Raw genomic sequence first — 144,179 nt, forward strand, 5'->3', positions numbered from 1 at the left:
TGACAAACTGTGCATGGTATATGATATTTATCACATGTACTGACATCGTAACACGCGTGTACATTATACCCAGTATATAAACACCAACCACGTTTCATACATAATTGTGGTCTAAACAGGTGTGACACCGGTGTCGTATATACCAGGAATTGTGTTTTAGAAAATGACTGCTAGGATCTTTTTAAGATAAACCTAGAAACAGAGAAATATTTAATAGATTCGACCTTGTCCACATTTGCTACCGAGATTGCTCGTGCTCGAGATGGATTAGACTAACATTTAGTCTATGAAATCTTATATTACACAATACCCTTCTCTACTCCAAAAATGTAAAATAAAACATTTCCCGATGCTGATTAGAGCTGCTTTTGTATACGTTTCTATATTGTGTTTTTTCTTTTTTCATAAAATGAATAATGTATACGCAATTCGACCGTCAGTCCAACAAATTCGCCTTATGGCAAACTCAAATTATCAAGATTTACAATCTGATATATATATATATATTTTTCAAATATGCCCTCGAGACAAGAAATGTACAGAAATGAAACATGTGAATCTATTATCCCTTACTGTATGGTATGCATTACATGTCTTCGTGTATTTGGGCCTATGACCTTTCAAACAATACTCATTTCAATATATTTTTATATTGTACCTTGTCGACAATATTCAAAACATATATATAAGCAACAAACAAACAACCAGAGCGTTCTCGGTACTGATTTGGTGCAATTTTTGACAATGCAGGCGCGACGCATGTCACGGCCTAAATGCATGACACGTGGAAGTAGCGTACGGAACATAATCATATATTTGTTTCACGTTTGTCTCGTGGACCTGACTTCTCCGCACATGCTAATAAATGCTGAACTGAATACTGAAGTTCTGGGGTTGACGTTCCGCATTCTGATACTCATTTCCAGCCCGTCTAGACGCTGTTATTAGTGCAGTCTGTGAGATTGGGACATTGTCTATATCAGAGACCATAAAATAGAACTATTGTATGGCCTCTGTCTTATCTGCTACTAGTTTGGCATGTATACAAAGAAACTGAGTTTGTAGACAAACTGAGAGCATTTTGAAGGATTTTAATGAAACGTGTACCGACTGCCATCTGCCCCGAGCCAAGTCCCATAAACCCCATAGATGTTAACGCCTTTAATATTGTCCCGTCTTGTCAATATCGCTGAGCACAGAGCATACCTGTGTATGTGTACCAGTGCACAGAGAGCATGTGGTCGGGAAGTGACCCAGTTGGTGTAATGTACTCGTTAAAGGATGGGCGTCGCTGAGTCGTCCTCACACACCTACCTGTATCGTTGCAAAAGAGGACCTTCCTAATATACTGCTCAAAACAATTAAGGGAACATATCATTGTTGATACAATTGATAACAGTAAGCCAGTGAGATTTAATTGCTGCATATTCGCCGTTTTATTGTACGTGAACTGTTGGAATTGCATGACAAAATGTCTGTTTTGTCAACGCTGTCAAAGTTACCAAAGTCACCAGGGGTCAAACTAAGAGACCGCCTTCGTTGTCTAGTGGTAGAGCGTCCGCCCGAGAGTGCAAGGTCCGGGGATCGCTCCCCGGCCGCGTCATACCAGAAGACGTTAACGAGGTACTTGTTGTTACCTTGTTGTTACCTTCTCTGGCGCTAAAACAAGGACTGGTCGGCTCGGAGTCAGTATAATGTGTCTGAGAGGGGTATTCATGTTAAACTGCGACATGGTATCTCAGTGTGCTGACACTATAAAGTTGGCATTAGTCCGGACTAGTACAAGCAGCCACACAAACACACACACGTGCATACACGTCATTAAAGGAGTGCAATAATATTGGACGCGACGGTAAACCCCATTTCACCTCACCACCTCACCTCAAACCGAAGATGCTGCCTTTCAAGATTACAGTCAATAACTGGAAGTCACACAACGTGCACGTCTCTTGAGATCTCTCGACTAACGTTTAGTCTCTAGACATATATAAATTGATAGAAACATGCAACGACATTTAAATTGAAAAGGAGCCCCGGTGAGATAGAAGGTTTAGAACCTGTGAAAAATGGTTCAGGGACTGTGAGACAGTCTAGTCTACAGAGACTGCTGAAGAATGCCTGCCCACTCAAGAAGTATCCAATCTGTTGCAGGTCCTGTCGTTGAGCATGGTTAGATCTGTCACGTCTGCAGAGATGGGCCCAGAGATGTTCTATTGGTGCCATGTCATAGGAATGTGCAGACCATTCCATCTGTGTCACATTGTTCACTCCCAAGACGTGGGTTACGACATGAGAACGATGGTGCCTGACATTGTTGTCATGGAAAACCACTTTGGGTACCAATGGACGGAGAATTTTACCTCTGTAACGAACAGCATTGAAGTTAACATCGAGACGAGTGCTGTGTCGGAATAAAACCACACACACATGACACTACCGCCACCAATCTGTACGTTCTGGCGTGACCCGTAATGGGATGTCCTCAGATCTTTGTTTAGCGGCAGCGAAACTTAGATCTGATTTTAATGAGATTGTGCCCATTTCAAACTCTAGATGTGTATTATATTACATGAACTTGTCTAAAAACATAGGTGTGATCATCGCGATCATGTGCATGGTGAGTTGATGTTATATGTATGGCGAGAACTAAGCAGCAACACATATTACCTCCAGAAATCAGATGAATTCTCCCTGGAATGCCAGTTGGTTACAAAGCTTCATTTTCCGAACTTGTAATTGAAGCAGCTGTAAAATTTAATGTCCTGTAGTTCCGTCTTGGGACATTAAGGTCATGAAAAATGTATTTGGGCCAGGGGGAAATGGTGGGGAGGTGAGGTGAAATGGGGTTTAACGTCGCGTCCAGGATTATTGCATTTATATAGCGACGTGCATGTACGTGTATGTGTGTGTGTGGCTGCTTGTACTAGTCCGGACTGATGCCGATTTATAGTGCTAGCTCACTGAGATACCATGCCGCAGTTTAACATGAATACCCCACTCAGACACAGTATACTGACTCCGAGCCGACCAGTCCTTGTTTTAGCCCCTTAATGCTGAGCGCCAGACAGGGTAACAACAAGTATCATCTTTTAACGTCTTTTGGTATGACGCGGTCCGGGATCGAACGCTCTACCATTAGACCATGGAGGAGGTCAGGGGAAAATGGGGATGGGGTGGGTGTTTGTTTTTCAGCAAAATATGATAGTGCTAAGACCAATCTTTTACCCCAAAATAATGATTGATTTTGAATCAGACAAACCAGCACTGTGCAATGATCCACACAAGTTGGGCATGATGACCACTCCAAAAAGTCAGCGAGCAGTCAATCCATGGTTTTGGTTTGGTTTGTTTGTTGTTTGATGCCCACTCAGCAATATTCCAGCTATACGATGGTGGTCTGTAAATAATCAAGTCTGGACCAGACAATCCAGTGATTGCTAGCACCCTTCAATGACAAAATCAAAACGATCTAATGGGACTTATAATCCCTAACAGTCCCTTTTTCAGTATTCATTGTTAGAATTTTGCCCCATGCCACCTATGTTGGCTGTAAGAGGCGACTGAATGGATCAGGAGGTGAGACCACACAATGTGGTTGATCTCATGTTAACGTACATCAACGGATCGACTGTCTGGTCGAGACGTGATTATTTACAGTCCGTCGTCATATAGTTATAATATTTCCAAGTGCAGTGTTAAACAACAAATATACAAAACTTATTTTGGTATTAAAAAAAATAATGAAGTCATGATAGAGTTATCTCCCTTATACTAAAAGTCCCATTAGGATACATGAAATGCATTTAATACCAAAGCTACTATAAAACAACCAAAAATAGGAAAAGCATTAGATGGTTAAACTACAATAGATATTGTGACATGTAATTAATTGTCCACTTTTATATTGTATTTCTTTCTTAAATCTCCCCCCACTCTACCCCTTCATTTTCACACCATGAACATATCTGGATTCCATAAAGGTTACAGATATCCTCCTAAGTTTCAGACTTTCAGCCTTTTCAGAGAAGTTGAAAATTAATAACCACATGAACAGCTGTTGGACAACATGCTGTCAGTTCCTGGTAGGCTAAGGCCTAAAAGAATAAAAGAATTGGTTCTCAGGCAATGACTTTTGAAAATATAGTGCGGATGGGCGGTGTATTTTTCTTTAGACTTGTTCAAACTAGTATGTATCCAAATAACCAGTTGTGTACCATCAGTCTGGGAAAGGGCCTCCCTACATAAACAAGCATACAAACTCCTATTGCTGCCATGACCATAACACGAGATGCGCAGAAAAGCAGTGCCCATGTAGAGGGAAGTAACTGCGTGCAATATTGGATCGCAGTAATAGGATTTAAAAAAAAAAGAAAATACGTATGTAACGTCTAATGAGTGATGTCAGATTCTTCAGCATCCGTGGTGGTGGAGTATCAATACCATTGTTTCAAATATTTATACACATCACATAAAACAGCGGTACAACTGTTATTTTCTTTATTGGTAATCATATAATAATATTTCATTGGATTGTAGAAATAATGTTACCAACAATGCACACACTATCACACCACAATCACACATCATTATGACATTGTGAGGACTTAATGATAACAGGATACATAAACATCCTAATGAATGCATTGACACACAGCTCGGACAGCCACTTCAGACTTCCCTGTATAGCGATGGTCGCCTAGATGAACACTACCAAGCTGTTGTTCATTTCCCGATGAACGTCAGCATGCCACATGATTACGTTGTCAATCGAGCCGAGATTACTGAACAACTTTTGGAAAATTCCTCAAGGTCTAAAAGAAACATCAAATAAGGACAGGATCATCATATGATTCAGGCTATGAATGATGCAGGTTTTGAAGGCAGACAGATTATAACATGTCGGGTCACCAAAATGAAGCGTCCATTCGAAGTTACAACAGAGAATGCTCTACTTACCAAAAGAAATCACTCAGCTTCCTGTAGGCCAATATGAGTGGAGAATATTCAAACCGCGCCGTCTAAAGGGGTTATCCTGGTCATCAGCAGCTAATGTAGCCACTCACCCAAAGTTTACATTACATTTTATATAATGAATCTTATTATGCGCTTCGCTCATCATGGAATTTGCTCACTGTTTCCATCAGCTGGTGAACATCAACAAACACAACATCAATCCTTAAATGATGAAGTGACATTCATCCCAATATAGCAGATCTCACACACGAACAAAACACAAAGTATACTCCCACTGGTTACACATTCAGCAAAGCTACTGTTTACATTCAAACTTGCATTTTGTTAAATTATTGCCAGTGTTTTCTTCCATTATGTTTTATAGTTAAGAATGTGATGTTTCTGCTAATTCCTCCTGTGCTGCAGAACAAATGGGATACAACACACGCATCATGACACAATGACAGGCACTACCAAAGTAATCATCACACAAAACAATCATGCTCCTATGTGTACTATGTAAGGATATCCACAAATAATAAGAGTGAAAACTCACAACTGTTACCTAGATGAGTGCTGCTAAACAGGCAAAATAACTTCGGCGAAATAATTCACTGATAATAAAGGTGCCCAGTTTCATTCAACCCCACTCATTTACATCACACATACTTAACTTTCGACCCATATATGCATTCAAATGTATAAAAAAAAATCACAACAACCTAGGTTAAAAATTATTACATATCAACAGTTTAAAGTATGTATGTTTGACAAAATGTTGAACAAGTAAAGTATTTAAATAAATTGCTAAAACCAGCTACATACTGGTAGATCCTCAAAACCTACTTGAAAGGTTGTGATCTTTTGGAGAGCTTCAAGTTCAACATTTGGACGCAAGTCAGGAATATTCTTGTTTGTCGTCTCCTTTACAACATTTTCTCAGTTATATCAACAGTATGGCCATGAGTGTGGCCTGGATTTCCGAAAAGTGTAAAATCTTGGAAAGAATAATACACATGGTCAGTATCTAAAGGATTTGATCGTAAATACCTTAACTAAAATGAATATTTCCATCTTTCTTTCTTTTTAAAGTCCTAGATAATTTTGGTCACTAAACAATATAAGCATGTGACTAACATGTCCGGGTAGTCCTGTGGGTACCTGAATCCTACTCAGTACTCACCCGGCCCGAATACACAAGTTCCCCGGCCCAGCCCTAGTAGAAGGAATGCTGGCCATGCAAGATACAGCCTGTAGATAAGTACCCTCCTAAAGACTGTATGTTGCAAGTGAAGTGCAGTCATAAATTCATTGAAACACCTTTTCTCCAACAGCAATATATCATACGTAGTCTGACGCTTTTAGAAAGCATAAGCCCACTATCACTCTATCATGTCTGTAGAACATTTTCAAGGAGTTAAAAATAATTTGAATGAATCGCACCCACAGACCGAAACCATATACCATAGAATACTTTTGATGTTATTACGACATATTCTGGATTACTCAAGTAGTAGGGTCTTGCATTCATGGGAGTTAAATATGAGTCATAAACACTGACTATTGTTAATGACACATTTAGCAGTACAGCACCAATGGAACAGTTGGGGACACCACACACAGACCTGAGACATTGTACCCATGTGGAGAATAGAACCCAGGCCTTCGGAAGGAAGGATGTATGTCTTAACCCCTTCATAAACAGTGACTATTGTTTAAGACACGTTTAGCAGTACTGCACCAATGGAACAGTCGGGGACACCACACATGGACTTGAGACATTGTACCCATGTGGAGAATAGAACCCAGGCCTTCGGAAGGAAGGATGTATATCTTAACCCCTTTATAAACAGTGACTATTGTTTACCAATGGAACAGTCGGGGACACCAGACATGGACTTGAGACACTGTACCTATGTGGAGAATAGAACCCAGGCATTCGGAAGGAAGGATGTATATCTTAACCCCTTCATAAACAGTGATCCTCATCTTATCTATACATAGCGTGTTAAAGGGAATGTGTATCGAGTTTTTTCACTGGGATGGTATGTGAAAAGCTCAATGTTGCCAGTGTACAGTTACAACCAGCACCATGTGAAACAAGTCTTTCCCAACAAGCAGTCTACTCCAAATGTGAGATGGAATATTTGATTGTTTCGACAGTCCTCATTGTAGTTTTATGCCTGAAATCACACTAGTCATAGTAAACAAGTGAGGTGAACAAAAAGTAAACTATCTTCATCCTAAAAATAATACTTTACAGGTGCTGAATCTAAACTAGCAACTGAGACATGCTTTCAAGGGAAGTTAAATATATGGACACTGGATTTGTTTTGCTGCAAACATTTCGTCTTACAGAATATATTTCTGTGATATTTCAAGGTTTCCTTAATTATACTGAATATTTTCAAGATGATATGACAAAGCCGGACTGTAAGATATGGTGAATGCTATTTCAAAACATTGAAAGATTACCCAGGATATTTTTCCCAGGTACATATTCCAGGACTGGAAAGAGTACACAAATGTCCCTGATATCAACTCATTCCACAGCAATTGGGAGCAGGCACCTTGAGCTCCGATGTATGGTCATCATCCAGCCATCGTCTACATGCTCCTGTCCTTGGGCACTTTGTATTTCATCCCCACATAGTCAAAGATGTCTTCCTCACATGTGACAGGAAGTGGTTCACCGGGCGTGCCTGTGCTGCCTACAGGTCGTATGCAATACTCGTTGAGTGTGAAGCCCTCGTCCAGGGCATGCTGCCTCATGTTCTTGTTGAAGACATCGGAGCCGGTGAAGTACAGCAAGGCACAGAAATACTGGTCGTGGGGTATCAACCTACACACACAGGCACACAGGCTTTTAGATGCAAATATACAACTCAAAACAAGTAAAGGACCACTATATTACTATAGCCAATCTGTCATGCCATGCCACCTTCTTGTGAGTAGTGTAGCATTGTCGCATATTTTAAATAGTCCTTAGGGCAAATTTGAAACAATAATATTCATTAGATAAATTAGTGAAATAAATAATTCTACAGCCTTTCAGTAAGAAAGGGTTGCAGAAGAAACATCTTCCAGTCTCAAGTTAAAACATTCTTGCAAATTAGTGCTGGATTATTATCTCAAATTCTAAATTCCATTTATTCATCAAACAAACTTCTTATAGAGAGACTACAATAAGATGTGTTGGGTAACTTCTTTTAACTTCAGGCTAATTGAGAACACAGATTATCACCTTGACAACAACTCAGGATTGAGCAATGCCTCTTCCTGCACACAAATAGACCTTCAGGGCAGAAAATATTCAGTAGCACAAATATTTTCGTGTAAGTATTTCTTCAATGGTAGAACATAGTCTTTGTTATCAGGTCCTCTTGCACCAGTAGGTCCCCCCACACCATTACTTCATACTGGTCTCACCCAAAACTACTGGGCTACCTAGTGTCCATGGGTCTGAAGTAACTAACCTGATATCTAGTCTTCTGTAGCTCCTCTCTTCTGTGTCATCTGCTTCCTTGGGTTTGATACAAACTCCCTGAAACAGATACGGTACACACTGCATGGAGGCCTACAGATGCACGTGCAGATTTCACCTCTACTGGCGTTTCAATAATTGGTAACCACTTCACCGAGACATACGTTAAGTAAATTTCCTAGTAAGTAAACTTAGTTTATGCCATGCACAGGAAATAGTAACATTAACACACAGTAACACTTAAACTGGCCACATAAACTATTTAATCCTTCCTAAAGAGTCTGTAAAGAACCTCACTAAGACTTCAAATTGTCTTTGGTGGTTCCAATTATATTTATTGTGGGTGAGTATGATTTAATGCCGCTTTTAGCAATATTCCAGCAATATCACTGCAGGGGACACCAGAAATAGGCTTCACACATTGGACCATTGTCAGAATTAAACCCGGGTCTTCGGCGTGACGAGTTAATGCTTTCACCACCTGACCGCCCTATATTCATGGTGTTCTTCAAAATAGTTGATGTACGCTTTCTGTTTTCTTCATAAACACTGCAAGTGTTGATCTTGAATAAAATATCGAAGTAGGCCAATAGGGGAAGGCCAATATTACTTGGCCTTGGTGCTCTTGCTTTCATTTCAGTTCTTATTTCACCTGATAATATTTCAAGACAGTGCTTTGAAAATCAAACAAATTGAGAATTCTGTTTTATATTCAACCAGTAATATTGTTTAGAATCAAAGTTTGAATAAAATGTAGAACTTACCATAAACTTTGAATCCCCTAGGGAGATGGTGTCCGTTACAAAGTTGTTGGCCTCCAAACACTTCACAACTTTATGCAGCAGGTCAGGCTGCAGGGCAAAGTCATATCTTAACTTTTCACATTATTAATTAGAAATTAGAAATAATTTGGTGTCATAAAACCAGTATCATCAACAGAAATGAATAATCGTTGAACAAATTTGATCCTGACTGAATCATTTGTCTCGTATCTTAACATAATTCAGGAACGAAATTCCATGCCGTTTTGCATGTAACTCGCCTGATATTGTATCAGTTTGTATCAATACAACAGGATTCACACATGGCAAAAGGAGGAAAATCTTTCTACTTGATGAACCTGAGGCCAGAAGCAAACAGATCCATTTAGTGAAAAGAATCTCACTGCAAACAGAACAGAAAGCAAATATAACAGAGATTTAAGGCTGAAGTTTGCCATCTACAGATAATAAAAGTTAAATTGTTTTTACCATTTTTTTACCGCCACTGACAAAGCTGGGGTGAGTGAGGAGAATATCTATATCACCACTAGAGGTAGCACCTACAAACAGAGATGGACACTAATACAAACAGGCATTGACATGATTCCTATTAAACAAACATAAAAGTGTTTGTATTCATTCAAAAGCAGGACATAAATCACTTTCATCTTAAGTGCCATATAGGTATTTTTTATAATAAGACGAACTTGTCTTGATCAAAGTAGGTCACTGTGACATTTGTTACATATAAATAATATGAAATGCATCAATATACGAGTCCAGTTCTTACGTTTGTAATATTGAAAATGTTTAACACAACAAAAGCAGTGAGTGAGTATGGTTTTATGCCACTTTTAGGAATATTCCAGCAATATCACGGTGGGGGACACCAGAAATGGGCTTCACACATTGTATCCATGTCAGGAATAGAACCCGTGTTTTTGGCGTGATAAGCGAATGCTTTAACCACTGGGCTACCCCACCGCAAACAACAAAAGCAGGTGACAGAGACTTTCTACATATAGGATAACACTTCAAAGAATGAGATTTGGAAGAATATTAAATTCGTTCATAAATTGACACAGGACACAGTACACAAATAATGGGTGCCCAACTGTCAACATCTACTGAACCTAGCCTGTAAGAGGTGACTATGCTTGTCGTAAGAGGAGACTAACTAACGGGATTGGGTGGTCAGGCTCGCTGACTTGGCTGATGCATGTCATCGTATCCCAATTGCGTGGATCGATGCTCATGATGTCAATAACTGGATTGTCTGGTCCAGACTCAATTATTTACAGACCGCCTTCATATAGCTGAAATATTGCTGAGTGCGGCATTAAACAACAAACAAAAGCTAGTGGAGATATTTACCATTAAATGAAGACCAGTGAATGAAGCACCCATACAATACTTAACACAACCCAACTGGACGATGTGCATGGGTATCGGGGAGGCCCATTACCAATAACAAATGCTGTTGGTGACGACTTACAACAAGACTGAAGTAGATGTTAAGCTGACATTTTGTGTTTTGAGTTTGTGACGACCTTACCTCTCCTGAAGCTGCCACACACTTTAGCTGTGTAATCGCTGTCAAGTTTCTTGATTGCCCCAACACTAGTATCCTGCAAACAAAGCAATCAGTTATACTGACATTCGGAAAGGTGTCAAACACTCACTCTTTGTAGTGCGTGCTAGTTTACCTGATTAGGGCCTCTGTAAAACATTCACACAACTATATCAAGATGGTGTTTTCATATATATACATATAAGATAGCTATGGATAAATTGCAAATAACTATGAAGAATGAAGTATGGTTGATTTCACGATAAGACATTGTTCTATCATTCCACACCATTCCTAGAGATTTAAACATTCACTCAAAACTTGATGATGTTGTAAATTGGATGCCGTTATTTTAGGGGGAAGTGTCTGGTGAGTTCCCCATAGCTGTAGCTGGGGTACTCAGATAAACACAGTGGCCGAATGATCGCATCCAAAAGTGGGCGACATCTGACAATTTGATACTGGGCAAAAAGGGACATATAATTGACGTGAGAATTGTTCGAATATGGTACAATAAAACATTGCAGGGAAAATAAACCACTCGGGGCTGCACCCTCATGGTTAATTCTCCATGCAGTGTCTTATTGTGCAACAAACAACTCCCATTTGTCATTTATTTCTTAAATGTCTTGTGCATGCATGTGTAAGGTTTTCACACAATCATGACACAACAGTCCACTACAATAATGACAGTACAGGACATGAGTCATGACACTACATGACACAGAAATCATGTCACTACATGATACTGCAATCATGACAACAGTGTAGAGCAATCATGACACATGACACAGCTATCATGACACTACAATCATGACATAACATGGCATTCCAATCATGACAACAGTGCAGCGCAATCATGACACATGACACAACAATCAAACACTACATGGCACTGCAATCATGGCACTACATGACACAGCAATCATGACACTACATGACACTGCAATCATGACAACAGTGCAGTGCAATCACAACAATACATGATACAGCAATCATGACACTACATGACACAGCAATCATGACCCTCTTGGCACTGACCAAGGCACTACATGACACAGAAATCATGACACTACATGACACTGCAATCATGACAACAGTGTAGTGAAATCATGACACTACATGACAACAATCATGACACTACATGACACTGCAATCATGACATTAAATGGCATTCCAATCATGACAACAGTGCAGTGCAATCATGACACTACATGACACAGCAATCATGACACTACATGGCACTGCAATCATGACATTAAATGGCATTCCAATCATGACAACAGTGCAGTGCAATCATGACACTACATGACACAGCAATCATGACACTACATGGCACTGCAATCATGGCACTACATGACACAGCAATCATGACACTACATGACACAGAAATCATGACAACAATGCGGTGCAATCACAACAATACATGATACAGCAATCATGACACTACATGACAACAGTGCAGTGCAATCACAACAATACATGATACAGTAATCATGACACTACATGACACAGCAATCATGACAACAGTGTAGTGAAATCATGACACTACATGACAGCAATCATGACACTACATGACACTGCAATCATGACAACAGTGTAGTACAATCATGACACTACATGACACAGCAATCATGACACTACATGGCACTGCAATCATGACACTACATGATACAGCAATCATGACACTACATGACATTGCAATCATGACAACAGTGTAGTGCAATCATGACACTACATGACACAGTAATCATGACACTACATGGCACTGCAATCATGACACTACATGACAGCAATCATGACACTACATGACACTGCAATCATGACAACAGTGTAGTACAATCATGACACTACATGACACAGCAATCATGACACTACATGGCACTGCAATCATGACACTACATGATACAGCAATCATGACACTACATGACATTGCAATCATGACAACAGTGTAGTGCAATCATGACACTACATGACACAGTAATCATGACACTACATGGCACTGCAATCATGACACTACATGATACAGCAATCATGACACTACATGAAACAGCAATCATGACACTATACGACACTGCAAACATGACACAACATGACACAGCAATCATGACATTACATGACACAGCAATCATGACACAGCAACCATGACACTACATGGCACTGCAATCATGACAACAGTGCAGTGCACTCATGACACTACATGACACTGCAATCATGACATTACACTACAAGTCTTGAAACACACACCTCGATATGCTGCTAAACAATCTCAGGTGTGACTCACATGTTTCAAATCCTGTCTTCAAGGTAACTATTAAATGTTTTGTGTTTGTATCCTTAACGGGATAGAAAAAACCTTCTCTGTTTCTATACACATGTAAAGTAGTGGGATAGGTGCCTCACACATTATAGATTTTGTCACAGTTGGCTAGCTTCAAAGATTGCCAGAGAGTTTCTTGGTGAAAATAGTCCTATTCTTTGGAAGAAACTTTACAAAGGAAACAACAGTGTCATGTTTCGGGACACACTGAATGATATATGTTACTTAGGACGAGGAAACAGCAATTCTTGTCAGAGCAACTTAACAAAGGCATACATTTGTTACATTAATTTTTCCAAAGTTCATCTTCTTCGTTCCAGCACATTTCATCCACAACATTTTTAATTAAATGGTCGTTTAGAAACCGGTGAATTGGCACGTGCCCTGTTTCATAAGGAGGTCGAATGCAAAGACGACTGTAACTCCTATACTATAAAAGAGACTTATGACAGCTGTAGGGCTATTTTGGTTTTGTAAAACAGGGGTCCAGGGCAGTTGAAGCAGACAGGAGTCATAGATGGGTGTCGGGTGATTGATTTGCTGCACCCACTTGTAAAGGAACCAACTGACATCACATTTTTCCAGAAGACCAGGATATTGGGATTGACACAGTGTTGGATATACATTTTCCATTCTTACAAAACATATTATGTACAATGCCATTTATATCTTGGAAAAAATATATTACATGTCTGAAATCTATTTCCAAACCCGGATCTCCTTCACTTTACTGAAACTAAGAGATGTGCACCATGAAATTAGCTCTATTGTAGCAATATAATGGTGTTTGGGGTTGTGAGATAGACTGCATGACATACAGACTTACAGACTTCTGTGTTGACTAACATATAGACTTCAGTGTTGACTGACATACAGACTTCAGTATTGACTGACATACAGACTTCAGTGTTGACCCACATATAGACTTCAGTGTTGACTGACATATAGGCTCATGTGTTGACTGACATCCAGACTTCAGTGTTGACTGACATATAGACTTCAGTGTTGACTAACATATAGACTTCAGTGTTGACTGACATATAGACTTCAGTGTTGACTAACATATAGACTTCAGTGTTGACTGACATATAGACTTATGTGTTGACTGACATACAGACTTCAGTGTTGACTGACATATAGACTTCAGTGTTGACTGACATACAGACTTCAGTGTTGACTCACATATAGACTTCAGTGTTGACTGACATACAGACTTCAGTGTTGACTAACATACAGACTTCAGAGTTGACTGACATATAGACTTCAGTGTTGACTGACATACAGACTTCAGTGTTGACTGACATACAGACTTCAGTATTGACTAACATACAGACTTCAGTGTTGACTGACATACAGACTTCAGTGTTGACTGACATACAGAGTTATGTGTTGACTAACATACTGACTTCAGTGTTGACTGACATACAGTCTTCAGTGTTGACTGACATACAGACTTCAGTGTTGACTGACATACTGACTTCAGTGTTGACTCACATATAGATTTCAGTGTTGACTCACAGTTTTATGTCAGTGTATTAGGGTTGTTACGTTTCCAGAAAGAATCTCAATCATGGAGCTCAATTCCTTGATATGAGAAATAGTATGAGAATTGTATCATAAGGTTAATATAAGGTGATTGATGGGGACAATTCTATCATTCTATGACATACCAAACTGTTTACCAATAATTGCTCAATTTTGTGATGGTTAGTCTAATTGCACAACTTTGTGAAGGTTAGTTTAATTATCACAAGTGTACTAAATTTGTCAACTTTCATAGTGCAAAATGTCTTCTAACATGGTACATGTCATTAACTTTTTCGGTGTGTTTGGAGGTAGAACTGTAAAACCGGTGTGCATATTGTGTAAATATTCATACCAGATTTACCCCAAGTGTGCACTCAGCTACTAGTGACCACACCAACACTGTAACAAACTTCAATGAATTATCTACCTGTAGTAGCACCATCTCATCTCGTGGGATTCTCTTTTCAAAATCTTCAAAATGCCTGAAACCAATTGTTTATGAAGTCAAGTATTATCAAGCTGATGTTTCTTTCATCTGTTGGGGAACAGATGATAAAACAGTAGACTATAGTTAAGTGATTCAAGTGATTGAGCCAGAAGTATTTACATATGCAGATTTCTACTTTCTACGCAGACAATTAAAATTCTTTCGTCCCAAACAATATGTCAAATATAATCGCTTCAGTACACAGCCATGAATAGAAACAAAAAGAATTAATTCTGACTTACTATACACGCTAGTAAACGTCAGTCTGTGTGCAAGTGCATGGCTCCCTGGGTCAGACCCAGTAGAATTAAGTCTGATCATAGGGACTTTTATCAGCTGTGCTTACTATAGTCCCAACAGAATGTTACTAGACTTGGGCTTTGGATTAGTGGCTAAAATCGCAGTCTGCACAATCAACAATTTGTTGGTTGATGATTATATGTTATAGACAGGAATTTTATTACTTGGCCATTGACGATACCACTGTTTAATAAGAATGAGTTGGTACAACACACTGTTTAATACCAAAGCATGTGCTTACATAACACAGGAACTAATTTCACAAACAAATATTTTGAAAACTCCCAAAATCCCTGGGTTTATTCAATGACCTTAGCTATGTTGAACGGAGCCTGAACATTGGTGTTACACAGAGTGAGTTTAATGTCTTAATTATAACTTGCCATTTACAGCTTAAAAAAAAACACACTGTTGTTTGTAAATAGGCAGACATCTATGTGATCCAAAACATAATCCAATCGAATTCAAACAAGTAATACAAATTGACACATATTAATTTAATGCCATACAATGGTCCTTCTTTAGAATTTAGGCGTCCGTTCCACAAAGTTATCGTAACACAAAGGTGATCATAACTCCCATATTACAACAGGGTTGATGGGGTCATCGAGTGTGCCTCATCTCCTCTCAGTGAGCTGTCACCTCAACAGGCAATGTCATTACATAACCAGCCATAAGCCCAGGGATGTTGGGAGTTTTCAATACTGTTCGTGAAACTAGTCCCACAGTATATAATCACATGTTTGTATTAAACAATGTGTAACTCCAGCCTATTTTTATTAAGTGATCTCTTCAATGGGTGAGTAATAATTCTAGTTAATTCATCAAGAATCAGATGATGAGGATAAAGATGATGATGGTGGCGACAGCGATGATGACAATGATGATGATGATGTTGGGGAGGAGGAGGAAGAGGATCAGGAGGAGGAGGAGGAGGAGGATCAGGAGGAGGAGGAGGAGGAGGAGGAGCAGGAGGAGGAGCAGGAGGAGGATGATTATGATGATGATGATAAAGAAAGGGTCTACAAAGATGGAGATGTGACTGGTCAAGCTATGTCTCCTACAGTCAACTGTACACAACAATCAGGCGGCCACAATGTTTCTACTTACCTGACTCCTATTTTCTGAGCATTATTCAGTTTGTCCAAATTTTTTCTCAAATCTACAAAATAATGATAGAATACCAGTTTTAAACAATAAGAAGGCCTTTAAGCTGTGACCAAAGGAGATAGATACATCTGTCAAACAATACATCAAGGTAAACATGAAATACAATATACAGTACTGCATTGCTTCCATACATTCAATTGTTTTATAATAACAGAATTTTTCACAGGAACTTATAGTAATCATACAATACTTCTCAGAACACATATCTTATGCAGATGATCATATATACCACAAAATAACCAAACATGGTATACATGATCGACAGTCACATGTACAAACTCCCTTGGCACATTTACAAACTACCAGTTTCAATACAGTAAACTACGTTTATAACAAACACGCTTATAATGAACTGGTGGATATAATGAAGTTCAGGCCTGGGTTTTTTTTGCCCTGAACATTTGCTGTATATATGCTGTATATATGTTTAGAACGAACTACAGATATAACAAAATTAAATTAGTTGTCCTTTTGAGTTCGTTAGTTTACTGTATTTAATTTACAGTGATGCAAACAGTATTTGTTTATACACCAATTCCGAGTTAAAATACAGCATTTAAGATGTAGATGTTTGAGACAATCCTCATGAGATTCCCTCACCTTCGACTGACATGATCCCTTCCTGCACAAACTTCTGTGCTGCAGCGGGTCTGAAATAAACAAATATACTGAATCAGGACAAAACTAACAGTAGATAAATTAGGCCTACCAAAAAAAACTCAGCAGAGAGCAACCAAACATTTTCAAAGGAAAGAAACACAGTAAATCACATAGTAGAACCAACAGAGTGTTGCATTCCCCATTGTTTGTTTGTTGTTTAACGCCACACTCAGCAATATTGCACCTATATGACGACGGTCTGTAAATAATCGAGTCTGGACCAGACAATCCGGGGATTGACATCATGCCATTGGGATACAATGACATGCATCAAACAAGTCTGTGAGCCTGACCACCGGATCCCATTAGTCGCCTCTTACAACAAACATAGTCTTGTCTTTTATGGCAAGCATTGGTTGCTGAAGACCTATTCTACCCTGGATCTTCAGGGGTCACAGTCTCCATTGAAAATATGGCAGGTTTGATCATTATGATGCAAACTTTATGAGGAATGTGTCTTGTTCGTAATTTGTGTGGCGATTTCTATTAAAGGCGTGTACAAATATTTCATAGTTGAGATGCTCTCTGCTGTTTTCCTGCGGTCAGGCCTGTAAATATTTGTCACATAATTGTCGCGGTGGAGTCATGATACGATATGATATATATCCAGATACTATGGGTGTGATACTATTCACATCCTGATACAGTACTTTTATTTTATAAGTTAATATTCTTTCTTTTTGCATGTGAATAACAACCTGCATTAAGACTGATGACACTTCCAAACAGTTTATTTAGTGCTTCTATTATCTAAACATTTTCATGTGATCATAGTTTCAGAGATGATGGGATATTATAGGGCAGAAACATATAGGCAAGAGAGCACTGTGAATGTTTTGCTATTTATAACCAGCCAGGATATCATAAAGAATCTGCGTTCACTGTTTGCTGAACAGATTCGTTTAGCATTTGAAATATGTCATTATTTAAATGTTTTTCTACCAATATGATATATCGTATGTATTGCGATACAGGTGTTGTAAATCGATGTATTGTATTGTGGGCCTTAGGGTACAATACTGTACTGCTGTATCGTTGCACTACTGTTTGTCATATAGATATCAAAGTTCATCAGGCCCCGAAATACAGGACAATACAACTGCAACAGGGGATATAAACAAACTGCTTCTCAAATCTAGCAAACTAGCATGTATTTTGAAGGCTGTATTTAGGTATACAAACAGGATAAAGTTTTGTAAGAAAGGCAGCACTAATCTGTGGTAAAGATACCACAGAAACTGCATTGTTCAGGAATATCACAATCAATACAATACTACTGACTGACTTTCATTAACAATTGATAACAGACCTACAGGTGTACACACAAAGAGACTTTCTTAATATATATACAACAACATGTCATGTTTGAGCAAGAGGAATTTTAAAAATATTTGTCAATAACTGCAGTTGATTTATAAAAACAACCTTTAATACCGTTGAATGAATGAATGAATGAATATTGTTTTACGCCGCATCAGCAATTTTCCAGCTATTCACGGCGATTAATACCGTTGATGAATGAACTTTAGGCCCTATGCATCAAACAGTTGGATATGATCATGGTGTTGTACATGGTAACTCCTGTAATGACTCAGTTGATATATAAGATAACCACAGTATCAAGTCCAAAGACTAGAAGTGAAATGATACATTGGTGCACCATGACTTTTCTTAAGACAATACGGAACATGATACAATTTTTCCTGTATCGATGCAGGACGATACACTTTCAAAAATAAATAACTTACTTTTCGTTTAATGATCCCCCAGCATTATTGTGAGTCAAATATTGAAAATTGTATAGTAATTAGCGTTTCGAATTCATAACTTAAAATAGCTACTACGAACATGCGACTAAAGCTAGCCTTTCCTTTGGAACATACTATGAAGTATTTATAGTCAAGAAGTTTCAACTTAATACCGTAAATCTTGAAATTAATGCGAGCGTGAATTAAATGCGAAAAATGTGTGGTCTTTGTTCCCATTAATGAAACTTCGCATTTATGTCTCCAAAATGACTACCAACAATAAGACGACAGCCTCACTGCACACTTTGGATAGCGGCTGACTGACTGACTGAGGTTGGGGATTTAACGTGCGCTTTCCGACTAACAGCGTATGTCGCACACGGGCCGGCCAGGCCATTTAGTGTATTAGCCAAAAGGGGCGTAAATAATTTGCAATCCGATTTGGGGCTTTTAGGGATTGCTTATATAGGAATTTTGAAATTAGGAGATTTGGAATGTATGCCAGGGAGGTGTGGTTTGAGTTTGAATTTAGGGGTTTTGTTTTGGTTAGCTTATTTGCTTATTTGGAGGGGTTTTATTTTTTTTATTTATTTTTTTTATTTTTAAATGCAATTTATTAGATCTGTTTGGATTAAGTATTTGCCTAGGGCTTTAAAGTTGGATGTGTTGCTTTCAGGGTTTAATATTGTCGCTAAAGTTAATTCGAGTTTGGGGGTTTAGTAAGTTTTGGAGAGGATAGCGGACATACCAGCTTGAACATATACACAAACACAGTTTATTGAGCAGCAGTTGTAACAAGTACATAACATTGTCAATTAAAGAATAGGAATTACACAATAGACATCCGGTGAGTTATCACTGCTGGGGTCAAGAGTTCTACCCACTCGTGTCAACCAAGGCATCATTGACCACTCCAATCAGTGAACTGTTGTTGGTTCAATTATTTTATTGCCTTTGAACTTCCTTAATGTTTATTGTTATTACAGAAGAGTTTTACTCAATGCTAATATGCGGTGCTATTTACTGTTTGATTGGATTGAGGTAAGGATGGTATCATTCCACTGGGGATGGGGGGGGGGGAGGCGCATTGATTTTGAGTCGTATGTTTTTCTAGGGGTCAGTAGTTGTATTAATTTGGAGGTGCATTTATTTCAAGGTTTAAAGTGTACAAAAACCGGGCCTGGCAAATCAGAGCCTGATAGCATCAGCAACCATCTATGTCATCAGAACACGACAATACACAATCAGCCAACTCACAAGTGTGAGGTGAGGTTAAATGGGTTTTAACATTGAGCTCAAGATTACTGCACTTATTTAGGAACGTAAGTGTGTGTGTGTGTGTGTGTGTGTGTGTGTGTGTGTGTGTGTGTGTGTGTGTGTGTGTGTGTGTGTGTGTGTGTGTGTGTGTGTCTGTCTGTCTGTCTGTCTGTCTGTCTGATTGTACTAGTCTGGACTAATGCCCATTGTATAGTGCTTGCCCACTAAGATACCATGCTGCTGTATACTGACTCAGAGCCAAGCAGTCCTTGTTTTAGCCCCTTAGTACTGAGGCAGGGTAACAACAAGTAGCACCTTTTTACGTACATGTATTTCGGTATGACGCAGACAGAGATTGAACTCCCAACTTCCAGCTCTCCAAGCGGACTCTACCACTAGACCACGGAGGCGGTCACCAATTGACAGAGTCTGACCATAAGATCCCCCTTGTCAAGAATAGTTTTCAGGGCCCTTAAACTATGGTGATTGTCAATGACATGATGTTAACATAGACTTTCATCATAGTCGTAGGGAACAGGTATCCCAACAAGGTCAGTACCATCAGTTACATAAAGAATGCTCATGTTAACCATCCATGCTCATATCAGTAGTCTTTGGATACTACGCTGGAATGTTTTGTTTGTTTGTTGATTAACGCCGCAATCAGCAATATTACAGCTATATAACGGTGGTCTATGACCACCTGATCCTGTTTGTAGCCTCTTACGACAAGCGTAGTCGCCTTTTACGGTAAGCATAGTCGCCTTTTACGGCAAGCATGGGTTGCTGAAGACCTATTCTACCCCGGATCTTCACAGGCCTGCTGGAATGTAGTTATCCTGGGGTGCTTATTACACGGAATACACTTATTACACTGAATACACTGAATACACTGAATACACTGAATACACTTAATACACTTATTACACTGAATACAGTACATCTTATGTTACACACTCGGAAACTATAGGAAATGTTCCACTGACACGGTAGTATCAACTACATCCAAACCATATATCTGCTGTCATCACTGTAACATGTGTAATAAACACACCATGACATAAGTTCAATTCCTGAACAGATTTTCCAGCATTTGCAAAAGAAAGAAAAGGAAATATATAAAATATAAATTCAAAGCAAACATGCAATTTCATTCTATAGTAGCCATCAAGTACAGTTATCATGAACCTTGCATGAACTTGCTACTTATCAAACTATGCCATAAAGTGAGTGAGTGAGTGAGTGAGTGAGTTTGGTTTTACGCCGCTTTTAGCAATATTCCAGCAATATCATGGTGGGGGACACCAGCAATGGGCTTCACACATTGTACCCATGTCGGGAATCGAACCCGGGTCTTCGGCGAGATGAGCAAACACTTTAACCACTAGGCTACCCGACCGCCCTGCCATAAAGTAGTTAGAAGATAGATGAAATGTGACAGCACAAGATAGCATAAAATGATCTACATCATAGTGTGCCAAACATCCCAAGATTTGTTCTGACCTACTTCACTGTTTACACACCTACTTCACTGTTTACACAGCTTCTTCACCAAGCACCAAAATGGCTGTCACGGTGTCCACATCTGAAGATCTAATCACAACTGCCAGAACAGATTGATTTTTCAGGTTATGAACATGTATGTGAGGTTTGAAACAGATGTTGCCTTCAGAGAGAGATAACATGAGTATACAGATCATGGCAAAGAATATCTTTAAATGAAAATCAATCAAAGAAGAAAAAGTTTTTGTTCAAATCAAAATGTTCAGATTGTGTCAGAAACATGTTCAATACATGCAAGTATCAATACTGTACAATGACAGCTTGAGAGACATGTGTTGCAGACTGATCAATGCTCCTGTCAAAACATGCCATGAATGTGATCGTTAAACTTTTCCATGCTAATAATGATTAAAGCAAGCTGATAAAACAAATACCATCTGTGACCAACATAGGTTTCATATGCTGTTGTGGTGATAATGATAAAAAATATTACATTGAAAATTTGACCACTTTGATTTACATTGTTGAATTCTTAAATCTCTAATCCACAAAAGTACAGTAAGCAAGCATAACAGTTAAAACATGCTCATGATGTCAAATAAAACTACAATGGGAACATAAGTATTTGAAATGGAAACCAGGGGTCCGGAAACGGTCATATGCGCCGGACATGTCCAATTGGGAATCTCAAATGTCCGGTTTAAAATATTGCTTACTGGGCATTTAAATTTTTCTGTCCAGACATTCTTAAATTTTGACCAGACATGATCTACATGAGCAGTTTCTGTCTGCAATTGTAACACAATAAAGATTATCTACACTGACAAGCTCTGTTTGTTTTCATTGCTGTAAATACATCGCACCTACATGATAGTCCAAGCAGTTGACACTGATTCCACTGGAAACAACATATTGGCATATATTTAACACTTTTATAATAACAGAGTAACTTAAGAAAGAAATATCTGTCATTTGACTGTAAATTAAAAGTAATAATAATTATGAAAATAACCATGTGATTTTAAAGGCAGAGACTTGATGCTATAAGTACATATATACTTCTCGAAAGAAGTTAAATCAGTTTTCTTTAACTCCTTTTGCATATTATTCATGTATGTAGGAAGTTACCAGTTACTGAGTTACTGCAAAAACTGACAAGTCTGTGGAGAACTCTTATTGTCTGACAGCTGGAGATTGACATCAGGGATATCGAGTAAACCTATTCTCCCATGAATCACCTTTCAACTGGCTAAAAGCCAAAGGGTTTATTGTAAGAACAAACACTAATTAACAGTTGATATCGTTAACTGTGGGAAATACATTTTCTTGTTTTTAATTATTAAACACAGAATGTCGTAATACATGCTGTAAGTTCTGACTTATATCCATTGGGAATCTTTGTATTGTACACATCAGTATCCCTAAGATATTGTGAGCTGTGATCCCTCCCAAACTACATGTTCATAGCACTGCAGCAGTCGTTTGCTATGTTAAACCTATAAAGTTACCACAGTCACTGAACTATGCACACAGCGTTAGAAATTTGCACTAGTCCTTTAGTCCTTGCCAAACAGCCCAATAGTTAAGTTATCATAAGGACTAGAAGAAATTTGCCATTATTAAGGGTTTTGCTATATGCTATCATTATAAGGACTAGTGGACTAAAACTGTTAGTTTCTATCCCTGGCACACCTGGTGGATCCGGCCCTAGATCTCAAGTTAGATGATGTTGTATATTTGAAAACAATTGATAGCCAATTTTCTTTTACAGTGCTATAATTGAAATAATCTTAGTTTATTCCTGTAGATTTCTGTCTGAAATGCTATTGAAGGTGATGCCTCTTGTGTATGCAACTAACCTCAGCAGCCCTTTCAAAAGAGTCAGGCACGACTGTGGCAGTTTGGGAGCTAATAATCCCCAGGTAAATATCAGCTGATGAAACAGATTAGGACTGGACACATCAAAATGCAAAAACCCACAGAGCTCGGAACTATGCAAAGGTGACAGTGACACATGGACATTTCATGGACATCGCATGGACACCTCGTGTGTCCCTCGTGTACAACTCCCCCACAGCCAGCAGCCAGCAGGATGCGGTGGTACTACAGATGTTGTGTGTAAAGCAGGGTGAACTCATGGATTTGTTGTTTGTTGTTTACACTACGCGCAGCAATATTCCAGCTTTATGACGGTAGTCAGTAAATAATCGTGTCTAGACCAGACAATCTAGTGATCGACATCATAAGCATCAATCTAGTAAATGGGGTAGGATGAGTCTGTAAATATTCGTGTCTAGACCAAACAATCCAGTGATCGATATCTTGAGCATCAATCTAGCAATTGGGATATAACATGCATCAACCAAGTCAGCTAGCCTGACCACATGGTCCCATTAGTCATCTCTTTCGACAAGCATGGATTGCTGAAGATCAATTTCAACCAGGTAGCTAGATGATTCATTTGTAATTCATTTCACAAGAAGCAAGGATTTATCTCTATGGAGCGTAGAGAGACTGCACATGCACAAAAAAAACACAGTGATGTCACAATGAGTGGTCTGTAGCTATGAATGAGCATCAGTGTTTACTGATAAATTCAGGTTCTTTCCCAGTATGCGTAACACTTTGACCACAGTTAAAATATGATCTTCAGCAGCAGAAACTAAAATTTTAAGTCCTCTAGTCCTTATAATGATAACATATAGCATGTTAAAAAATGTTAAATTTCTACTTGTCCTTATGATACCTTAACTATTGGGCACTTTGGCAAGGACTACAGGACCAGTGCCAATTTCTAACGCTGATCTTGGAAGACTTGATTCTTAATCAAAGAGGAACATATTGGCCCATTGGTACGAACCCTTTGCAAGAAGCGCATGCAGTTACAGTTTGTTAAATATGGTCATTGTTGTTAGCTATGCAATAAGTTATGTATAATTAACATTGAGTACATTTATAGCTTCATTTCTGTCAACATTTCATCATAAGAAAGTCAGTTGTTTTCATGTATTAACAAGGGTGGCCATTTTCCTCCCACTGAAAATTACATTTCGATTACTTTAATATATAAAGTATAGCAAGAGATCAATATAAAGTTCAAGAAACTAATATATCACTCAATACATTATCACTAAATAAACAGTACCAGAAGTACAAAAGAACATATAATACTAAATAAGTATCAAGTTCAAAAACTAATTTCAAAAACCCATAAATTGTTTTTAAGTAAATTCTCCCTTAGCCTTTCGATTAGAAGCTGAAAGACAACAGACAAAACACTAGCAGGATAAAAACGACATCTGACAGGGTTTATTGAACAAGGCAGTATTTTAAACCGGTGGCAAGATAAAACTGAAGCATATATCAAACAGAGTGTCCCAGTGTCGGCCACCCTAGTCAAACACACAGGTTGTTTGTAAACAAGATTGATACAGTCGTCAGTCTGACATGAGAGCATGCTGACACATGCACAACTGCAGAATACTTTATACAAGTAGGAGACGATTAGCGATACAGATATCACTGAATAACCATGTGTTATGCAACAGAATATGATATACTCCTCATCAAGTATGACAAAAGACTAATGATAACAGTTCTAATTACCAAAGCACAAAATGCTGTAAATTCTCTATTAATGTTTTTTGAACTATCATGCATATCCATATTCATTTATGTACTAATCATGAAGATTCTTAGACTAACATTTAGTCTATGAAATCTTATATTACACAATATCCTTCTTGACTCTAAAAATAAAAAAATAAAAATTCCCTATGCTGATTTCCTATGTGGAATAGAGATAGCTGGAGCTGGCTCAGACTTGCTTTCGTATGTGTATCTAGATTGTGGTTTTTTTCATAAAATAAATATATTCCACAGTCATGGTGCAGGACTAAAAGATTCTGTCACATGCTACAATACTAGGATCCCTGAGTACATTGGTAAGGGATCCCTGAGTACATTGGTAAGGGATCCCTGAGTACATTGGTAAGGGATCCCTGAGTACATTGGTAAGGGATCCCTGAGTACATTGGTAAGGGATCCCTGAGTACATTGGTAAGGGATCCCTGAGTACATTGGTAAGGGATCCCTGGGTACATTGGTAAGGGATCCCTGAGTACATTGGTAAGGGATTCCTGAGTACATTGGTAAAGGATCCCTGAGTACATTGGTAAGGGATCCCTGAGTACATTGGTAAGGGATCCCTGGGTACATTGGTAAGGGATCCCTGGGTACATTGGTAAGGGATCCCTGAGTACATTGGTAAGGGATTCTTGAGTACATTGGTAAGGGATCCCTGAGTACATTGGTAAGGGATCCCTGAGTACATTGGTAAGGGATCCCTGGGTACATTGGTAAGGGATCCCTGAGTACATTGGTAAGGGATCCCTGAGTACATTGGTAAGGGATCCCTGAGTACATTGGTAAGGGTTTCCTTTTTTCCATAATAAACATGATAAAAATGTTAACTGAAAAAAAGTAACACGTTCTAATTAACCTCAAATTAAATTTTACAAATGTACCATGACAGTAGAGCTGACCTGGGTTTGTTCAACATATCATTCATCGTGCTACGACAGAAGTAAAACTATGTGAAACTGTGCGAGCTGCAATAGTCAAAGATCGACCTACTCATTGAAGATATGAACCCTGGTGATATATAAGAAGTCAACAAAAGCAGTTAAGTCAGCATCTTGATGTCATACATTTAGTGGGATTAAACATGTGGAATTTGTGAGTGAGTTGTGATTAATGCCGCTTTGAAGAGCATGAGTTCTATTTGGGGATGTCAGCTTAATGTGGGAAGAAAGCTCAACCTAAATGCACGACTCATTGGAAAAGCCAGCAATATATCAGCTGTATTACGATGGCCTGTATAAGGGTACAGAATCAAGATTGCTAAAGGCCAAACAATCATTGATAGCAGGAACATATACCCACAAGGTCAGCATGAAATGTCACATAATCAGCAAAGTCCCACATTGTAGCCAACCAATCCTCATTAGTCACCACTTACGACCATCGTGTGACCCCGGATCCTGATCACCACTTACACTGCTTCTTATTAGTCATAATTCATTGTGCCCATTCTCTCAAGATTTCAATGAAGACGACAGTGTTCATTTGTTTGTTTAATGCTGCACTCAGCAATATTCCAGCTATATGACAGCCGTCTGCAAACAATGGAGTCTGGACCAGACATACCATTGATTGACATCATGAGCATCAATCTATGCAATTGGGATATAAAAACATGCATCAAGCAAGTCAGCGAGCCTGACCACCTGGTCCTGTTAGTTGCCTCTTACCACCAGCACAGTGCTGTTTCACGGCAACCATGGGGGTGTTAAATTACAGAGTACAATGACATGCATTAATACCTACCCAATGCCGTTGACCTTTGTCAGTTCGTTTATGGCTACATTTGTGTCACTGGCACGGATCTGAAATGACAAAATATTTTGAAACTGAAATCTTAACCATGTTCATGTATTATTATTGTTATTCTGTATCTTATTATTCTCAAAATAGGAACATTAAAATGGTCTAACCCGAATAACTAAGATTTTGTCCAAGAGAACAAAATTAGAAAATCTAAATATATTATAAATTTGTATACGTATCCTGCATCTACTGCTTAATATTACGACAAAGGAGACAGCGCCTAGCGATGGTCCTTGATGAAGAAAAAAGGTTGTTTTCACTTTCAGTCTACTTTTGCAATGACCCATCGCCGCTGTCATGTGACCGTCACATGACGTTGCTGCTTGTCACCCATGCTAAAACAGTAGGGAGGCAGGATGCGATGGGTTGGTCCTTAGACGTTGTAATGCAGGATAAGTATAAAATGTAAAAAATATTTAGATGTTTACTAAATGTTTACTCCTGCAATACTCCTTAATACATCTGAATCTGACGGTATGGCAACAAGCAGACATGGCATATTAGTATCATTATAATACTATTTCTTTGCTTCGACAATAATCAAAAGTCAAAACCAAAATTAAAGAACACCTGATTCTTTCATATGACTACAGTTAATCTGTCATGACAAATCTGAAACTTCTTTTGAATGGTATATAACTAATTAGGGCTGGGACGAGTCCAAATTTATAACCCCCATATCCAGCCCCCTCTTACCCTACCCTACCCGTGTACCTGCTTTAGGTCTCAAGAGATAGGTACAAAATGTCCAATTGGGAATAGTTTGACCATAGCCCTGACAAAATATATTTAGATATGTGTTAAATTATCTGGATATGCATACCCAAAAGTTGACAGAAGTTTTATCTTTATTCAAACATACTAAAGTCAGAAGGGATGGGTGCATAGTCAGAAAGAACAGGAATAAATGCAAACATAGTAACTTGTAGTGTAACCATGGACTTCTAGATAAGTTATTGTCATTAAACAATATATCATGAGACTAACCACAGGTCTGAGAAGTCCTGTGGGTACTTGGGTCCTACTCAGTACCCATCCAATCTGAGTACCCGAGTTACCTGTCCAAGCCCTATAACCTATAGTCAATAACAAAAGTAGTTCCGTAAAGATCACTGTCCAAATGCTCATAAATTGTTGATACCCATCGTAACTCATAAAACTCACCTACTTGTGCTATTATCACCATGGAACTAAACATTAAAGAACACACATAATTCTTCCTGGCTTGGTTTACTTGTTTTGTATTGAAGAGTTCACAAATTTGTATCAAAATGAAGTCAACTGATACCTTTTCAAGCTTTTGGAGTTTGCCTGTTGCAATAAATTCATCAATCTTCTTGGCAATCTGAATTCCCACTCCATCCTGAAAGTAATTAAATCATACATGAACAACACTATTAAAAACAGATGGGCAGTGAAAACATACACAAAACTTGAGTTAAAAGTGCATGTTTTTTACAGAGAGTCTGGCCTGGAGCAGGGACATCAAATGTTTTTTTCTGGAGAAAGGACATTATATCTGCCATTATCTGCCGTTTTCACCATCATAAGTGCTCCATGCACTTACTGAATTTGCACGGGTATGGTGCTAACAAGCCTAAAAACACAATTGTGGCAAACCAGGATTCGAACCCACAATCATAGGTTTCACTGGACAATAAATATACCCCTTTCTGCTAGGATGTATTCTGTAAAAAGTCAGTAACATACACAGGAAAATATGAACAGTCATGAAAGCTTTCAGTCTTAGCATGCAGTAGGGGGCACTTATACAGAAATAGGTAACTTAGATTGGTCTAGAAAAAAGTAGAAGTTAGATACAAGGTGCTTAATACAGTGAATATGGTAAGTGAAATGTGAACATGATAAAAATAATCATCCTTTTCAGGCATTTGTTCTAAATAATCATCTAAAATGATTACATGGTTACTGGCTGGCAAAGGAATACTAGCGTTAGCTTTTCAACTTTTACATCTCAGCATGAGAACGACTGTATATTTATATTCTTTGTTTGTTTGTTGTTTAACAGTTGCAGACGTAACGGCTCTGTGGTTGTGCTCTCTCCCGCGACCTCCGTGAAAGTAATTAAAGCGCTATGTAAAATCAATCCCTGCCGAGATAGCCCCCAACCCACCCAAGGTCGTGGCTGCATCGAGGCATCCGCCTTCCTATCTTCACATACTCTATTTTCGAACAGTTAAGACATGTCAGCATGTCATCTGGACTGGATACACTTGAAAGTGTACACGTCGAAGCTAGCGACCAGTTATCGCTATATTTTTTTTTCATGTTATTTCTGACATATTCCGTGTATACTCGGACCTCGTAGTACCTCGGCATTCATCGTATCGCGGCATTTGTGATTTCCGGTAGTTCACGCGGGACACGTCTTTCCGCGTGTAACCAGGAAGTGCTCGCTCCGTAAACAAATTCATTTCCTCGGAATGTTCCGTCTGCTGTAAGTAAGGAGTCATTAACACATTGATACTTACTTCTGGCATCTTTTTAATATTACCTTACCCCTATCTGTCAATGGACAACGATATGACCCGCAGTTTCCCAAATATACTTTCTCTATCCACCTGAATTAGATCATCTGCATATTCATGGCGACATATAAGGTGATGGAAGTTACGTAGTCCGCATGTTTTTCCCGTTCTGTGGCCAGAATCTATTAGGAGATAATAAGGGCCATACTTAGCAATACATACTTCACGTGAAGCCATAAATACACACTGTTTGCATACTAGGAGTGCTTTATATATATTTATTGTTTTTTTCCACTTCTTGTACAATTTTTTTTTATCCAATTTAATAAAAATCTTAAAATATCATTTATGAAATTTTGTTGTTGAGTTTTTAAATGTTTCGTTTTTACTTTTCGGTAAATATGCATTAAATACCTAAAACTAATAACACATTCAGAATTTTACTTGTGTTGTCTTTGCACTTGTCTGGGCAAATCACTTCAGCCTGGTATCATCATACTTAGAACACGAAAAATCATTAATGTCAGTGAGTGCATTTTGTTCCGTTTAGCGTACATGGCAAGTACTGTGATACCCCAGGGTGCAGGCTACAAAGTTTACTGTACCAATAACTTTATTTTTTGTGAAACTATGAGCATATGCGCTTAATTCTGTCCATGGAATAAGATTCAGTTGATTTTGGTTATAAGGTTATGATGTCTGTCTGTGCTACGATACGGAATCAAAACAGTGAAAACTTTCCCGGCGCCTTATTGTACCAGTTATCGCCATTGCCTTACAGTTCACAGTGCCCAGTTCCAGTTTACAATTTTTTTTGTATCACAGGTATCGCACTCAACTGCTCAATGTTTTTTTTAATTCAACAAAATTAATAAGAAATTCTATTATCAATTCACGTACACGTTACGTCCTCTACTGTTGGCACAAGGCAATATTCCAGGCACATGATGGCGGTCTGTACATAATCGAGTCTGGACCAGACATCAACCAAGTCAATGAGTCTTACCACCCGATCATGTTCGTCGCCTCTTGCGACAAGCATGGGTTTGTAAAGACCAACACAAACCCGGATCTTCATAGGGTTATATAATTTCAACCTTAAACATCAAATACCCACCAGTTTCTTGGCCTCAGCTCCACTCTTTATCCGTGAAGTATGTTTAGCTATGGCGCCTGCTGCCTTCCGATAAGCATTGTACTTGTGCATAGCTCGATTAACATTCTTCTCATAGTTAGCTAGTTCTGAAAGAATGGAAAATATCAGTAGCATTAAACACTTGGACACTTATGATACTCGGATACACCACTGTATCATGATACTCATCTTCTGATTACGATTTACAAGGCTGAAATATTGATGCAAATCATCTGATATCCTACATCAGTGTACAAGGCTACAATACCCGCACACATCTTTTAATAGCTTATAACTGTTTACAAGGCTAAATACTAACACAAGGATTCTTCACATACAACAAGAAAGTCGCATTAAGATACTAACAACTATATGAACCTTGTTGGCCTGAACATAGTGAAGTTCGCTCTGAGACCAAAAACATTGTAGTGAGTGAGTGAGTGAGTTGGGTTTTACGCCGCTTTTAACAGTATAAAAAAAAACATTATACAGTTATATACCAGGACGTCACGGTTGTATTATTTTATACAGACAGTTTTCTTTATCATGATTACAGCCAAGTAAATATAATCATGTCATTCCTCTGCGTAAATTTATCATTTCAAATACCGAATATGACTCAGTCTTTTGTAAATTTCAATCCGTCATTTTTAATATTGATTTCATGGCTAGATTCACTATTGCTGACAAGGAATAACATGGACAAAGCTGAAGACATAAAACAACCCTAAGCAACCCTAAGCAAGCATGGTAGTCTGTCTCACAGTCCATGAACCAAATTATGGTTCCTTCTGTCCTGCCCTGCCCTGAGTGTAATGCCAAAGCCTCAAATAAAGCTATCTACCAGTGGATCTTCCAGTGTAGGTTCAGGGCCCACTTGCACAAAACGATCTTAGCGCTAAGACTATTGTAAGCCTATACTAAAGTATGGGAGTATCTTAGCGCTAAGATCGCTTTGTGAAAGTGGGCCCTTGTTCTGATACCTGCTCAGAGGCCAATATTCGGTCCCAAATCTGCAGTAAATGATAGTAAAAATTCCCGATTTGAATTAAAAATGTCCCAATTCCTCAGAATTAAAGAACATTAAAATAATCAGATTTTGAACAACACAACAATTTTGTCCCAACTTGCTTGCCAAGGACATTTAGTTTGGAATCCTAGATAAATTCCTGGATATGGCAAAGACTGATCAAATGAAAAGTAGTAAATATATAATTTGAAATGTAATATTGACATCAACACATGTGATGGTGTTTAAATTGAAATGTTAGATATATAGCTTTTTAAAGGGAGACTAGGTTGTGGGTTTATTGGCAGTCCCAGCAACAATACTTGACTTATCTGCTCATGTTATGTACTAGATGAATGTATCAATAAATGATTCTCTAGTAATATTGTATAATATACTTTGTTAATTTCACCATAAATAATAAGGGTGTGCGGTATTACAAGTACACCGGTATATTGTGGTGCAAATCTTCAGCAATACATATTGCGATACGTTTGTAAATGTAGCAATATATTGGGGCAAATATAAATATGAATATTTATGTGTTCCTAATCAATATGGAGATGGAAAATAGTCTCTTTCTGATACATCTTGCCTCTGACAATCTATTTATCAATGTACACATAGAGACTATCAAGCTCCTCACAGCGATAGCCCGTTCATGGATCTCTCGATACCGAGGTGTCACGTGCTGAGAACCATATTATCTCCCTTGATCTTTGCTGAGCTAAAAAATGGCAGATGATTTTGACATCGTCCCAAATAAGCAAGCCAAGGGTGATGATGTCTGGCGAAGAAGAAACTGAACAGGTGATATTTTTTACCTGTTTAAATAAATATAAATTGGATCTAAAATTTATTGTAAGTGATTGAAGAGTTTAGTTTGCTAATCAGATGATTCGGATTTCATATATATTTTCATTTTAGTGCTTATTTTATAAAAAAGAAAGTATTTTTACAATATTATGTCACTTCAACTGCAATTTTTACAATTTCATATTTGATAGGGCTATTAGTTTATCAAATGTCAATGAAATTTGTGCATTTTAGTTACAGTTGCTTTGTTATTTGTTAATGCCCGTCATTCACTCATGAAATACTGATGATGACTGTACTGAGTCTACCATCTTCCCGAGGCAAGGGAGTTAACTGACTTTAAAAGCCCAGTTTCCACCCTTGCCAAACAAGCCTGGAATTACTGGGCTCGGTCGTTGCACCACCAGTGGCTATTACCAATTATGTCCCTTCTAAACCTCTCCTATGGACCAATCAGATTCCACCTCTCGTATCACTTGCGTTAGCTTCACACAAAATGGTGGCACCCAGTCAGGACGATCTGATCGATAATCAAGATCTATACTGTGATAAAACAGGTCTTACATCGCGAAATGCATCAAATCACGTGAGCACCTTGATTAAAAACATGAAAAGATTTGGAAAATATCTGCCGACATCGAGTTGGCGGTGCACATGCTTTGCAAATCCTGCAATCGATCGAAATCTGCCTGATAGTTTACGAACCAGATTTTGATTTCGGTGCGCGATTTTGATTAGACTATGCATAGACTCGTTAGTTCAGACAAAATGTAACTCCATAATACCGGCCTAGTTCTTCAAGGGTGGAAACTGGACTTTTATAGTCAGTTTACTCTCTTGACTCAGGAAGATGTGAGTCTACCTTTTGCTGACTTAACAAACTGGTAGTGACTACTGTCACAAAATAAACAGGATGAAGTCAGATTTATTTCTTGTTTTATTCTTATTCTCTAATCTCTTATCATACACTTATTCACTGAAAAGTAAAAATAGTGAGGGACACTGACTGATGGTATCTAACCTTAATACAGGGTATAACTCTGATTAACTCATGAAAATGTAAATTGACAATTTATTGCAATACTTATCGCAATACAGGTTAAAGCATGGCAATATATTGCAATACAAAATCCAGGTCAATACACAGCCCTAATATATTAAATAATAATGCCCAGAAGTCACCCTTGAAGATGAAAATACACTATAACACAGTGCATATATCTTATAATATATCTTAAGGCTACAGGGCGACTAGGAGTGTTTCATGGAAAACAGTTTTGGTTACTCTGCTGACTGTTATCAGTTATCAGTGAGGCCAGACTTGTTTCAAAACTAGGTTTACAAATCAGCTGACTCCCAAAATTTGAAATGTCAAATTAAAAAAAAAGAGAAGAAGTTAAAAACAGTGTGTTTTCTTAATTCCGCAAACCAGAAATAAGTGAAATGTTAAAAAACAAACTTGAAGTTGACGAACTGGATGGCGATTTTGTTACATGATTTTGATTGGACTATGCATCATGATGCATAGACTCGTTAGTCAAACTAAAATATAACTCCATAATTCCAGCCTAGTTCGGCAAGGGTGGAAACTAGACTTTTACAGTCTCTTAACTCCCTTACCTCAGGAAGATGTGGAATCACTTGCAAATTATTTATTTACATATTCAATATTCTTTCTGATGGTAACATCAAGCAAGGATGAGACCAGTAGTTAAAGTTCCTTGAGTTGACAGGGTCAATTGATACATATAAAGAACATGCATCCTGCCTCATGATTAAACTGATAACATCAGCTTGTAGACTAACATATAGTCTCTGAAATGAACATATCGTACAGAAAAAACAGTTGCTCAGTTATCTTAATAAAAATATAATAAAAAGGGAGCCCAGTGATTCTCTTCATTTTCAGATACTGCAGTAATCTAGACTTGCCAAACATTATAGACTTGCATGGGCTGTAGTTGATATATTTGTATCAGGGTCTGTAAGACAGACTACATCAGCTTGCTACAGATGTTGACACGTTAGAAGCTGTGGTATGAATGAAGACAGAGTAGAAACAGATGACTACCATGACTACAGATGTGAGTACTTTCACCTAAAAAGTGGACCCACTGGACATAGGTACTAGCACTTGTTGTCAAAATGTCCATTTGAAAGAATAAAGAAGAAAAAATCTATATCTCAACTCTATCTTCTTGTGTTATCATCTTTATAAAAAATAAAAATGGCACAAATCTAATTGGTGTTGGTTTAGACAGGGCTCAGTCAACTTGATAAAGCAGTCAATATTCTAACTTTCAAGAAGTTTTATATCGAAAACATTTTGATAACGATATCATGTGTGTGTTTTGACTATCAAGTACACACTATCAACAGACAAATGCACAGGTTAAGAGCCCTTAAGGAGGTCTTATTCACAATGATTAGGAAGCAAGATAGCAGCATATATCTGCCCTATCATTCAAGCATGTGATTAACATCACAAGGAAGAAAAAGCAGTGCTCATAAAGTCATTTGTGTTAGACATGAACTTGTTGAAGGCATATCACATGACTGACACGGGGAAAGATTACATGCTTAAATCATGATGCCAATGACTCAATAGTATTGCTAGGAAATGCACAGGCAATGTCATGGTCTTGATGATAAAGTGACATGCCATTATAAGTAGAATGTCATAATACTCTCATTTGTGAATTCATGACCACTGAAGAAACATGGTGAAACAAAATACGAGTTCTTGTCTATAGCATAACATATAAAAGCTGTTGAGACATTAGACCGAATAGCTGTTAGCTTAATTTTAAGTACAATTTAGTGTAATCATGTGGACTATTATTAGCAGAGCTTACTTGACTGAACAAGTACTAGACTTGGGTTTCGGACTAGTGATCAAATTTGCAGGCTGCATATACATGTACATACCTGGATAACCTGTTTCAATTTCATCAAACAGACATGACTAATGACTGAAAGAAACAAAGGACACCACATATCCTTTTAATTAAATATTAAATGATCTCTTCAGGAAAGTTCAAAATTTGCATTAAACATACATCAATAAAGCCCAGCAGTAATATTATGGTCTGGTGAGTTAGTATTTACATAAATAGAAATTATTTGTGATACTATTCTTGGGCAAATAGAGGAATTTGGGAGTAATAATCTTTCATCACATTAAGTAGTTTGCCACAAAGAACTAGATGCAGTTTATACTTTCATGTTGGTATTGTATGGTCTACTGATCCTTTCATTTGAGATATGTTCTAAGATCGGAACATCATTATTTCAATTCCACCTAACAAATGTAACAGTAAAGATTCATGTTTGATGGTCCGATGCTTAACACCACACTCAGCAATATTGCAGCTACATGACGGCGGCCTGTTTATAATCGAGACAATCCAGTGACTGACACCATGGACATAGATTTATGTGTCAAGGTCACATGGGTAAAATATGTGATGTGAATATGATCCAACCGAGTAAACACACTGCTTCCATTTGTGGTACAAATGTTATATGTCATGCATTTTGTAGCTGTTCAATAGACAAAAGGGTGAATATATACCATGTTCCTCAGTCAACACCAAAGGCACCAAGATTTTACACGATTCTGTACGATTCTGCATTGCAAACAAACATGGACTTTCATCATTCTCATCATGAAACTTCACACCTCCAACAAGTCTGCATTCTGTTTCTGAAAAAGTATTACCGTATTCGACGTAATAAGTGCCCAGGGCACTCTCAAAATTAGAAATACGGGGCTCTTATTAGAATATTATTTTGGTGGAAAAAGCAGAGTTGAAAGATAAATTTTGTGGTTTATGCTAACGACCTGACTGTTTATATACGACAGATATATTTTTCCAGAATTTAATTGCCCATAATTAAGGGTGCATATAACACACAAGTGCGTATTATACACCAATAAATAAGTATTGGATTGTTCACTTGCCAATATATTATTAGAGCGGGGCGCTTATTACGTCAAATACGGTAATATATTTAGAATCCTGGGCTGCAACCAGGGGTCACTGGTGTGAGGCAATGATAGTCATGAACCAAAAGGTCCAAACATTGAGCTAGATGCAAAAAATTATTTGCAAAGCACTTAGTATGAATGTTCTAGAATACGTAGGCCATGTGCCAATTGCTGAGAAGAAAAGATTGCCCCTCGGGATTTCAAAATAGATTAGGCCTATGCTTGTCGCTTGTCACTTGTCGCTTGGGGGGACTGGTGCTCATGATATCAATCATTGGTTTATCTAATCATTTATCTGATTATTCACTGGCTGTCATAATAAAAATGGAATATTCCTGAGAATGGTGTTAAACATGAAAGGACTGATACATCTATGTGATAGATCTGTTAAATAGTGTTGTTTTCCAGACTGATAGGTAACAACTCACCAACATGACTTTTGGAGACTTTTGCATATTGCCTTGATCATTACTGTTTGGTTCTATTTTATGAGTGACAGAATCTCTGTGCCACCATTATGACCATGGCTCCTCAGTACTTTGAATGTACACCATTTGATTAACTAAATAAATATTAATGCAAAGATGTGGCCTGGGATATACTGATATAGGTATAATAATTAATTATATTCAAATCAACTTTTCTAACTGAACATTTCTAATCCAAGAATATATTTTTAAAAATTCCAGTGAGATAAAAAAACAAACAGACATATGTTGCTTATATATATTATAAATATATATACAATGATATTCTATAATTCAAAACCTACTTATTTTTTTTTCAACAAATATTTCAGATATCATCCAGATGCCTTTGACCATGCTGTAGTAGAAGTACATGTAAATACCAAATGTTTGGTAAAAAATGCAGTTAAACCAAATGAAAACTACAAGAAACTCCAGAAATAGAATGACTGCTCACTATTTTCCTAAAATTTTCCAGTCTTAAGAATTTCATGAACAGGACACACTTAATGATGCTCAGCCTTCATAAATAATTTACCCAAATACTGAGAAAGCCCTTGACAAATGTTATTCCTGAGAAGGCCTGATCCCGGAACAGGGTAGGTCTTGACGGAGCTACTATTGGCCGAGTGTCTGGCAAAAAGGGAGTGTGCTCAACCAGGTGTATAACCCCACCGGAGTAATCTATACATACCTACGTACACCTGTATAGGGTCACGCAAGATAACATATGTGTGGGCAGCTACATTACTTCCTGAAACCTCTGTGCAGCTATCTGGCTCGTATGTAGAAGAAATGGGAAGGGTTGCAATAGATGGGGAAGGGGTGCTATTAATGGCTTACTAACGTACTGCTTGTGTCAGTTTTGGAGTGGACAAGCTGAAAGCTATTTATAAATGTACTACCAGTATTTACACAGGGGCCATGCCTAACCACTAACAATGATTTATTTGATATCATGCTGACCACACCATTGGATTCTACAATACTATTCTACTGTTGTACATGGATATTTGAACCTTTCATAATTTATCCATATAAGGTTTAATAGAAAAATAGTAAAATTTCCTATCAAAAGTAATCGACATCTGGTTAATATTTCCTATCAAAAGTAAGCAATATCAGGTTTAAATGGCATAATAGTAATATTTCCTATCAAAACATGAGATGAAATTATTTACAGATCGATATGTTTAAAGGGGCACTAATCACTGGCTTCTTTCGTCTGTCTAACATTGTCCGCTTGGGTTCACTTACTGCTGTGGGTCAATTTGCTCACTTTAGAACTGAGCGTGACAAGAGACTGGGCTATGGTCTGTAAGGACAGCATAAATAAACTTTGAGGCAATATCTATACACATTTGTGAACACTGATTGGTTCTCCGTGATCTATGAAGATTTTGATATTACACTAGCTTATGTTAATTAATTTCTTCAACCTAGTTAAACAGACGAAATGAACAGGGGAAGCTCTTCGGATGTTGTTATTTGCACATACCCCTGATGGTTATAGTTAATAAAAAAATATCCCTTAAGTGAAAGTATTTTCAGATATTGGATTGCGTGTATTACATGATTGCTAATCCTTTGTTGTCATCCATGTTTCTTGGTATAACCCCACACCTGTGTATATTTGTTGTTATTTACTTGATGCTCATTCAATGAATTTATTACAGGTATAATTAGTGGCAGCACTACTCAGATTTCTTGACAAAGCTTCCCATTTGGCATTTCTTGTGTCTGGGGCAATTATTCAATCTAAATCCAGGTTTGAAGTAGGATGAAATGTATGTTATGTAATATGCATGTGATAGCGCGGCAAGAGGGGAATGAATGATCAGTTGAGTAACAACAAAAACATCCATCCAAGGACTAACCGAAAATATGTTGATTGATTAATCACTATCTTGCACAGTGGATTTATCAAGTGTTAAGTGTTTACACGAGTGTTAAGTGTTTACATGAGTAAGTTTACTAAAGAAGATGGAATACACCTATATCTTTCGAGTACAGTTGAGAAAGAAACATGAGTTCTTATATCCAGAAATTCTATAAATGTATTTTAAAAAATTAGATTGTTACAAAGACATGTGACACCAGACACATTCTTTTGTACAGCTGCAAAAGTATGCGATATTTTCTGTTATGTGGATATTCACAGACACATTCTTCGAACAAGGGAATTGATTAATATCATACATATACCTTTGGTCGGTTGCAATTACGATATTTTCATTTTGTTTCCATTCATATGCTGTAGCACTGAACAGGATAATTCTTGTTCCTCTACGTTATCATTTGGAAGTTCTTTGATGCAAGACATACAACACTAAGTCATTGTTTTTACAAGCCTTTTCGTTTTTGTATATGTTACAATTAATGTGTAAAATGATTCACTCAGGCAATTTCTACAATGTCTAAATATTTCAGTCATTTTACAAATTAACTGAAAAATCTGTCCATTTATTTAACAGATTGACTAAAAATTATTAAGATGTTCAAAGGACTTAAAATATCACAATAGACTAATAATGCTTGGATTAGAAGCCACAGAAATAGAAATGTACTTTGACTTTAATCCTATCACTTTCATTCACTGGATGATGAAATCACATCAAAATGTTTGGAATTAGCTTTCATAATACAATAAAAGGACAGACTTTTGAGTCAATTTGTAAAATAACTGAGTATTTAGATGTTTAATAAATTGCCTAAGTGAAACTTGTTGTCATTTTAGGATGGACTATAACATATACACACAATAAAATAAGCAATGCTCGGGTGAAATATTTAGATATTTTTACAAGTCAAAATAGTGTCTCACAATACCAAGCAAGTGAGTCTGTAACTTTGTCACCAATATCGATGCAACCCCTGCAAAATACCTACATTTCCTTACTATTTCCCAGACAAAACTGTATGTCATTTTGTTGATCAAAGTAACAATACGCCCTTACACTATCAATAAAAGTGACAAAAAGCTTACTGTGGTTTCTGGGATATCATCCAGGTACTCACAGGGAACAAGAACAAGAACAAGGGCAACAACCAATCCTAGGGATTCATTGCTGAGATCAGTGTCCTAATTCTGTTACCATGGTTACTCGCAATATATTACCATTTGAAAATTACACAATCTGTGGAAGCAGGCCTTATTCATATTTATCACGTTCATATTCAACGGTAAATTGGTAAACCAAATACACGTGGACACAGACCATGACCATAACGACTGTTTCAACCAGTCCAAACCGGGGCAGAATAGAGTTGAGTTGAATAGACTTTGCTGATAATAGTCAATATGTTCATGCTAATATTGGCTGAAAGTTATATTAATTGTTCAGGCTGATACACTTATACAAGTTTGGTACTTACTTAGTAATTGTAATGACATTCAACATGATAAAAACAAATCATACTTTCAAGAATTTACAGTTATTTGTCAATGCCAATCTCATAACTAGTATAAGAAATATCAAAATAGATTCATAAACAAATACAGGGATGTGAGCAGATTTTCCGGGGGAAAGAAAAAGAGGAAAAGTTTTAAGAAATTTTGTGCAGTTTGGACAACATTCACACCAAGAAATGCAATAAGTCAGTAAGCAGAAGATGATTTTTTCCAAGGACTACTGTTTTAAAAAATGTGATTTTCCGTGTTTCCTGGGAGATTTCACATCCCTGCAAATATAAACTTTCGACTACCAACAATATGGTCTCTGAATTAATCATTTGAATCAAACTGGTTTTGGTGTCGATCAAGAACTGCAAACATTATCCAAAGTAACAATCTTGTAAATAAGACAATTCAGCCCAATTTCTGTTTGTGAAAATGCGATTTTTACAGTAAACACTCACACACAGTTTCAGCTCAGACATTTCTAGAGAAGATAAGATGCCAATTTCCTATGCTGTGAACTCACCACAATCCTTCCAAGTCAGTCAAGCCCAATGAACACTATCTGACAAATAAAGCTATTGTCTTATCTGGGTACTTAAATCAGGCATAAGAAAACATCTTCTCCAAAACATCTGGAGAAAATATCAATTGAAATGTTCTCAAAATTAGAAATAGGGGGCTCTTATTAGAATGTCATTTTGGTGAGAGAAAAAACAGATTTAAAAGATACATTTCGTGGTTTATGCTGACAGCCTGAAATGTTTATGTACGACAGATATATTTTCCCAGAATTAAATGCCCATAATTAAGCGTTCATATAACACGTGAGTGCGTATTATACACAAATAAATCAATCTTGTGCACATTGATCAATCGGAATGGGTGCTAATTGGGACTGTTCACCTGCCAATATCTTAGCAAATGTCGCCGTGGGCGCTTATTAGAGCGGGGCGCTTATTACGTCAAATGCGGTACTGTATTTTCTTGAGTATAGTGCACACCCATGTTTTATGGCTGTACTTTTTTTTTAAAAAGTGTGCACTTTACTCAAGAAAATACGGTTGGAGTCCTCATATACCACACGTTCATGACAGATGTCCTGCCTTTGTAGACAATGCATTGAAGCCCCATAAACTGCAACAAGACTGACTGGGGCTAAGCAACAGTAATTAACTCATCTGGGATTTATCCAGAATTTCAAATAAAGTGCCAAAGGCAGGTAATTTTGGGGAAAATATTGTTATTTTGTTCAAATTGGTAAGTGAAATACAAGTCAACAGTACAAAGCCATAACATTAGTTATTATTATGTATAAGATTGCTACGCGATAAATTGCAAAGAACAATGAAGAACTAAGTGTGGTTTACTTCACGACTAAACACTGTTCTATCATGTCATCATTCTTGGAGATTCGAACTTACGTTTGCAACTGGATAATGGCGTAAATTGGACAAGGCTATTTTTGAGAGGGAAGTGTCCAGTGCCTTGGTCCCCATACATGTAGTTGGGCAATGTGGATAAATGCAATGGCTGAACGTTCACATTCAAAAGTGGAAGAGATATGACAATCGGTATTGGAAGAAAAGGTATAGATAATCGATGTGAAAATTGTGAGAACATCCGGGAAATACCTACGTACATTTTATAAGCATCCTTAAAGAGGACGTACAAAATGTTGACATCTCATATAATAAATAAGTGACTCGTGGTCGTTGTTTATCATACAATAAAACATGCCCCTCATCGTTTATTCACCCTACATTGTTTTATCGACATTAAACAGCTCCCAATCATGGCTTATTTATTAAATAACATCAGTTGTAAAACTTTGTAATTCCAGTTTGGGAATATTTACTGACAAGTGCAGCTCCCATGGGGCTGAACTAACCTCTGAGCAGATCAAGATAAATCCCTGCTAATTATTACTCAATAAAAACAAAAAGGTAATAAAACTCAAACTTGACACAAATGATCATATGAATATTTTAACAACAGTGGGATAAAAACCAGAGCGCAACTTTCACTAGTCTGCTAGCTCAAGTCTGAATGACAGTAATGTTAAAGGTATCCTGAGGATAGCAGAATTTCACTTTTTTGAGGGGACGTCCTTATATTTTATCGCTATACATGATAGTGAAATGATTCAGGTTAAGCTACATCCCTGAAATTGTAGGGTTGCTACAGCAATTCCAGCTGCAGGACACTTAAGCTTGGCAACAGATGAGGATGACAAATGCCTACACATCTGGGTGTCGGCTTGATTGTTTTGTTTTGTCTTCCTCAAGACATCCAGGTTTACTAGTATTATCCTCAAATGAGGAGGTAAAATAATGCTTTTAACACTGCTATTTTTTCTCTAGACATCCAGCATGTCAAGCAATAGCTTTTGTAAAATCTGAGCCAAACTAATATTTCTTGATTTTCTTGAATGAGTTCAAATTGTATTTACCAAATTATCTGAGGTGGGATTGGTTTGGTGTTGTTTTCTATGTGAATGAGATATATGTACTGTCTCATTAGGAGACATATGCTCATTGGGAGATGGTTAATCAGAAGTCAGTTGTGTATTTTATGATGATTATCACAGTTTGAACTATCATGAAATTGAGTGTGTTTGTTGTTTCGGAAAAGCCTGGATTGATATAATAAGGAACCTTTGAAACTAAGGTAACAAACATCTAATAAAGTATTGATCCACTGACATTTGGTACTCCATTCATTTTGCAACTTCATTAATAATGGTCCACGTTGAGTGTAGAGATGGTGCCAAGAAGTAACTGGGAACTTATTATGGTTCTTCTCTTGTGGCTTCTGAAGAGAATATTCGACATATTTATCAAAATATATGTTTTTCATTTGCAAGCTTCAATTTTCTTCAAAATATAGTTCTATATAGTTTAGCAATGTGAAATCTCTCTGGGCCTTGTGGTGTGGCTTCTGTGAAGATGACACTCAATACATTAATTATCATGTTATTTATTAAATATCTTTCAATAAAAAATTAGCTTCTAGAATCTATTTTCTTTCCTATTTATGGCTTCAGACATGTATGAATGCCATTTTCTGATTGTGTAAGACTGCATCCTCATGCCCTGTGATTTCAGAAAAGAGGCCCTAAAAAAGGAATTTTCACAACGCCATGATAAAATCTTTGTGGTCGTATGCTGTACTTGGTGTGAAACATGGTAAACTCTTGCATGTCTTGGGTTCTATGTTCATCTCTTTCAGTTTCGTTAGTTTGATTTTGAAAGGAAGCCAAATGTTAAAGGGGCACTAATCGAACGCCATTCCCCGGACTGGTTGTTGCCTTTGTTATTGTTTTTTCCCCCGTGAGTACCCGGATGATACGCAATGCAACTGAGCGTGACCAGAGACTAGGCTACCGTCTGCAAGAACAGCTAAATAAACTTGGAGGCTGGAGGCAATATTTGTTTTACGCATTTTTGCATAAACACTGATTGGTTAACTGTGATCTATAAAGATTTCGACAAAGGGCGCATGTTAATTAATTTCTTCAGCCTAAACAAACAGACAAAAAGAACAGCGGAGCTCATCAGATGTCATTTGGAAATACCCCAGATGGTTATAGTTTAATACTAAAAAAAGTATCCATGCAGTGAAAGGATTTTCGGATTTCCGCTTGCGTCGATAATACGATTACTACTCCCTTGTTGTCATCCACGTTTTCTCGTATAACCCTACAGTTGTGTATTTGTCGTCATTCACTTGATGCTCAGTTAATGAATTTATTACAGGTACAATTAGTGGTAGCACCACTTACATTACCTGACAAAGGTTCCCATTTGGCATTTATTGTGTCTGGGGTAATTATTCAATCTAAATCCAGGTTTGAAGTGAGGTGAAATGTGTGTTATGTAATATGCACGTGTCAGCCCAGCAAGAGATGAAGGATCAGTTGATTTACATTGTTTTGTAAATCAACGGATCGTTCCTAGTCATCAAAGGATTAACAGAAAATACGTTGATTGATTAATCACGGTTATCTTGCACAGTGGATATGTCAAGAGTGAGTGTTTACATGTCTAGGTTTTCTAATACAAAGGGAATACACTCATATAATGACGTGAAGTGCCAATGTAAAAACAACATACTTTGTTCAAAGGGTTATCTGATAATACGTTGATTGATTGATCATTGTTATCTATCACTCAATGGATTTTTTAGGAACCGTGGACGTTATGAAAATAGTTGTCACGTGGGCTTTCTCAGCCGACCATTGAGACGTGACACCTATGTAAAACACCTGAAACAATCCAAGTGATCAGTTGAGAAACAAAAACGGGTTATAATATCCCGAAACGATATATATCTTTTAAAATATTTGATTGTTAGTGAGACACGTGACATCGAATAAGTTTCTTTGTACAGCTGCAGACGAGTGGGATATTGTTCCTTTGTGTGGATATTCACGGATACATTCTTCGAACAAGGAAGCTACCTAAAATTTATACACATAAATTTGGTAGGTTGTAATTATGATATTTGCATTTTGTTTTCCTTCTTTTAAACTGATTCGTTCTTGTTTCTCTACGTCTTGGTTGGGAAATTCTTCAATGCGCGATAGACGTTGTTTTCACAGGTCTTTTCCTTTGTAAGCGTGTATATATTACCGTCAATTTGTAAAATGTTATTCACTCAGGCAATTTATAAAACGTGTAAATATTTCAGTCATTTCGACTAAAAAATCTGTCCAGATTGATTAAGACGATCAAAAAGGCCTACAAACATCACAACAGATTATTATGTAGGATTAGAAGCTTTTCAACGTAACATTTTCAGTCTCTTGGTGATGACATTAAACATCAAAATGTTTGGAATTTGTTATCATAATAATACAGATGGAAATGTTTTTCAGTCACTTTGTAAAATAACTGAATATTTAGACGTTTAATAAATGTGTTACACATTTGACAGTAAAAAAATATACACACTATAAAAAAAGCAATGCTCAGGTGAAATAGTTACTTTGTGTTGCAAGTCAAAATAGTGTAAACGAAAATCGCAAAATTACCAAGCAAGTTACTTCGTCACCATTACCGATGCTATTTCATTTTGTTGATCAATTTGACCATATGCCCTTATTACTAACAATAAAAGCGACTAATGCGCTTACGAATGGCGCAGCAGAGGTCGCGAACTAGTCTAGATTTCTGCTATACATCCGGGTACTCACTGGGGAAAAACAATAACAAAGGCAACAACCAGTCCCGGGAAATTGCGTTAGATCAGTGCCCCTTTAATACTCAGCTGAGACTGACATTTGGTCTTAGTCAGCTAAAGACTAATTGCAGTTGTGGTAATGAAACAAGATCATAACTTCACATATGAGGGTAAAAAATCTGATCTGATCCAAGGAAAAGTAAACATATGGTCAGTTCTGTGATGTAAACTAAATATTGATGACTGGATCATACAAAAAACATTTAATCACAGGAACATGGCTGTTGGTTCAAAATATGCATTCGAAGTGAATAAAGTTACAAAGGAACTTCTACGCATCGCAATAGGCCTACACACAGTGTTAGAAATTGGCACTTGTCCTTACCAAACTGCCCAATAGTAAAAGTATCCTAAGGACTAGTAGGAATTGGCCAATTTTAAGGGTTTTGCTTTATGTTATCATTATAATGACTAGTGGACAAAAACTGTTCGTTTCTAACCCTGACACATCTATTAATATGATACACTGTACATTTGTTGGGACATTAACAGCATGACTGTTGATTTTAAAGGAAGGTATCGCTTACGAGTTCGGTATTATCCTGAACTCATGACCATGGTGTCAGGAATATTCTTTGTTTACAAAATAAAACAAGTGGATCGATCTCACTCTCAGGCCAAGTAGAATATAAAGAACATGTCAACGACACATCTTTGTAAATAAGTAAATTACCCATTATAAAGTCTGAAAATTCTGCATTAAGGTTTCCTGATTCTGGTCCTTTTCGTTTACTCATTTTTGTTGATTGCAGAAATAGTCGAAATTTGCTGACTTTCGTACACTGGCTTCTTACTGTCCACCAACGCCAACGAGCGAGCATCTGTTTACGTATCCCATCATCCCTATCAACTTCCGGTCGGCTTGACAGGCAATGATAACATTCGTTATTTCTTTAACCATCGTTAAGATTCGCATGGTTCAAATCAAATATGAAATGACTCGAATAGTTATTTAATATTTGTTTGATCTGAGCGTCAGATATGAAGTGTCCCATTTTAAATATCAATGGAATCGACAACTCTTTGCCCATGCGAAAAGTTTAACTTAACCCGGAAGTAAACGTAAGGTCACGGGTGCCTTATAAATACCGTTCACCGTAACGTGGCACAGATATTGACAGACGATTGTGAGAGGTGTACGACGTTTTATTCAGTGTGTACCGAGATTCAGAGACATTCTTAAATATGTGTGGTAAGTACTCAAAGAAATAATGCTTTATCCACGAACAGTGCTACTATTAGCAAGCGACAACACGTAGTTTGTGTTGACTGTGTTATGTTGATTTCGGCTTGAAACGTGTTCCATTGACAGGAGATTTAGGTCTCTCCAGGCTCTCTTGCTGAAATATTACCGAACGGGGCGGGTAAGCCAACCTAGTTTGTTTGCTGCAGATTTCATGTTTTGTCCTCATCTTTTAGGAACAGGTAATATCTGCACGAAAGAACAGACGTGCTGTATTATTGTAGGGATCGTAGAGATTTCGTCATATTCATAATATTTTGAATGGCTTTGCTGAGATTATGACATTAATCAAGTACATACAAGTTCTATACCATAACTAATTGAGATGATATATGTCGATCTGTTTTGGTTTACATCTATATAAATCCAGTTTTCTGTATCTAATAAATATGCAACAAACCAGATATTGTATTAATTATCTCTAGATTTGCATTACCAAAATTTAGCGTTTTTTAATAACAGCCCCATATGCCTAATCACTGACAGTCGTTGTCATTATGATTGTACAGGTGTCTGTTTTGAATTATGTTTAACGAAACGAAGATACACACCTACCCCTTTTTTTGTTATTCTGAGGTATGCTGCATTATTTCATGGTTATTTGATGAGGCGACTAGTCATCTAATACTATTGTGTGAACTTCAACATGTAACATAACAGTTCCCTAGATAAAATTCTTTCTCATTTAAAGGCATATTGAAACAGGAATTGTCAAACGTTGAAATGTTTCACCAAAAAACACATATGCTATGAAACTGTCTCTAGATTATGTAGATCTTGTCATATGACTTTTGATGTGGAAAGTTACTTTTATTTGTCATACTTTTTTATATAAACTTGACATTCTGCATTAAGGTTTCAACACAATGTTGAAATAATAAATACTCAGTGAGTTGTTGGCTCAATATTTGATAATATTGTTCTAGAGATATATGCAACAGAAATTAATATGACTTGCACATATCTCACTTTCAATACACGAAATAGTGTTTTTGTAGAATGAAGAGTTCCATCTGTGTGAGGTAGAGTCTGATGCCATGAGGCCATTTCTGTCTTGGCAAGATTTCGTCTGATGATAAAATTCCATATATTGCATCAGTTGGTTCTTCAGGTATTCATCTAGGCCTGTTCAGACACCAATATTTGACCAAAAATATCAGTTAAAATTGTTCTTATTGAAGAAACAACTCCCAATTCATCGTTGTGTTTAATAAAGGTTACTAGTTTTTCACTTATATTGGGACCAGTATCGGGCAAGGGGTTTTACTGTTTAATTTTACATCACGTTAGTGAATGCAATGATAAAATACAATGTTGAGATACATCTGAATTTATGAAAATAAGAACTTTTAGACATGCTTTTCCCCCCCCAAATTTGCCTACCAAGTGCACTTAGATTGTAATTTTAGATAAATTTGAAGACATTAAACTTTTATGGATCAATCCCATGTTCTTCCTTCATGATTGGACACTAGCACACCACAGAGTTATACACTAGTACACCACAGAAGTATACACTAGCACACCACTGAAGTATACACTAGTACACCACAGAGTTATACACTAGCACACCACAGAGTTATACACTAGTACACCACAGAGTTATAAACTAGCACACCACTGAAGTATACACTAGCACACCACAGAGTTATACACTAGCACACCACAGAGTTATACACTAGTACACCACAGAGTTATACACTAGCACACCACTGAAGTATACACTAGTACACCACAGAGTTATACACTAGCACACCACAGAGTTATACACTAGTACACCACAGAGTTATAAACTAGCACACCACAGAGTTATACACTAGTACACCACAGAGTTATAAACTAGCACACCACTGAAGTATACACTAGCACACCACAGAGTTATAAACTAGCACACCACAGAGTTATACACTAGTACACCACAGAGTTATACACTAGCACACCACTGAAGTATACACTAGCACACCACAGAGTTATAAACTAGCACACCACAGAGTTATACACTAGCACACCACAGAGTTATACACTAGCACACCACTGAAGTATACACTAGCACACCACAGAGTTATAAACTAGCACACCACAGAGTTATACACTAGTACACCACAGAGTTATACACTAGCACACCACTGAAGTATACACTAGCACACCACAGAGTTATAAACTAGCACACCACAGAGTTATACACTAGCACACCACAGAGTTATACACTAGCACACCACTGAAGTATACACTAGCACACCACAGAGTTATAAACTAGCACACCACAGAGTTATACACTAGTACACCACTGAAGTATAAACTAGCACACCACAGAAGTATACACTAGTACAGTTCTCTGATCAAACACAGTAGGCTTCGTTTGCCTAATACGTTTACAAAATAAGCATCATTTGAATTTTATTCTAGTAAATTTATCTCTGTACTCTGAAACAGTGGTGCACCATAGTTTACCTTTAATAGTTGATTTGTTTTGATCAAGTGAGAAATACATGCGACTTAAAGTCACTTACTCCCTGATCTTCGGAGGGCGAATAAACACCATCCTTGAGTAAACGGCTTCTATTTGGGCAGCATCGACCCACACAGAGGTTTGTACTTGTGTGCCATGTCAACTCATGTCGTGATGTTGCCCATCAGCCGAGGTGCCCACACTCGCACACCCAGAACTTAACGTCAGTTGCAGCCAATGTGTAAAAAACTACGTTCCCATCAACTTACTGATAAGTCTATCCCTAGGCGTGGGCATCCTATGTTATGTCAAGTCTGTTGCCTGTCTTATCATGTCTTCTGTCATTGGATGTACTTCAGCAGATTAATTTTCATGTTTAGGGGATTGGTGAATTTCCTTGTGTGACGTTTTGTTGCAAATGAATCCTGTAATTATCTTAGATAGGCTATTTTAGTCATTTTCATCATTTGAAAATATAATATCACAAATATTTATTTTGATTGAAGTGTTTTGGTCAGGATCACACCCCTATAGGTGACCGTCTTATTAGGCCAAGTATGTGGCAGGGACAGGTTAACTGATATTGCCTATGTATTGTGACATTGATCTATGAGTACTGGCAACAAGTCAGTGACATCAAGCCATTGTAGGCAGACTTTCAATGCCCCGAACATGTAAAGCTAGCCCTGCCCCAGTTATACCTACATTTATTTTTACTAACCAGTTAGGGGTATCTTTACTAATGTAGCGCTGGGCAGGAGATGAGTGTTAATATTACATTGTTTACGATGGAAGAGAATTGATGGATGTCAGCTTCTTTGTTATGGGGAACACAACATCTCAGTACATGTATGTACTTACTCCTATATCGGGGCGGTCGGGTAGCCTAGTGGTTAAAGCGTTCGCTCGTCACGCCGAAGACCCGGGTTCGATTCCTGACATGGGTACAATGTGTCAAGCCCATTTCTGGTGTCCCCCGCCGTGATATTGCTGGCATATTGCTAAAAGCGGCATAAAACCATACTCACTCACTCACTCACTTACTACTCCTTTATCAGGTTTAAGTCTATACTCCCAAACGTGTTCCTCATTATGTAGAAGTTGACATCCATTAAATCTCTTCCTTATGTGTATCACTCCTAAATATCATACAAAGACTTATAAACTGTTTACAAGGAGTCAAAGGTCGTTGACCCACAGAAAAACACATACACATTAATTTCTGAAACAGGTGAGTTTCTCAGGTCATGGGTTACTTGACCCATAGGATGGTGCGGTAGCCTAGTTGTTAAAGATCTGCTTGCCACAGAAAGGATGGGGTACAGAGACAGTTTTGTAATGAAAAGTTCCATAAATGAAATGATTAAATGTGTTGAAAAGGTTGTCATGAACACAATAAACTCCTTGATTCTTGTAAGTAAAATATGTTCATAACGAACACGCTTATAACAAACCGACAGATATAACAAACCTACTTTTTGTCACAGACATTTGCTGTATATATATGCTGTATATATAAGCTTATAACAAACTAATATTAGTGGCACCTTTGAGTTCGTTATAACCTTAGTTTAGTGTACTTGTATCATAAGTATGATTGATCCTGTTCCTGATTGTGTAGCTTATTATCCATAACACATGTACTGGAAATAGCTTTTTTTTATTATATATACAGTATTGTAAAGTTTGTCAGAATTCCTATTTTTCCAAAGTTCTCACTATTGGGTACCTGATCTAGAGCAAAAACTACAACATCAAGCACAAATGAATGCACAGACACCCCTTACTTTTAATCATTTGAAAAGTGGCATTGTCATCAATATCTTAAAAGAGTCAATTACTTTCCATATGATCTAAGGACATTAGGATGAAAAGCTGGCTGTGGACGTAGTTCGTAGCAGCTATATTTAGTAGTGAACCATGGTACCATTGTACAGATCAACCTCAGATCTATTGACTGCCGTAAGCCTATGTTAAGGTATGGAATTATGGTCATCTTAGCGCAAAGATTGCTTTGTACAACTGCACCCTGAACTGCTAATTACTGCTCATTTTGCAATATTTGACTGACAAAAATGCGTGGGAGCCATAAAACGAGTAAGTAATTTATTTTAGGAGTGTATCGTCTTCAATTAATACAGAAAAAACAGTGCATGAAAACTCACAATGCACTCGTGCACTTCATTTCGTAGTGGCCCCTGTAAGTGTGATGGGTCTCTTTACGTCAGCAATCTTACAAAGACATCTATTCATCAACATTATCACAGAGATAGCTAGCTGAATATTCAGATAATGTATTTTGCTCCTTCAGGGCAACTTGTGTGCTAGCTTTGTGGCGTTCCTCCGAGTGATCAACACATGGTTCAGCCATGCCTCTCTCCCTGTCACTACATGGTGTCAGGTGGTCAACAGTTGTGAAATGGTCCCATGTCACAGTATCACATTTCTCCAGCTTGACATTGTCATTGAAAACAATGATTATTTATTTTGCTATAACAGGAAGGCAGTTTAACAATGTCTCTTAAAGTATATGCTGATAGAAATTTGTAACCCTCTTTGAGCAGAAATTTGTATAATGCGTGTGCATTATGGGATATTTAATGGTATTTGAAATGGTATTTGAGCTGTATTTAGCTATATAAAACATGCACCAGTGTAATCTATTTTTGAAAAATGGAACCTAATATTTATGTTGACATTGTATTTTTCTAATTTGTGTCTGACAAACCCTTTTTTGTCCACACAACATTGATCTTTGAAAACAAATACCACTTATAAGCTTCATTTAGCTGCATCAGTAATCCCAGTGTTATGTATAATTTGTCATGCTTTCTTGTTCTTGACATTTCTGGTGTCCCCTGCCGTGATATTGCTGGAATATTGCTAAAAGTGGCGTAAAACCATACTCTCTTACTCTTGTTCTTGATGTCATCAAAATGTGGTTGCTTAAAAATTATGTGCTCATTCAAGTTACGTTTTACAATTTTTAATGTCTGTGACACTGGCAGCAGACAGGCCTTGGACTAGGGTGCAGCTATCGACGTCAGTCTGTAAATAATAGAGTCTGGTGAATCCAGTGATTGACATCATGAACATCAATCCACGCAATTGGGATCGATGACATGCATCAACCAAGTCAGCGAAACTGACCACCAGATCCTGTTAGTCGCCTCTTACAACAAGCGTAGTTGCCTTTTACGGCAAGCATGTGTTGCTGAAGACCTAATCTATCCCGGATCTGTATGTAAGTGATGAGAGGTTCACAACGTGGTGATCATATTGAGTGTTATTATATAGCATCTAATCCTTGCATCATGCTAAGTACGCACACACAGTTATACAGGTCATCGCCACCAGCTGTGCCCTGGTGCTGTACCTGGAGTACAGAACTCCCCCTGATAGGTGCTTGGCAATTAAATTTTGAAAAATATATCTGTTGTGTATAATACACAGCATTAACCACGAAATTTACGATCTTTCAACTTTTTTTCTCACCAAAAATATATTCTAATAACACCCCCCCCCCCCCCCCCCTGAATGCGGATCCTGTTTTCCAGCTGAGTAGACTGAGTGTAAGAGAGACAGTGATGATTTGAGGATATTGTACAATCTACAAACTTTGTAAATAGCAGCTCTCTGTACTGTCACATGGCTGATGTCATCACAGTCATGCTGAAATGTTGTTCATACTGTCAACCACTGGTTTGTCAAGTCCAGACTTATTTACAGGTGTCTGTGATGCAGCTTAAGTGAAGCGAAAAATGTTGGCTCACAACATTCCATTATTTATAGGTCTGATCTTGATATCATCAAATGTGGCCCATCAAGAGGAAAGGGACCTTACAGGCGCTAGGTACAATTGTGCTGTGACATCTTTAAGAGTGACATTTGATGTCAATTCACCTCCGTAAAAAATGGTCATGTGTGTGACTGTTCAACAGTTTCTTATTTGTCTCTCGATAGTTCATAATGTAATAAAAACATTATTTCAAAACATTTCAGCATACATGTCAGCGTTCAATTAATCAGACATTATATCAAAAAACTGCAATTAACATACGGTAAATATACACAGTTATAGTCTGAAAATGAGTCATTCCAGAAAATGAGCCTAAATGTTTGATGCCATGTATCTCTGTTATAAATATAAATTGAAGCTTGTGAATTGTATTTTTGTGTTCCAAAAATACTTTACTTTTAAACATAATGAGAAGTCAAAATGGGATTTTTCCCCCGCATGGTCCCTTTTTTCGGGGTGGTCACAAATATAGAATTGACCAAGCTAAACGATGTTAGAATGTAGCATGGTGCATCTCAGCATTTTGAGCCTGTATTGTTACAGGGAATTATTTAAGATTCCAAAGTAAGTGCCGATGGCAAGCAAGCCTGGGGCTAAACATCAGCCTCTGAGCAGGGACCCGTGAAGATCCAGGGTAGAATAGGTCTTCAGCAACCCATGTTTGCCGTAAAAGGCGACTAACGGGTTCGGGTGGTCAGGCTTGCTGACTTGGTTGATGCATGTCATTGATCCCAATTGCTTGGATCAATGCTCATGCTATTAATCACTGGATTGTCTGGTCCAGACTCGATTATTTACAGAACACCATCATATAGCTTGAATATTGCTGAGTGCGACGTTAAACAACAAACCAACAAACCAACAGGGTTCGATAAGCAGGGTCTGAGCAGGGTTAGATAAATTCCTCATTCTTATGTTTATGATTCAAGGGGAAAAGGGTCATTTCTTCGAATGGTGAACCCTCGTAGGTCCGTTCCTGAGCAAGAGCTGGTGAGAGTTGGGGGGAAAGTAGGTAGCCCTGACTTGGAGTACTTCCATGCCGATCTGGTTGCCATCCCTTAATATGAATATCTCTTACTCAGCTACACAAACAGATTAAATACTTGTCCACCTAATATGCAAACAGAAAAGACGCAAGATGAGGAGGCGTTGGGGTAATCTACAAGCTTGTGATATCACTTGGGTCCACATGGGGCCATCCCCCATGGTGCATGCTGGGCACTCTCCTGGTGATGTCAGGTCCTTGGTGTGTTGTTCAGACGTGACTTTGTTGTTGAATCATGTTCCGTCAGGTTCAATAAGAATCTTGTTGAATATTGGGGAGTTGAACATGAATGTAGCTCACTGTTTGATTCATGTTAAATATTATCACTAACTTAGATTTCTGTTTTGAATTAGTATTTTGGATCTGTGAATTTTTATGTTTTAATTTTGGTGGTATTTAATCAGAAAGCTGATCAGACATAACCGTGATGAAAAATACTCTCAATGTAGTCCACAGGGATGTGTAGTCTCTAGACCCGAGAATGAATTAAAAATGGAATTCAGGTCATATCTGGAATCCTTTGTCAAGTCTAGATTGCCACAACTTTGAAATTAAACATTGTTCTTGGTGCCATTAGGATATTTTTTTTTTAGATGTATTTTTATTACATAAGATTTTACTTTATTTCTTGGATTAAATGTTAACCGAGGAATTGGAATAAATCCTCTAAATGTTAAGACCAAATGACAGGGAAGCTTCCAATAGCATAGTTGCCCTCGCCATTGTGTCATCGTATTTAATGACCGCCCCAGGATATGGAGATAGGGGACATAGATGTTGCATCATCTTATACCAGTCTTGTCGCAGATGATCACTTGCTTGATAAAGGTGTTAGGATCTACACAGAAACGTCACACTAATTGTAATAAAGAAGTTGTTCATCCATAGAACTTGCCTTACTTCAAGTACCTCTTTGATTCTTTGTACTCTAAGGTTACCTAGATATTGTTCAGTATTGTAGACACAGTACCATCCAAGGGTCTTTGTTTAAACTAATTGATGTAGCCAAGCCAATGGTTAAAAGTGCTATTTACTCAGAAGTTGCTGAGGGACTAATGTAAAACAGTGGCCTTGTGAGGTCAGCCTTGTGAGGTCAGCCTGCTTACCCAGTAATCACCAGTTGCTGGTACTACTTATGTCATCCATTTCAACAATGTTGATCCTGGGATATAAACCTGTCTGGTTGGGGCCTAGTGTCCCCAGTCAGGTCACAGCCAGGGGCACCTGTCAAGACCTGCCTGGGGGCAGGTCAGGGACAGCTGCTTTGCTTTGACCCAGGGGCAAGGAGTCGGCGCTGATTTCATTGATGGAGTCACCTGGGTGGGTTAAGATTACATCAGTGTTGAAGATGGGGATGCACTTGTCATAAATTACACAAAACAATGTTGGGTATTGCCGGGGGCTTTCTGTTGTGTTATTAGTGTCATTTGGGCAAGAAGATATTAAGTTTTGTAATACTAATATTATCAGTGCATATTTTATTATTTCGGCCAGTGTTGGAAGGTCATATTTACGACAAGTATGTTTGTTGTTTAATGCTACCTAGCAATATTCCAGCTATTTGACGGTGGATGTCTGTAGATGATTATGAAAAGAATTCTCCTAACATATTTGTAAAAATGTCATGGTCAGTGACTAGCAACAACGGTTACCGATAGTTATCACTTAGAACTTCAATGAATCAGTAGGTTATTCACTGCATGGGCTATAGCCTGTCTCCAGGGCCTCAGAGACTAAATTACAAAAATGAAACCAAGTGTAGATTGCCTGAGCTGTGAAATGAAGCATTGTTTGGATTATATTTTGTGGATGTATATTGTTAAAGAAGAATAATGTTATCAAAGGGACTAAGTGTCTATGTTGCCTACTACAGTGGGTGGTGTAGTCTGTTTCACAACACAATCATGTGCTGTCTCACCACACTGTCACAGCCATCCATCCCATGACAAACACCTGCCTACAGCCGTAGAAATTTTTACTTTGTTAGACAAGTCCAGAGGACAAGTGCAGAGTTATGCAGTGATCTGTAAAGGAGTTCCAACTAAGTGCCATTGGCTGGCAAACTCGTAAAAAAATCATTGTTCAATATTAGATTTATAAAAATGTTCTTATCATTGTAAATTCTGAAAATTGGTATTTTTTTAATTTAAATTTAAAACTGTAAGTCCGTTAGAGTATGAGAGTTATGATTTTCATAGCATTATTGTCGCTTTTTGTAGGCTCCTTGTGGGAATGTGGGCGGTCGGGTAGCCTAGTGGTTAAAGCGTTTGTTGTCATGCCGAAGACCCGGGTTCAATTCCCGACATGATGTGTGAAGCCCATTTCTGGTGTCCCCTGTGGTGATATTGCTGGATTTTTGCTAAAAGCGGCGTAAAACCATACTCACTCACCCACTTGGTGGGAATCTTCTCGATTCTTAACAAGAATTCTAGATGATGAACAGTTTGAGTATACAACCTGCATAGGATCCTTCTTGTTTCACATTGTTTCAGAGCATGGCTGGAGAAGACTTATGTGACTCAGAAATAGGGAGACAGCTGTCTCAGGCTTGATATGGAATCAGTTTGTTTTTCTTGTATTATATGGCTTACTTGCCAGTTTTATTTTTCACACATGAGCCCCCTTCCCTCTCGCTAGTCATGTATAACTTATTTTACAAAGCTTATGAAAACATTTATGAACTTTTGTCAGTAATTTTGATTTTCAAGGTGGCAACTTGAATCAGGTTTAGAATTCCTTCTTTTTTTAAAATTTTTTTTTTTTTCTAAATAATCAGACAATGATACATTTGCTGAAAAAGTGTGCTGTTTCTGGCCCATTGAAATCTACACATACATTCTCTTTTCTGTGATCTGTGCTCAACATATTGGGCCAGTTACATACAGTGAAACTGTTATTCTGGACAATGTCATTCCAAGTAAAATCATACGAATCAACAAATTTCTGATTAACAAGGAGCGGTAGGGTAGCCTAGTGGTTAAAGTGTTCACTCATCACACCAAAGACCCGGATTCAATTCCTGACATGGGTACAATGTGCGAAGCCCTTTTCTGGTGCCCAGTAATGGGGGGTTCTGCATTAACAAGGCTGCTTTTCATAGGAACACTGTTCTATGGTATGTAGAAAGATGTTCCTTGTTGTGATTTTCGTGTAATGGGGGGTTCTGCATTAACAAGGCTGCTCTTCATAGGAACACTGTTCTATGGTATGTAGAAAGATGTTCCTCGTTGTGATTTTCCTGTAATGGGGGGTTCTGCATTAACAAGGCTGCTCTTCATAGGAACACTGTTCTATGGTACAGTCGTGCCCCGCTTATACGATCTTCAGATATCCGGAAACCTCGGTTCCCGGACGATTTTCATTCAAAACGAAATAATTACTATATAAATTTACCCGTATATACGGAAATTTAGTTTCCGGAACCGGACGGTCATTTTCATACACAAAACACTGAAATGCACACAAAATTGTCTCACTTATCCGGACAATACACTTCCGCTGGTGGTAATTCTTTGATTCGTGAGAAGTCAATTAACCAAGTGACACATTATTGTTTAAAATTCAAACCTCAAAATGTGGTAAAGTTAAAACTTCCATGACAGACTTTTTGAAACGTGTATGAATAAAGATTGAGTGGATGTATCTGTTTGTTCTGTCATCTGTCATGAGTTGAATAATTGAAGGGAAGTAACTCTTCCAGTAAGAAGCTGGTTTCAGTTATACGGAAATTCGTTTATACGGACGAATTGTGAAATGACGCAAGTGTCCGTATAAACGAGGCACGACTGTATGTAGATGTTCCTTGTTGTAATTGTCAAGTAAGGGAGGTTCTGGATTAATGAGTCTGCTCTTAATAGGAATACTTTTTTAATATATGTAATAAGCGCCCAGGGCGCTCTCAAAATTATAAATAGGGGGTGCTTATTAGAATATTGTTTTGAGTTGAAAGATCGTAAATATTGTGGTTTATGCTAACAGCCTGAAATGTTTACATACGACAGATATATTTTTCCAGAATTTGCACATAATAATTAAGGGTGATGTAACACACGAGTGCGTATTATACACGAAACAATAAGTCTTGTGTACATTGATCAATCGGAAGGGGTGCTGATTGGGATTGTTCACTAGCCAATATACTAGCAAATATCGCTGTTGGTGCTTATTAGAGCGGGGCGCTTATTGCGTCTATACGGTAAGTAGGTGATTGTTGAGATTTTTAGATAACCGTATATGACAGCAGATAAGCCGACCCTGTAGATAAGCCAAGGTAGTAACTTGACCATTGAAATACGTAAGAAAATGATATGACCCGTAGATAAGCCGAACCAGGAAGTGATAGGCAAAAAACACTGCGAAGTCGTGCTGGTACTCGCAGATATTCAAAAATATAAGATGAAAAACATAATTATATAAGATTTAACAAACAGCAAGTTTGTGATTCATGATACAGAATGTTCCAGACACATGCTGTTAGTCACATTAGAAGTTGCACATAACTTGCATATTTCAAAACATTGTGTCATCTAAATACATTTGATGCATAGTTTTTAATTGTGTTAATTGTGCATGCTCACCAGATAATACGACTTGGATATGTATATATACTCTAGTGTCTATTGTGTCTGGTTAGCAGGTGTATCATGGAGTATAATACATGTCAAGACTATACCGACTCTTAATAGTCATAAATATCATATACATTTATAACTTTGATTTCTGCATGTTAGCTATCTGTACTACTCAACAAAGGACATTCTTTCTGCCAGTTTGGCAAAAGTAAGTTGGTGTTAATTCTCTGGTTACAGTAGCTACTATTATTAAGTCCCACATGTTCAAACTGAGATGGTTCAATCCCCACATGGGTACCATGTGTGAAGCCCATTTCTGGTGGCCCCAGTGCTGGAATATTGCTAAAAGCGACGTAAAACCATACTCACTCACTCACATTCAGACTCTGCAATTTGCTGTGCAGAGTTGCCTCCCTTGGATATGCCATGATTGTAGGTTTGAATCCAGGTTCGCCCTGATAATGTTTCTAGGTTTGTCAGCACCATACCTATGCTTGTGGATTTCACTAAAAATCTCAGACCTGCATCACGTCGGTCTTTCCTCTCACATTAAGCTTGAATACTGTTCTAAGCGGCGTTACAAACAACTCACTTACAGGTTAACTTTGAATGGAGATTATGGGCTTCTGCTAAAACAATTGAGCACCGAGAGGCAGATCCAGGATAGGGGCAGTTGGGTTAAAGCTTTCGCTCGTCAACCCAGAAGACCCAGGTCGATTCTCGACATGGGTACAATGTGTGAAGCCCGCCATGATATTGCTGGAGTATTGCTAAAAGCGGCGTAAAACCATACTTACTCACTTAGGTCCAAAATACATGGGATACAAAGTAACAAAGACAACAAAAACACATGATAGGAGACTGACACAGGCTGGCATTTAAGGTGCACTCTCATTTCCTCTTGGCTTCCCAGCTTGTGACATCTTTGTTACACTCTCGGTAATATTGTGGTATAAGGCGCTGCAAATCGCTGTGTGTTGTTGCATTCCTTGGTTTGAATCTCAGTTTGCCCTAATTAGGTTTCTAGGTTTTTCAGCACCATACCCGTGCTTCAGGGTTTCTCAGAAGTGGTAAACATCTAAGACCTACTATAATATATATAGTAGGTGGAAGATATGGGATATCCTGTTTCACCTATTCTGTACAATGTCCCTCATTCAGTCTTGCTTGACAACAGTAAAAGGATCTATCCCGAAACATCGCTTTTTACAGTTAATGAATATTAAAGAAGTTGTTATCCATAAAATTGTGTCTACCTAGTATAGAGAGCTCCACGACACGGGATGTCACTTTGAGGAGCTTGCTTGGCTTCCCCACTGTCCCACTGCTAATGTACCTGTTAGCATAACAATTACGGTATTCAGTCAAGGGCATGGCAATGTCTAGTGATCCCATGCCACACCAGGAAGAACACTGAAGCGAGACTGTAACACAATAGGAATGATAAGTACTTTACACAATGCCTATGTTACGAACATAGGTTGCCTTTCAGTATAATCTTGCACCAGGATGCAATGACGCACCAGTGGAAAAACAGTCCAAAGAGACCTTTTGTAACAATAATTTCACTTTGTGAGACAAGTTTCACAAGAGATAGTTTGCAGGATTAGCGTGTAAAGTTTGGAAATCACTTGCAGCCTATGGTGATGAAAATAAAGACACTCTGTGGTAACACTTGACTAATTAGTTTTGTCATTTAGCGGTACACATTGGAAACATCTCTTAATGTACATACTTCTCTATATATTTCTATGGTTTGTGTTTTGTTTTGCAATGAATGTATAAACTTGTGATCTTATGATAATACGTGTGAAGACAGTTGTCCGTTAAGTTTTTGTTTCACTTTGGTTTTCCAATAGTTTAAGGGACCACCTCCGTGGTCTAGTGGTAGAGCGTCTGCCCGGAGTCAGTATACTGTGTCTGAGTGGGGTATTCATGTTAAACTGCGGAATGGTATCTCAGTGAGCTAGCAGGACCCTCAACGCATAAATTCAAAGACATGTAGAATAAGAAAGAATGAAGAGACAACTCATATTGAAATATTGTTACACAGATCAACTTCATAGCTGAGGCTTTGTCACTTTGAGTGAGTGAGTGAGAAAATGGACGTATGTGGTCTCAAGGATCACAATAGATTTGTTACAGCTTTCAAATTAAAGGTTATTTCCTACACAAACAAAAATCCTGAATAAGTTGTACAAGTTTTACTGTTGAAACGAACCAGTTGTAAGAATGTAATTGCAGATTGATTTGAAAAGAATATGATCTGACACAAGTTTGTAATAACTGCAGACCGATTCCATGGTCTAGTGGTAGAGCGTCCGCCCAGAGAGCGGAAGATCCGGGGTTGGATCCCCGGCCGTGCCATACCAACAGTAGTTAAAAAATGGTACTTGTTGTTACCCTGCCTGGCATTCGGCATTAAGGGGCTAAAACAAGTACTGGTTGGCTTGGAGTCAGTATACTGTGTCTGAGTGGGGTATTCATGTTAAACTGCGGCATGGTATCTCAGTGAGCTAGCACTATAAATCGGCATCAGTCCGGACTAGTACAAGCAGCCACACAAACACACACATGTGCATGCACGTCGCTATATAAGTGCAATAATCTTGGACGCGACGTTAAACCCCATTTCACCTCACCTCACCAATAGTTTAAGGAATGTCATTATCAGATAATGTTTCAGTATCCAGAAAAAAATGTTTGCAAGAGGTGACTAAGTTAAGACTACAGCTATCTTTAGACGTAGTGTCACAGCAGAAAGATAGTCACAATGTCCCTTTGGGCATGACACATAGATGTCCTCACCCAAGTGTCTTTTCTGTGTCAAGTATATCAACACAAGTCGATAAAATTTAAAACTATGAGATTTAAACACAAACAGGTATTGTTCTTGAGCGAAAGGTCTGATTTTTGTGACATTGGATTTAATTGAACTACATTGCAGTACAGGGAAAATAGTGACATGGCGGACATGGCTCTTTGAGATTAGAGTATTAAAGAACACCTTTCATATAAATAACGTTCATTTATCATGCCATAGTCTGGTATAGTATAGTACTACCGTTTGAGTACTATATATCTGACTTGGTGTGTGTGTGTGAAGTGCTTTAACAAAATTAACATATAGTATAGAGTGGACAGCAGTTTAAAAAATCTGCATTTCTCATTTTTCCAAAATTTAAGTGAACTCTATTGCAGTGCAGGGAAAATAGTGACATGACTTTGAACGTGCATAGAATCGTGAGATTAGAGTATTTTGTAGCATAAAACAGCCTCCTATGAAGGTCGTAAATGCCCCAAACCCTAGATCAGCTTACTTTAGAATGTATCAAGGCTAATGTTCTGCTACTTAAAGTTTATGTATTCTTTCTGTGGCTATAACTTCCTTACCAATGTTACATGATTACGGCCTCCGTGGTCTTGTGGTAGAACGTCTGCCCCGAGAGTGGTAGGTTTGCGGTTCGATCCCCGGCCGCGTCATACCAAAAGGTGTTCAAAGATGATACTTGTTGTTACCCTGTCTGGCGCTCAGCATTAAGGGGCTAAAACAAGAACTGGTCAGCTCAGAGTCAGTATACTGTGTCTGAGTGGGGTATTCATGTTAAACTGTGGAATGGTATCTCAGTGGGCTTGCACAATAAATCGGCATCAGTACAAGCAGCCACACACATATATGTGCAATAATCTTGGATGCGATATTAAACCCCAAATCACCTCACCTCACCATGGTTACAGCCTGTGACTTTAGCCACTTGTAAGAAACATTTCAGTCGAATACTAGTTCATATATCAGTTTGTATATTACAACAAAAATATTTGGATAATAATGCCAACATAAAAGTTTAGTCTGTAAGACTCAATAAGTTTTGGCCCAGACTGTAGTCTAGGTATTGCGCCAGATATTTTTTTGCCTTGAAGGTAACCTTCTGTGGATTGGTGTCTAGACAACTTCCTCATTCCTAGTATAAGAATTAATTATAATAAGTTGACAGGACATTAGGTTTTGTTGTGCAAGTTTACAGTGGCACGGTAATCTATTTCAGGGTAATCATGCTTAACGGTAATCATGATTAAGAGCTGCATCTGTCCAAGATCATATACTTTACTTCCTTCATGCAAAATCAATTAAGTCTGTTCAGCAACACTGGTATTCCCTCCTTTAGCCTTGTAGACTACTCAATGGGAGAACAGCTGATTCTTTCATATAAATATAGTTAATCTTTCATGCCATAGTCTGGTATACTTTTGTACTACAGTAATATCAAAGAATCACGTGTTCCCTAACTTCCTTTGAGTACTGTATATCTGACTGTATATTGGCAGGTGCTCAGTTTGTTAATAAAAACAGATGTAGTGTTTGTGAACATCTGCAAAATGTTGACTGGTTAGATTACAAGCTTGACTTTAGGCTTCTGTATTGCTTACATTGGATTAGTGTAAGATATTGAAATGTGCAGAAATGCAATATGCTAACGAATTGTGTATTTAATTTCCCATATGGATCATACAATCCCCGAACATACCGTTAGGTAAATAGTTTCTGTGTTAGTCTTGTTAATGAGGCTTTCTGAAGTAAAAAGTATTTGAATTAAATGTTACTGTTAAAAACGTTCCATTTGGGGATTTCAGAAGTGAAGATTTCTTTGAAATTAAGCTGATGGTAAAGTGTGGGTTTTGAAGTTAAAAAGACGACTATTTTTAAGCAAAGCAAGTAACTGTTGGCAACTCCGAACTGTCTCTAACAAGCTGACGTTTGTTTTATTCCAGGTATCTTTGCATATTTGAACTATTTAGTGCCGAGCACTAGACGTGAGATTCTGGACATCCTCATCAACGGCCTAAAACGTCTGGAATACAGAGGCTACGACTCTGCAGGTGGGTGACTTGTTTACTTTTCCTCTGTTTCCCACGTTTTGTTTGTTTCCTAGTGACATTAAACAGTTTTGAAACGACCAGTCGGGGGACCCTACCAGACAATCTGGGTTCCTCTGAGGACATGGTCAAAAGTGCAGATGGACTTCACATTTGTCCCTGTAACTGTTTGAAGCATGTATTAGAGATCTAAGACGACAACAGGCTCCCTAAGGGTTATTTAGTTTTATCCATGAACTTTCAATGTTCTGAGTAAGTGTGTTATTTCATCTTTGAGATATGGTTATTAAGTGACATTTTAGAAGCTGTAGCTTCAACTAGGACAGAGGATGTTTATGGATTTCATTTTTTTAATTTTTCGGCAATTTTCTTTGGGAGATTAAAGAAACTGAAATCCATGTTGACTTTGTCTTCGTGTTGAGGGTGAGGTATCATGGTTACCATGGTTACTCATCCATATTGTAGTGCTTCAGATTCACAGGGGTCCGGTCATTGACCCTCAGAGAGACAAATAGCCCATCATTGTAAGGAAGCTAAGCCACCTAGCTCTATATGTTCCTTCATTGTCACAGGCGATGTGTTCCTTGATCATTATCAGTCTGAAACTTCCACATTACATTTGTCTTCAACATAAACTCTGTTAATAATAATAATAATAATGATGATGATGATGATGATGATGATGATGATGATAATAATAATAAAATTAATAATAATATCAACACCAACAATAATAACAACAATACAGGCCTATTATTAGCAGACATGTTTTCCACAATCAGCTATTATTTATTTTTGTGTCTACATATGTGTAGGAATAGAATTTAGTCACAATATATTTTTCTAGGTAGTTATTTGGCTTCCTCTGAATTTTAGACAGTAGACACATTGAATTTTAGGTCGCATTGGCGACCATTTTAGTTGCAACTTTGAGGCCTGGTTAATGTTAACATTATTGTGAACCACTATTTACCTCGATTTTGTGATGTTGATGGTCTTAGTATGTGATAATATAGGGTCATTTTCCTGAACACAGTCCAACTTGCTGGACACTGCCCTAATTGTCGATGGACGTCAAAAATCTTCAGCTTAAGGTTCAAATAACATCAAAAATGCTGTACACAATACACTGGTGCACGTGAAGTGGTATCTGCCTTAGTTCTAACCCTATGGGTAATATAGCTGGATGTTACGTGTCAATCAGATCCATGGGAGCTGGTTCCAATATGTTATATGTGAAATTATTAACTGAGTCTTCACTTGTTTTGTCTGTAATATTTCAAATATTGTTGGATCATAGGTTTTCGAACATCATATGTGTATGTTTATTGCGATTACTCACGCTAAAACTGTGAGTGTATCATCACACAGATATTGTAACTACTCAGATGATGGCTTGTTTTAAAGAGAAAGTTGTCTTGTGAATTGAGAAAGTTATATGTGAATGAGATGTTTTACAGTTGTTCATGTGATAAGAGAGAAAACTACGAATGTTTCTTAAGTGTCCTAAAACCCATAACACAGGGATAGAATATGCAAAAGTTGCACCAGGCTGTCTCCCACTTAAATTATCAAAGTACCTGCATAGTCGTGAGTTTCAAGAAAGTATGTCTACGGCCTGCATCAGTCTTGCTGTGCTGTCCTCCCACGTCAAGATGACAAGATGTCTGAAGTGAAACTCAGGGCATTGTCAAACTCCATGTCACTTGCTCACCCAGTCAGTCATGGTGGAAATTATGAAATGTTAACCCGGTAGATAGACAGTGATAAATAATCTTCCAAGTATTTTATTTCAAAAGTGTTAACTTGACTTAGACTGTTGTTAATCTGTGAATTGATATTGATTGGACTCCCCTTGTATTTTTTCTAGAAGTGATGAAAAATATTCACTCATTCAACCTGATTAATGAGACTTCATGGTACTGCAATATGCTTTTCGAACGATATGGAATGCACTATTTTTCTGTGTTCAAATATTTTGGGTGAAAATTTATATATAACAAGTTTTGAATTTATTGTATTGTTAAACCTGCACTCTACACAGAAATTCATTCACAAATGATGTTTCCCTTTGAAATGAATTGCGAAAACGCAGAACTATTTTTCTCTTGCCTTGTTATCTCTGCTGTATCCATGACTACAAAATGGCGTCGACTGACCATTTTGAGTAATATTTACTTAACTATGCTCGAAACAGGATTTGCATGTACAATCAGTGTCAATCATTGTCAAATACTTTTACACCCAATATATCATAACAATCATATAATATGATAATACAGATACCTGTTTTGCAATATATCGCAATACAATTTGTTTGCAAATACAAAGCCCTACTGATTATAGTAAAATATTACTTTGACAGATTTTGTTCTACCATGTCTGGAGGCACATTTTACAATGAAATGTAGATTTATGCAGGAGAGAACTCTGTTTACGATTCAGGTGTCATATTGATCATCAATGCACAGCTTGTAAGGCATGTATGTTTTAGGCAGCACTGGAAGGCAAATGATTTCTTAAATTGTACTCGATATATATTCTTAACTATGTTCGTACTGTGAAACAGCTCATGGCAGTGCTTGGTGAAGATGAAAGAGAACACGTAGTGATTTACATGTCATGAAGGATTGTGACTTGAGTTAATTTGCTTTGATTAATTTTTTAAGATTTCTGTAATATTTTTATCAATATTCATGGGCCAACGGATAAATTATCCATGAAAATCATTGTTCAGGGCTCAGAAAAATGGTTCTACAGTGGTTTTTTGGAGCCCATATTGTTCTGAAATTGAGGGTTATTTTCATGTGATGATATGATACACAATACGTTTAACTTATTTTGTGTATCGCTACAGGATGATACACTTGCTAAAATTAATTAATACTTACTTGATACTACTGATTTAATGTCCCCAATGTTTCTGTCAGTCACATATCGATCAGTCAGACTTGATTATTTACAGACCATAGCTTGAATATTACTGAGTGCTGCGTTAAACAACTACTAAGCAATGTAAATGTACTATAAGAGTCATCCATACGCTGAGTAGTAATAGTAGTAGTAGTGGTGGAACAGTGCACTATAAATATGGATCTGTATTATTATTGTATGAAAGGTACTTAGGCAAGACTGTCACTCACAATGACTATAATGCTCATCATCAGGTAACAGTGCTTATTTAAAGTTGTGTATGACCCTGAGCGATACGGACAGATATTAGGGAAACAAAAGGCCCTATTATTTCCATGTATATTGGGTTACTTGATGGTTAAATGTTAAGCTGCTACAGTAGCACTATTGCAAGCATCATAAAGTCACTCTGTCACTGATGAGGTGTCAGCTTAGGAACAGTTAAATGCCTTGTGCTGTGAAGTGTGGCGACAGTGAGCTATGGAGCAAGAGATTTTCCTGTTTTGTCAACAGAAAGATGTGAATTTTATTACCTGTGTACTTTAGAAATAGAAGCCTTTAGTTAAATTTTGCAAACAAAAACATGTTTGACGAGATGCCGAGACTGTGATACACTTCTTTACTAATTTTTAATATTCCCTCTTTAGGTATTTCAGTACACAAATATAATGTAACAACTAGTTAACAGATACAACATATAGCAAGTGCACAAATATGATATATAACTAGCTATAATATACAAACAACTAGTGTACAAATATAATTTACCGATAGCTAGTGTATAACGAGTGCACAAATATAATATAACAACTAGTGAACAAATATAATGTATAACTAGTGAACACATCTATGACAACTAGTGAACAGATATAATATATAACAACTAGTGAACAGATATAATATATAACAACTGGTGAACAGATATAATATATAACAACTAGTGAACAGATATAATATATAACAACTAGTGAACAGATATAGTATATAACAACTAGTGAACAGATATAATATATAACACCTGAACAAATATAATTTAACAACTAGTGCACAAATATAACATATTACAATTAGTGAACAAATATAATATAACAACTAGTGAACAAATATAATGTATAACTAGTGAACAGATATAATATATAACAACTAGTGAACAGATATAATATATAACAACTAGTGAACAGATATAATATATAACAACTGAACAAATATAATTTAACAACTAGTGCACAAATATAACATATTACAATTAGTGAACAAATATAATATAACAACTAGTGAACAGAAATAACATTTAACAACTAGTGCACAAATATAATATATAACAGCTAGTGAACAGATATAATATATAACTACTAGTGAACAAATATGATATAACAACTAGTGAACAGATATAACACTTAACAACTAGTGTACAGAATGTGTCACCTGACTGGTTTACCTGGCCCAGGAATTTTTTGTCAAAGGCCTCAATGTCCACCGTGGCACAGTTTTACAATTGTTTGCTGTAATATTCAGCAGCTGTTACATCACAATATGTGTTGTATCATCAGATGTATCAGAGGGCCCTTGTATCATGAAAAGTACCATCTGGCATTGTGACGTGACACAAGTCTTATATCACCATGTGACCTGTGAAGGGTAGAGTAGGTCTTCAGCAACACATGCTTGCCGTAAAAGTTGACTACTTGTCGTAAGAGACGACTAACTGGATCGGGTGGTCAAGCTCGCTGACTTGGTTGATGCATGTCATCGATCCCAATTGCGTGGATCGATTTTCATGATGTCAATCACTGGATTGTCTGGCCCAGAGTCCCTTATTTACAGACTGCCTTTATATAGCTGGGATATTGCTGAGTGCAGCGTCAATTCAACAAACAACCAAACAAATATATCACCTTGTGCTTCGACTCCTGTGTCAAACTGACACAACCTATATATGGAGGGGGAATTGACCAAGGGCGTAAATGAAACCGAGACTGACATTAAATAACAAATAAAATGACATTTGACAGTTTAGAATTTGAAAGACCCTAAGAAGGGACATCTATGTCATGTTACACTTAGGATGAATGAGTAGCTTGTCTGTATCCCCATTATATCTAGTTCTAACAGCTGTTTGTGTTTCTAGGTGTTGCATTTGAGGGCAGCAATGTTGATAGCAAAGAATGTTTCATCAAGGTCATCAGACAGATTGGCAAGGTCAACATGCTGGAAGAGGCAGTACGAAGTAAGTATTTCATGACATTCATTGCACATAGAGTATCCCAGGGTTCCATGTCGAGATCCGCGGAGTCCCATGTAGAGTATCCCAGGGTTCCATGTCGAGATCCGAGGAGTCCATGTAGAATATCCCAGGGTTCCATGTCGAGATCCGCTGAGCCCCATGTAGAGTATCCCAGGGTTCCATGTCGAGATCCGAGGAGTCCATGTAGAGTATCCCAGGGTTCCATGTCGAGATCCACGGAGTCCCATGTAGAGTATCCCAGGGTTCCATGTCGAGATCCACGGAGCCCATGTAGAGTATCCCAGGGTTCCATGTCGAGATCCACTGAGTCCCATGTAGAGTATCCCAGGGTTCCATGTCGAGATCCACTGAGTCCCATGTAGAGTATCCCAGGGTTCCATGTCGAGATCCACTGAGTCCCATGTAGAGTATCCCAGGGTTCCATGTCGAGATCCGCTGAGTCCCATGTAGAATATCCCAGGGTTCCATGTCGAGATCCGCGGAGTCCCACATAGAGTATCCCAGGGTTCCATGTCGAGATCCACTGAGTCCCATGTAGAGTATCCCAGGGTTCCATGTCGAGATCCACTGAGTCCCATGTAGAGTATCCCAGGGTTCCATGTCGAGATCCACTGAGTCCCATGTAGAGTATCCCAGGGTTCCATGTCGAGATCCACTGAGTCCCATGTAGAGTATCCCAGGGTTCCATGTCGAGATCCATTGAGTCCCATGTAGAGTATCCCAGGGTTCCATGTCGAGATCCGCTGAGTCCCATGTAGAGTATCCCAGGGTTCCATGTCGAGATCCGCTTAGTCCCATGTAGAATATCCCAGGGTTCCATGTCGAGATCCGCTGAGTCCCATGTAGAGTATCCCAGGGTTCCATGTCGAGATCCACTGAGTCCCATGTAGAGTATCCCAGGGTTCCATGTCGAGATCCGCTGAGTCCCATGTAGAGTATCCCAGGGTTCCATGTCGAGATCCGCTGAGTCCCATGTAGAGTATCCCAGGGTTCCATGTCGAGATCCGCTGAGTCCCATGTAGAATATCCCAGGGTTCCATGTCGAGATCCGCTGAGTCCCATGTAGAATATTTCAGGTTTGCATGTCGAGATCCACTGAGTCCCATGTACAATATCCCAGGGTTCCATGTCGAGATCCACTGAGTCCATGTAGAATATCCCAGGGTTCCATGTCGAGATCCGCTGAGTCCCATGTAGAATATTCCAGGTTTGCATGTCGAGATCCACTGAGTCCCATGTAGAATATCCCAGGGTTCCATGTCGAGATCCACTGAGTCCATGTAGAATATCCCAGGGTTCCATGTCGAGATCCACTGAGTCCCATGTAGAATATCCCAGGGTAGCATGTAGAATATACCAGGGTTGCATGTCGAGATCCGCGAAGTCCATGTAGAATATCCAAGGGTTCCATGTCGAGATCCACTGAGTCCCATGTAGAATATCCCAGGGTTGCATGTCCAGATCAGCTGAGTCCCATGTAGAATATCCCAGGGTTCCATGTCGAGATCCACTGAGTCCCATGTAGAATATACCAGGGTTGCATGTCAAGATCTGCGAAGTCCATGTAGAATATCCCAGGGTTCCATGTCGAGATCCACTGCGTCCCATGTAGAATATCCCAGGGTTGCATGTCGAGATCCGTGGAGTCCCATGTAGAATATACCAGGGTTGCATGTCGAGATTCGCGAAGTTCATGTAGAATATACCAGGGTTGCATGTCGAGATCCACGGAGTCCCATGTAGAATATCCCAGGGTTGCAACTCAAGGTTTATTCCATTCCCATCAAAGGATCCTATGAAAAACAATCCCAGGGGTTTTGTGTAGAATATCCCAGGGTTCCATATTGCAAATCCCAAGGTCAGAGATCTGCTCTTGGTACTAAGTAAAAAGATGTTGAAAATTTCAGATCATGGTATGAACATGTTGACATGGAATATACATATATTACTGTATTATCAGATAGTCACTCTCTCTGTGAACATTTCCAATGGCTTCACATCTTAAATAGTCAGTACAATCCCGATCAGTTTGTTTCCCTGATATTCTATTGATCGGCTACCAAGTAGCCAGCTGTTGTTTCCGTCCGTTGTGAAGACACCAAAGATATATATATGTCTCCCGTGTTTCAGCTGCACAGGACGTGAACTTCGAAAAGCCCTACAATGTCCATGTCGGCATTGCACACACACGTTGGGCCACTCACGGAGAACCCAGCACCCGCAACAGCCACCCACAGAGGTCAGATCCTGACAATGGTGAGTTAACATTTTTGATAGAAAAATCTGGCAATGCTTCAGAGAAATGAGTGTTCAAAGTTAAGCATTAACGTTCTTGTCATTACCCAAATGTTGTTTATTGGGTCCCTAAATCAGAATGCTAGAACAGAAAACCTCCTGAACTCCAGGACCCCAGCTCTGTTCTACCATTCAAAGGTATGGGGGCGGTCGGGTAGCCTAGTGGTTAAAGCGTTCGCTCGTCACGCCGAAGACCAGGGTTTGATTCCCGACATGGGTACAATGTGTGAAGCCTATTTCTGGTGTCCCCCGCCGTGATATTGCTGGAATATTGCTAAAAGCGGCGTAAAACCAAACTCACTCACTCACTCAAAGGTATGGTACTGATTATCTCCCCTTGCAGTTTTTATTACCTTTTGCAACAGGTGTGAAGGTCCAACTTTTTGAATGCATAACACATTTTCATCATTGATCGGTTTATTGACTTGCTGCATTTCCTCGACAACTTGAAAGGGAAATGTTTAGAGGACCCTAGTGGCTTGGACTATTGGAGTATTGCTGACTGGCACTGTGATATAGTTGGAATATTGCTGACAATGCTATGAGACAACGCATTCACAAAGACCACAATAAATATGTTTGTAATCCTAAAGTCTTCTGCTTCACCTCATTATACACAATTGATTGCATTCCACTCAATTTTCAGTTGTAATCCTCTTTATTTGTAACAAGAAGAAAAATATTTTCTCCTCCTCATTGTCCCGAAAAAAGAAAAGAAAGAAAGAATATACATAATACATTTATAGCAGCATAGGCCTCTTGCTGTTGTAGTGATTTTATTCCTAACCTACATATGAATGCTAGTTTCCTTGTGCTTGTATATATTTGGATTTATTGCTGGCAATAACTTCTATAGCCTCAGGGTGGGAAAATGTTCATTGCCCTCTGACAAGTACACTGTCAATTGTCAGCATGTCTGAAGTTGATTCAGCTTGTACAAAATATGTCATTGAATATGTCTTTGGGAAGGTCCTGAAAGACATTCTGAAATCATGGCTAGAGTAACATAAAGAACATGCTAAATGAGACGTGATCTCTTAAAATACTGGTGAAAGGTGTATTTTAGTGTATTATTTAGTTTATTATCACTGACTACCATGGGGTATTACAGAGTATCCATGAACATTAAAGGAGGCAGAATTCAAAGCCATTGACACTGGTACATGCTGACACTGTTGGTCACCGGTTTACTTGTTCCAGCCAATAGAGGGGCGGTCGGATAGCCTAGTGGTTGAAGCGTTCGCTCGTCACGCCAAAGACCCGGGTTCGATTCCCGACATGGGTACAATGTGTGAAGCCCATTTCTGGTGTCCCCCGCCGTGATATTGCTGGGATATTGCTAAAAGCGGCGTAAAACCATACTCAGTCAGTCAATAGATGTCTATGACCTTGGACTCTGTATATCAGGTGGCACTGTGGGTAAGGGTTCCCTTGTCACACCTAAGATCCATGTTTGATTCCCCACAGTACATGTCCACTGTTGTCATACTGCTGGGATTTTGCTAACAGATGAGTCACACACAAGGTGGAGATAGTTCTGAAACACTAATGGTCACATCCAACAAAACCATACCTCATGTGCAGCTCCTCTGGTTTGGGTCTTCTGTTAGCAAATAGTTCAAACTTTCAATCGTCTTTGACTCATGGACTAGTGGGCGTGTCTATCTATGCACGCCTCAGTCATTCACCATGAAACTCTCTCTCAAGGAAACATATCTACATCTGGGGAGTACACAAGTATTACAAAAGTACACATCTTTATCTAGGACAAACTTAAGACGTGGACAATTGCATGTGTCCTAGAAGAAGTTGACGGTATTGTTTGTTTATGGTATTGCTGTGTTAAGCCTGGAGCCTGCATACCTGTGTACAGTGTCTTATATATTCAGTAAACAGGTATTTGACTGAGACTCATCTACCACCTGCAGTAGTATCACATTTCTCCAGGTCGTCATACAACACTGACGAGTCCATGCCCTAGGTACACCTTGACATGAAAGCCTTTCTAAGTTTGCACGATTTTGTCTTTTGTATAAGATCAATACAAGTCAATGTAACTGAACGTGATTTGTGGGAAAAGGGTGCAGAAAGGCATCCTTTTATGATTTATTTATCCTACAGTTTCCTGGTAGAATAGGTCTTCAGCAACCCATGCTTGCCGTTACAGGTGACTATACTTGTCGTTAGAGACGACTAATGGGATAGGGTGGTCAGGCTCACTGACTTGGTTGATGCATGTCATCGTACCCCAATTGTGTTGATTGATGCTCATGATGTCAAACACTGGATTGTCTGGTCAAGACTCGATTATTTACAGACCGCCGTCATAAAGCTGAAATATTGCAGAGTGTGGTGTTAAACAACAAACAAACAAACTTTCGGATAGTTCTCCTGCCTGTTTGTAAAACCTGGCGTTATCAGTTTAGGTTACGTGTGCTACTATTGTATTTACTGTATTCGACATAATAAGCGCCAAGGGCGCACTCAAAATTAAAAATACGGGGCTCTTCGTGAAAAAAAACAAGAGTTGAAAGATAAATTTTGTGGTTTATGCTGACAGCCTGAAATGTTTAAGTACGACAGATATATTTTTCTAGAATTTAATTGCCCATAATTAAGGGTACATATAACACACGAGTGCGTATTGTGCGCAAATAAATAAGTCTTGTGAACATTGATCAATCGGAAGGGGTGCTAATTAGGATTGTTCACTAGCCAATATATTAGCAAATACCGCCGTGGGCGCTTATTAGAGCGGGACGCTTATTACATCGAATACGGTAAATGTAGTGACCCCTTACATCTTCAGCTCTTAACATGAGTGTTGTGACAACATCTGCCGACTTTCATGCTTAATGTTTGACAACTAAATAACATGTTGTTGACAGCTGAGTGTAAGATAAATGTAATTCTGATCTATTTAGGATGACAGCAAAATGTAAAGCAAAAAAAATATAATCTATTTTCTTCTTTTATGATGGTTAAACGTGTTGTTTTTGTACAGACTTCACGAGGCAGTGGTTATAGTGTTTGATCACTGCACATGAATGTTGAGTTTGAATCCCAACTTGGTACAATGTGTGAACCCATTCCTGGTGTACCCCTGTGATATTGCTTAAAAATTGCAGGAAGAGGCTTAAAACCATACTCACTCAAAACATGAATTCACAATACGATGGTTGTATGATCATGATCGTTGCATAACATGACAGCTAGGTGAATTACTATTGGCCCAAGTTGGAGTACTCGATAACAGGGGTAGAATAGGTCTTCAACAACCCATGCTTTCCGTAAAGGCAACGATGCTGGTCGTAAGAGGCGACTAACGGGATTGGGTGGTCAGGCCCACTGACTTGGTTGATGCATGTCATCGTACCCCAATTGTGTGGATTGATGCTCATGACGCCAATCACTTGATTGTCTGGTTCCAACTCGATTATTTACTGACTGCTGTCATGTGGCTGGAATACTGTTGAGTGTGGCGTTAAATAACAAACAAAATAAATAATAGCTTGCCCTCTAAAATGTTACCCTTGCCGCAATACGACTTTGTATGTCTCACATTTTGTGTTTGTGTTTTTCAGAGTTTGTGATTGTACATAATGGGATCATCACAAATTACAAAGATATCAAGTCCTTCTTGGTAAGTTACATATTTTCACACGCTTTAACATTCTGTACATGTATAATGAGAAATGGTCACAAATTATCTGAAATTGATGCTTTTCATGATTTACCCAAATCCTGTTGACACAACCTTCCAGTCGAACAGGAAGAAGACCGGCTTCTCCCTTTGAACTTATTCTGTTCCGAATATATTAGGTCATTGTACACAAATGACTTTTGGCGAACAATTGTTTACCTTGGCAAGGCCCCAACACAATATAATGGTAATGTGATATAAGTAGTATAAACTAAAGCTAACTCGAGCAGGAAGAGACCATGGCTTGACTTCACAATGGCTCAGTCTGCATGTCAGCCTTCTTGGCAGTGTGATAGTTTCGCTGAGATTTTGATCTCGGGATTTGGTTGTGTGTGTGACAGTAAGGACAGGCTGGTTTGCAAGTCCAGGCTTGTCTCTGTTGACAAGTGTCATACTTTTGTTGTAGCTTTTCTCCTGTAATATATATCACAGAAGACGAGATGTGATACAGTGCATGTTTTTCGTTCTTATTGTTGAGTAGGGTGTATTCTTGTTACAGTACTGAAATTTACGTCCTCAATTTTTGAGTGAGCCCTACTTAACTTTTTTTTTTTTTTTTTTTTTTTTTTTTTTTAACCTTTTTTAGTGTTACATAACTGTGTTGATAGATATAGATATTGTGGTCCAAATTCAGGTTAGGTTCACAGTTATAACATTCATTCTGACAGCATGGACAATCATTTTCATGAAATTAAAATAATATGAGTTTAAGCTTATGATGGTAATGAGAACAATGGATCATGGGGCTGCTATATGTTTAATGAATATATGATGAGGGTCATAATTGTTTTTCTTAATGAAGACACATTATTTGTCAATATTTTCATTAGGCTGAATGTTTTGTGAAAGATAATACAAGGTTTACTGTTGGTCCATAGTCCAAGTAGTGTCGTTAGGCCTTGGCATGTGTGGTGTATGATAGATGATTTATGGCTACCAACCACTCATAGCAGCTCCTAGAGGTAGTAAAACTCTTGCAGTTGTTATGTATGTTCAGTTCCTGTTACATGAGATATTTTTAATAGAAACAAGTCCTTAAAGCAGGCTGATGCTATATATAACTGTACCCCAATCAAGGCCCAATGGCATGAGTTTCTGTTTACACTCATTCACTGCATATATACACTATACTTAAGCCACTAGTCCGGAGACCAAGTCTAGTAAAATTCTGTTCGGTCTAGTAGGGGGCACGGGTGGCCCAGTCGTCTAAGGCGCCGCAATTCGCTGTGCAGAGTTGCATCCCTTGGACACGCCAGAAACCTATGGTTGTGGGTTCGAATCCCAGTTCGCCCCGATTATAATTCTAGGTTTGTCAGCACCATACCCTAGCTCTTGGATTTCACCAAAGTGGTAAACGTCTGAGACCTGCTTCACTTCAGGCTTTCCTCCCACATTAAGCTGACACGCCGCGATATAACTGGAATACTGTTAAAAGCAGCGTTAAACCCAACTCACTCACTCACTCACTGTTCGGTTTAGTAAATTCAGACAATGATAGAGCATATAACACTAAAATCTGTTGAAAAATGATGCTAAGAGCCAAGTCCAGAATAGCTGGCTCAAAATAAAAATTCACATGTATTATCGTTTTTGCAAGTCCATTTTAAACATTACCCTTTTTTAAAAAACTTATGTTTTGGAATCTCCATCTGAACTTTCATGTTGTGTGCTCATGGAACAAAGGACTGGTCCCAAACATGGGAAGGGAGAGTCTGGGAATGTTGTGGTTTAACATGTTTCAGTAGAAGAAATACAATTGTGTGTGCTGTTTATACACGTTCTGGTTGACCTTATGATTTAAAAATATTCAGAGACAAGCAGGCATTTCACATCCCTACATCCCCTAATTTGCCACGACTCTCTCAACTCAGGACACACAAATGGCCTTTTAATGAGAGTACCTCACGTCAATCTCATTTAAAAAAGTCAACAGTTATTTTGCCACTTCAGTTGGAAAACCTGTCAATCATTCTGTATGAAATTAAACCAAAGTGACAAAACAATTTTAACCATAAGCACTGGTTGCCTTGTGGTTAGATGTGGTGTGTCTATAGAAATCTTTTGATATATGTTTTATGTTAAGATTTCTGTAGACAGACCACATCTAACCACAAGGCAATCAGTGCTTACTGTTAAAATCGTTGTGTCACTTTTGTTTTATTGACTTGACATGTTCTTTAAAGCCTACATGTCAAGTCTTTAAGTTAGTCCCATTAAATTGGTGTAAAGGTTTTAAGTGATAGGTACATACAATATTCCCTGAACACGCATGAGGTAATCCTCCACACTTTGAAGATTTGGTTCGGACCAGTTGAAAGAATTTGATATATAAGATCAAAACTGTCAAACATCTTACAATGTAATAGATTAACATTTAGTGAGTTATATGGTGAGAAATGAATGTCAGTTTAATGTTTACCATGTCCTGAAGGTTGAAACTAATTTAACTTACTGCATGCTGATACTTGTACACTGTATACAGCTGAGAAGTTGAATGATTTACCTAAATCATGTTGACACAACCTTCCAGTCAAACAGGAAGAGACCGGCTTCTCCCTTTGAACTTATTCTGTTCCGAATATATTGGGTCATTGTACACAAATGTGTGAATGTTGAAGATGTGTTGCCACATTGTGTCCCTGTCACAACCTTGGAGTATCCATGGTATCTGGGTTGCAATAGGTCTTCAGCAACCCATGCTTGCCATAAAAGGCGACTATACTTGTTGTAAGAGGCTAAGGGGATCGGGTGGTCAGGCTCGCTGACTTGGTTGATGCATGTCATCGTATCCCAATTGCATGGATCTATGCTCATGATGTCAATTACTGGATTGTCTGGTCCAGACCCGATTATTTACAGATCGCTGTCATATAGATGGACTGAGTGTGGCGTTAAACAACAAACAACAACAACAACAACCCATTCTGTTATTATAGTACCTGAAGCCATTCACTGCCATTCAACTAAGGCTGATACGGGTAATTCGGGTTGGGTGGGTCCCGAGTAGGACTCTGTACCATCAGGACTAAGGTAAACAGACCCGTGGTTAGTCACGTGGTATATCATTATGATAATAACAAAAAATCCATCTGTGTGCAACAAGTTGTGTTTCTGACTATGCACACATTCCTTTTGACTTTTTTAAGTTTGAGAAAAGACGAAGATTCAGTTTATGCATGATTACATCGTTTTATACATGTATCTAAATAGATTTTACTTGGGCTCCGGCAAAATAATTCACAATCGGACATTTTGTTTCAAAATCTTGAGACCTACAGCAGGAACCTGGGTGGGGTCGGGTAATAGGGGGTCGGGTACCCGTGTAGTAAATTTTGACTCGTCCCAGCCCTCAATTCAACCACAGCACTTTTACTCCAATTTGAATAACACATATGTGCAAGGGAAGTGCTGTGGAAAGACCCAGAGAAGGAGATGGTCAGGTGTCAGTTCCCACACCAAGCTTGAGAAACTTGTGCCCGGTATTTATCGTAATAAGATGAAGCTATCATACACTAGATGGAGGATGCTGATTTGTGTGTAACCATACAATGTATTGTTATGCCTCTGTTAAGAATTTTGCAATTCCTTTAGTTAATTCATTCTGCGGAACGAAACACTAAATTTCAATGCATACTCCCAAATCACGTAACTGACACTGGCCTTGAATATTAACTCTGGTTGAAGCGGTTGTTCGTCACACCGAGGACCTAGGTTCGATCCCACACATGGGTAAAATGTGTGAAGCCCATTTCATATTGCTGGAATATTGCTAAAAACGGTGTATAACCATACTCACTCACTCACTCACTCACTCACTCACTCACTCACTCACTCACACTCATTGTAAATATTAACTCAGTCACTCACTCACTCATTGTTTCAGGAACACAAGGGCATGAAGTTTGAGTCGGAGACTGACACCGAGGTCATCGTGAAGCTGGTGAAACACTTATGGGAAACACACAAGACCTCCAAGATCACATTCAGGGAGCTGGTTGAGGTCGCTATTCAACAGTTGGTGAGTAACACATTTTATGGTCAAAGCTTCCGCTCGTCTTGCCAATGGGCCTGGTTTGATTCCCCACAAGAGTGTGTGAAGCCCATTTCTTGTGGTCCCTGACGTGGTGGTGCAAACCCTGCTCCCTCTCTTTCTCACACCACTTTCTGTGAGGGCACCAGGCTACTCTTTCTGCCCATTTGGACATGCTCTTTCAGTTGACTATAGGAGCTGGATATGTATCTGATGAACAGTGGGTATTGATAGTTTGTAATATTGAAGTTGATCTTGACCCACAAGGCAGTATTGTTAGGCACTTATCAAGGTAGATCTTGTCATCAATTCCTTTGGACCGATCCACCAGTCATGCCTCTTCACTGACCAACAAGGCAGTATTTTTAGGCACTTATCAAGGTAGATCTTGTCATCAATTCCTTTGGACTGATCCACCAGTCATGCCTCTTCACTGACCCACAAGGCAGTATTTTTAGGCACTTATCAAGGTAGATCTTGTCATCAATTCCTTTGGACCGATCCACCAGTCATGCCTCTTCACTGACCCACAAGGCAGTATTTTTAGGCACTTATCAAGGTAGATCTTGTCATCAATTCCTTTGGACCGATCCACCAGTCATGCCTCTTCACTGACCAACAAGGCAGTATTTTTAGGCACTTATCAAGGTAGATCTTGTCATCAATTCCTTTGGACCGATCCACCAGTCATGCCTCTTCACTGACCCACAAGGCAGTATTTTTAGGCACTTATAAAGGTAGATCTTGTCATCAATTCCTTTGGACTGATCCACCAGCCAGAGCCAGGGCTCTTCACTGACTCACAAGGCACTAATCAAGGTAGAGACATGGGTGGTCCAGTCGTCTAAGGCGCCACAATTCACTGTGCATACAAGAAACATGATCATAGATTCAAATCCTGGTTTGCCCCATTTATGTTTCTAGGTCTGTCCCACCCTGGGTTTCACTAAGTGGTAAATGTCTGAGACCTGCATCACTTCGGGCTTTCTGCCCATATGAAGCTGACACACTGTAAAATAACTGGATTACTGTTTGCTGAAAGCAGTGTTAAATCCAGTTCACTCACTTACCGCCACTTGTCACGCATGTCCCCGGTTAGCCTTACTGTCTGCAATCTTGTTCTCTATATCCAGGATCAGGGTGCCCTTCATGTTCGTGATTCAGTGGTAGTTGTCTTCTCCTTCATAATGGCCGAACCTTGAATAATTTTAGTCATGTGTGACTGATTATTTCTGACATTCCACACCCAAACCTTGTACCTTTGTTGATCAATTAACATTTTGATTGACTTTTCCAACCAGTCCTAGTTCTTGTATTCATGTCAAGCAGAAATGTTTTCATCAGCAATTAGCAATTATTTCATGGCAACAGGCATACCATTAGTGGTAGCAGGTTTGTTTAGAAGTTTCAGTTCTGAAACGCCCCAAGCATTGTCCAATTTGGAGAAGCATTAAAAGATAGCTGCTGGTGAAGATGAAGGCAATGATGACTTGATTATGCAGAAATGTTAATGACATCAAACTTCAGAGTTATTTTGAAATTCATTTTGTCATAATTTGTCTTCTTAATGTAAATATTAACACCTAATGCAAGTTTCAGTGTAAAAACTCAGTGACCAGGGCCCAGGTCACAAGTGATCACAGAGCCAGGACTATCATAAGCCTATTCTAAAGTATGGGAGTTACCATTACCTTAGCGCTAAGATATACTTTCCCACTGCTGATTGATATAAAGGACCTATATTAAACTGAACTTTCACAAATAGCATTTCTATTATGCTTTTTCATTCCCCAGAAGCCTGTCCTTTGTACGTTATGTTGTTGCATTGATACAAGACTTCATTACGCATAAAGCAAACCTGTGTGTCTCATTCCTCAGCACAGGGTAGTTGTTACTACCACATGTTGTGAAAGCAGTCGCGCTTCTCGTCTGACAACAGCTTAATGCATGTCATGTCTTTCAAGGTCTTGTCTTTTGTGTCAGCTAACACATGCAAACCACTCTTATCAAGTTACTTAGCAGAGACACGATGACCCAAGACTCTCTACCTTCGTGGTATGTCTTTAGTTACTGTAGTAATCTAATAAGTTCAGGACATCCAAATCCTGCATATTTGTTCTTTTAGGTTAATGCACAAGTGAAATAGGAATGTTACCTTAGAGATTTGTGTTTTTTTGTGACTAGCCCAGAACTTTATTTCACTCGTCCTCAGAGTTTGTTGCCAATCCTGCTTGACCAAGATAAAACTGATATCAGGACCTGAAAGGATACTTTGCCCATGTTTAGTGTCCTCAGCCATGTTACTTGAACAGGTGTAGCAGGAAAACTATTCACTATAGTATTTATTAACATTTAGTTTAAAACTGGTTTCTGACTTGATAAATTCTAGAGTATATTCAGTAGATGAAACAAGAATGAAACATTTAAGTGAGAAAAAATGTTGTCAAGTCTACAATGTGACTAATAACTCTATGTAGTTCAGCAAATTGCAACTTTGAAAAGTTATTCACGTTAATAACAATTTGACTGTTTCTGTGCATATTTGGTTATCCAAGCCCTCGGCTCCAGAAGCAGGACATGGAGCTGGTTATATGTATGTTAGGAAGTGGGGTCTTCGTGAGTGTTTGTGCCTCATATCTACTGCTAATAACAAATCGTGTTTCCAAATTTTTGTGACAATTTTTAGAAATATGGAGGAACAGATACAGACATTAAAAAGTTTTCTCATCTGACAAGTCGGAAAAACCTCAGACGATAATATTTACAAACGAATGGACAAGATTTTCGAAGTTCTTCCGCGTCTGTTGCGTATTTGACTTACGAAAGGAGGAAGTATGTTCTTTGAATTATATGATGTGAGGGGGATAGCCTGGCAGACCAATATTGCATCGTGATCAGTAAAGCAAATTTGTCTGGAGATAGAATGGGATGTGATTGGTGGAGAAGGAGACATTAAGTCCTCGGCGCTTGGATGTTGTTTGACCACAACCCCAACCGCTACATGTACAAATATCTCACGTGACTTCAAAGTGGAACTTGTGATCGGCTTAGGATGGCAAGCATCTTGCTATGCTCTGTTTCAAAATTGCTGAACAATTCAAAGTTTGGAAATATCAATTTTGTTTGGCATTCATTCAGTGCCTTAGTCTCTATGGTAACTATGTCATGTTGCAAGATAATGTATGTATGTGTTGAATAAGGACAAATTATTATTATTAAGTTTCATTGATTTCATCATTCTTGTTTTACTTTCACAAGATAACTAGGATATACCCCAGATGTAACCCCCAAACATGCCTAGGATATACCCCAAATATGCCTCAGATATACTTCAAATATGCCTAGGATATACCCCAAATATGCCTCAGATATACTTCAAATATACCTAGGATATACCCCAAATATGCCTCAGATATTCTTCAAATATACCTAGGATATACCCCAAATATGCCTCAGATATACTTCAAATATACCTAGGATATACCCCAAATATGCCTCAGATATTCTTCAAATATACCTAGGATATACCCCAAATATGCCTCAGATATACCCCAAATATGCCTCAGATATACTTCACATTTACCTATGCTATACCCCAAATATGCCTCAATTATACTTCAAATATACCTAGGATATACTCAAGGGCATGATTTAAGCATGGACAAATTTTATGATGATCAACAAAAGTATGTAATAATATATGGCCTTGTGTTTCTCCAGGCACCTGTGTATTGCTTGTTCAACCTTTACCTAAAAACTCACTCATGTCATGTTGAAAGCCATCTCTGTTCTTACATGGCCTAGTGTATTCTTGTGATAGTATACCCCTGTGCCTTGGTCCGTACTTGTAATATCACACCCCTCTGGCCCGGTGAATACTTGTAATATCACACCCCTCTGACCCGGTGAATACTTGTGATATCACACCCCTCTGGCCCGGTGAATACTTGTAATATCACACCCCTCTGACCCGGTGAATACTTGTGATATCATACCCCTCTGGCCCGGTGAATACTTGTAATATCATACCACTGTGCCGTGGCATACACCTGTAATATTGTACCACTGTGCCCTGAATTATAAATGTGATATTCCATTCTGCTCTTGTTGATACAAGTAATATCCTATCACTATGCCCTGAAGTATAAATGTGATATTCCATTCTGCTCTTGTTGATACAAGTAATATCCTATCACTATGCCCTGAAGTATAAATGTGATATTCCATTCTGCTCTTGTTGATACAAGTAATATCCTATCACTATGCCCTGAAGTATAAATGTGATATTCCATTCTGCTCTTGTTGATACAAGTAATATTCTATCACTATGCCCTGAAGTATAAATGTGATATTCCATTCTGCTCTTGTTGATACAAGTAATATCCCATCACTGTGCCCTGAAGCTTTTCAGAATGTAATTGTTAGTAAGTGAATTTCTCGATTGGCTGATACGCAGTCATGTTATCTAGCAGTAGTAATATATGCAAACGTTTTATCTAATAGTAATATCCGCATTAATTTTATTTCAATAGCATATTTATAGTTTTTGCTGTGTATTTGATACGCTAGGATTTTTTTGTCTGCATATTTCAGTTTATTTAATGTGTATTTTACGTAAATAGGCAGCTTATGCGATATCTCTAGCGCTGAGGTTAGGATCAAGGGGGGACTAGAGATGCAGGGGGGAGGTGGGGGGGGGATGCCTTCATTGTTGGATTCTTCTGATGACCTCCTGGCCACTGCACTTATGTATGACGTGTGGCAGTAAGGTGCAAGATAATCCTGACAGCCCAGTCTTCGATTGGAATGAGGAAGTCTTTCACAGGTCATTTAATCCTCATCCCAACTGAGAGAGTCTTTATTCAACCATAAGTAATTATGCAAACATGAAACTTGTTTGTAGCACATTATAATTAACTCAATAAAGTATACAAAGGGATGATCAAGGACGGTTGGGGCTGAGTGCTGGTATGGCTACTTAGAGGAAGAGTTCCATTCAACCCCAGTCTTGTGGGGTCCAAATTCATTCCGTTGAACTCAACTTGTTCAGTTGGAAAGCATGGAACCTAATGGTAGTGGTTGATTTTAGACAAAACCATCATGGACGTTTGAATAAGAACATCTCTGAGTCTTACCCCAAAAATATTTTATCAGATGGTAGTTCTTAGACCTGGGACAGGTAACTCAGGTACTCGGGTACTCGCGTACTCGCAAAATATCTACAAGTAATAGATAATCCCGCTAATGTGTGAAAATGAAAGGTCGCGAACATATATGTGAAATCATTACATTATAAAAGTATGCCATTCAATTGCTAGTGAATAAACTATACGGGTCACTAATTCTCGAGCAAAGAAGGCACTGAACAATGACAACTGTTCGACTTTGCCAAAAGGTGACGGAGGCTGGACAATAGAGGAAATGTGTGATTTGGTCACTAGGCTGTGACGAAACTGGAATTTTGACCCTGTGACATATTTAATAATGTTTGCATTTTTTTCCAGGAGGGAGCATTTGCCCTGGCAATGACAAGCACACATTTCCCCGGAGAGATCGTCACAACAAGGTGGGTTCCTGTTCCACATGACCATAAATCTTTCATATGAGCTGCACCTCAAAGATCTTTTATATATATTTACAGGCTTTGCATCATTTTGTCATGGAAATAGTCATTGTACTAGACTAACATATTGTTCCTGAAATATGTTAAGTACTTGTAATTGTGTAAGGGAACCTTAAGTCTTTTAATGGCAGAGCTGAAAGGGGGTGAGTACCGGTATAGGCTGTAAGAGCTGAGAAGGGGGTGAGTACCGGTATAGGCTGTAAGAGCTGAATAGGGGGTGAGTACCGGTATAGGCTGTAAGAGCTGAGAAGGGGGTGAGTACCGGTATAGGCTGTAAGAGCTGAGAAGGGGGTGAGTACCGGTATAGGCTGTAAGAGCTGAAAAGGGGGTGAGTACCGGTATAGGCTGTAAGAGCTGAATAGGGGGTGAGTACCGGTATAGGCTGTAAGAGCTGAATAGGGGGTGAGTACCGGTATAGGCTGTAAGAGCTGAATAGGGGGTGAGTACCGGTATAGGCTGTAAGAGCTGAGAAGGGGGTGAGTACCGGTATAGGCTGTAAGAGCTGAAAAGGGGGTGAGTACCGGTATAGGCTGTAAGAGCTGAGAAGGGGATGTACACTGGCTGTAAGAGCTGAAAAGGGGACGTACACTTGCTGCTAGAGCTGAGAAGGGGGTGAGTACCGGTATAGGCTGTAAGAGCTGAGAAGGGGATGTACACTGGCTGTAAGAGCTGAGAAGGGGACGTACACTGGCTGCTAGAGCTGAGGAGGAGACGAGTATGAGCTGCTAGAGCTGAGAAGGGGATGACTGGGGGTTGCTAGAGCTGAGAAGGGGATGACTGTGGGTTGCTAGAGCTGAGAAGGGGATGACTGTGGGTTGCTAGAGCTGAGAAGGGGATGACTGTGGGTTGCTAGAGCTGAGAAGGGGATGACTGTGGGTTGCTAGAGCTGAGAAGGGGATGACTGTGGGTTGCTAGAGCTGAGAAGGGGATGACTAAAGGTTGCTATAGCTGAGAAGGGGATGACTATGGGTTGCTAAAGCTGAGAAGGGGATGGCTGAGGGATTGCTAGAGCTGAGAAGGGGATGACTGTGGGTTGCTAGAGCTGAGAAGGGGATGGGCACAGGCTGCTTAGAGCTGAGAATGGGGCTTCATCTAGAATTTATCTAGGATTCCATGACAGGCAAATCGAGAGAAAAATAGTTACAATGCTTGTTATTTTCTTAGCTTGCGTAAGTTCCGTGGTATTTTAACATTGTATTCTATGCAACAATGAAAAACTCAGCATTAAACCCCCCCCTCTTTTGGGTCAGTGAAATACAAGGCACCTCTATAAACTCATAACAATAGTAATAGTGCCTCTGTTAACCATGCACTGGAAAATTCATAATAGCTGATATTTTCTTCTCACCTTGGGCTGAATTAATCGGCCTCTGAGCAGGCCGAGATAGATTCCTGAGGAGAGACTGCCAATGTAGTTTAATGCAGTTGTCTCTCATGTATTATGCATTCATGCACATTCAAAAGTTACAGACCCATGCACACTCATGCATATTACCTGCCCAGACTTTCCTTTCTGAGAATAGCCTGAATTGCTAGATAGGGAGCATCGAGTACATATTGCATGGTTAGACGCATATATATATTTAGATCAATTGAGGCAAGATAAATCCTAAGAAAGGCCTTTGATCAAGTAATGTATGTATTGGGGGTTCCCATTCTACCAGGACAATGGCTACAATGGCACGTATATATAAGGTGGTTTCTAGGTTTCTGTGTCAAGGGTTTATTTGTCTGTAGTTTAGGAACTGTCAGGTTCATTATGAAACATTACTTTACTTGTTAACAATGTACCTATCTAGGAGTAACTAGACCTTAATTACTCAGATATGGTAAATATGGTAATTTTACACACATCAATAACTATGTGTGGAAACTGATATTGTAAATGGTCTTTGACAAGAGAAACATGACACATTTGACACCTTCACCGCCGTGCGTGTATTTGATGGCACCCCATCTTAAACAAGAGAAACATGACACATAAGACACCTTCACCGCCGTGCATGTATTTGATGGCAGGACATCTTTAACTAGAGAAACACGACACATAAGACACCTTCACCGCCGTGCATGTATTTGATGGCAGGACATCTTTAACTAGAGAAACACGACACATAAGACACCTTCACCGCTGTGCATGTATTTGATGGCAGGACATCTTTAACTAGAGAAACACGACACATAAGACACCTTCACCGCTGTGCATGTATTTGATGGCAGGACATCTTTAACTAGAGAAACACAACACATAAGACACCTTCACCCCCGTGCATGTATTTGAGGGCAATGTCCCTTTAACTGGAGACACGTGACACATTTGACACCTTCACCGCCGTGCATGTATTTGATGGCAGGACATCTTTAACTAGAGAAACACGACACATAAGACACCTTCACCGCCGTGCATGTATTTGATGGCAGGACATCTTTAACTAGAGAAACATGACACATAAGACACCTTCACCGCCGTGCATGTATTTGATGGCAGGACATCTTTAACTAGAGAAACATGACACATAAGACACCTTCACCGCCGTGCATGTATTTGATGGCAGGACATCTTTAACTAGAGAAACACGACACATAAGACACCTTCACCGCTGTGCATGTATTTGATGGCAGGACATCTTTAACTAGAGAAACACAACACATAAGACACCTTCACCCCCGTGCATGTATTTGAGGGCAATGTCCCTTTAACTGGAGACACGTGACACATTTGACACCTTCACCGCCGTGCATGTATTTGATGGCAGGACATCTTTAACTAGAGAAACACGACACATAAGACACCTTCACCGCCGTGCATGTATTTGATGGCAGGACATCTTTAATTAGAGAAACATGACACATAAGACACCTTCACCGCCGTGCATGTATTTGATGGCAGGACATCTTTAACTAGAGAAACATGACACATAAGACACCTTCACCGCCGTGCATGTATTTGATGGCAGGACATCTTTAACTAGAGAAACACGACACATAAGACACCTTCACCGCCGTGCATGTATTTGATGGCAGGACATCTTTAACTAGAGAAACACGACACATAAGACACCTTCACCGCTGTGCATGTATTTGATGGCAGGACATCTTTAACTAGAGAAACATGACACATAAGACACCTTCACCGCCGTGCATGTATTTGATGGCAGGACATCTTTAACTAGAGAAACACGACACATAAGACACCTTCACCGCCGTGCATGTATTTGATGGCAGGACATCTTTAACTAGAGAAACATGACACATAAGACACCTTCACCGCCGTGCATGTATTTGATGGCAGGACATCTTTAACTAGAGAAACACAACACATAAGACACCTTCACCGCCGTGCATGTATTTGATGGCAGGACATCTTTAACTAGAGAAACACAACACATAAGACACCTTCACCGCCGTGCATGTATTTGATGGCAGGACATCTTTAACTAGAGAAACATGACACATAAGACACCTTCACCGCCGTGCATGTATTTGATGGCAGGACATCTTTAACTAGAGAAACACGACACATAAGACACCTTCACCGCCGTGCATGTATTTGATGGCAGGACATCTTTAACTAGAGAAACATGACACATAAGACACCTTCACCGCCGTGCATGTATTTGATGGCAGGACATCTTTAACTAGAGAAACACAACACATAAGACACCTTCACCGCCGTGCATGTATTTGATGGCAGGACATCTTTAACTAGAGAAACACAACACATAAGACACCTTCACCTCCGTGCATGTATTTGATGGCAGGACATCTTTAACTAGAGAAACACAACACATAAGACACCTTCACCGCTGTGCATGTATTTGATGGCAGGACATCTTTAACTAGAGAAACATGACACATAAGACACCTTCACCTCCGTGCATGTATTTGATGGCAGGACATCTTTAACTAGAGAAACACAACACATAAGACACCTTCACCTCCGTGCATGTATTTGATGGCAGGACATCTTTAACTAGAGAAACACAACACATAAGACACCTTCACCTCCGTGCATGTATTTGATGGCAGGACATCTTTAACTAGAGAAACATGACACATAAGACACCTTCACCGCCGTGCATGTATTTGATGGCAGGACATCTTTAACTAGAGAAACACAACACATAAGACACCTTCACCTCAGTGCATGTATTTGATGGCAGGACATCTTTAACTAGAGAAACACGACACATAAGACACCTTCACCTCCGTGCATGTATTTGATGGCAGGACATCTTTAACTAGAGAAACACGACACATAAGACACCTTCACCTCCGTGCATGTATTTGATGGCAGGACATCTTTAACTAGAGAAACACAACACATAAGACACCTTCACCCCCGTGCATGTATTTGATGGCAGGACATCTTTAACTAGAGAAACACAACACATAAGACACCTTCACCGCCGTGCATGTATTTGATGGCAGGACATCTTTAACTAGAGAAACACGACACATAAGACACCTTCACCGCCGTGCATGTATTTGATGGCAGGACATCTTTAACTAGAGAAACATGACACATAAGACACCTTCACCGCCGTGCATGTATTTGATGGCAGGACATCTTTAACTAGAGAAACACGACACATAAGACACCTTCACCGCTGTGCATGTATTTGATGGCAGGACATCTTTAACTAGAGAAACACGACACATAAGACACCTTCACCTCCGTGCATGTATTTGATGGCAGGACATCTTTAACTAGAGAAACACAACACATAAGACACCTTCACCGCCGTGCATGTATTTGATGGCAGGACATCTTTAACTAGAGAAACACGACACATAAGACACCTTCACCGCTGTGCATGTATTTGATGGCAGGACATCTTTAACTAGAGAAACATGACACATAAGACACCTTCACCGCCGTGCATGTATTTGATGGCAGGACATCTTTAACTAGAGAAACACGACACATAAGACACCTTCACCGCTGTGCATGTATTTGATGGCAGGACATCTTTAACTAGAGAAACACAACACATAAGACACCTTCACCTCCGTGCATGTATTTGATGGCAGGACATCTTTAACTAGAGAAACATGACACATAAGACACCTTCACCGCCGTGCATGTATTTGATGGCAGGACATCTTTAACTAGAGAAACACAACACATAAGACACCTTCACCTCCGTGCATGTATTTGATGGCAGGACATCTTTAACTAGAGAAACATGACACATAAGACACCTTCACCTCCGTGCATGTATTTGATGGCAGGACATCTTTAACTAGAGAAACACAACACATAAGACACCTTCACCTCCGTGCATGTATTTGATGGCAGGACATCTTTAACTAGAGAAACACAACACATAAGACACCTTCACCGCCGTGCATGTATTTGATGGCAGGACATCTTTAACTAGAGAAACACGACACATAAGACACCTTCACCGCTGTGCATGTATTTGATGGCAGGACATCTTTAACTAGAGAAACATGACACATAAGACACCTTCACCGCCGTGCATGTATTTGATGGCAGGACATCTTTAACTAGAGAAACATGACACATAAGACACCTTCACCGCCGTGCATGTATTTGATGGCAGGACATCTTTAACTAGAGAAACACAACACATAAGACACCTTCACCTCCGTGCATGTATTTGATGGCAGGACATCTTTAACTAGAGAAACACGACACATAAGACACCTTCACCTCCGTGCATGTATTTGATGGCAGGACATCTTTAACTAGAGAAACACAACACATAAGACACCTTCACCTCCGTGCATGTATTTGATGGCAGGACATCTTTAACTAGAGAAACACAACACATAAGACACCTTCACCGCCGTGCATGTATTTGATGGCAGGACATCTTTAACTAGAGAAACACGACACATAAGACACCTTCACCGCTGTGCATGTATTTGATGGCAGGACATCTTTAACTAGAGAAACATGACACATAAGACACCTTCACCGCCGTGCATGTATTTGATGGCAGGACATCTTTAACTAGAGAAACACAACACATAAGACACCTTCACCTCCGTGCATGTATTTGATGGCAGGACATCTTTAACTAGAGAAACACGACACATAAGACACCTTCACCCCCGTGCATGTATTTGAGGGCAATGTCCCTTTAACTGGAGACACGTGACACATTTGACACCTTCGCCCCTTTTTACATTTGCAACCTGCTTCAAATCCCTGAAGGTTGAATTCTTTGTTAAATGAGGAATTCACTAAGGTTAGGAGATCAGTAAGTGGGTATCAAATTACGGTAGTTTACGCTTAAATTGAAGATGTAGGTAAACTGCCAGAATGTCCCAGTGTGATATTCATTGTTGGTAATATAAAACATATCAAGACAGTTGGAATATGTTCCCCATACATTATTAGAGGCTATCTGGTTTCGCTCATTTTCACTTATTTTGTATTCTAGACGAGGAAGTCCACTTTTAATCGGCGTAAAGAGTCGGGCCAAGCTGACAACTGATCACATCCCCATCCTGTACAGCAAAGGTGAGAACATGTCTGATACACCTGCCTCTTACATATGTTCAGATGTTGCACTATTTGACCTGGCTGGTTGTGTGTTATCTGACCGTGACCCCTGGGTCGATGCTCCTGGTATCAACCACTGGCTTGTCTCACCCAGGTTGTTGTGTCTGGGCCAATATGGCTGTAGTTGATGTTGGTGTAAAATTGCATTCACGAGACTGATTTACCTCAACCAGGAATAGCAAGATCGTCATATGGACATGTTTTCTTTCAAGAGGTAAACCCTTGTTCCCTTCGCTGGTACCTTAAAATAACTGGCAGTACTATGTACAGGATGTCTACAACTGGTGTGGACAATGCAAACTTCTTGTCTTTTCAGTATTGTTTAGTACATTCTAAAAACTTAGATTGAAAAATGGATAAGTAAAATAAGTGAGCCTCACCTATACCATGCTTGACTTTAAATTGAAAGGAATTACTGATCAATGTGAAGTTAGTTAGACATGGTACCAGTAACATATTACAAGTATCTGTCACTGATGGGGCTGAAATTGAAGGTCATGTCACAATACATACAAAAAATACACAAATCTTCTTTGATTTTCTTATAACTCAGCCAGCTTTGACGTAAAAGGTAAAATGTTTAATTTGAAGAAGAACATTAAGTTAGCCATATGTTATTGTAGATTTATCTATAGTTGTTTTGAAGTCTTGACATGGTGTATTTTCTTGATAATTGCATGTGCCCATTTCATACTAATATATTTTTTTACGAGTCCATGCTATGTTTTGTTGTTGAGAATGCATGTAGTTAACAAAAGTATATGAATAAACAGTCAGATTTTTGTCGTCTAAGTATTTGGCGTGACACCTCCGTGGAGCCCCTATATGCACAGAATTCGGGACAAAATGCATGAATATCGCAAATAGCATAATAATCACAATTGTTAGTTCATTTGAAGAGTACAGTAAAGTTATGTTTACAAAAAGAGAAGCCTTATTGCCTGTGTGGGGTCAGCTGTGATGTGATGAATGTGCTGTGACAATGTGTGACAATGTGTGACAATGACATTCCCAGCACTCGGTGTGAAGATTAAAAATAACATGTATTATGTTTATGGTGCTGATATCATAGATGTAATTTAAATGTGTCTTAATTGAGAATTGAATATTAAGTATATTTATTTTTGACACATACATTTAAAAGTTGACGTTTTGGGATGTGTTCCTCAAAGTGCTCGTCTATCGTAGGACAGATACTTTAACATACAGGGCATTACAGAAGTCGTAAGAGCTGTGTATCGGCAAAGATATTGAATTGCAATTCCATGTTTCCATGTTTTGTTAATCTACTTTGAAGGGAAACATTTGTGAATATATTTCTGTGTGGTCAGGCTCGCTGACTTCGCTGATGCATGTCATCGTATCCCAGTTACGTGGAATGATGTTCATGATGTCAATCACTGGATATTCTGGTCCAGATTTGATTATTTACAGACTGATGTCATATAGCTGGAATATTGCTATGGCTGAGTGTGGCGTTAAACAACAAACAAACAAAACAAACATTCCCTGCAAACACTTGACGACCCTCATGTGATCTGCTACGTGGCTTTATAATGAATTTTCATGTTGGTTTGCAGGACTTTTCAGTTTAAATTCTTTTCATTCTTTTCATTTGATTGCTGCACATTGTGATCCTTGTTTTTTCCAGGTTAGATTAGTAGCATTGTGATATCTCCGTACGGCTTGCACTTCATTTTTTAACTAACCATATCTTCCTCCGTCTTACGCATGCAGGTTTTAAAGATTTGACGTCTACGGAAGGTACACAATTCTAGCATTTTCTCCGCTGTTATCTGTCTTATACAGCTCAGAGCATGGCTTTTTTTCACTTCACGTATAAAACTCAAAACTTAGGACTTCAATTAATTAGTTAATTTAATGGAAAATCGGCTTCAAATGTTTTGATAATGGGAGATGTGGTTTATATTAATGAGGGATTTTAACAGAAACCGCTGTTTTAATCTGAACAGGTGGGTCGGCCAGGGCTTGTGGATATGAAGATCAACCTAATGAAAGTATGATTGGTTTGGTGCCAAAGTTCTGTCGTTATTAATATTTTCGCAAGCCGATGTATCGCAAAAATTAACTTAAACTGAATATTAATATAATTTTATTTTTTTTAAATCTGATTATTTATTTTTCTTAAAGAAATATTTTATTGATAGTATTTTTGTAAATGTAATCTATATTATGCCAGGTTTAATGTTGATTGTAGGATTCGCTTGTCTACTTTGTGTGAAATTTTGCTTAGCTTTCATCTACAAGATTATAGCATGAAGCATTGACATGATGGCTGCTTTCCTAACACATCATACTAACACTTATTTCCACTTTTCCACAATGGCTGGCTGGAGTAACAAGCAATGCAGCATCTTTTGGTGATGCTTGGATGGTTTGTTGCAGTTTGGAGTGGAAATAAAAATCGTTATTGTGTTGATTCTTTCAATTTGGACATGGATACAAGCATTGCTGGTATTGTATGATGACAATAGGCGAAACCTGTCCAACCGCCCCTCCCCACCCCAAACTTACAATGCATCATGGGATACCAGCAATTCTTGGCATTCTTATGTTTAAATGACAGAACGCCTCAATAACACATGCAACACAGGAAAGAATACTGTTTTTCAAAGAATTTGTAATTTGATATTTTCTTTTCGAAATCAACACTGGGACATTTCTGAAAATGGGAGAAAATCAAACAATGTTGCATCTATGTCTTCAAATGATTCTAATCCTTCGGCTGTCTATTTAAGGTGATCATCGAGGGTTTGTGGGCTCAGCGCATCGTAACGAGGATCAGACTGAGTTTCACCCTGTAGGACCAAACAAAGAGGTGGAATACTTCTTTGCCTCTGATGCCAGGTAATAAAAACTTCTCTGATGTGATTCATTGTGACTGGCACAGTTTGTTTGATTGTTGTTTAACGCCACACTCAGCAATATTCCAGCTATATGACAGTGGTCTGTAAATAATCAAGCCTGGACCAGACTATCCAGTGATTGACATCATGAACATCGTTCTACACAGTTGAGATACGATTACATGCATCAACAAAGTCAGTGAGACGGACCATCCGATCCTGTTACTCACTCACGACAAGCATGGTTGCTGAAGACCAATTCTGATACGGATCTTCACATGTGACTAGCACAGATGTCAATCTCATTAAAATCAGATCGCTACCGCTAAACAAAGATCTGAGGACATCCCATTACGGGTCACGTCAGAACGACCTTTCGCGAATTTTGACCGACCAATGAAATGACTGACAAGAAATCAACATTGGCCAATCAGAAAGCAGCTTTCTCGAGCTTTACGACACTAGTTCCAAAACTGGCAACTACGCCTCGAAACACATTTTGACGTATTCTCGATTAAAAAATTTAAAACTGATAAGAACATTCCGGAATGGCTTATGGATGGCCTAGATTGTATGGATATAATCATAAAACCCGTAACTGTCGTTCGGAATATCTGTGTTAAATATATCGTGGTTGCATGATTAGAAAACACATTCCGAATGTCACTTTCATGATCTGGTAAGCGACGTTCTGATTGGTTGGATGAAAGGTCGTTCTGATGTGACCCGTAATGGGATGTCCTCAGATCTTTGTTTAGTGATAGCGAGAACTAAGATCTGATTATAATGAGATTGGCACAGATGTATGTTCGGTATTTGTCTTGAGCACTGAGTCTAATTGATCATTGTATGTTATTGTGTCTCACCATTGCAGTGTTCTAATTTAACATTACATAGCAATCTTGGCACAATGAGGATCACCCAAACTTTAATATTGAATTACGACAATTGTAGAGATAACTTTGTAGATTGAGCCTGTGTTTTTTGTTTTGTATAATGAAACTGAATTGAGCATGATGAAGTCGGATGTTGCAGTTATAATGACAATGTAGTATACTACTGACTTGACTGTACAATGATAGTGTTCTCAATATCTTTACAATCTCCAGCATGACATTTGTAATCCTCTCCTTTCAGCGCCATCATCGAACATACGAACCAGGTGATCTTCATGGAAGATGACGATGTTGCCGCTGTCCAGAATGGGAGCCTCTCCATCCATCGCATATCTCGCAGCATCGACGACTCCACAGTCCGCGAGGTGATCACCCTCAAGATGGAGATACAGGAGATCATGAAGGGTAAGATGGCCGCCTCATCAGCCAGCGAACACTGGTCCTAACCAAGAGTTTGGTAATAATCTGTTCGGTATAGTAAGCTCTGCCAATAATTGTCCTTATTATAACACTAAAATATCCTGAAAATACTCTTTAAGAGCGAAGTTCGGGTCAGTAGACTGCCCCAGATGAGTGGTGATCAGTGGAGTTTGAAGTCAGTTAGTGGTTTTCTGCTGTTTGGGAACTATTCCAGCAATATCTTGGTGGGGGACCCCAGAAGTAGGCTACACACATTGTACCCATGTTGGGAACCGATCCCAGCCCTTTGAAATGATGAGCAAACACTTTAACCACTAGCCTATCCCACTTGTAGGCTCATCTGACTGTATTGAGAAGTTATTACAACTGAGGTTTTTTACCACTTCCATTTCCAGGCAGTTTCAGTTCCTTCATGCAGAAGGAGATCTTTGAGCAGCCCGAGTCTGTGGTCAACACGATGAGAGGCCGTGTCAGCTTCGACGCAGAACACGTCGTCCTCGGTGGCATCAAGGACTACATGAGTGAGATCCGGAGATGCCGCCGTCTGCTCTTCATCGCCTGTGGAACCAGCTTCCATAGCGCCGTTGCGGTGAGTCAGCCTCATTTTTGGGTTTCGTTTCTACGGAAACTTGACAGTTATAAGGCTAATGCAGTCATGAGGAATATGAATAGGTTTTATATTGTGAGTACGAAGGACATTGTGGTTAGTGTGTTTTGCTTCGCAGTATTATAGCAGACGTCACAGCCCACAGATGAACAGCTCAGGTAATATGAATTTACTAGGTCTTAAATATTTGTGAAATGTCTTCCCGATATAAGTGATATGAAAGCCTGGTTGTATTAACCCTTTTAATCATCTGTGTCCGTGTAGCCATTTCGGAGTTTGTTAGTAAGGGCTTCGATATTCTGTTAACGTCAGTTCTGATTCCACAAAGCGATCCCAGCACTTAACCATTGCTACATGGTCAAGTCTGTGCAAGTATGATGATCCTTGTGCAAAGATCGGTCTGTGAAATGGGGACTGGGACAGTTGGCCTCCTCCTCAGTGAGGGCCCTCTGTACATTGTTGGCGACACAAATGAGCTTGGTGTGTGATGTGTGTGTTTGTATGGCATCAGACCCGGCAGTTGCTGGAAGAGCTCACCGAGTTGCCGGTGATGGTGGAACTAGCCAGCGACTTCCTGGACAGGAGCACTCCGGTCTTCAGAGATGACGTCTGCTTCTTCATCAGCCAGTCCGGGGAGACAGCCGACACCCTTCTAGCTCTACGGTACTGCAAGCAGCGAGGGGCTCTCATTGTCGGCATCACCAATGTCGTGGGCAGCAGCATCTGCCGCGAGTCCCACTGCGGTGTGCACATCAACGCAGGGCCTGAGATTGGCGTGGCCAGTACAAAGGTAAGGATGAAGTTGAATTTGACTGCAGTATTGATAAGTCAGGGTCGTGAGGTAGCCCTGTGGGTAAAGTGTCTGGTTGTTAGGCCGAAGACCCAGGTTTGATTTCCACATGGGTATACTGATGAAGCCCATTTAAGGTGGCTCTCGGTTGTAAGAGGTGACGAAATGGATCTGGTGGTTGGGCTTGGTGACTTGGCAGCTTGAATGTCTTTGCAACCTGACAGCATGAATCATTGCTTACAGTATCGATCACTTGATCCCTACTCGATTATTTTCTGGCCCCTGTCATATTGCAGGAAAGTTGCTGAATGTTGTGTTAAAAAGCTAATGCACGCACTTACGCTTATCAGAACATCAAATGTATAACATAAGTATTGCATCATGTCTATAACCTCCTCTTCGCCAGGCGTACACAAGTCAGTTCATCTCGCTGGTGATGTTCGGGCTGATGATGTGTGAGGATCGCATCTCCATGCAGCAGAGGAGAAAGGAGATTATCCAGGGACTCAAGACGCTCCCAGGTAACGGATGGTGCCCTGATGGGGGAGGGGGGGGGGGGGGGGGGTGGAGATACCCAGGTAACGGATGGTGCCCTGATGGGGGAAGGGGGGGGGGGGGGGGGGGGGGGGGCTGGAGATACCCAGGTAACGGACGGTGGTGCCCTGATGGGGGAAGGGGGGGTGGAGATACCCAGGTAACGCATGGTGCCCTGATGGGGGAGGGGGGGGGGGGATGGTGGAGATACCCAGGTAACGGACGGTGCCCTGATGGGGGAAGGGGGGGTGGAGATACCCAGGTAACGGATGGTGCCCTGATGGGGGAAGGGGGGGTGGAGATACCCAGGTAACGGATGGTGCCCTGATTGGCAAGGGGGGGGGGGGGGGGAGGGGGTGGAGATACCCAGGTAACGGATGGTGCCCTGATGGGGGAAGGGGGGGTGGAGATGCCCAGGTAACGGATGGTGCCCTGATGGGGAGGGGGTCGGGTGGGAAGGAGATACACAGGTAACAAACAGGGCCCTGATTGGGGGGATTGGGATACCCAGGTAACTGACTGGGCCCTGTTTGGGGGGTAGGGTAAGGATACCCAGGTAAGGCTGATGGGGCCCTGTTTGGGGGGCGGGGAGGGGATACCCAGGTAGTGGACGGGGCCCTCAGGGGTAAAGTATTTAATGTGGATGGTCAGAGTAGTTCTTGAACCTCGGATAACACCTAGAGTTTACGTAGGTCCCTTCAACTTCAACACGGCAGTGTTTGGCTGTATCTTTTGTGCCTTATCCTGGACAGGCTGACATCACTTCAGTATGAGCAGGTGTTACATCTCATTTACATGTAATTTATAATGTAATTATGGCCTGAGAATTACATTTACTTTTGATTACCACGTGAAAATTGATCTGAGAGCTCTGATTGTCAATGTAAGTATTCAAAACCAGCATAAGTTGTTTGATGGCCCTACATAAACTCACTGTGTGACTGACTCACTGTGTGACTGACTCACTGTGTGACTGACTCACTGTGTGAATGACTCACTGTGTGACTGAATCACTGTGTGACTGACTCACTGTCTGACTCACTGTCTGACTGACTCACTGTCTGACTGACTCACTGTGTGAATGACTCACTGTCTGACTCACTGTCTGACTGACTCACTGTGTGAATGACTCACTGTGTGACTGAATCACTGTGTGACTGACTCACTGTCTGACTCACTGTGTGACTGACTCACTGTGTGACTGACTCACTGTGTGACCGACTCACTGTCTGACTGACTCACTGTCTGACTGACTGACTCACTGTCTGACTCACTGTCTGACTGATTCACTGTCTGACTGACTCACTGTGTGACTGACTCACTGTCTGACTCACTGTCTAACTCACTGACTGACTGACACACTGTCTGACTCACTGACTGACTGACTCCTTGTCTGACTCACTGTGTGACTGACTCACTGTGTGACTCACTGCCTGACTGACTCACTGTGTGACTGAATCACTGTGTGACTCACTGTCTGACTGACTCACTGTCTGACTGACTCACTGTGTGAATGACACACTGTGTAACTGACTCACTGTGTGACTCCTTGTCTGACTGACTCACTGGGTGACTGACTCACTGTGTGACTGACTCACTGTCTGACTCACTGTCTGACTGACTCACTGTGTGACTGACTCACTGTGTGACTGACTCACTGTGTGACTGAATCACTGTCTGACTGACTCACTGTCTGACTGACTCACTGTGTGAATGACACACTGTGTGACTGACTCACTGTGTGACTGACTCACTGTCTGACTGACTCACTGTGTGACTGACTCACTGTTTGAATGACACACTGTGCGACTGAATCACTGTGTGACTGACTCACTGTCTGACTGACTCACTGTCTGACTGACTCACTGTGTGACTGACTCACTGTCTGACTGACTCACTGTCTGACTGAATCACTGTCTGACTGACTGACTCACTGTCTGACTCACTGTCTGACTCACTGTGTGACTGACTCACTTTCTGACTGACTCACTGTGTGACTGACTCACTGTGTGACTGACTCACTGTCTGACTGACGCATGTCTGACTCACTGCCTGACTGACTCACTGTGTGACTGACTCACTGTCTGACTGACTCACTGTGTGAATGACACACTGTGTGACTGAATCACTGTGTGACTCACTGTCTGACTCACTGTTTGACTGACTCACTGTCTGACTGAATCACTGTGTGACTCACTGTGTGACTGAATCACTGTTTGAATGACACACTGTCTGACTGACTCACTGTCTGACTCAGTTTGACTGACTCACTGTCTGACTGACTCACTGTGTGACTAACTCACTGTGTGACTGACTCACTGTCTGACTGACTGACTCACTGTCTGACTCACTGTCTGACTGATTCACTGTGTGACTGACTCACTGTGTGACTGACTCACTGTCTGACTCACTGTCTAACTCACTGACTGACTGACTCACTGTCTGACTCACTGACTGACTGACTCCTTGTCTGACTCGCTGTGTGACTGACTCACTGTCTGACTCACTGCCTGACTGACTCACTGTGTGACTGAATCACTGTGTGACTGAATCACTGTGTGACTCACTGTCTTACTGACTCACTGTCTGACTGACTCACTGTCTGACTGACTCACTGTCTGACTCACTGTTTGACTGACTCACTGTCTGACTGACTCACTGTGTGACTGACTCACTGTGTGACTGAATCACTGTCTGACTGACTCACTGTCTGACTGACTCACTGTGTGAATGACACACTGTGTGACTGAATCACTGTGACTCACTGTGTGACTGACTCACTGTCTGACTGACTCACTGTCTGACTGACTCACTGTCTGACTGACTCACTGTGTGACTGACTCACTCACTGTCTGACTCACTGTCTGACTGACTCACTTTCTGACTGACTTACTGTCTGACTGACTCACTGTCTGACTGACTCACTGTCTGACTGACTCACTGTCTGACTCACTGTGTGACTGACTCACTGTCCGACTCACTGTCTGACTGACTCACTGTCTGACTGACTCACTGTGTGACTCGCATTCTTTGCTTTATTCAAGGTTAAATATGTCATAGCAGTACTTGAAACTGGCTTCCCAGGAAGATCCAGGTTAGAATTGGCCTTCAGCTACCAATGCTTGACTTAAAAGGCAACTAACAGTATAGGGTTGTTGATGTATATCATCGTATCACCATTGCATGGATTAATGCTCATCATTTCAGTCACTGGATTGTCTGGTCCAGACTCAATTATTTACAGACCGCTGCCATATAGCTGGAATATTGCTGAGTGCTGCGTTAAACAATATACAAAGAAACACAGTCAAGGATGATATAGATTATGTGTTATGTGTTATGTGTGTTGTGTGTGTCTTTCTGCTACTAACTCTGCCATGGTGGTCGTTGTTGTGTTCATCAGACCAGATCAAGGATGTGCTGAAGATGGACGAGCAGATCCACAATCTGGCGCAGGAGCTGTATCAACAGAAGTCCCTCCTTGTCATGGGCAGAGGCTACAACTATGCAACGTGTCTGGAGGGAGCCCTGGTGTGTTGTAGTAATAAAATCATAAATTATTTGTGGTGTTGCTTCACCCCAAGAGATGCCTGGTCAGACTTGGGTTCCAGCTACCAATGCTGACTGTAAGAGGCAACTCAATACATTGGATGGTCAGGCTTGGTGACATTGTTGATTGCATGTCATCGTACCTCAATGACTTGGTTTGCAGCTCATGATGTATGTCATCATATCCCCATTGCATGGATTAATGCTTATGATCATGATGATGTCGATCACTGGATTGTCTGGTCCAGACTCAATTATTTACAAACTGCCATCATAAAGCTGGAATATTGCTGAGTGCTGCGTTAAACAACGAACAAATATATTTTCTTGTCGCTTGTTTTATTTTATTACTTCTGAATTCTTAATGTAAGCTACAGATAAGGGTAGTAACTCTGCACCTAAATTTGATACACCTTCGTCAGTACATGAAATGTATGTTTTATCCAAACTCCTTAGGTCTTTTGACTGCTGGAGTATGTGGTCTGTTGAGGAGACTCGGGAGAGATGTAACAACAAGTAAGTTTGTGGAATGAGTCCGTTTCTTGTGATTAGTTCATTATTTGTCATGTTAAATTTTCAGAAAATCAAGGAGTTGACATACATGCACTCGGAGGGTATTCTGGCTGGTGAGTTGAAGCACGGCCCTCTGGCACTGGTAGACCGCGCCATGCCTGTCATCATGGTCGTCACAAGGGACAAGGTCTTCTCGGTATGTAGCTGCGTGCAGCATCTGTAGATGCGTGCAGCATCATTACAAACAATATACCCGTGGGGGTTCCGGGTTAGAATTGGCCCCTAGCAACCTATGCTAGCCTCCTTGTAGGGTTTCCTGGTTAGAATTGGCCTCTAACAACCTATGCTGGCCTCCTTGTAGCGATCCCGGGTTAGATTTGGCCTCTAACAACCTATGCTAGCCTCCTTGTAGGGTTTCTTGGTTAGAATTGGCCTCTAACAACCTATGCTAGCCTCGTTGTAGGGTTTCCGGGTTAGAATTGGCCTCTAACAACCTATGCTAGCCTCCTTGTAGGGTTTCTTGGTTAGAATTGGCCTCTAACAACCTATGCTAGCCTCGTTGTAGGGTTTCCGGGTTAGAATTGGCCTCTAACAACCTATGCTAGCCTCCTTGTAGGGTTTCTTGGTTAGAATTGGCCTCTAACAACCTATGCTAGCCTCCTTGTAGGGTTTCCGGGTTAGAATTGGCCTCTTGCAACCTATGCCGGCCTCCTTGTAGCGATTCCGGGTTAGAATTGGCCTCTAGAAACCTATGCTGGCCTCCTTGTAGCGATTCGGGGTTAGAATTGGCCTCTTGCAACCTATGCTGGCCTCCTTGTAGGGATTCCAGATAAGAATTGGCCTCTTGCAGCCTATGCTGGCCTCCTTTGTAGGGATTCTTGGTTAGAATTGGCCTCTTGCAACCTATGCTGGCCTCCTTGCTGGGTTTCCGGGTTAGAATTGGCCTCTAACAACCTATGCTAGCTTCCTTGTAGCGTTTCCGGGTTAGAATTGGCCTCTAACAACCTATGCTAGCCTCGTTGTAGGGTTTCTTGGTTAGAATTGGCCTCTAACAACCTATGCTAGCCTCCTTGTAGGGTTTCCGGGTTAGAATTGGCCTCTAGCAACCTATGCCGGCCTCCTTGTAGCGATTCCGGGTTAGAATTGGCCTCTTGCAACCTATGCTGGCCTCCTTGTAGCGATTCCGGGTTAGAATTGGCCTCTTGCAACCTATGCTGGCCTCCTTTGTAGGGATTCCAGGTTAGAATTGGACTCTTGCAACCTATGCTGGCCTCCTTGTAGCGATTCCGGGTTAGAATTGGCCTCTAGCAACCTATGCTGGCCTCCTTGTAAGGATTCCGGGTAAGAATTGGCCTCTAGCAACCTATGTTTGTCTCCTTGTAGGGATTCTTGGTTAGAATTGGCCTCTTGCAACCTTTGCTGGCCTCCTTGTAGGGATTCTGGGTTAGAATTGGTACCTAGCAAGTGGTGCCCTTAGCTATTGTGGGGGCGGGGGGGATTTTGTCATCTTCTGATGACTCTTGTATTTATATACAGATGTTTCAAGGGATTTCTTTCCTCTTGATACGAAGGGAAAATACCACATTTAAATACTATAAGTAATAACCTCTGAATCTTATTTATCTGACTTGTTTTGACTTATATTTCCTTCATTTTTCTTCAGAAATGTATGAATGCTCTTCAGCAAGTGAAAGCAAGACACGTGAGTGTTCCACATTTCTCATAAATCAGCATAATCAAGTAATCATGCCTCGTCCTTCAGGTGCAGATACAAAGTATTTCCCGAGATTAAATGCAACTGGATCTTTAAATATCCACACTGTTGCAGCACGAACGATAAAACTGTATTGACCCCATCAGTGCACTGTGGGAAGAAACACAAATATTAGTCCCAAGTTGTCCTGGTAATAGCTTTCATCAGTGTACGATTATCAAATCAACCACACTGGACTTCCATCATTCTCTACCATTTATCATAAAATGAAGGGTCAACACCAGATTGTAAGCAGCTGAAAGTTCTTTGTGGCTCAATATTCCTGCTTCTATCAGTGAGGTCCTAAAATTATGCCGTATTTTTCTGCTATTTACTTCAAGCCTACACCGGGGAAAGAAATCGGTAGCCTGTGATACTCGTTTGTTGTGATCCTCAGTTTGTCCACATCACACAGTTGTTTACTGGTTTCACCCAAGTGGCCTGCGTCTAAGGCTGCATATCACTTTGGGTTTCCTCATGCGTTATCCACCTCTGAGGCAAGAGTGTCCACTAGCCTTTTTATCTAGTCTTGTTTCCACCCTTGCCACTTCAAGCCCTCTTTCCTAGGCTAAATAGGATTGGACTGTCGCACATATCGATAGTCCAATCAGAGAACATTTCACAAAATCAACGACTGGTACACATTCATATGAAAGCGATAGAATGCTGCTTGTCTGTTGACACGAATATTTTTTTTGCATCTTTATACTCCCCAACGATTGCCTATGATTTTGTGTCAGGGATGGAATCGTGAATGTTTTCGTAATCTGATCGACAAGGTCGTCGCCTTTGGCAGTCGCCCTCTTTGTGAAGCTACACGAGATAAGAACAGCGATCTGATTGGATATCGCGTTTTCATTACTAACGTGCACAATTTGTGATCTACACGAGGTGGCACCAGGGTTGAGCCAGGAAAAGTTGACTTGATGTGGCAAGGGTAGAAACTAGGCTTTGATATTGACTAGTGGACACTTTTGCCTCAGGAAGATGGCATTAAGCTGGCATGCAGCGAAATTCCTGAAATAGTGTTCAGTGCAGTAAAATAGCGTTTGCTATCACCCAGTCACAATAGACTGACAACAATTGCATACACTGGTCCTGCATAGAGAAAAACGAGCACTTGGTCGTTCCGTTAGTGTAGTCGGTAGCCAGATATTCAATAAATTGTTCAATTTCTCAATGGCAGTGTTATTCTGAAAAATGCATGTCAACCATTTTCTTTGAGGACTGCTCAACGATGAAAAAATAAATTTCAACCCTCGGCAACTATTCATATTGAGGTCCAAGAATTATGATACCAATTCACTGACTTGAACATTATACAATAGGGACAGTTGCAGATGTAAAACTTCAGTATTATTTTAAACCATATGAGAAATGGATGTTGTTGTCAATGAAAAGGTTTTAAAAGTAATATATAAAAAAATGAACATGTCTGTTTAAAAAAAACAAATGTCGGGGCTCCACAATGAGTTACTTCCCTTCCCTTGTTTGCTATGAAATTATTTGATTTCATTACTTTGTTAAGAGTCACAAAATCCTATTTTGCCAGCTGGTATGACCAATCTTATCCCAGGGTAGGTGTGAAGCAAGTTACATAATCATTAGCCACCAGGTGTACTCACAAGGTGTATTCACGAGTAGTAGTACCAGATGTTTGGTGAGAGGAGGGATCAGTGTGCTGATGGGGTACAATACTTCAGTTGTTTATCTGTTTTTTTCAATGTCAGTAATTTATGTAACAAAAAGATGATAGTTTAATGAAAAATATCTAATCATATTGGTAACTTACTTTTCGGGTTTGTAGAGCCAGGCTAGAATAGGTCAACAACCCATACTTGTCGTAAGAGGCGACTAATCAGATCGGGTGGTCAGTCTCGCAGACTTGGATGCATGTCATCGATTCCCAGTTGCCTGGGTCGGATGCTCATGATATCAATCTCTGGATTATCTGGTCCAAGCTCGATTATTTACGGACCTCCGCCATATAGCTGGAATATTGCTGAGTGAAGCGTAACACAATAAAGAAAAGAAATAATTTGGTTTGTCTTAGTGATTGATTATTATATGAAGATGTGTAATAAGTTGTTTTTTTCATTTCAGTTTATTTTATATTGAATAATGTTGTGATTTTCATTTGTCATCTCTGCATTTTGTCCCCAGTATGTTGGTAACATGAGTTGCCTCCCTTGTTCTTCCACATGTCCCCCAAGCTAACATCTGCACATATCATCATCAACTCTTTGCTTCTCATTCATCTGTCCTGTCTCTCCATGTCTGGTGGACAACAGCTGTTACTTCCTACAACTGATGTCCTTGTCCTCGGTGATACTTCCTACAACTGATGTCCTTGTCCTCGGTGATACTTCCTGAAACCGATATCCATGTCCTCGGTGATACTTCCTAAAACCGATGTCCATGTCCTCGGTGATACTTCCTAAAACCGATATCTTTGTCCTCGGTGATACTTCCTAAAACCGATATCCTTGTCCTCGGTGATACTTCCTGAAACCGATATCCTTGTCCTCGGTGATACTTCCGAAAACCGATATCTTTGTCCTCGGTGATACTTCCTAAAACCGATATCCTTGTCCTCGGTGATACTTCCTGAAACCGATATCCTTGTCCTCGGTGATACTTCCTAAAACCGATATCCATGTCCTCGGTGATACTTCCTGAAACCGATATCATTGTCCTCGGTGATATTTCCTAAAACAGATACCAGTGAGACCCGGTCTGGAAATCTTAATATATTAAGCATGAGAAAAGAAAGAAAGTAGGAAAGAAAAGAAACAAAGTATTAGGTCATTCTCGTTTTCATGATGATAAAAGAATCCTTTGTAATTTGTCCGGACTCATTAGTTGTCTTTGCAACTCAAGGCATAGGGTGGCACAGATGGCTCAGTGGCCTAAGGTACCACTTAGTGTTAATGGCAGTGGATTCTCGGTCTGTCAGCATTCAAAGCGTTGTTAAACCTATCTCGGTCACTCACTCACGATATGCTGTGCTCACATACCACATCATATAAGGTAGTGTGATCATACATGCTTTAACATTCACCTTCACCATCACCAAAGAAATAGATGTTAGATTAAAGTAGCCATCTGACATTACATAATCACACAAGCAGTAACTCCCGCGGCAAGGCCAGTGATTATGACATCACATGATCCCATGAGGAATACCTCCCATGGTAGGGCCAGTGATGGTGACATCACGTGATCACGTGATGAATACCTCTCACTGTAGGGCCACTAGGTGTGTAGTCTGTGCCTAAAACTTTTGAGACTACTCTTCAAACACTTAACACTCTTAACACCCTGTTCAGTAGAGTCTAGGGTTGTTATGTGGACTATTACTAGTTGTGCTTACTGGACCAAACAGATTTTTACTTGACTTGGGCTTTGGACTAGTTGCTAAAGTCGCAGACAGGGTGTGTTAGTCCTTAATGACACAGGCATTTCATCGTGTGGTAGGGTCAGTATGTGTGATATTCCTTAATCACACAGGCACTTCATCCTGTGGTAGGGTCAGTATGTGTGATATTCCTTAATCACACAGGCACTTCATCCTGTGGTAGGGTCAGTATGTGTGATATTCCTTAAAGACACAAGCATTTCATCCTGTGGTAGGGTCAGTATGTGTGATATTCCTTAATCACACAGGCACTTCATCCTGTGGTAGGGTCAGTATGTGTGATATTCCTTAAAGACACAAGAATTTCATCTTGTGGTGGGGTCAGTATGTGTGATATTCCTTAATGACACAGGCATTTCATCTTGTGGTAGGGTTAGTATGTGTGATATTCCTTAATCACACAGGCACTTCATCCTGTGGTAGGGTCAGTATGTGTGATATTCCTTAAAGACACAAGCATTTCATCCTGTGGTAGGGTCAGTATGTGTGATATTCCTTAATCACACAGGCACTTCATCCTGTGGTAGGGTCAGTATGTGTGATATTCCTTAAAGACACAAGCATTTCATCCTGTGGTAGGGTCAGTATGTGCGATATTCCTAAATTACACAGGCATTTCATCTTGTGGTAGGGTCAGTATGTGTGATATTCCTTAATCACACAGGCATTTCATCCTGTGGTAGGGTCAGTATGTGCGATATTCCTAAATTACACAGGCATTTCATCTTGTGGTAGGGTCAGTATGTGTGATATTCCTTAATCACACAGGCATTTCATCCTGTGGTAGGGTCAGTATGTGTGATATTCCTTAATGACACAGGCATTTCATCTTGTGGTAGGGTCAGTATGTGTGATATTCCTCAATCACACAGGCACTTCATCCTGTGGTAGGGTCAGTATGCGTGATATTCCTTAAAGACACAAGCATTTCATCCTGTGGTAGGATCAGTATGTGTGATATTCCTAAATTAAACAGGCATTTCATCCTGTGGTAGGGTCAGTATGTGTGATATTCCTTAATCACACAGGCATTTCATCCTGTGGTAGGGTCAGTATGTGTGATATTCCTTAATCACACAGGCATTTCATCCTGTGGTAGGATCAAGATGTGTGATATTCCTCAATCACACAGGCAGTTCCCTAACCTCCTCTGCTACTAAGTCTATTCGCTTTAATCTATTCCAGATAACATCTCTGTAGAAATTCACCATGTATTTTTTAGTTTGTAGACTTGACATCTAATTCTCAGTATCTAGTTTGTAGATCATGACATGACATCTTGTTCCAGTGGTCTTGTTTGTAGATAATCATGTGGCATGAAATCTAGTTTAGATGGTTTAGTCCGTAGATATCACATGACATGACATCGTTTCTGTTTTGTAGTCAGTAGATATCACGTGACATGACTTCGTTTCGATTTTGTAGTCAGTAGATATCACATTACATGACATCAAGTTTCGATTTTGTAGTCTGTAGATATCACAGAACATGACATCTAGTTCCGTTAGTGTAGTCGGTAGACAATCGCTTAACATTTTCTTCTGAGTACAAGCCAGATATTCAATATATTGTTCAATTTCTCAATGGCAGTGTTATTCTGAAAAATGCATGTCAACCATTTTGTTTTGAGGACTGCTCAACGATGAAAAAATATATCTCAACCCTCGGCAACTATTCATATTGAGGTCCAAGAATTATGATACCAATTCACTGACTTGAACATTATACAATAGGGACAGTTGCAGATGTAAAACTTCAGTATTTCTGTTCTTTATAGCTAGACACTGTTTTGACCAAACAAGTCTGTTTTCACACCTTTGCTTTAATTGACGAAGTAGAATATAAATAGTTTTAAATCTGTTTAAAGAAATCTCCTGATTTTGGACATATTTCTAAATCTCATGTGTAGATGGTCACATCAGCTGTTATCATTAGGAATCGGCCCGTGAAGATCCGGGGTAGAATAGGTCTTCAGCAACCCATGCTTGCCGTGAAAGGTGACTATCCTTGTTGTAAGTGGCGACTAACGGGACTTGGTTGATGCATGTTATCAATCCCAATTGCGTGGATCGATGCTCATGTTGTCAATCACTGGATTGTCTGGTCCAGACTTGATTACTTCCAGAACGCTGTCATATAGCTAGAATATTGCTGAGTGCTGCGTTACACACCAAACAAACAAACAAACATAAGGAATCACTTCGTAGCCATCTTTCTCTTTAAAGCCGATCATCTGATTTGTTTCCATCATAATCACCAGTAGTAACTTTTTCCAAATAGTCTCCATTGTCTCACCATCCTGCATTGCTTCATTACATTGTTACCATGGAAACCACCAATCCTGATAGGTGTATCTAGTCAAGATATTCATTACCAGAGACCTAGGCGTAATCAACAAGTTTGATATATTCACAGTTTTTCCTATCTGCACATGACAATGATCATTAATACCACATATTTCGATTCATATTTTGCAGTCTGATTTGGCAAAATGTTTCATGTATTTGTTACAAGATAGAAATCTTTTGATCATGGACAATTCATCATTACTTGAAAATAATCTCATGCACGTTGTTAACGGTCCTCTGGAATTCTAAATTATTGATGTTGTGATACAAATTCATTCATTCATGGTGCATATTAAATCACAGTGAATGTATGGATTGAACTGAAAATCAAATCAGAAGAGAAAAAAAAATACTCTGAAAACACAGAAATAAAGAGATTTGTGTTTTTAAAAGTGTTTCTTGGTAGCTGAGTTTGCCAAGCCAGTCGGGACTGTGAAGTGCCCTGGCAAGATGCCACGCGCCCCCCCCTGCGGCTCCCCCGTGGCCCTCAGTGCTGTTACATGTGAAGCCCTAGTTTCTATGCATGATATTCCTTCCCTCTTTGAGTGCACAACTAACAATATTATTATTTTGTTTTTGTGTAACTCGCATGCCGTCTTGTGTTGTAGGGCGAGCCTATCTTGATTTGCAACACGGGTGACGTTGAGACGCAGTCACAGGCTTTGAAATATATTGATGTACCTCTCAACATTGATTGCCTACAAGGCATTCTGACCATTATACCATTGCAATTACTCTCATTGCACATTGCTGAATTGAAGAAATTTGACGTAAGCATGAATACATGGCCTCCCCGCCTGGAAACCTTGTACTCTACTGCTTGAGCTATGCATGCTTTTATACTTACTCACTCACTCACGCCATGAACATGCCTGCATGTTAGGCCGCAATAATCTCACAAGAAACGCATGGGAGGCTTGTGGGACGAAACAAACATTCATATTTTCTTGACAGAATGACTCCTTTAGAATACCCAAAATATTATTTTTGAAAACGTGAACAAATATGAAAGTTTGGTAAGAAATATCTAGCGAGCCTCCCAGGCACATCTAGCCCCTACCCTCCTCCCACCCCTCCCTCTCCTCTTGAGCTGTGTCTAAGTCGCAAGTTATTATCATGGAACATTATACTGAACTTTCCAATTATAGGGGCGGCCGATTCTCATTTGTAACAGGACGGACATGGAGACCCAAAAACATGCGTATAAATTTCTGGATGTTCCCCACAATGTAGATTGTCTTCAAGGGATCCTAACAGTGATCCCTATGCAGTTGCTTTCCTTTCATATAGCTGTCCTCCGTGGATACGATGTAAGCATTTCTGTGTTGGTGTTCACTGTTATTGTTAAAACATTGTGTTGTAGTAGACACGGTAACGAGTTCAACAGTAGTGTTTAGGTTGTATATTTGCTGAATGCTATGTTCATAACTTGTCCTTATCAAGCCCTGGGTGCCGTTGTACAAAGCGATCTTAGCGCTAAGGTGATAGTAACTCCTATACCTTAACATAGACTTACGATAGTCGTAGCGCTAAGGTTGTTTTGTACAATGACACCGTTTCTCATTCCAAAAGGGATCTTACACTATGACTGGCGTAAGTCGTGTACCGTCATATAAACCCTGGACAGTCATTACGTGAAGTAGGGCTGGGGCGGGTTATTCGGGTACCCGGGCCGGGTGGGTACTGAGTAGGACCCGGGTACCTACAAGACTACCCGGATCCGTGGTTTGTCACGTTATATATTGTCTAATGACAAAAATTATCTTGACCTCTATGGTTACACTACAAGTCAATAATGTTCGCATTTCTTTCTGACTATGCACCCATTCCTTCTGACTTTTCATATGGTTGAATAAAGATATAACTTAAGTCAACTTCAGTGCATGCATAACCAGATTGTTTAATACATGTATCTAAATACGTTTTGCAAGTGCTGTGGTAAAGAAAATTCCCAATCGGACATTTTGTATCCTACAATGGGTACCCGGGTAGGGTCGGGTAATAGGGGGGTGGGTACCGGGGTAGTAAATTTGGACTCGTCCCAGCCCTAATGTGAAGATTGTTTGTGGAATGAAGTCCTGTCTATGCATATTTACTATTCTAATATCATCAATCCATGAATATTGTCCTAATCAGCTCTGAATGACTTCATTTGACTTCATTTTCTGTTTCTTTCCCCACCAATATTGAACCTGTTGAATATATTTATGTACAGTTGTCATAACAAAGGTTAGAACACGACTTAGTCATGTGAAATAAAGTAGATACATAATGTAGAAGCTTTCAAATCCTGCATGTGACAACGCAGAGCAAGACAGCGCTGTGTCCCTGTGTTTGGATGCAAGGATTGAAATACAAGCTTCAAGTTCAGGTTTACTTCAGAATTTCCGAATTCTGAATATTTGTAGATGGGTTGGTAAATTTGTTAGGAAAGGTAAGGACAATGAACCTGATATTTACATATCAAAATTCTCACAGTATCTCTCCAGCTTTCATGCACAATTTTCATATTCCACTATGGTGTATTCTGAATGTTGGGTGAACAGTGTGTCCGACTCAACCACTGTGTTTTAGTACAAGCACAGTTTACCTGAAGTTGTAAATACTAGCTGCACTTCAACCTGCCAGAAACCTATGGTTGTGGGTTCGGATTCCGGTTCACCTTGAATATGTTTCTAGGTTTGTCAGCACCTTACCCGTGCTCGTGGGTTTCACCGAAGTGCTAAACGTCTGAGACCTGCATCACTTTGGGCTTTCCTCCTACATTAAGCTGGCACGCCGTTATGTAACTGGAATACTGTCAAAAGCGGTGTTAAACCCAACTCACTCACTCTCTAATAAACCAAGGCTGCATGCATAATACAGAGAAAATGAAAGTGAAGATATTCTCCGCACGTGCATTTCCCCAACTGCTTATCTGAACCTAGAGTAGAACTGGAGAAATGTGCCATAGTTCCCCACTGCATTAGTTGGTGATTGGTTGATAGAGTCTTGAGAGAAGACAGCTTTTCATGGAAGCAATGTCCATGATTGCTGACTAGGTGGTGTTTACTAAACATAATGGTGACTGTTTGCTGCTAATATATGATGACATGTATTTGGTTTTGGAGTTGAAATGCTATGCAAGAAAAAATGATTATATTTTCAACAGCAAGTAATTGCTTGTGGTTGTTTCAAAATACTCATTTGAATCTTTGACATCATGCATGTTTTTTTGGTTATATTCAATGACCTGAAATTGCAATCTTTATTTCAATAAGGCCACAACAAATATCAATTATCTATTTTCTGAATTCTTCTTGATGACATCTTTAATTGTTTTCAGTATATATAAACATTTTGAAAATGTCAGTGATTTTTTTTCCCAATCCATTTTACATATTTTTATGTCTTTCCTCTGATTCTGAAGAGAATTTCTTGTGAGTTACTTACATAAACCACACCCTTCCAAGACATAGGGTATATCATAAGGAGGTAGTGAGAAGATAGTGCTTGTCCCTCAGTAGACCAGGTTCAAGTCCCAAGTTACGATGTGCGAAGCCCTATGTTGAAACTTATCCTACCTCACACCTTGCATTTCTCCCTTCTTCTTCAATCCTATGTGGGAACGTGCTTGAATCATATTTCCGGCTTCTGAAAATAAAAATAGCCACCCAAGCCCCCCTGCATCTCCATGGTTACGTCCAAAAGCTAGGTCAGTTACGTGCCTCTCAAAGATGGTCAAAGAAGAAGGGAGAAATGCAAAGTGTGAGATGGGATAAGTATATAAATATACATTTAATACTAAAATTTCCAATTTTGTGTGCATCTCCGTGGCCGATATGTTGTCAGTGGCATAAAAACCTCTTCCCTTGGTGACAGGTATGAGAACAGTTCCATCAGTATAGGGAAAAGGATCTGTAATAATCTTTGCCATAATTCTAATCTTGATACAACTCCTTCATATTTTACATATTAACTAAAATTTGTTACAACCATATTTTTTCATTTAATTTTTTACAACTCCTTCATATTTTACATATTAACTAAAATTTGTTACAACCATATTTTTTCATTTAATTTTTTGAAGAAAAGAATAAGCATCATGGGTAGATATTTTTGGATATGTAAACATATTAAATTTAGAATTGTAGAATTCTACACAGATCTACTTCATTTGTTGTGGCTTTTGGTATTTTTGACGAAAGATATCTTATTTTTAATTAAATGTATCATTAATTTCATGTTGAATATTCAGGGCTTGAGTACTTTATTTCTTTTTATTTCAGTATTTATAAACACCATTAACAATGATAGATTTGTAACACCAGAATGACATCTTGTTTACAAAATATAATTCAAATATATATGTATGTATTCTGAATGAAAATTGAACGTTAAATGAAAGAAAGCATTAATTTAATTTATAGATTACTCAGATAACATTACTGAAATTTTTTAATGATATTTATGCTACATGTTTGAGACCCACAGAAATGAGGGTTCACCGAGTGCAGGGTACTGTTTCCATTGTAGGTGGATTGCCCGCGGAACCTGGCCAAGAGTGTGACCGTGGAGTAACCAAGTACAGTTCCCTGATTGCATATAGCCCATGTGAGTATGCATGTCCTGTACAGGAGCAAGAAGGGCAGATAACAACATACAGGGCTAGCTGAAACGTTCTGATCCTATGATCAGAGCTACAGATAAGCAGTGTATTAGCGTAAAATGCCCCCCAAAATATTCAAAACCCAATTACTTACAATTTACTTCTGTACAGAAACTCATGACATTTAATGAAAAACTCAAATGTATAAAAACAGCTCCCGTAAATACCCAATGAAACTTTTTCAGCATGCGTCCAAAAGAGCTAATATCCGAAACATAGTTACGAGCTAATATACTTTCCGAGTCAAGCCTATATTTTTCAAACAGTTAAATACATCTTAGACATTATTTCATTTTTTTTAATCTTAAAATGTTCACTAATTTTGGGAAAAACCCAATTGAGTGATGAATAGATGAGTGAGAAAATATTGGTTACCCAATTAAAATAGAAACCCTAGAGTAAAAACTCAATTGCTCAAAAAGTTATCTGGAGTTCTGTATGAAAAACTGCATTGATGGAGTTGGTTGCTGATAATTCTTCCCCATCATCCCCTCTGCCAAGGATGCTGGACTGCGCTGGTGTGGCAGGCTTGATCCTGATAGTGTAAGAACTCCTCCGTAGCAGAAATGATGTCCTCATCATTTGCATTATGCTTACCAGACCGTCACGTGGTAGAGCGTCCGCCCGGAGAGCAGAAGGTCCGGGCTTCGATCCCTGATGGACCGCCTCCGTGGTCTAGTGGTAGAGCGTCCAACCGGAGAGCGGAAGGTCCGGGGTTCGATCCCCGACCGCGTCATACCAAAAGACGTTAAAAGATGGTACTTGTTGTTACCCTGTCTGACGCTCGGCATTTAGGGGCTAAAACAAGGACTGGTCGGCTCAGAATCAGTATACTGTGTGTGAGTGGGGTATTCATGTTAAACTGCGGCATGGTATCTCAATGGGCTAGCACTATATACCGGCATCAGTCCAGTCTAGTACAAGCAGCCCCCCCCCCCCCACACACACACACACACCTCTACATAAGTGGTTAAAGCGTTAGCTTGTCACCTGGGTTCGATTCCTGACAATAGCTGGAATATTGCTAAAAGAGGCGTAAAACCATACTCACTCACTCACTCACTAAACCCCATTTCACTTCACCTCACCTGACTTTTCCCTGACATTCAGCCTTGATACTCTCATGCAGTTGATGAAGCAGATAGCGTAATATTGACCATGAATGTTCTGACCTTTCGATAGGTAGTCCACAAGTAAGATTCTTTTGGAATCCCAGAAAACTGAAGCCATCACCTTGCCAGTTGATGGAACAGACTTTGCCTTCTTCACTGGAGGAGACGTTGGATGTTTCCACTGCTCTGACTGTTGTTTAGTCACTGGCTGATGGTTGTGAAACCAAGGCTCATCCATGGTTACTGGTCACTAGAAACATTTAACTGGGTCTGCTTCAAAACGACACCGGAGCAGTGGGGTGTCCTAGTGGTTAAAGCGTTCGCTCGTCACGCCGAAGACCCGGGTTCGATTCCCGACATGGGTACAATGTGTCAAGCCCATTTCTAGTGTCCCCCGCCGTGATATTGCTGGAATATTGCTGGAATATTGCTAAAAGCGGCGTAAAACCAAACTCACTCACTCAAAACAACATAACTCGATGAAAATTCTACACATCATCTGTAGCCAAGGAATATTTCTTATGCATTCTAAACTCTGTGCATTCTACGCATACTAAATGTCTATATACATTACACATGGACCCGGGTATGTGCATTTTCTATTTATCAATTTGGATCAATTTGGATCAATTTGGACTCTGTGATTCTGAATAAGTACCCATTAGGCCTGGGACGGGTAACTTGGGTATCCGGGTCGGGTGGGTACTGAGTAGGTGGACCCGTGGTTAGTCACGAGATAAATTGTTTTTAATAACAAAAATCCTCTAGAACTCAAATCACTAATTTTGAGACATCTCCTGAGACCTACAATGGGTACCCGGGTAGGGTTGGGTAATAGGGGGTTGGGTACCCGGGTAGTAAATTTGGACTTGTCCCAGCCCTAGTACCAATAATGCACGGAGGTATGTTTATGTTACTGGTATTTCCTAGTTTGCCAGAAAAACTAAGTCAGTATTCACATTAGGAAAACTATTGAATTTAGTATTGAATCATTTATCTCTGTGGGAATTCAAGGTTAAAATCATTGGAATATTGCTGAGTGCGGCATTAAACAACAAACAAACAAAACCCAGCAGCCTATCCTTCTAGTAATGGTAGGATGTTATTCTTAATATCAGTCACTAGTTTATCTGATCCAGAATCATTTATTTACAGCCTTTCCCCATATAGCTGGCATTATCCTTTGCAGCATTAAACAACAAACAAACAATTTAATCATTTGAAAATTTATTGGTCATGCTTCTTTTCTTTTTCAGACTGATCTCACCAGCTGTTGAAATCTTTGTTGGTATGATGCCAAAGGTCAAGGTTTCACGAGGTCAAGGTGAAGGCTTTTTGTCTATCTTTGTTACATTAGATCACATCATTGAACACAGTGCCATTGGAACAAAGCATTGCTACATCGTCAACTTCAATGTATCATTGAGTTTGTAGGTACCATGACAAAAAGTGTACTGATGGCCTTTGACACAAAATTGCATATTTATTATTTTTTTATGCACTGTTTCATGTTTCATGTCTAACTTACAGTTGTCTACGACAAATGATTTCATGGGACCACAGGTGTTTCCTTTCATGCAAAGTCATTGTATACATTTGAATATTACCGTTGAACAACCATTTTGTTTACTATTTCACAGAAATTAGGGGAAGAAGTGAACTTACTGGATTGATGATAAAAAATTACGTTGTCATCGATGCTTCTTTTCTAGGTTTTGTATTTGTGTTCAGTGACATTCAGAAAATAAATAGAAATTTGAAATACTTGATGACGAAATGATAGAAATTGACTTAGTTACATGGATACTTTTCTAGGTTATTTTTTTGTGTTAAATGACAATCAGATAATAAATAGGGGCACGGGTGGCCCCGTCGTCTAAGGCGCCGCGATTCGCTGTGCAGAGTTGCGTCCCTTGGGCACGCCAGAAACCTATGATTGTGGGTTCGAATCCCGGTTCGCCCCGATTATGTTTTTTGGGTTTGTCAGCGCCATACCCGTGCTCGTGGGTTTCACAGAGGTGGTAAACGTCAGAGACCTGCATCACTTTGGGCTTTCGTCCCACATTAAGCTGACACTCCGCGATATAACTGGAATACTTTTAAAAGCGGTCTTACACCTAACTCACTCACATCAGGTAATAAATGAAAGTTTGAAATCCTTATGGGCATAGGTGTTAGCACAAATGTAATGGAGGTTTCCTCATGCACATCTGTAAACTTTAGTAAGGGGTGACTGGAAGTCTGTGGGGAAGTATGCTGCACACAATGTACTGTCATCAGCAACAATCATCCTCTACCATTATGTTCTATATGTAGTATATGACTGTATCACTGGGCTAGAGTGTAGTACATAGTATCATCTGGGCTAATGTGACGTGTAACATTGTATCACCGGGCTAGTTTGTATTATACCACGACAACCCGGACTGTGGGTTAACATTTTACTGGGCTATGACCATCACTGACATTACGACGAAGTCTATACGTGCCAATAAACATGTTATTGTTGTGTATTGATACCATATTCAACCCTGTGAGCAGACTGAATGATTTTGTAGATTTACAGTACTGTTGATAATATGTTAATGAATTAAATGTGCATACTGAAATGAATAAATATGTTTTGTAAATATATTTGGGGGGTAATAGGGTTTTCTGATAAGAGGGTGTTCGTACAATTTTTATATAAAGAAAGATGTTAATCTTTATAGGAGTTCAGTAGAACACATATAAGGTTGTCAATTATTAGATTGAACACCTGGACTCACCTAGTAACAGTAACACACCTGGAGACCCGTGAAGATCTGGGATAGAATAGGTCTTCAGGAACCCATTCTTTCCATAAGAGCCGACTGTGCTTGTCGTAAGAGGCGACTTACAGGATCTGGTGGTCAGACTCGCTGACTTGGTTGATGCATGTCATCGTATCCCATTTGCCTGGATTGATGCTCATGATGTCAGTCACTAGATTGTCTGGTCAAGATTTGATTATTTACAGACTGCCATCATATAGCTGGGATATTGCTGAGTGCAGCGTTAAACCAAAAAACAAAAAAAAATATAAACAAAACACACCTGGAAATATCTGACGACAGTAACACACCTGAAATACCAGGTATACAGCTTGATGAAGAATTTTGTCCTGGCCCCGCTGGATCACTCCCATAGTCATGCTACATTTCCCATACTGGATGCTGATAGGGTTGCATATGGTATTGAATAATTCCTGTATATCACTATTCAGTATCACTATTTATTTATGTTAACCATTAATGCTAATTCACGTATTAGATGTTGTTGAAAATAATGCAGAATGGGATGAATTTATATTTGTTTCTCTTTTCTTAGATTCTATTCTTGAGCAGACACCCACTGTTGTTTATGATTCACAATAGATGTGTTGTACTTTTAGAATCACAAACAATCTTGATCTCGGCATGTTATGCTTAGCTGCTTCTTGTTTACTGTTTTTGTCAAGAAATGTTTTATTGTACATATAATGTATTTAAGAAGTGTATAAGCTTGTTTTGAGCCTAGTAGGACAATCTCTTCACTGAAAATCAGTTTGGAATAATCTCAGTGTTTTGCGTCTTTTGCATAGTGTGTTATTTGTAAACATTACCCAAGATAACTTCGCAGCTGACAGATGATCATTTGAAAGTTTTATTGATTTACTGTATGAAATGTTTAACCTTGTTTAACAAGTATTATACCTTCACTAACAATGCCATGCCTGGTTGTTACCTGAAACTTGCAGAATGTTGAACATTGTGTATTCATTATACAATCTATTGGAAATCTATGCAATTTTAAATGCCTTGTATTTCTATGCCAGAGATATGCATGTTTGAATGTCTTGTTTTAAAAAAATGGCAGACTAAGTTTTTTTGTTCTCTCATGCTTCCTGTACAGCCTCTTTACTTTTCATTTATCCGAACATATCTAACCTCAATGGCTGATGTATAACTGATTCAGAAACTGAGTGGGGGGGGGGGGGGAGGGAGGGAGGTAGGCATGATTTAAACTAGAATATGATTGTTTCCTAAAAGTGCTGGTACAAAATAATTTGTCAGATTTTACATTAAAAATAAACTGTTTGATGGTCATTCGTTGCGTAAATAATGTATTGTGGGTAAAAATTGACTTAAAGGGTGACCGAATAATGTCCTGTCTCAACCAATTCAATACCAAATCTTCAGAATTGTAATTGGATGGTTTAGTTGTAAGTGTCCGTTTAGAATGTTGTTAAATGTGGAATTTGTCCTTGATTCATTTCAGGGAAAGGAACTATATGACTTTATAAAGATTTGAGTTGTCATTGGTTTGCGTGTTTGTGTCAGTCTTCTGTACTGTGTATGGCCATTAAATCAGGGACACTTGCATGTGGAAGCAATGATGTCTGTACGTCCTACTTGTTGCTCACGATATAAACTGGCTGTATCAAAACAGCTGGACAAATTTAAGAAAAGTCACAACCTTATATTTGAACTTGCGGATGTGCATCATCCATGCAGGAGGGTTTGCTAATGGGCCAGTCATTGATGGAGACATAGAGCATGTTCTCCATATGAAACTTGTCACATTCTCTCACAGCCCCCTGTTCAGTGGAAATAAAATGTTCCGTATCATTCGAACTATTCCAAAACGTGATGTTCACACTGATTTTTTCTTAAGTTTGTTTAGCATGGTACAGGCAACTCATGATCTGACAAATTCCACAAGGCATTTGCTTTGTGTTATGAAAAATTCTCGATTTGTGAAAATGAAAACTTATTTTATCACAGAATTGAAGTTTGTTTTGTGATAAACAACATACTGCCGTGTCTGATGTTGTTGCATCTGAAATTGATGTCTGAGTACTTTATCAATGACAAACAATCAGACCAGTTATATCCCTTGTACTGGTGTTCAAGGACAAATGATACGATTTGGGAAGTGAAAATTTGGATTTGAATGTCAATTATTAAAAGACACACAAAAATATTTTATGTTAAGTTATAATATACTGACTTACCTATTGGGGAAAATGGCCACAAAAATCAATTAAATCAATGTGCATTTAGGCATGAGATAGTCAAACACGACAAATGGGTTGTTGGGGTTGAAATCTCATTACAAGGATTCATTGTGTTATGAGAATGTATGATATTGTTTTGAAAATCCATGCCCACTCTGGATTATGATTATCCTAAAATGTCTTTTTTTAAAACAAAAATTTCTATTGAACACAGTATTTCCCTTACCAGCCCAAAAAAGTCATAGATGTTTTGACAATAATGGAATTGATATCTTCCCAAATAATTCTGCATCTGTCAATGAAAGTGATGATCTATATTGCTGATGCTTGTGTTTTGGGGTTTGTGCTAGTGTAGATGGTTTATGTGTTATTGGGAGCCTACTCATAGCCAGACATGCTTCGGGGCTGGTGCATGGGGCGGGGCATCCCCGGGGTCATCATGTCGTCGGGGCACAGAGCATACTCTGCTACATGACAATAAAACATTACTATGTATGTCACTCGTCTGTTCTGTGTTATTAGCCTCTCAAGGCACGGTGCCGCAATTTGCTGTGCAGAGTTGCATCCAGTGGGCACCCTGGAAACCTGCGATTGTGGGTTTGAATCCAGTTCACCCCGATTATGTTTCTAGGTTAGTCAGCAACATACCTGTGCTCGTGAGTTTCACCAAAGTGGGAAATGTCTGAGACCTGCATCACTTTGTGCTTGGTTTTAACATTTTGTAGTCATTAAAAGTGTTTGTTGTTTAACGCCACACTCAGCAATATTCCAGCTATTTGACAGCAGTCTGTAAATAATCGAGTATGGATCAGACAATCCAGTGATTGATAAATTGAGCATCGATCCACACAATTGGGATACGATGACATGCATCAGCCTGACCCCCAGATCCCATTCGTCGCCTCTTATGACAAGCATAGTCACCTTTTACGGCAAGCATGGGTTGCTGAGGGCGTATTCTACCTCGGATCTTAACGGGTTCACTAAAAGTGAATTGGATTGGGTACAAGTTCTCCACCATATGTTTACTTCATTGATTTTACAGTCTGTCCTAAACAGGAACAGAACACCAAGAAAAAAACCGAATAGGTAAGGTATGCGAACAGTGAGAACTGTATTGTATACATAAATCTCTTTGTATTACATGTATAAGTTTCTACATATTTGAACATTTATGTGTTATATTCGGGCTTGCCTCGCACATCAAGCATGATTTAACTGGAATACTGTTCAAACAGCTTTAAACCCAACTCATTCACTCATACCAAAAGACATTAGAAGATGGTATTTGTTTGTCTGTACCCTGGCGCTCTGCATTAAGTATAAAATTATGACTGGTGGGCTTCCTGTTAAATTCCTGTTAAACCTGGCAGTATCTCGGCAGGCCAGCACTATAAAACTGACATGGGTCCCCACTGATATAAGCAGCCACACACACATGCTGGACTTTCATAAAGTCTTTGACATCTTATATTACATTATACATAATACATTCTGTCTTAAATTTATTTATTCCTGATGCTGATGGTGCCAGCAAGACTTGCTTTGTTATGATCTAGGTTGGTTTTGGTTTCATTAGATTAATATACCCCACTGTCATAGTACAGGACCAGCACACATGCCCCTAAGGGAAGTGAAGCAATCTGGCCGCTATTCCTGGTACCCTTACCCCTATTACCAGACCCAACCCAAGTACCCGCTGTAGGTCTCCAGAGTTGTAAAAAGTGTCTCAAAGAAATATACGCCGGTCGTTTAATCGAGGAAATACAACATTTGCGAATCGCTTTTTCCTAGTGCAGTACATGATTTAATACTCTGCTTATGATCAGTTATTGTGATACACCAGATAAGGGAGTCACACATTATACCCATGTGGGGAATCGAACACTCGCCTTCATTGTGGTGAGGGAACGCTGTAACCATTAGGCTTCCCTACCGACCCCTTCATTTAAGTGGGGATTTGTTTGTTTGTTTGTTGTTTAACGCCGCACTCAGCAATATCAATATCCTGCCCCACTGGTGCCACCCATCACAAACTCATGCAAAGGCAAGTCAACTGTTCACCTTTAAAAAACACACAGGAACATAGGGAATTACAGAAACCACTCTCATAAAGATACAATTTTCCACTGTGTTGTGCAACTCATGCAAATGAAAAAACAGTTTGCTGCGTTTAGGTGCCCCACTCAGAGAGTGGGTTCAAATCTCGAAGGTGACTAAAACCCATAAAGTACAAGTGTTACACTTTAAAACAGAAGGAAACAATATTCGTTTACAGAAAGATTGTGCTTACCCAGCAGTCTCCAAACGATGCTTGTAGAAACACCTTACCCAAAAAAGAAGACAAGTTTATTCAGAATATAGCTCATTAGTCCTAAAGTACAAATACAAAACCAGAAGAATGTCAGCTTCCTGTTAGGTTTGGGGAATACAGTCGATAACAAAACATAAGGATAGTTACGACTATGCAAGTAGTACAATGGAAGTACTTCTAAAGTGTGTGTATGGTACATATATTAGAATTAAAGAAATGTATAGGATACGTAAAGTGTTTCCACTTGCAGCGCTAGTAGAATAGTCATGAGGAATTATATCCATTGAAGCTTTCATAAAATGCCCATTTGAAACGCCACAACTGAAATACATATTTCATGAACAGAGCCACTGTTTGTTTGTTTGTTTGTTTGTTTGTTTGTTTGTTTGTAATTAACGCCGCACTCCGCAATATTCCAGCTATATGACAGTGGTCTGTAAATAATCGAGTCTGGACCAGACAATCTAGACATTTACATCATAACCATCGATCCACGCAATTGGGATACGATGACATGCATCAACCAAGTCAGCGAGCCTGACCACCCGATCCCGTTAGTCGCGTCAAGTCGACAAGCATAGTCGCCTTCTTTTATGACAAGCATGGGTTGCTGAAGACCTATTCTAACACGGATCTTCACGGGTGTAACAGAGCCACTGATTTGATTAGGTATCATTGTTTGATTTTAAAATATTAATAAGTGCTTGTTTGCATGGGATATCTTGGCAAATGTTTGGTAAGTATTTGCTTCGTAACAAGGAATATTAATTACATTTGAATAGAACATAGTGTTCATCTTCAACGTCTTCAAGATTACAGGTAGTACAAACACAATCAAGTTGTTCTTCTTCTATACAGATTTATCTTAAAGTTATGGAGTGATATTCTTAATTTTCACAGTGGTCTAATTAATTATCTATCCTGTAGATGAATGATATATCATTCTGGGGACAAGTGTGACTTAATTATTTAGCGTAATTACTAAGATGCTTTGATGTACTTCAGATTCATGCCACGAATATGAAAAAAAATATCTATTAATCTTTGCATAATTTGATTCAAAAATATTTGTCATTACCAACTTCCTGCGAAATCCATACAAATCAATTCAATTTAGCGCGGTTAAATTTACAGGTAACCTAGCTCTACATTGAAAACACAGTATGTTTATCTCCATTCTACCATGACTAAATAAAACGCGAACTCTTTGGTTGTTTGCTGAGTCCAGTGTTTTGAGTGGGTTCTCGATCTGAATTACTGGATCACTGACAACGGTCTGTAAACAAAATATGGCGTTGTATATGCTGAAGCTGTTTGTTTACAACATAATACTTCACTCGAACATATATGACAGGCATTGAGAGTATATATAAGCACGGCAACTTGGTATAAGCGAACATGAGGTGGCACCCCTAATATATAAAGAAAACTAGACAAGCTTTGCAAGGCTTTCGTTCTAGACTGCGCGTCCCCATTTGGGACGTACGTGTTATCTCCAAAACTTAAATACATTCTCTTTGTATATTTCTATCGTATTTCGGCACGAAATGTATTGCCACAAATTAGGAGATAAAACTATTCTTTTTCATATTTCGAGGTGGTTCATCGTTGATTAAACACCGCTTAATGTCATTTAATACTGAACGCATTAGCGTGAAGATTTATATGTAACATTTAGCGGTGATCATCCTCTATATCTCCAGGGCTTCCATTTCGGTAACCTACACTAACGTTAGTGTAGGTTTAGTGTAGGTTTACCGAAGTGTTAGCCCTGGCAATACAGAGGATGAGCGGCGACAGCATATATATACTACAATCGGGGAAGGTATCACGTGTATACTACACTAATTCTGGTTAGATACCATTTTTACGAAACGAGTGGACTCTCTATGGTATCTACCCACGTTGAGCATCTATTTAAGTCACTGTGTAAATAATAACAACTTTCGTTCGTTGACAGACCAAACTGAAACCGGTTGCAAAATCTGGTTGCGCATGAATATTGATATATGCCCAAATATGGGCATTGTTGACATTTTTATTCATACGCATTAGTAACATGCGCCTGCAGTTGAGTTTGTAAACATAACAGCACCGACGCTCAATATCCTTTTAAAAGAATTTCTTCAACTTATGGTAATGTCATGTTGTTAGTACGGAGTACACCTATATAAGAAAATTTGAAAAGTCACAATGGCGCCGTTCTTTGAATATCGGACCAACAGTCGTTCACTCGAACGAAGGGCAAGGTCACCACCGGTATAAGAAAAGACAACCGTGATCTACTCACAGCGTTTTACGCTAGAGATAGGGAATGTTATTGTTCACATTTGGGATATTTTGCCACATAATCAGAAATCAGACACACTTCTACGGAGTTTTCGAATGATTTGTACCGGAAATGTTCACTTTGAGTGATCTGGTCGTGCAGTCGTGAACAAACAACTCCCGAAACAGTGCCACAAAATACGCTTCGAAGGGGACGCTGACGGCACAACCGGATCATCCCAAGTAAGTTTAGATATCTGACCAGATAGTTAAAACTGACTTCATTTCACCACCCTTATCCTTTTACGTTAAATCAAATTGAAAGTTGCGAAAGTGTTCGGGTGCATCACGCTCATGGGGACCCTTGATCTGTTGATCGGTGGTCGTACATTGTAAATGGATATAGCTCCATTGTATAGTGTCTGTAAAAGCTCCATGCATAACTTATATTAAATGCTAACCGAAATTGATGTGTGTGACTGTCTTGTTTGGTTTAATAAAGTGTTTGTAAAGATCTCTTGCTCTCATGAGATTGCTTCAGTTCTGCCTTGTAGTTGAACAATGATATGACGTCTCCACTCTTCTACCCAGAGTCCCATGCGACCAGCATAGTGTTATGCTTAGTCACCACTGCGACGGTACTATTGACCTTTTTCACACTTTCGCCATCTTGGATCGAAAACGAGGCTTGGAGAGCATAGCTCCATGCAGTGAGAGTCGCATCAGCTGATAGGGAACAGACAGCATGTTGTGCATTTCACTTGTGGACATTTCAAACAAACAAAAAATGGTATCCTCTGTATCTAATACAGAAGATATTTCACATTTAATCGTGAGGTCCAACTAAAATATGCCTGTAATACACTGGAATTTGCATTTTGCTGTCAGGATCCCGGAAGTGAATGGAAAAGTGCATTTCGAGATACGTATTTCAGAAATAGATTGTTTTATCATAACCTCGTCGGCATATAGGTACAATGTGACAGTACATTCAATGACAGAAGTTGGGTATCGTAAATAAACCGCATAACATGAAACACGTCAATGTACTTTTGCAAAATTGCTCAGTCAATGCGTGGCTTGGCGAACTCGAGATCAAGATCGAGATCATGTTTATTTCACGTTTCATATTGGTGTTTGCTGCACAACGCGCTATCGTTTTGCCATGAGTCCAGTTGACAAAAGACACTTTTTTCTGCTATGATTTTCATTTTAACATATTACAATGTTAATTATGAAAATAATTCGTGTGTCAAAATAAATATTCAGAAGGGGCGATAACTCTATTCAGTGTGTACAATAAACAGATGATACTTTACTTGTTCTTCAAACATCACTTACTTAACTGATTACTGCCGATTGAGATAGCACCGTGCACGACAAAAGTAATAATGTGTGAACTGTTTAAAACAAGTTAAAGGAAACTAAAAATTGATAAATATAATTAAGGCATGATATTGAAGAAATATAAGAATTGATACAACTATCAACTTCTTGAACACCCTCACCTAATCCTGTATGGTGATAGGTAATTGTATATCAAAAGGAAGCTACGAATACATTTATCCTGAATAGTTTGAAAATGTCTTGATCAGATATGAGTACAAATAAAATAACAAAAGATAAAAAGGAATAAACTTCAATTGGTAATCAAGCCAAGATAAAATATATGTATTGGTACAAATTATGTTGATGGAACAATCTGGATTTCTCATATTTAACAAAGAAAAACAAACTAAAATTTTCATATCTTTATTTCTCACAATATAATTTTTCAAAACTTAAAATGGATTGGGTGTCTTTGTCAGTCAAAAGCACCTAATTACATTCCAGGAGAAAATAATTTTCTTGCTTGTAAACAAATGGTACAATGTGCTTTTTAAGTGTCTGATAAATATTGGCCATGTTGTTTTGTGAGTGAATAAGGCTTTTCACTTCCTGGTCCTTTGACAGTATGCACATTGTAACCATTGTGTTACTGTCAGCGGGAAGCTCCTCCAGACATCCGTCACCGGATACTAGTACTTCATTGTGGTGACTCGCTGGCCTGAAATGAATAATTCAATAATATTGTAATAATATTCCTACTTCAATAACATTTTTTATAAACAATGCTTATTCACCTTCTCTCAAAATATTGCTTATTTAGAAAACAACATTCTTCTGAAATAGAGAAGTTTAAGGAAAATTAATCACAGTGTGTAACATTTGCTACTTAAGAACAATCTTGAAGGCATCAATTCATCTGATATGTCTAAAACTCAAACAGTATATTCTTTGTAAACAGTAAACTCAACAGATGCATCAATTTAATGACAGTGTACTACAGCTCTTTATATCAATGTCACACAGAAATTCACTCTTGTTTTAATGAAACACGTTTTGATATTTGTATTACCTGTATGTATTTAATCATGAAATACTTTGTTTAGTCTGACCATGCTGAAAACATACTTGCGCTAGAGTGAAATAAATAAGATTTTTATTAAAATCAGGTGAAATATCACGTTTTGTCACACACACAGTCAGTCTGCCTCATTGACACTATGGTTTTCTGAGTAAGGTCATGAAGATCACAAAGAAAATATAAGACTTGAATTTATTTTGTCAAATGCAATGTTTATCTCTTCATGTGGTTTACTAAAGTTGATACCTTGACTTGAAAATATTAACTTTGTCAGATCACAAGATGAGATATTATTAAACATATTTTATTGTCCAAAAAGACAAAGGGATTGGGCACAAGGGCAGCACTTATTACCGCCTTCTCCCTATATACAGTTATACATAATATTGCATAATGAAAATGAACAATTTACAGTTGAAACTTCACATTGTGGAAACATAGTGCACAATATATATACAGTGCTCATATGAAGGATATGTACAATGTGCTTGAAAGTGAAGACAGTGTGCATCTCATACATATCCTAATATTATACATTTTAGTGTTGAATATAGATTTAACAATATTAATGATTAACAGTTTGGAAACAATACTATGCTAGCTACTGAATCTGTTAGTCGTTTCTATAAATTTGTGTACAGACAAGAATATTTTTGTATTCAGGAAAACATCTAAGTTTGGATCACCAAAAAGAATACTATGCAGAGTTTTTTGTCCTCCAAGATTATCGATAGCTGTCAGTAATGCCTCCCTAAAATCATCATCAGGTACATTCGAAGAAGAAATGGAATGAATTTTCACAAGGAGCATGCTATACAAGGAGCATGAGATAAATTCATGCTATCATCCTTATCTGACAAGGAAAACAAATTTCTTCTATGTATTTATATTTTTTTATTTTTCTCGTTTTGATTGAATTATAAAAAAATATCAAAATAATCACACCACTTGACTTGATTGAAATAAACTAAAGTTCTAAAGATTGTTAACAATAGTAAAATATTACATCATAACAATATGATTATTGCAAAATGACACAGTAAACTATATTCTTACATATAAATTGATATGATAAATAATCAATAATACATGGCAATTGCTTGCACAAAAGAAATCCTTTTGTTTTAAAAGTTTCAAAACATGTTTCTGGACATAAAACCAGATGGGTTTCACAATTAAACAAAGGGAATTAGTGAGTTATGATTGCAATACGCATGGGAATTAAAAATAATTCTGTTTATACTCTAAGTTTTTAGTAATGTCAATATCAATTTATGCATTTGAAATATTTGAATACAAACTGTTAAAGAGTTATCTGTTTCTGTAAATTATATAAAGATCACATGTTGATTGAACATTTACTGGACATTAATTAGTTGGGTTTTTGTTCATTTCATGACATGATTAAATTGGTACAGTAAAGTAAATATCATTTTGGTAGAAATATTAATTGTTACCAAAATTGCAGATCAAACTGTACTTTACTTCAAATATTTACACATCCTTTATGTAATAATTCAGTTGAAATATTACACCTCTTCTATCTAATCTGACAACATTGACAATCAAAATAACAACTGTTCACAATCACAACAGCACAAGTAGATCTAGAGGTCTAATATTTTATTGGAATGCATTTGAGTCCATTACAATTTACATCAAATACGCAACTGATGCAAAATTCTGATTTGTTACGATTGTAAATTCTCAGTAGGTTTCAATTTGATACATTATATCAACATAGGCCTATATCAATTAAGTTAGTTTCTGACATATATCTAGATATGGTCAAAAGGTGAACATTTCGACTTCAAATACAACCCGCAAAGTTATTTAAACTCACAATAAATAGTTTAATGGTGTGTAAACAATGAATTATTCTTTACAAGATTTCAGTAGCATTTGTATTAAGTCTGTTCCGCTACCATAAACTGCACTGGGAGTTAGGTGGTCATGGATATTTTAAATTGAAATCATAACAGAACGGCCAGACTCAAATTTATATCGGTAAGGAGACCAGATAACAGTAGAATAGTTTGTCAATAAGAATAATGTTCAATACTTGTACCGGGATGTACCGGGATGGTTAAATTGTCACAGTTTGTCCCGATTGCGTGCCTTGTTGACATCTCCGTGTGTTTCATGTGCTATCCAGCCTTCACCTTCTGCTCTCCAAGCCTCGCTTTCAAACACGAAGTAGCGAAGTGTGAAAAAGGTCAATACTACTGTACTATGCTGGCTGGCTGCCGGCCGCAAGGAACTCTGGGTAGGAGAGTGGTGGGACGTCTCGTGATTCTTTTACGAATGAAAAAAGTAGTCCCGGTGTGACAGAGGTCACGGTTATCCAATCAAAACGAGGTCAACCTTGTAGGACACACGTGTGAAGTACGGATTTAGTATCTTACTACCTGTATCTTCACCACGTGGGTAATAAAATAAGATAGTCCACGACACTAGATCCTTACAGTGAGGTGATCTGATACCAGTCTACCATCAACAATATACATATTCATATTTCTACAGACATCAATAAGCAGACTACCATAATTGTTTATAACATTATCAGATGAGCAGCGTTATAGATTAAACTGGTCTTGTCTGTAGCCTTAATACAATGGCAGATATTTGGTTGCAATATCTAAGATGTAGTCAATCTCCTGCCCAGTTCTTGCATTAAAATCACCAAAACAAGATACATTAGATTAGATGAGCCACAGTCATAGATAATCTGTAGTAGGTTATTTTCCAATATGTCTATAGGTTTTCTGGTCGTTCTATATATGTATCCCATAGATAGATCATCTTAACAGTATATAGTTGGCTGGTTGGTTGGTTTGTTGTTTAACACCGCACTCAGAAATATTCCAGCTTTATGACGGCGGTCTCTAAATAATCCAGTCTGCACCAGACAATCCAGTGATTGACATCATGAGCATCGATCCACGCAACTGGGATCGATGATATGCATCAACCAAGTCAGCAAGCCTGACCACCCGATCCCGATCGCCTCTTACGACAAGCATAGTCGCCTTTTACAGCAAGCATGGGTTGCTGAAGACCTATTCTACCCCGGATCTTCATGGGTATTAACATTACAGATTTGAGAGTTAAAAGAATATGCAGTTACCGAAACAAAAATACCTTTTGATAAAGAAACTCACCATCTAAATGTCCTAAATTTAACATCCATGAAGTTACGTATAGGAGCAGTTATCGTGTGAAATATGCATGCTGAAAGTGTTATATATACTCTGAACAGAGTGAATGAGTGAGTTGGGTTTAACGCCGCTTTTAACAGTATTACAGTTATATCGCGGCGTGTCAGCTTAATGTGGGAGGAAAGCCCGAAGTGATGCAGGTCTCAGACGTTTATAACTTCGGTGAAACCTACGAGCACGGGTATGGTGCTGACAAACCTAGAAACATAATCGGGGCGAACCGGGATTCGAACCCACAATCATAGGTTTCTGGCGTGTCCACGGGACGCAACTCTGCACAGCGAATCGCGGCGCCTTAGACGACTGGGCCACCCGAGCCCCCTACTCTGAACAGAGAGGTGACAAGACGTGGCTATGTAACTAAGCTGACGAGCGAAAAACACGTCACGAAACATAACAGTGCATATCACAAGAACAGATTTTCGCTTTAAAGATACATGTACTTAACACATGTCATATGTACAGACGTATAACAGGGCATTGATTTATGGACCCCATATAGGAGTCTTATGTAAGCATCATGCCGTCAGCGCGTGGCGAGTCATGGCAACACGCCCAAAATAAATGAGGTTAAAATCTAAATATATAATTTTCAAAAGAAGCCAGAGAACACCCGATTCTTTCATATGGCTTTGGTTAATAAACCATGGCTGACTGTCTTGCAATATATAGGAGTCGTATATGATGTTACAGTGTGTATGCCATAATACTGATGACCGTAAATATTCTTTTTAACATTTGATATATGGTCAACTTGTATTGTGTCTCTTGCCTTGTGCAAATCTACGAGTATATGTACTTGAATATAGTAATTTGATAAACACCGCTGTGAGGTAGTGAGTGACAGAGTATGGTTTTACGCCGCATTTAGCAATATTCCAGCAATATCACGACGGTGAACACAGAAATGGGCTTCACACATTGTACCCATGTGGAGAATCGAACCTGGGTCTTCGGCGTGGCGAGCGAACGCTTTAACCACTAGGCTACCTCAACGCTCCCGTGACAATGGTGTTATCAGAAGTTATATGTGTACTTTGGTAAACCACATATACGGAGAGACATCCTAATTAGATTGGCCACACAGTTAACGTTGATACCAATATGAAGTGCATTTCTATGATTATCTATACCATATGTTAAATCAGCTGTCATTCTAATATTGTATGTATATTTTGAGCATAGTTTTGTCAAATTGCATGTGGGTGGGTGGGTTGTGTTTTCAGTCTGTCCCTCTCTGTCAAGCTGTCATGCTGTGTGTGTGTGTGTGTGTGTGCGTGCGTGCGTGCGTGCGTGTGTGTGTGTGTGTGTGTGTGTGTCTGTATCTCTGTCTGTGTTTCTGTCTGTGTCTGCGTCTGTGTAAACTCTATTTTACAAGCACATTAGCATTGCATATTTTTTTCCGAAGACAGTTTGATTGACAGGTATTATAAGAAATGAGTTGTTTTAAAATAATATTTACAACGCATTCCATTTCTATTGTCCAAGGAGTGAGTGAGTGACTTAGGTAAAGACATATATCTGATCGATCTGGATTTGTTAAGGAAAACATAACAGTGTACATGTATGGCTTTTGTCTGCATAATTGCACATGCATCTTTATCAATATAATTGTCATTCCTGAATCGGACGAGCACGTATTCGGCTTAAACTCCACATTTGTTGACCGACAAAATATTTCTTTGGACAATGCAAACAATACAAACAGTGGTTGATAATACTGACAATTATTTGTCAATGTATGATCTATATGTAAATCATAATTTGTTCAAGTGATGCCTATAAGGAAGAGCAATGTGTGAAGCCCATTTCTAGTGTCCCCCGCCGTGATATTGCTGGAATATTGCTAAAAGCGGCGTAAAACCATACTCACTCACTCACTATAAGGAAGAGAATTTATGGTGTCCACTTCTATATAATGAGGAACACAACGTTGAGGAGTATACACTCACTCCTTCATCAGGTGAATAAACACTGTGAAGCAGAGAACATATATATGTACCTGTAAGGTAACAAACGGATGGAAACTTAACAGGGGAAGCCAACAGTTTATTGGCACTATGGACAATTGGAAGCCAACACTTAACAGTTTAGTAGCGCTGATAAATTACCCTGATAAAGTGGTATTTGGCTTACCCAAATATGGGAAGATGTTTCGAAAGCCCCATGGATCAGACAAATGTCGATTCTTCTAGGGGATTTCACAATGAAGGAATGTCAGGAATCAACAGGAATCTGCTCGACATCGAGATCTTCAAAGACGCGAATCTGCATGTCAACGTAAGAATATTGTACATAACGAATAATGGTAAGACGAGTGTATTCATCTAAAACGCAGGAAACTTCAGTCATTGGAAACCTTCAAATTAACAGGGAATAAGAACTTCTTAAGGAATATCGACATAAGGCATATCTCAGAACTAGGGATTTTACCTTTCTTGAAGCTTCGTAGCAGACGATCCCTTTTCCGGAGGCGCTCGGCCACGTGCATCTTGGCCTCGGCTGCCCGAACTTTTCCGAGGGAAACTGAATGTCTCCGACGGAAAAAGAGACCGCCTCACACAACAATACTATGTCTGGACAAATTACTTCAAACTATGATTTTCAAGTGAACTCTGATCACCTTCATCCTGCAGACATGTAGGAAACAAGACACACACATGTGGACTGACTACTGTTACGATGAAACATTAACCACATTTTAAACTCTTATATGATTGAAACAGAAGTTGCGTCAGGTATAACAAGACTGAAATGTGGAACAGCCGTTGGACAGAATGGCCTTCTTCCGGAAATTTATTATAAATTGTAGTCACATTTTAGTACCTCATTTAACAGTAATATTTAATTGTATCTCACAGACTGGTATATTTCCACAGGTGGACAAATCAAATAATCATACCTTTGCACAAGAAGGAAACGTGAATGATAATAATAATTATAGAGGGATAACTCTAATAGGCATACTTGGAAATTGTTTTACTGTTTTGAATAATAGATCATCTGTCTTTGCTGACATGTACGAAAAGGTCCCTAAAGCACCAGCTGGATTAAGGAATAGTTATTGAACGGTAGACAACATTTTCACATTACAATGCTTTGTTGAAAAATATATTTCTAAACGAGGTGAAAAGGTTATACTGCCTTTTTGTTGATTTAAAAAAAGCTTTTGATTTTATAAACAGGAAACTACTTTGGCACTTTCTGATGTTGTGCTTCAGGTACATTTACATGAATATGCTCTCTGCCTCATATCATTCACGTTGTGTTCCTCATAATAAAGAAGTTGGGGGGTGGGGTGCAGGGGGTAATTAGCATTGATGAATGAATGAATGAATGAGTTTATTCCGTAAAGGGGCCACCGGCCCATTATACAAGGTACATTGGATTAGTCAGTTCACATGTACACAGAGCGCTGATTATTACATCAGGGAGCCGATTCACAAAGCGCCCGCGAGCCACGAACAATCGGTCAACACTCATCGGAGTGCTGAGAAGGATGCACAGAGGGTTACTGAGGCCGGTCATAACCCACAAACGCCCCGTGGATCGGGTCCCAACACATGTTACACACACTGGCAACAACCAGTCTCACATTGTTACAATGGCATAGTGCTACATAACAGGCACATCTTTAAGAAGAGTGTTCCTTTTCTTGAGTGCGAGAAAGACATACTTTGCAAATCTTCTTATCACAAAGAGGTTGCAGCTATATAATTGTTTTAGTTTATCCAGAGTTGGACTTATGCAAAAATATTTAGGAAGTACCTGTTCCCTTAAATTCGAATAGAATGGACACTCGAGACAAAAGTGGAATTCAGCTAAACTGAATTGGCATTGATAGATAAAAGCAATGGCAAGGGACAAATGGAAGCCAGCTGGATAATTAGTCACAAGCTCTGGGCAGATAGGTTCCCTGGTCACGGTTCATGGCTGGCTGCTGTGTCCTGGTGTCAGTGGCGTCTTGAAGCTTTCTTTGACGCCAGTTGTTGGTGGTGGAAGACTGGGTTTGGTGGCTTCCTGCATGATGTTAGGGTCTTGATTCTTGAGCATGTGTTTGGAATTGTATATATATCGAGACATTTGTGCCATAAACAGCTACCCCAAAATCTTCTGGAATCACTACTTAAACTATACAATCTCATCTACCAAAACGGTCAGGTTCCTAATTCATGGAAAGAGGCATTGGTCATCCTAATACCAAAGCCGAACACACCAGCAAACGAAGCAAACTCCTACAGACCAATCTCCCTAACCTTAAACTTATGTAAAATCATGGATGCAATGGTCAAAAATAGACTCCAACGCTATCTAGACCAAAACAATATAATAAACCAAGATCAAGGTGGATCAACCTTAGACAACCTCGCCCGATTAGAACAAGATATCAAAATGGGTCAACTAAACCGACAATACACAGTAGGCATATTTCTAGACTTCTCTAAAGCTTTCGATATGGTATGGCATAACGGCCTAATACAAAAACTAAAAAAGCAGGACTTAAAGGCCAAAAAATAAACTATATCCAAGACTTCCTAACTAATTGCAAAATAATCGTGGGTATCGACCAAACGCTATCGGACCAGTGTCCTTAGAAAATGGCACACTCCAAGGTAGCATTCTAAGCCCAACACTTTTCAACATTATGATTAATGACCTATTCGAGGGAATACCCAATAAAATTCAAACTTCCAAATACGCGGATGATTGAGCCCTCTGGGTCCGCACCAGAAGCATAAATATGGCTCAAAATTACTGCAGAATGCATTAAATAAAATTCAAATATGGGCAAATAAATGGAGTTTCTCACTAAATGCCGTAAAAACCACAGGGATAGTATTCAAACACAGAAATATGCGTGCAGACACCCCTTAACTACAACTAAACAAAAAAACAAAAACAATAAAATTCCAAAAAGAAACCAAATTCCTTGGACTAATCTTTGATGAACACCTCACTTGGGTTGCTCACATTAAAAACCTAACAATTAGATGCACTAAAGACCTAAACACACTACGCTGCCTGAAAGGTTCCAACTGGGACTTTACAAATCACTAATTAGATCAAAAGTAGACTATGGATGCCAAATATACAACACCTTAAACTCCCCATTAAGCGATAAACTAAACTCAATTCAATATCAAGCACTCAAGATAATCACACGCACTCAGCACGGCACGCCGCGCATATCGCTACAGGCACTAACAGGCGAAATACCCCTTGATCTACGCCGAGAACATCTAACAATGAATTACTCGGCCTCAACCCAACAAAACCAACAAATCCAACAGACTCGTAACATAAGCCCCAGACTCCAAGCTCTAGCTTGCAAAAACCCTAAATTAACACCAATCTCTCAACGCATAATAAATTACCTAAATACACACAACCTAAATAATTTACAGTTAAACACAGCCCCAAATAACACCTTCACACCCAAACGCCAAAGCCTCATATCGACATATCTCTCTCCACCAGACTAAATAAAGAAACTGATCCAAATACCGCTAAATCCATCTAGCATACATTCACGAAAAATGGCCAAATTGGTGTCACATTTACACAGACGGGTCCTTTGACCCGGGCACAAAACGCACAGGATTCGGCTTCCATATCAACAAACCCCCAAAAGAAACGCCATCATATAGGCTCCCAAATACTCAATCAATTTTCACAGCCGAATTAATGGGGATATTAACAGCCCTGCACAGTGATCAAATAAATAGACACAAAAAAAACAACATAATCCTTTCAGACTCATTAAGTGGGCCCCAGGCCATAAAAAAGAAAAACACAAAAAAACGCCCAAAACTAATACAACAGATAATTAAAAGCGCCAACAATCTAGGTAAACTAGGTAAAGACATAGAACTAGTATGGATTCCTGCCCACATTGGAGTGTTACGGAACGAACACGCAGACAAAGCAGCCAAATCATCACTAAAATTAAGAAGTAAGCATCAACCTACCAATATTAAAAAACGAAATTAAAAGTATCACAAAGGAAAAAATCTTCCCAAAGTGGCAAAATAACCATCAGAAATCTGATTGCAAACTAAAACACCTGCTACAAAAGCCACTCAAAAAAACAAAAATCCATCATAAAACAAAAAAAGATTGACAGAGTAACAACTAAACTACAAACAGGCCAAACTAAGTTAAACTCCAACCTACACCAAATTAAAAAACACCAAACCGGTAAATGCCCCCACTGCAACTTAAAAGAAACGCCCGAACACGCAATACTATATTGCACACATTACCAACAACACAGAACAACATTCCAATCCACACTAAATTGCAACAATCAAATGACACTAGCAACGGTACTAAACCCCCTAAATGACTCACAAACCTTTAGCGCACTAGGCATATATCTAATCAAAACATGGCCGCATTTAAAATAATAGTACAACAAACAAGCTGCAAATAAACCCTAAAATTCTAAACCTATAAAATACACATTAACACCTTTTATACCCCCTCTTCACCATGTTCCTATAAGTGTGTCGTACTGCATAGTATTTCACACATAATGTAACATTTACACACAATTCTATTCAGTAATTCGTTAATTTTATTTTTAGAGTTTATTGTTGGTGTCGGAATTCGCTGTGCAGACTTGTGTGCCTTTGGGCACACCAGAAACCTATGATCGTGGGTTCGAATCCCGGTTCGCCCCGATTATCTTTCTAGGTTTGTCAGCACCATACCCGCTCTCGTGGGTTTCACCGAAGCGGTTTACGTGTGAGACCTGCATCACAAGGGGTTCATCCCGGGTTAAGCTGACATGCTGTGATATAACTGGAATGCTGTTCAACTCACGCACTCATTCACTTTATCACATCAATTCACGCCCTTGTCCTATATTGTGCGTTCTGTACATTGTACAATAGCTTTAGTTATTTAGGTCGCGCCGTCTCTGTAATGTACTTAATACCCAGCCATCAATTTTGTTATCCTGCACTTGTTTACTGACTAACAGTAATGATTGTGTTTTAATGCCATATTAAGAGTAAGTTTTTGTAGATATATTCGTCTGGGAATCCGAGTGTGTGTCACACTGACACCGCTAACTGGATATAACGTTTTGCTGGATTACCCGAACTTTGGGACAGAATCTCCTCCCTCGCTCTTTGTGGCCTGGGTAGTGCTGGGAACTGTACAGTTTCTGACATGTTATTAAATGTCTCAATCTTTGAACTTTCTTTGACTTTGTGCTGATTCCACCTGTTGCTCCCGCTATTACGAAAGCAAATGTGTAACACAGAAATGTTAACTTTGAAGACACTAACGTTCCTTGAATATATATGAATATATCCTTTGAACATTCTATGTAAAACTATAGGTAGTGTTTCCGATCTCTGTGTCTACTCAATCGGACCCGTGAAGATCCGGGGTAGTACAGGTCTTCAGCAACCCACGCTTCCCGTAAAAGACGACCATGCTTGTCGTAAGATGCGAATATCGGGATCGGGTGGTCAGGCTTGCTGACTTGGTTGATGCATGCCATCGTATTCCAACTGCGTAGATCGATGTTCATGATCACAATCACTGGATTTTCTGGTCCAGACTCTTGCTGAGTGCAGCGTTAAACAACAAACAAACAAACTGTCAATCGGCAGAAACAAGGAGCATGCATCTTATGGTGTAAGTCTATAATGTTTGGCAAGTCTAGATTACTGCAGTATGTGAAAATGAGGAAAGTCTCTGGGCTCCTTTTTATTATATTTTATAACTATAATTAACAGCTGTTTTTTTCTGTAAAATATGTTCATTTCAGAGACTAGATGTTAGTCTAGGTGAACATGTGCAAGGCCGAGTTCCTCGGCTGAAACAGAAGATGAGAGGAGTAAGGCACCATCCATCCTTACTCTTGTCAGATCGCCCACCCGTTCCTCACTCCTCTGTACGATGATGAAATGGACCCATTTCTCCCAATGTGAACCTGTCGTCTCGCATGACAAGTTTTCATTCAAGCGTGCATTCTTGTCAGCTCTGGGGAAATAAAACAGCTGTTATCGTCAGTCTAACCCTCTCTGTGTGATCATGCCCCTAGTGGTGGTGGTGGTGGTGAGTGTGTGTGTGTGTGTGTGTGCGTGCGTGCTAGCTCACTGAGATACCATGCCGCAGTTTAACATGAATACCCCACTCAGACACAGTATACTGACTCCGAGCCGACCAGTCTTTGTTTTAGCCCCTTAATGCCGAGCGCCAGACAGGGTAACAATAAGTACCATCTTTTAACGTCTTTTGGTATGACGCGGCCGGGGATCGAACCCCGGACCTTCGGCTCACTGGGCGGACACTCTACCACTAGACCACGGAGGCGGTCGCCACTAGTGGTAACGTTATATGATAGCAACGTAACTATGATGGATTGGCACCGTTCCTGATCAGAAGACAACTGGCTCATTCTTGCACAAAGCGTGACATTAACCTCCAAATGATTCGTACATTTATGATGCAAGTGAGTGAATTTTGTTTAACGCCACTGTCAGCAACACTTCATCTATATTACAATATATATACTATATGGACCCCCGTTTACTATTCGAGCGGGTGTGTGTATGCTTGTGCGTTTTTTACCAACAAGAAAACAAGGGGAGTAGGTTATTTTGGGAAAAAACCCATTTGTTTCACCTTTCACAAAAAACAACAACAAATTGCCTGTATTGAAACAAAAAGAAAAAGATACCTTTTATTTTGATTTTAAACCTGCGGTTTTGGATTGAACAGTTATCCAATCTACAGTTCGACTACCTCAAATTTCTTAACAGAGAAGGATTATCTCCTTACATGTTTATCGTTTTTCTTTAATTTCATGTTTAGTACTCTTGTTCGTTTAATTTTAATTCAATTAAATTTAAATTAATTAAAATTATTGAGAATATACATTTATGTTTTTACATAAGCTTAAATCATTAATTACTGGATTACGCTGACATACATCAACCGAGTCAGCGAGTCTGACAACCCGATCTCGTTAGTCGCCTCTTACGACAAGCATGGGTTGCTGAAGACCTTCTCTTGCCAGATTTAAGCCGGTCCTCTTAATCCTACATATACTTTGATATCAAACAACACAAAGACATGCAAATGAGGCGTGTTACGTTGTTAGCGAGGGTAGCGATTGTTTCGTAACTGTTTATGTTTAGAACGAACATTTGACGATTATGTAAAGTCGGCACGTGTCTTCCCGGATCCCCGATAATAAATGAGGTCTTCAGTGAGTTGGCAAGTCTAAATTGCCTGAGCTCTAAGAAATAACGAATTGTTCTGGGCTTCATTTGGATTATATTATTTTTTATTATATTATTTTGGGGGGACTAAATGTCATTCTAAATCGGCAATCACAAGTAATGCTGTTTTATAATAGGCAATCAAATCTGGAACTGCCATGAGTTAAAAAGTATATATCATCCTTCAATGTCGACCGCCTCCGTGGTCTTGTGGTAGAGCGTCCGCCCGGAGAGTAGATCGGCGTTCGATCCCCGGCTCGGCGTCAAGGGGCTAAAACAATTTGCTCGGAGTCAGTATACTGTGTCTGAGTGGGGCATTCAAACTGAGGCATGGTATCACAGTGGGCTAGCACTATGAATTGACATTAGTCTGGACCAGTACAAGCAACCAAACACACAAACACACGTGCATGCACGTCGCTATATAAGTACAGTAATCTTGGACGCGACGTTAAACCCCATTTCACCTCTCCCACTTCAATGTCATAGTAGAATTTGCAATCAACCATTTGATTCCTTATCTATGAATTAAGCCCTCCTCATAAATCTATAGTCCTCACGACTTGAAACAGAATCACAAAATATCGTGATCATTATTTAACGAAGACAGCTGCATGTGTACTAAACACCTAATCCTTTCTATAAAGTTTGGTACAATGCGCTACTACATCATAGGGAGCAGTTCATTAAGTTTATTGTCAACAAACGGGTTAAAATCAGTAACGCTGTTTGCACGAGGGATAGTAAAAAGACGAAATATAGGTAAGCATCGCGATTATGAACTGGTTCAAAATTAGGCATGTTATAGTTGTTGACCCGAATTATGTCGGTCAATAAGCAAACCACGAGTGAAATGTGCGCTAGGCGAAACGTGCTTCCTCATTTGTTGCCTCTGAGCTGACTGTTCCGTTGTAGTGTCACAACTTGAGTACAAAGTCCATCGTGCTTTTAGTGAATGAATTAATATGCTTTTACGCCGCCTATAGAAATATTCCACAATATCACCGTGGACGACACCAGAACGGGCTAATTAAATCGTACCCAATATGAGGATTCGGATCCGAGTCTTCGGCGTGACGAGTGAGCCCCGTCAACCTCCAGGCTGTCCCACCGCCTCCTCACTTAGTATCTCCAGATCGTATTATCTCCTCTTATTTATCGCAGATTATCTCCAAATGTCAACATGTCATAATATTGTCCATAACATCCATGCAGGACTTGTCCATACCGTAATCTCTTACCTCGAAGTCTAACCTCCAAATAGACGCCTCTGTGGTCTAGTGGTAGAGTGTCCGCACGGAGAGCGGAAGGTCCGGGGTTTGATCCCCGGCCGCGTCATACCAAAAGACGTTAAAAGGTGGCACTTTTTGTTACCCTGTCTGGCGCTCGGCATTAAGGGGCTAAAACAAGAACTGGTCGGCTCGGAGTCAGTATGCTGTGTCTGAGTGGGGTATTCATGTTAAACTGCGGCATGGTATCTCAGTGAGCTAGCACCATAAATCGGCGCCAGTGCGGACTAGTAGGGTAGAATAGGTCTTCAGCAACCCATGCTTGTGGTAAGAGGCGACTAACGGGATCGGGTGGTCAGGCTGACTGACTTGGTTGATGCATGTCATCGATCCCAATTGCGTGGATCGATGCTCATGATGGCAATCAGTGAATTGTCTGGTCCAGACTCAATTATTTACAGACCGCCGTCATATAGCTGGAATATTGCTAAGTGCGGCATTCAACAACAAACCAACCAACCAACCGGACTAGTACAAGCAGACACACACACGTGCATGCACGTCGCTACATAAGTGCAATATTCTTGGACGACGACGTTAAAACCCATTTCAAACTCCTCACCTCCAAATACTTGTATTTTATTTCATGAACAGGGATAAGGTCTCAATATCCTAATCAAGTGGCGGTATAATAATAATAATACTAATCATCATCATCATCATCATCATCATCATCATCTTATAATAATAATAATCTGTAACTTTTAATAATAATAATCTGATAATAATGATGATGAAGATGTTGATGATGATGATGATGATGATGATGATGATGATGATGATGATGATGATGATTCCCCCTTTAGAACGTGTTCGTCTCCAGTCGTCTTACCCAAGCCCAACCGCTGGACGTGACCATCGTTAACGATATGCAGTTATATCGGTGTTCCCTATGTCTTGAACGACCGATAACGTTTTTAATGTCTTTCGGGATTTCGAGTTAACGCGAAAAAGATAATTGATAATCAAGCGTCAAAATGAAAATAATATAAGATTTGTTGCGATGAAACAGGAATAGTGATTGGGAAAAGCCTTTGCTCATTTACCATTGTGGTGAACTGGGGGGGATGTGCCATAATCAAGGGAAACAGGGATTCAATCCGCAAGATCCTAACTTTCTTGCACACCTTAGGACGCAGCGTTGCAAAGAAAAACGAAAAACGAGGATTGTAATTTCAGGCCATAAATTCTAAGACAAGACATGTGCAGTGGACACAACAGCTTGATTACATCTCGTCTCGTGGCTTGTATTCCTATTTTCTATTACTTCTCACAGTGCCCCCGAGCCATGGTATTTTGTTGGATTTAAGCCTTAATCCGCTTTAAGCGAGACGACAAACCCTGTAATACAGCGATCCGTCAGCCGTGAACCGAGCAGGTCATTGCTATGTCTACGTGACCTTAGCCGAAAGTGATATGCGCACAACATCTGAGACCACAAATTTTTGAGAGCATCAACAACGTCAGAGATCACGCAGACATCAACGGCACACAGCGTAAGAGACCACATTGGCGTGAGGACCCCAACGACACACACGCGTAAGAGACCACATTGGCGTGAGGACCCCAACATCACACAACGTCAGAGATCACGTAGGTGTGAGGACCCCAACGACACACAGCGTAAGAGACCACACTGGCGTGATGACCCCAACGACACACAGCACAAGAGACCACATTGGCGTGAGGACATCAACGACACACAACGTCACACAGACCACATAGATGCGACATCAACGATTATTACCTAATGCAAAGAATTCATTGGTCGAGAAGCGGTCACAGTTTTGACTAAAAATAGAATAAAAGTTATCACGAAGTTGTATTCCCCTAACCTAAGCCAATTGCAGCTGACATTGTATGGCATTTTGAATTTAATATTGTCACTTTATTATATAATATATAAGATGAGCAGGCATCACCTTCTCCGTGACAGTACTTTAGCCAAGTGTTCAAGGCCCGTGTGAGAAGGTTTGGGATTTTGTATGAACGATACATATTTTTTTTCAGCTACATTTCTTTATTGCAAAACCAGCTATGTTTTTAGTAAGGCTCTGAGATTTTTAGGAAGAACCACCTTGGAACAATGCAGATTCCATTTTTTCAACAGTCTGAAGTATAATAATTATTTTCACCAATATTCGAAGACAACTGATTATTTTCCACCACGACCCCACAGACACCCCAGACCCCACCCCCAACCCCCTCTGAATATCAAATGGACTATGTCTATGAAATAACTCAGTCATCATTCACCACGCTCTCTCTGACATTACTTAAGCCAAGCGTGCGAGTGCGAGTGCTGATTGGTGACGACACAACTGGAATATTCACAAACAACCTCATCATTCTTGATATTGCTCAGAGAAGGTAAGGTTTGTATTTCCTAGAATTGTGTCTCCACTCTTCCACCTCTTAACTACAGTTGGCAAACTCACCCAAATATTCAAATGCATGACGGTTCTCCCCTTTAACACAAGACTTACGTTCTCGCACGTCAACAGGTTGTAGTGTATGGTGCTCACTGCCGGTGATGACGCATACTACTCATGCCATGGCAGATGAACAACTGTCATTTGAAAAAATCTTTAATTTCTTATAAGTACAGTAAACTACGGTTATAACGAACTCAAAGGGACCACTAAATTTAGTTCGTTATAAGCATATATACAGCATAACTGGAGCAAATTTTAGGGATAAAACATTAAGTTCGTTATATCTGTCAGTTCGTTTTAAGCGTGTTCGTTATAAATGTAGTTTACTGTAGTATTAATCACATATTCCGTCTTTCAACCCACATGACGTCGAGGTACATACTCCACAGCACGCTCGACGCATGTTCAGCATGTCAGGCGTTCCTCCCATTGACATCAAGGGCTCATCGCAAACGTACTTTTTTGTCTCGGGTGAAATTCGAGGGCTAGGTATATGTCAGGCTCGGAGCCACAGACAGATTGTTATTGAATGCCATTCTTGAAACTGTACAAAAAGCTTTTTTAGTTATTTTTACAAACATCAATGTAAATACATTAATATCGCCTACTTATTGTAGAGATCATACATTTGCATATTTCAGTGTAATATTGTTTTGTGATTAAACAATGCCTAGCATGTCTACCATTATTACTTGCCCGTGAAGAGATCACCCGTTTAATAAACATACAGTTGTATTACACATTCATTCGTGACCAACTCGTGTTATTCCGGGACAAGTCGAATAGTGACTCGTGCCCCTCTCGTGGCCATTTTTGCGACCGGGTTCCGTCTTAGCGCAAACGGGCATACCTAAAACAATTGTCAACTCGTTGCGTAATGGTTCACACTTTTTCCCCATATATTATATATATTTCAGATGCAATTTAAAGCACATCGGGACGTGCGGAATTATACGGTATGATTGAACACATTTAACTGTGTCTTTGGTTTATTTTTAGATGCAAGACATATGTAAAATCAAAAATTATTTCCGAGGGATTCTTTGACGAAGAACTTGAAATCATACGCGCATTCTGATTGGTTTGTCGTATTTTCGCACATAACATTCATCGATGGGGGACGAGTCTTCATGCAGGTGACGGAAAGGGGCGAGTGGTGACGAATGTTACACATTTTGTAATATCAAAACACGTGCTTATGTACTCTCGGAACACGGTTCACAAACAAATATTGAAAGCTCTAACCATCCCTTGGCTTATTCAACGACATTGCGTGTGGAGTAGATAGATCACTGAGAGGAGCTTATGCACACACGATGACCCCAGCAACCTTGTTGCTAGGCTGACGTCACATGGCATTGTTTCACCGACGGATCTTGCAACAAAATTCCACAAATTACGTCATAGGGTATTGTGACGTTATTGAGTTGTGGAACCTTCTGAAATTGCCCATGAGCTACAGAACATCC

General features: G+C 39.3%; 2 protein-coding genes across 7 annotated transcripts; one reads left to right on the plus strand and one right to left on the minus strand.

The window, feature by feature from the left end:
• Positions 1-6,675: 6,675 nt before the first annotated feature.
• LOC139468383 (DNA polymerase beta-like) lies at positions 6,676-46,591 on the minus strand. The gene is made up of 12 exons (XM_071250322.1): positions 46,410-46,591; positions 30,795-30,919; positions 28,477-28,551; positions 27,129-27,187; positions 17,173-17,222; positions 16,513-16,564; positions 15,043-15,097; positions 10,754-10,826; positions 9,688-9,758; positions 9,202-9,288; positions 8,430-8,497; positions 6,676-7,795 (listed from the first exon to the last, which is right to left on the minus strand). The coding sequence occupies exons 1-12, from the start codon at positions 46,555-46,557 to the stop codon at positions 7,561-7,563; spliced, it is 1,098 nt and encodes a 365-aa protein (XP_071106423.1). The 5' UTR covers positions 46,558-46,591; the 3' UTR covers positions 6,676-7,560.
• A 229-nt stretch (positions 46,592-46,820) lies between these two features.
• Positions 46,821-118,520, plus strand: LOC139468384 (glutamine--fructose-6-phosphate aminotransferase [isomerizing] 2-like). 6 transcript variants are annotated; one of them, XM_071250323.1, is made up of 21 exons: positions 46,821-46,928; positions 63,614-63,721; positions 68,760-68,858; positions 71,007-71,132; positions 74,756-74,814; positions 78,758-78,892; positions 84,409-84,470; positions 90,944-91,023; positions 92,803-92,829; positions 93,039-93,083; positions 93,825-93,933; positions 95,070-95,233; positions 95,644-95,837; positions 96,367-96,645; positions 97,052-97,166; positions 100,583-100,710; positions 101,309-101,437; positions 102,905-102,943; positions 109,369-109,530; positions 113,276-113,353; positions 115,777-118,520. In XM_071250323.1, exons 1-20 carry the CDS (start codon positions 46,922-46,924, stop codon positions 113,318-113,320), a joined length of 2,112 nt encoding a protein of 703 aa, XP_071106424.1. In that variant the 5' UTR covers positions 46,821-46,921; the 3' UTR covers positions 113,321-113,353; positions 115,777-118,520. The 6 variants fall into 6 exon arrangements, with proteins under 6 accessions (XP_071106424.1, XP_071106425.1, XP_071106428.1 ...); XM_071250324.1 differs by lacking the exon at positions 109,369-109,530 and adding an exon at positions 109,909-110,070; XM_071250327.1 differs by lacking the exons at positions 92,803-92,829; positions 93,039-93,083 and adding an exon at positions 91,619-91,636.
• Positions 118,521-144,179: the final 25,659 nt, after the last annotated feature.

This window comes from Haliotis cracherodii, unplaced genomic scaffold, assembly GCF_022045235.1.
Source record: "Haliotis cracherodii isolate W230 unplaced genomic scaffold, xgHalCrac1.p SCAF_2, whole genome shotgun sequence".
NCBI lineage: Eukaryota > Metazoa > Mollusca > Gastropoda > Lepetellida > Haliotidae > Haliotis > Haliotis cracherodii.

What these genes read in the sequence shown, in the direction of transcription:
- LOC139468383 (XM_071250322.1), bottom strand. Translation starts at nt 46,557, where the DNA reads ATGCTCGCTCGTTGGCGTTGGTGGACAGTAAGAAGCCAGTGTACGAAA. An exon ending in TCAGTGGCGGTAAAAAAATG is followed by an intron (nt 9,289 to 9,687) that starts GTAAAAACAATT and finishes TTTGCCCTGCAG; the next exon opens with CCTGACCTGCTGCATAAAGT. An exon ending in TAGGGGATTCAAAGTTTATG is followed by an intron (nt 8,498 to 9,201) that starts GTAAGTTCTACA and finishes TATCTGTTTCAG; the next exon opens with GGAGTTTGTATCAAACCCAA.
- LOC139468384 (XM_071250323.1), top strand. An exon ending in TTCTTTGCCTCTGATGCCAG is followed by an intron (nt 93,934 to 95,069) that starts GTAATAAAAACT and finishes CTCTCCTTTCAG; the next exon opens with CGCCATCATCGAACATACGA. An exon ending in TTGGCGTGGCCAGTACAAAG is followed by an intron (nt 96,646 to 97,051) that starts GTAAGGATGAAG and finishes CCTCTTCGCCAG; the next exon opens with GCGTACACAAGTCAGTTCAT.